The 121896-nt window shown below is 41.1% G+C and overlaps 1 protein-coding gene across 5 annotated transcripts; it reads right to left on the bottom strand.

Annotated features, from left to right (window-relative positions):
- Window positions 1–935: 935 nt before the first annotated feature.
- On the bottom strand, window positions 936–80435 carry galcb (galactosylceramidase b). Of its 5 annotated transcripts, XM_072568271.1 has the most exons (18): window positions 80174–80260; window positions 78877–78945; window positions 70388–70451; window positions 58324–58423; window positions 54537–54650; window positions 52965–53104; window positions 49302–49340; window positions 31502–31632; window positions 30738–30893; window positions 26958–27082; window positions 24302–24429; window positions 22238–22327; window positions 20794–20883; window positions 19880–20024; window positions 15242–15422; window positions 7550–7713; window positions 2762–2838; window positions 936–1683 (listed from the first exon to the last, which is right to left on the bottom strand). In XM_072568271.1, exons 3-18 carry the CDS (start codon window positions 70400–70402, stop codon window positions 1540–1542), a joined length of 1839 nt encoding a protein of 612 aa, XP_072424372.1. In that variant the 5' UTR covers window positions 70403–70451; window positions 78877–78945; window positions 80174–80260; the 3' UTR covers window positions 936–1539. The 5 variants fall into 5 exon arrangements, with proteins under 5 accessions (XP_072424372.1, XP_072424371.1, XP_072424370.1 ...); XM_072568270.1 differs by lacking the exons at window positions 31502–31632; window positions 58324–58423 and adding an exon at window positions 44595–44722 and having other exon boundaries at window positions 80174–80435; XM_072568269.1 differs by lacking the exon at window positions 58324–58423 and having other exon boundaries at window positions 80174–80435.
- Between the last annotated feature and the right edge of the window lie 41461 nt (window positions 80436–121896).

Raw genomic sequence — 121896 nt, 5'->3', positions numbered from 1 at the left:
CTAACCCACCCTTCTACACCCTCATCCAGTTCGTTTATAAAAATGAACGAACAGCAGTGGACCCAACATTGACCCTTGCCGTACACCACTGGGAAATGAACTCCAGGATGAACATTTCCCATTAACCACCACCCTCTGTCTTCCACAATCCCATTCCTCTGCATTTCGTAAAATAGCCTACTGTGGGGAACCTTATCAAACGCCTTGCTGAAATCCATATACACCACATCAACCCGTTTACTCTCATCTACCTGTTTGGTCACTTTCTCAAAGAACTCAATAAGGTTATTTCAGAAGCAAACGTTTTTGTCCATGGCATCAGCTGAATCAAACTTGTGTGAATTGCTTCTAAAGAAATTATATCCTTGAAGTAGGGCAACCAATACAGTACACATTATTCCAGATGTGGTCTTACTCAGACTTTTGATCCCAAGACTGTCCACTGGGCTTTAGAGATAGTACTGCTGCCCCTTCAGATTGAAGCTAGCAACATCTATCAGATTAGTTTGACTCTTTTGGTATGACAACAAGGCTGGACTGGGGAGAGCAGACCCATGCAAGAAGGTACCATTACTGGGAAGAAACACCAGTTTTGACAACAGCCAGCACCAGACTTTGTCCATGTTATACACTTTAAAGGTTCATAGCAGTACACAAAATTACTCTCCAAATATTCAACACTTGTCAATTCCCAGACAATTTAAAGTTGAAGTGAGAATTTAAGCCTGGTTCTGCCAAGGTCAAGTCAGGTAATAACAGATAGCACACAAGTTAGGTCAAAGATACAAGGGTAATAAAATCGGAGTCAAATTATTTGGTGAGGACTAGTGCAGTACTCAAAATCTCCATCTGTGATGCAGTGCAAACCTGTTGGACTGGACATACATTTTAACTAAAACCAACAACTACAGACAAAAAAAAAGACAGTGCAGGAGTTAGATTAAGATATTTTTATTGGTTAAAGGACAATTAGCTTTAAAAGTGCAACTGGAGGATTTGTCTTTAATATTGAGCATGAGTAGGCAATGCTTGCATTAGAAAAACAAAGTTAGAAATCCAGAAGGCCTTATTTAAAAGTGAATTTAAAAGAAAGATTAAGATTTTAATATTAAAAAAAGTGAAGAAGTGAATTGCCAATTTCATCTACAAACTGGATAAAGTTGCTAGGCAATACCATTCATCTATTCATTCATTCTGAAGTAGTTCAATCTCAATACATACTTTGGCTGATATTTGCATAAAACATAGAATCACCTTTGGTTGAAGTATACAGTTTCAAGTTGAATTCTATTAGTTACAACAGCACTTGCTCTGCATAATTGATCAGCACTGGTACAATATTGACATATTAAACTTTTAATTCTGCATGTTTCAATGAAGGTAGGGTTTAATTAAATACTCAAATATCCTGTTAAATTTAGTTTACTCTCTCCAATATTTAACCGTAAAATAGCAAAAGAACACACTGCACATTATTCATTACAAATGCAGCAATCTTAACATAAATTTTAAGATTTGTAGAGATGGATTCATAGATGGTTAACTAGCTTGAATGTAGAAATTATCAAACTGAGCCAGTTCAAATGCATGTGTTCCAATAGCTGCCCAGCCATTCTGTGGTTGAAATATACGAACGTTCTTCCAGAGAGGATAGCCATTCAACAGGCCGAATGCTAAATTGTCCTAAGGGAAAATGAAATCAAAAGGTAAATGCTGCCTTACGTGTTTCCCTCAAAGTAACCCGTGTTCTTAAATAAATTAGACAAAATTATAATATTTGATTTAAAATTTAAGTTCAGAATTGCTCAAATATTGAAATTTAGAAACAATAATAAATTTATTTCTGGCAGAACAGCTCAAGATTTCTCAATGTTCGTATCCCATTTTCAATGGGATATTATGGCAGCATCTTCAAAATTGTTCAGCAACAGAAAATACTAAACAGCTCCAGAATAGAAGATGGTTTAAAATTTTGCTCAACCATTTTAGCCAGAAAGGAACAGGGAAAGGATTTTTCAAATAGTATGCTGTTAAGTTGGAATCAGCAATTACTTAATCCTGAAGAAACCTTTCAGGATGTACCAATAGGCGAAAAGTCAGTCATATTAAAAACACACACTTCTTGATCTTCTCTCTCCTTCTGGATGGACATATGAGTAGGAACAGTTTAAAGGGATACAGTCAAAATGCTGGCAAATGGAACTAGATTAAATATCTTTTTGGCATGGACGAGTTGGACCAAAGGATCTGTTTTCGTAATCTACATCTCTGCAACTTTACGAAATTTATGAATTTCCCAACATCGTATACAAGATTCAATAAACTAAAACAATATTATGCATCATCGCAATGAAACTGAGCAAAATCTGCAAGGTCAAACAATTTGCTTAATGAATATTAAAGTGTCTACTCAGGAACGTCTGACTTTAATGCTCTTCATTTAAAATATAACTTCTGGTATTAAATTCTATTGCTTTAGCTTATAAAACAGTGCAGCAGTGAAAGTGGCTTTAAGAATGAAAAATCTAGAATTTAACATTGCTTAACAATGGTAAATTGTTGGAATGTTAATCATCGGGGGCTTTAAGAAAACCATTTAGAATTGGAAAACTAAAAACGTAATCAGTATTCAGCTCATTAATCAATCCACAGAAAAACCCCAAGTTTAATTTTCATTTGAAAGACATTTAAAATACAGAATTCTGTATCATGTCAAAGTTTAGGAAGCAGTAAAACAATTTAAACACTATACTGTACTGACCTGAATGCTCAGAGTGAGGGTATGCCATTTTCCCGCACGTGTACCTGACTTGCCTGAAGCCAACACAATTTTACCAGCTTCAAAATAGAAAAAAAAAAGTTTGTTAACTGCAGCACAAATGCAGCAATGGCTCAACAGCAGCACCGTGTTTTAGAACTATTTGGAGACAAACATCAGTTTTCAAAAGAAAAAGTAATGTTCACAGAAAAGGAATGCAGGTCATTTGAATAAAATGGGTGGAATGCCATTTTCTCTTCATTGAAGGTCAATAACAAAATGACATGTTTTAGAGGAGTCAGCAATACTTAAGAGTGACAAAGTTTATATCAGTAAATGATAAATATCCTTTCAACAATCATTAAGACACAATTTATAAGAAACAGAAACAGGAGACCACCATTTGGCCCTCGAGGCTGCTCTGCCATGCGATAGGATCATGGCTGATTTGACATTTCATGTCCATTTTCCTATCCTTTCCCTGTAACCCTCGATTTATCAAGAATCTATTTCAGCCTTAAACATACCTCATATCCACACGCCTGTATCTTAAAATATCAAGGACTTGGAATCTTTTACAGTCAGAGTTTCTCTAAGATGCAAGACCCCTAATTCTAGATTCTCTCACCCATTCGATATTTTGCCTGTCAATACTGCTGGGATGTCGCAGACTGGAACCAATATCCATGGGGGAGTTTTTGCTACTGCTGTTGGGGAGGTTTTAAACTAATGTGCCAGGGGGCTGAGAACCAGAAGAGAAAACAAGTGGGCAGTGAGGTGAAGACTGGAGACAGTAAGAATCATGAAGATAGCATCAATAAAAGGAAGAGTAGGCAGACAGCAGATGAGCACAAAAGAACTGGTGGCCTGGAATGCATCTACTTTAATGCAAGAAGTATAGTATGTGAGGCAGATGAACTTAGGACTTGGATTGGTGCCTGGGAGTATGATGTTATTGTAATCAGAGAGACTTGGTTGAAGGAAGGGCATGATGATTGGCAACTAAATGTTCCAGGATATAGACACTTCAGACAGGACAGGGAGGGAAGTTGGGGGGGGGTTGGTGGTAGAGTTGCATTGCTGGTCAGGGATGATATCACAGCTGTGCTAAAGGAGGACACTATAGAGGTCGTGGGTAGTAAGGCATTATAGGTGGAGCTGAGAAATAAGAAGGGTGCAATTACATTGTTGGGGCTGCATTCCAGGCCTCCCAACACTGAGCGTGAGGTAGAAGAACAAATAGGTAAACAAATTATGCAAAGAGACAATATGGTAGTGGTGATGGGAGACATTAATTTTCCCAACATTGACTGGGATACACTTAGCGTCAGAGGTCTGGATCAGATAGAATTTGTAAGAAGCGTCACAGAGAGTTTGCTAGAGCAGTATGTCAATAGTCCGATGAGGGAAGGGGTCATATTGGACCTAGTACTGGGGAACGAGCCAGGTCAGGTGGTGGACTTTGCAGTGGGGGACTTCTTTGGGAACAGTGACGACAATTCTATAAGTTTTAGAATACTCGTAGATAAAGATGAGTGTGGTCCTAAGGGAAGAGTACTAAACTGGGCCAAGGCCAATTATATCAAAATTAGTCAGGAGCTTAGAAATGTGGATTGGACACCGCTATTTGAAGGGAACTCCACATTTGAAATGTGAGTGGCTTTCAAAAATAGGTTAAAGATCGTGCAGGATAGGCATATCCCATTGAAGGCAAAGGATAGGAAGGGCAATATTCTTGAACCGTGGATGACAGGAGAAATTGTACGACTAGCCAAGAGGAAAAGGGAAGCGTACATTAGGCCTAGGCAGAAAGAACAGAACAGGCCCTGGAGGAATATTGGAAGAGTAGGACAAGTCTTAAACGAGGAATCCATCAGGCAGAATTAAGGAGAATCCCAAAGCATTTTATTCTTATATAAGAAGCAAGCGGGTAATTAGAGAAAGGATTGGTCCACTAAAGGATAATGAAGGAAGGCTGTGTCAAACCTGAGAGAATGGGTGAGACTCTGAATGATTACTTTGCATCAGCGTTCACTGAAGAGACGACCACGAATCTTGAGATTAGAGATAGAAGTTAGATTACTCTGGATCATGTTGGCATAAGTAGGGAAGATGTGTTAGGTAGACTAGAGGTTAAGGTGGACAAGTCCCTAGGACCGGATGGGATCTATCCCAGGTTGCTGAGGGAAGCGAGAGAGGAAATAACTGGGGCCCTGATAGACATTGTTGTGGCATCCTTAAATACAGGTGAGGTGCTGGAGGACTGGAAGGTTGCTCATGTTGTCCCCCTGTACAAGGAGGGTAGTAGGGATATTCCAGGTAACTACAGACCAGTGAGCCTGATGTTGGTGGTGGGAAAGTTGCTGGAGAGGGTACTGAGGGATAGGATCTATTTATATTTAGAAAAGAATGGCTTATCAGTGATAGGCAACATGGTTTTGTGTGGGGAGATTGTGCCTTCCCAACCTAATAGAGTTCTTCGAGGAAGTGACCAAGTTGATAGATGAAGGAAGGGTTGTTGACGTCATACACATGGACTTTAGTAAGGCGTTTGATAAGGTTCCCATGGTAGACTAATGGAGAAAGTGAAGTCACATGGTGTGCAGGGTGTTCTAACTAGGTGGATAAAGAACTGTTGAACAACAGGAGACAGTAGTGGTTGAAGGGAGTTTCTCAAAATGGAGAAAGGTGACCAGTGGTGTTCCACAGGGGTCAATGTTGGGGCCACTGTTGTTTGTAATATACATAAATGATCTGGAAGAGGGCATTGTTGGTATGATCAGCAAGTTTGCAGATGACACAAAGATTCTGCAGTAGCAGAAAGCATAAGGGACTGTCAAAGAATATAGGAAGATATAGATAGACTGGAGAGTTGGGTGGAAAAGTGGCACATGGATTTCAATTCAGACAAATGTGAGGTGATGCATTTAGGCAAGAGTAATTCTAGAGCGAACTACACAATGAATGGAAGAGCCTTGGGAAAAGTTGATGGGCAGAGAGATCTGGGAGTGCAGGTCCATTGTACTCTGAAGGTTACTGCACAGGTGGATAGAGTGGTCAAGAAGGCATATAGTATGCTTGCCTTCATTGGAGACAGGGTGTTGAGTATAACAGCTGGCAAGTCATGTTAAAATTGTACAGGACATTGGTTTGGCTGCATTTGGAATAATGTGTACAGTTCTGGTCGCCACTTTACCAAAAGGATGTGGACACTTTGGAGAAGGTGCAGAGAAGGTTTACGAGGATGTTGCCTGGTATGGAAGGTGCTAGCTATGAAGAGAGGTTGAGTAGGTTAGGTTTATTTTCATTAGGTAAAAGGAGATTGAGGGGGGACCTGATTGGGGTTTGCAAAGTCATGAAGGGTACAGACAGGGTGGATAGAGACAAGCTTTCACCCAGGGTGAAGGATTCCATAACGAAAGGTCATGCTTTCAAGGTGAGAAGTGGAAAGTTTAAGGGGGATACACGCAGCAAGTACTTCACACAGAGGGTGATGGGCGTGTGGAACATGTTGCCAGCAGAGGTGGTAGAGGCAGGCACAGTAGATTCATTTAAGGTGGGTCTGGACAGAACCATGAGGAGGTGGGGAACAGAGGGGTACAGATGCTTAGGAACTGACCGACAGGTTTAGACAGTACATTTGGATCGGCTCTGGTTTGGAGGGCCAAATGGCCTGTTCCTGGGCTGTAAATTTTCTTTGTTCAGCAAAGGATGATGAATAATGATGTAACCTTGAAATCTTGCAAACCGATCAAAGTTCATTGCTTCTTTATGATGTTCTTACACATAATGACCCTTCAGCAGCATTTTTGAGAGCCTGTTGTGAGTGACCAGTTTTCACACTAACAGAAGATTTACACATTCGTTGAGATGCTATTAGAAAAAGAATTAACACAATACCTTGATATATTTTATTGCGGAAAAGTCAGGTACTCAAGATTGCAATTATGATCAGATAATGATGTCAATAATATAGAATGAATTGATTATTGTAGTAGAGTTCGTTTCATGTTCCACACAATTCTTATTATAATGCAAATAATTTTTACTTCAAATTTATTGAGGAACTGCATAAAGATGCCATTGGTTCATGCATGAATGAATTATTCCACCCCTATCAGGATCACTTGCGAAAGGTTCCAGCATTCATAATGATCCCTGGATCAGGCAAGTTGAGAGACAAATTCAGATCACTGATCAGTTGATGAATACAATTAGCTGTCCTGAATTTAGTAATTATCATTAACTAACAGTAAAATGACTTCAGGCTTTAGGAGAAAGACACCTGCAAAGCTTGAGAAAAATAAAATGCACCCTGAAGTCAAGATTCAATGGGAACAGTGGTCTCAAAAATAAATAAAAGACAAGGTAAACAGAACTGAACAATGCAAACGTTAAATTACAGAAAAACTAACTGACATTTACAATATCAACAAGCTGTCTTTGCTTCAGGTATGCTGCCAGGCCTGCTTTGCATGGTTAGTATTTTCAGAGTTGTGCTTTTGAATTTTGTTTTGGAGACAGCAACTGGTGATGAGAGAATACATTAGCAAAGGTGGCCATAGATTAGTGTTCCAAAGTGCAACAACAAACTGAGTTTTAAACAAATTACATTCTTTCCTCGCTACTGCAGGGAAATATTCAGAGTAGAACATTGTCATCCTTATGGATTATAGAGATTTATTTATTAATCGAATCTGTGTGAACATGTACACAATTTTTTTTAATGGGGTAATGAGTACAATTAAGTTCTTGTTTTTATGACATTTGGTAAAGTTGAAAAGGACTTACGGAGGTCATTTGTGACTTTGTAATTCCCATCTGCAAAGATCCAATAGAATAAGCCTTCAGCATGTCGAACAACTTCACCTCCTTTGTTTACCCTTCCAGCAATAAATATACCGCCAGTGTTGGCAGTCTCAATGAGTACATCACAAGTTATATTCAGGTTTCTCCTAGAAACAAAAAAGTTCATAAGCAGCATGTCAACTAAAATAAACAAGGTCAGTAATTGCCACAGCCCTGCACTTGGCAAAAAAAAATGTACACCTGTTAAGGTTGCATCATGGGCACAACCTATTAGATTGAGTAAATGCCTCGGTATTTTGAAGCCATTGATATAATTTTGACATTGCTTCAATGAGCTACATCTTAGTATATCCAGTGCTCTAAGCAATAGCCAGTAACAAAATATGGTTTCAAAAGTGTTATGAACAAAAAGCTGTACATTAAGCAGTAGTTCATTGTGATTATTTATTAGATGCCTTCTAGTTACGCACAAAGCAAACATGGCTAAAATTGGTAACTACTTGCTATTTCTGCAGGCTGCACAGAATACATCACTATGAGCTGGACTTCGATGTATAAAAGGACTGTTTAGTAAGCTGCTTGTTGAGCAAACTATTAGTGTAACTTTGTCTATCATTTTCCCTGATGAAAGACAAAATATTAGAGAGAAAGAGATGAAAGGCAATGTTAATTTCCTGCAAGCACAGGTTGATAACGTTCCTGAAATAGATTACTGGGTCAGGTCAATTCAAGCATTCCTGGAAGCATACAGAATTTAAACAAGGCTCCTTGAACAGCAATTTCCATATACCCTCCCACTACCATCTAGAAGAACAGCAGATGTATGGAAACATTCCCAATTGCAAGGTCCTCTCTAAGCTACTCACCCTCTTGACTTTGACCATAAGTGGTAGGAACAGATATAGACCATTTGGCCTGTCAGACTGCGGAGAACCCTCAATTCCACTTTCTAGCCCTTTCCCAAAACCTTCAATTCCCTTACTGATTGAAAATCTGTCTGTCTCAGCGTCGAATATTCTTAATGACCCAGCCTTGACAGGCATCTGCAGTGAAGAGTTTCACTAATTCGCCACTGTGAGAGAAAAAAGAAAATCCTCCTGATCTTTGTCTTAAATCGGTTACCTCTTATTCTGAGATTATGCCCTCTGCTCGCAGTCCCTCCCACCATGGGAAACAGCTTCACAACATCTACTGTGTCAAGTGCATCAAGAATCGTATGTGTTTCAAAAAGGTCTTCTTCCATTTTTCTAAACCCCAATGCATACAGTTCGCTCAATCCTCCATAAGAAAACCTCTCCATGCTTGGGATCAATCTATTGAGCTCTCTATGGAGTGCCACCCAAGGCAGCATATCATTCTATAGATATGGGTACCAAAATTGTTCACCACATTCTAGGTGTGTTCTGACTAGCACCTTGCATAGATTAGCATGATGTCCCTTTGAAATAAAGGCCAACATTCCATTTGCCCCCCACTCCCATGATCCACTGAACTTGGATGCTTTTTGCGATTTATGTATAGGGATCCTCAAATTCCCCTGTGCTGCTTTATATTTTTTTCTTCACTTAAATAATATTCAGTTACAGTTCTCCCAAAGTGCATAAACTCTCATTTTCCCACATTATATTTCTATTGTCAGGTTTTTGTCCATTTATTTAAGCTATCTATATCCCCCTGTGACGTCTAACCCGCAGCTTGCATCCCCACCTGTTTTTGCATCATCCACAAACTTGGCACATTCACTCCCCTCATCTAAAATCATTACTGTTGTAAATAATTGTGGTCCTGGCTTTGGTCTTAGTAGCACTCCACTAGGTATAGTTTGCCATCCTGGAAATGAGACCCCCCCCCCATATCCCCACCTTAGCCAATCCTCTAACCATGCTAAAATACAAACACCTTGGGCTCTCCAACTGGTCATGTAGCCTTGTTGTTATACTTAATAGAAGGCATTTTGGAAATCCAGATGCTTCTCATCAACTTGTTGAATATTGGCGGACCTTAAAAACAGAAGTTTCTACCAATTACTATATAGCATGAGATTTCATTTAACAGCTATTATTGCAGTTCTTAACTTTCAAAAGATTCTTGCATACAAAATAAAGGGGAGAATTATGAAAAAGAAAGTCATGATGCCCAAGATTAGTATCAACAATTCATCTGGCATCAAGCATACCCTACTATCAAAACGCCGCTTTTGAAATTAAGCTTAGAAAGTATGGTAAACCAGCCCTCAGGTAAGGGCAGGCAAGTGGATGACAATCATCTGATGTCATGACTGGCTGCCCCATGGCTATTGGTCAAAAGCATTCAGACAACTGATCGACAGAGAAAATAACCTGCCCCTAGAACGATGATACATCGATGAGTATCGGGCTCAGAGAAAGTAGTACTCAGGATAGGAGAGACTAGAGGAAGCCTGCAGGGACTAAGCCAATTTCATGTTGGAGTAACTATGCTGGGGCAAAAGAAGTTAGAGAAGCCACGTCTGTGCTAAAAAAAGTACGCAGGGGGCCAAGAAATTAAGAAGCCAGATTCCAATCTGGACTAACCGTGTCATGGCTAGGTCAAATCCACACTAGGACCAAGAACACAGTAGACTCAGGGCAGAGGGGAGTTTCTCCCAGGTAGCTGTGTTTGTCAAGCAAACTTTACCAGGCAGATGAAAGACACATCAAAAGGAGAGAGCAGGAAGACCGAGGCAAGAATTCCCTAACACCTCAGTTAGAGTGCAGGATCCTGCCACCATCAAAACAGAAATATTCCTTAACAACATCTTGTTTGTCCTCAGGTATCAGTCAACCATCTGCATTGCCACAAATATATGTTTTCTTTAACTAATGCATCATGTCTAACTACTTCTTAACAAACTCAATAAGTTAACAGAAAAGTTGAAATAAATTGTTGACTGCCTAATTGTGGTCACACACCACTAAAATCCACAAACTGGTTCCCCTGTATTTATCTTGCTTGATACGTTTTAATTCTTTGCAATTAATCCCAGAAATCAAATAGCGTAATCCAGTGCTGCAGGAGGCAAACGTTTGAGAAGGCAAAAAGTATTAATGGCATCAAAAAAATATTCTATTCTGCCGTATCCAGCCCTAAAGTGCCATTTGCTTTGCATGCTGCATAAATAGAACAAGTTCTTCTCTTCTGCTCGTTGTAACTTCTATTTAAAGACATTAATTTTTGGTATACTTTTGGTTTGACATTCAACACACAATTTGTCTAGCGTACTGCAAATTGTACCATCTATTTTTATCAAACTAACTAGCGTAACTCAATTTTACTACATTTACTTAAATGAGATTTATCTGACAGATTATCTCCTCAATTCACAATGCTCATGATATATAATGGATGAATTTTTAATAATTTGATGAAAAAAGTGTGGCTGTCATCTGCAACAAAAACTGAAAATAGCCAGATACGGAAATTATCTTTCATGTTGACAGAAGTTATTGTGTCACTAGAATATAAATTTGGACCTACGAATGTTTAGAAATTCAATTTCACCACTCAAGCTTAACTTTTCATGCTCATCCCTTTTTCCTCTTTCCTTATTGACCTTTATTCCATGCTAATCCATTCTCTCTTCAGCAAACAGTCCTGAAACGTTCTCTGATAAATCTGAAAAATCCCTTTTAAAAATGGGCTCTTAACAGCATTTTTAAAAACCCCACCAAATCAACGATAATACTATCAAGGCAATAAGTCCTTCTTTAAGATTGTGGTTCCTGAAAATTGCAACTTCAAAAATTAAAAGAAAACATGAAATGCAGATTTCCAGAGGAATCTATGTCAAAATGGGAGTTAGGTTCCCTTGAAATGTTCTTTATCAGAAAAAAAAGCATTATATTCTATTAGCTGAAATGCTTTAAACTTATTAAATTTCTACATAGGTAAATAAAAATCACTAAAATAATAAATTAAAAATTAAATTTTATTAATTTTAGATCATTTCCCCTTTCTGGCCAGCTGATATTTGGCATCCTTACTGGATCATTGCCTTGTAGCCAACACTATCCTCTGATCCCTTCTAGCTCCTGGCCTTCTGATTTTTGGCTTATTTCTTTCCTGATCCTCTCAATTAGAATCATAGAAATGTACAGTATGGAAACAGACCCTTCGATCCAACCCGTCCATGCTGACCAGATATCCCAACCCAATCTAGTCCGACCTGCCAGCACACGGCCCATATCCCTCCAAACCCTTCCTATTCATATACCCATCCAAATGCCTCAAATATTGCAATTGTACCAGCCTCCACCACTTCCTCTGGTAGCTCATTCCATACACGTACCACCCTCTGCCTGAAACAGTTGCCCCTTAGGTCTCTTTTATATCTATCCCCTCTCACTCAAAACCTATGCCCTCTAGTTCTGGACTCCCTGATCCCAGAGACAAGACTTTATCTATTTATCCTATCCATGCCCTTCATAATTTTGTAAACCTCTATAAGGTCACCCCTCAGCCTCTGACATTCCAGGGAAAATAGTGCCAGCCTGTTCAGCCTCTCCCTGAAGCTCAGATCCTCCAACCCTGGCAACATCCTTGTAAATCCTTTCTAAACCCTTTCAAGTTTCACAACATCTTTCCAATAGGAAGACCAGAATTGAACGCAATATTCCAACAGTGGCCTAACCAATGTCCTGTAAAGCTGCAACATGGCCTCCCAACTCCTGCACTCAATACTCTGACCAATAAAGGAAAGCATACCAAATGCCTTCTTCACTATCCTCTCTACCTGCAACTCCACTTTCAAGGAGCTATGAACCTGCCCTCCAAGGTCTCTTTGTTCAGTAACAATCCCTAGGACCTTACCATTAGGTGTATATAAGTCCTGCTAAGATTTCATTTCCCAAAATGCAGTACCTTGCATTTATCGGAATTAAACTCCATCTGCCACTTCTCTGCCCATTGGCCCATCTGGTCCAGATCCTGTTGTAATTGAGGTAACCCTCTTCGCTGTCCACTACACCTCCAATTTTTGTGTCATCTGCAAACTTACTAACTGTACCTCTTATACTCGCATCCAAATCATTTATGTAAATGACAAAAGTAGAGGGCCCAGCACAATCCTTGTGACACTCCACTAGTCACAGGCCTCCAGTCTGAAAAACAACACTCTACTACCACCCTGTCTTCTACCTTTGAGCCAGTTCTGTATCCAAATGGCTAGTTCTCCCTGTATTCCATGAGATCCAACCTTACTAACCAGCCTCCCAGGGGGAACCTTGTCGAACACCTTACTGAAGTCCATATAGATCACATCTACCGCTCTGCCTTCATCAATCTTCTTTGTTACTTCTTTAAAAAACTCAATCAAGTTTGAGGCATGATTTCCCACACACAAAGCCATGTTGACTCTCCCTAATCAGTCCTTGCCTTTCCAAATACATGTATATCCTGTCCCTCAGGATTACCTCCAACAACTTGCCCACCACCGAGGTCAGGGTCACCGGTCTATAGTTCCCTGGCTTGTCTTTACCGCCCTTCTTAAAACAGTGGCACCACATTTGCCAACCTCCAGTCTTCCAGCACCTCACTTCTGACTATCAATGATTCAAATATCTCAGCAAGAGGCCCAGCAATCACTTCTCTAGCTTCCCAGAGTTCTAGGGTACACCTGATCAGGGTGTTCTAGGGTACACCTGGGGATTTATCCACCTTTAACCATTTCAAGACATCCAGCACTTCCTCCTCTGTAATCTGGACATTTTGCAAGATGTCACCATCTATTTCCCTACTGTCTATATCTTCCATATCCTTTTCCACAGTAAATACTGATGGAAAATATTCATTTAGTATCTTCCCCATTTTCTGTGGCTCCACACAAAGGCTGCCTTGCTGATCTTTGAGGTGCCCTATTCTCTCCCGAGTTACCCTTTTGTCCTTAATATATTTGTAAAACCCCTTTGGATTCTCCTTAATTCTATTTGCCAAAGCTATCTCATGTCCCCGTTTTGCTCTCTTGATTTCCCTCTTAAGTATACTCCTACTGCCTTTATACTCTAAGGATTCACTCGATCTATCCTGTCTATACCTGACATATGCTTCCTTCTTTTTCTTAACCAAACCCTCAATTTCTTTAGTCATCCAGCATTCCCTATACCTATTAGCCTTCCCTTTCACCCTGACAGGAATATACTTTCTCTGGGCTCTCGTTATCTCATTTCTGAAGTCTTCCCATTTCCCAGCCGTCCCTTTATTTGCGAACATCTGCCTACAATCAGCTTTCGAAAGTTCTTGCCTAATACCGTCAAAATTGGCCTTTCTCCAATTTAGAACTTCAACTTTTAGATCCGGTCTATCCTTTTCCATCACTATTTTAAAACGAATAGTCTCTGGCCCCAAAGTGCTCCCCCCACTGACACCTCAGTCACCTGCCCTGCCTTATTTCCCAAGAGTAGGTCAAGTTTTGCACCTTCTCTAATAGGTACATCCACATACTGAATCAGAAAATTGTCTTGTACGCACTTAAGAAATTCCTCTCCATCTAAATTTTTAACAGTATGGCAGTCCCAGTCGATGTTTGGAAAGTTAAAATCCCCTACCATAACTACCCTATTATTCCTACAGATCGCTGAGATCTCCTTACAAGTTTGTTTCTCAATTTCCCTCTGACTATTGGGGGGTCTATAATACAATCCCAATAAGGTGATCATCCCTTTATTTCTCAGTTGCACCCAAATAACTTCCCTGGATGTATTTCCAGGAATATCCTCTCTCAGCACAGCTGTAATGTTATCCCTTATCAAAAATGCCACTCACCCTCCTCTCTTGCCTCCCTTCCTCTTCCTGACCCTCTGAATGTGTCTCTCGCTACCTCTCTACCCTTCCAACTTGGGGCCTTTCCTCCTCCCTGGGCCTCTGTCAGGGGAGAGAAGGAGCTGCCATAACTAGCCGGATCTGTAAACACGTAGCAGGGTTGGTGATGAGGAGACATTAACATAGAAAGGTATATGTTAAAATAGTTTCAAATTTTTATTTATTTTAGAAGTTATTTCATTTACCAGGAGGGAGAGGAAGGCCAAAGTATCTATGCAAGCCAAGAGGGCCAGAGAACTCTCAGAAATTAGGCACAGGCTATGACATGGCTAGGAAGTAGTAACGTCTCAAACAGGCAGCCAACAGCTCAAAGAGAAAGCTTCCTGGTGCAGAGCTCGGGCAGCAATAGCTTGGGCTCTACTCTCTGAGGATTTGGCAAAGGGAGAGGCTGTAAGCCAAGCACCAGGAGAGATCACAAGTTGGAAGGTCAAGGATGATGACAGGCTACATAAGGCTGGGCACCAGAAACAGCTTCAAGTTAGAGAGTCAGAAAGGACAAGGCTGCACCTAAATGGCACCAGCCGGGTTGGATAGATAAAAGTAAAATGAACATTGTAATGCTCAAGGAAATTAGAATTTTAAAAAACTTATAGGTTTTAAAGCAAAACAACATTAAATAGGGCAATTTTAAACAAGGACTTACAGTAGATAGAAATATAAATCTACTCATTTCTCCTGCATCAAAATGAATCAACACACCTGAGACATTGCAAAGTTGAACAACAATGAGAAGTTCAAGTGTGAATGAAATTTAGTGAAACTGCTAGAAATATTGTGTACACAAAGCAAGTTCTATTTCCACATGTTTAAATATTTTAATTTAACAAAATGAAGCCTTACCAATTGTAGTCACCAATAACACTAATTGTTTGGTCAGCATCATTTCCCCAAGTTATAGGTCGCTGAGTTATGACTTGGCGTAGGGTATACACATGGTCACCAGGATCTTGGTAGTTTATGAAGTACTCAAACACTCCAGTCTGGTCAGCAAAATTAGGTGCTTCACTGAATGGTGGGCTCTCTGGATCACAGATAATTTGAACAGCAAGATTAAATGTATTTATCAAACTCCGTATCAACATCAAGGGCTTCAAAATCATTAAAGTCACACCAACCAAAAAATATTCTAATTGCTTGAAAGAAAGGGAAATCAAGTACAACCACACCGATTTATGCTCTGTGGCACCTCATGAGTTTAGCACTGTTAAATACATCAGATGACTGGTTACATTTAAATGAATTTTGTAAAGCTTTTCACAATCACCAACTTGCTAAGACTAGTTCCTACAGCAGTCTGGTCCAGTCTACTTTATTGGTCAACAAGAGCAGAGACCACACGCCACTATCAGCAGCATAACCAGGTCTACATTCAGAGCATTAACTCTCTTGATTTATCGGAACACCTGTGCCTTAGGAAGTTCAGGCTGTCATTGCAGTTAGGTGCTGACATCTGCAGTCTTGTGGAACACACTTTTTCCCCTGGATATGGACACATATTGCTCGGACATATATAGGCAGGCCTGAAGGTGTTGTCCTTTCTAGAATGCTCAGGCAATACTTTATCTTGTTTGAACAGCTGCAATTGAACCAGCTGCATTGAGCATTGTGGAGAACATTCAGAATAAGAAAAATTTCTGTTACACCCCGTGAGGAAGCAGCAAGATTCACTTCAAAATAACAGGTCACCAAAGTGCCTCCCAGAACACATCACAGTACTCCTCTGAACTAAATTTATAATAGCAAAGGTAAGTCAAATGCTCCTCACCAATAACATAGGATAATTGATTATTGAAATAATACTATTAAATCCCTTCTACAAATGACATACTTTTAGCTGAGTGTGATGAGGAGGGGATTACCTTGAAAGGCTTTACATGTAAATTGATCAATTGGAACCTGGGTGATTTAGTGGTGCTGGATAACAGGCGAAAGGTTATATGTTTGACTTGGTGATGGCAAAAAAACTCTTTATAGCACTTCTACATACAAGAAGAAAATAAAGAGGGGGATTAGTGAGTATCTGGGCTCAAGTTCTACCTGCTCCAGAGGTGTGTAACATCACTAAACAGGTTGATTTGAAAATATATAAAGAGAGATTAGTGCTCTTGTGCTGCTGCAGTGGTAATGTCCCTAGCCCTGCCCCAGACAAGCTGTGACACGTCTGAACAGGTTTATTAAAATATCTAAAGGGAGAGTTAACTGGACTAATATGACCCAAGTTAGCAGCACATGCATCCATTCAACCAAAGAGATTGCTGATGTCACATCCTGCGAAGTCTGCATGTTTTCAGTGTCCTTGAACATGGTACACAGTGTAGGCTACACCAGAATTGTCCAGAGGCACTGGTCATGCTATTTTCAGCTCCTTCAGCTTCTGTAGCTTTGGTTATCAAACTTTGCAGTTTGTGTTCCATGGCAATGACAAAGATTCCATGCCATAACAAAAGGCTGTGGAAAAAAAATAGTTACAAATGCAAGGGGCCTAACAGGGAAGGCAGATGAACTCAGGGCATGGTTAGGAACATGGGACTGGGATATCATAGCAATTACAGAAACATGGCTCAGGGATGGGTAGGACTGGCAGCTTAATGCTCCAGGAAGGATAGAAAGGGAGGCAAGAGAGGAGGGGGAGTGGCATTTTTGATAAGGGATAGCATTACAGCTGTGCTGAGGGAGAGTATTCCTGGAAATACATCCAGGGAAGTTATTTGGGTGGAACTGAGAAAGAAAGGGATGATCACCTTATTGGGGTTGTATTATAGACCCCCCAATAGTCAGAGGGAAATTGAGAAACAAACTTGTAAGGAGATCTCAGCTATATGCAAGAATAATAGGGTGGTTACGGTAGGGGATTTTAACTTTCCAAACATACACTGCGACTGCCATAGCGTTAAAGGTTTAGATGGAGAGGAATTTCTTAAGTGTGTACAAGGCAATTTTCTGATTCAGTATGTGGATGTACCTACTAGAGAAGGTGCAAAACTTGGCCTACTCTTAGGAAATAAGGCAGGGCAGATGACTGAGGTGTCAGTGGGGGAACACTTTGGGGCCAGCGACCATAATTATATTAGATTTAAAATAGTGATGGAAATGGATAGACCAGATCTAAAAGTTGAAGTTCTAAATTGGAGAAAGGCCAATTTTGACGGTATTATACAAGAACTTTCAAAAGCTGATTGGGGGTAGATGTTCGCAAGTAAGGGGACGGCTGGAAAATGGGAAGCCTTCAGGGAAGAGATATCGAGAATCCAGAGAAAGTATATTCCTATTAGGGTGAAAGGAAAGGCTGGTAGGAATAGGGAATGCTGGATGACTAAAGAAATTGAGAGTTTGGTTAAGAAAAAGAAGGAAGCATATGTAAGGTATAGACAGGATAAATCGAGTGAATCCTTAGAAGAGTATAAAGGAAGTAGAAGTATAGTTAAGAGGGAAATCAAGAGGGCAAAAAGGGGACATGAGATAGCTTTGACAAATAGAATTAAGGAGACTCCAAAGGGTTTTTACAAATACATTAAGGACAAAAGGGTTACTAGGGAGAGAATAGGGCCACTCAAAGATCAGCAAGGCGGCCTTTGTGTAGAGCTGCAGAAAATGGGGGAAGACACTAAAATGAGTATTTTGCATCGGTATTTACTGTGGAAAAGGATATTGAAGATATAGACAGTAGGGAAATAGATGGTGACATCTTGCAAAATGTCCAGATTACAGAGGAGGAAGTGCTGGATGTCTTGAAATGGGTAAAGGTGGACAAATCCCCAGGACCTGATCAGGTGTACCCTAGAACTCTGTAGGAAGCTAGAAAAGTGATTGCTGGCCCTCTTGCTGAGATATTTGTATCATCGATAGTCACAGGTGAGGTGCCGGAAGACTGGAGGTTGGCTAACGTGGTGCCACTGTTTAAGAAGGATGGTAAGGCCAAGCCAGGGAACTATAGACCAGTGAGCCAGACATCGGTGGTGGGCAAGTTTTTGGAGGGAATCCTGAGGGACAGGATGTATATGTATTTGGAAAGGCAAGGACTGATTAGGGATAGTCAACGTGGCTGTGTGTGGGGAAGTCATGTCTCACAGACTTGATTGAGTTTTTTGAAGAAGTAACAAAAAGGATTGATGAGGGCAGAGTGGTAGATGTGATCTATATGGACTTCAGTAAGGCGTTCGATAAGGTTCCCCATGGGAGACTGATTAGCAAGGTTAGATCTCACAGACAGGGAGAACTAGCCATTTGGATACAGAACTGGCTCAAAAGGTAGAGAGTGGTGGTGGAGTGTTGTTCTTCAGACTGGAGGACTATGACCAGTGGAGTGCCGCAAGGATTGTGCTGAGCCCTCTACTTTTTGTCATTTACATAAATGATTTGGATGTGAGCATAAGAGGTACAGTTAGTAAGTTTGCAGATGACACCAAAATTGGAGGTGTAGTGCACAGTGAAGAGGGTTATTTCAGATTACAACAGGATCTGGACCAGATGGGCCAATGGGCTGAGATGTGGCAGATGGAGTTTAATTCAGATAAATAAGAGATGCTACATTTTGGGAAAGCAAATCTTAACAGGACTTATACACTTAATGGTAAGGCCCGAGGGAGGATTGCTGAACAAAGAGTGCAGGTTCATAGCTCCTTGAAAGTGGAGTCGCAGGTAGATAGGATAGTGAAGGCGGCATTTGGTATGCTTTCCTTTATTTGTCAGAGTATTGAGTACAGCAGTTGGGAGGTCATGTTGCGGCTGTACAGGATATTGGTTAGGCCACTGTTAGATTATTGCGTGCAATTCTGGTCTCCTTCCTATCGGATTTACAAGGATGTTGCCAGGGTTGGAGGATTTGAGCTATAGGGAGTGGCTAAACAGGCTGGGGCTGTTTTCCCTGGAGCGTCAGAGGCTGAGAGGTGACCTTATAGAGGTTTACAAAATTATGAGGGGCATGGATAGGGTAAATAGGCAAAGTCCTGGGCTCGGGGAGTCCAGAACTAGAGGGCATAGGTTTAGGGTGAGTGGGGAAAGATATAAAAGAAACCTAAGGGGAAACTTTTTCACATAGAAGGTGATATGTGTATGAAATGAGCTGGTAGAGGATGTGGTGGAGGCTGGTACAATTGCAACATGTAAAAGGCATTTGGATGGGTATATGAATAGGAAGGGTTTGGAGGGATATGGGCTGGGTGCTGGCAGGTGGGACAAGACTGGGTTGGGATATATGGTCGGCATGGATGGGTTGGACTGAAGGGTCAGTTTCCATGGTGTACATCTCTATGACTCTATAACTGTATTGATCTTACAGCTTTGAGATATGGTAAAAGGACAATATTTGTGTGTGTATTTTGTATTAGCTTTCACTTAAAAACTACCAAAATATGCTGACTCATTATGTTGATGATTACAAAATACTTGTTATAACACTTGTACATTGTTTTATGTTTCCCATGCTGGATACAGACAAGTTATGATGCTTTAAATTATTCTTTTTATTTGCTCACTTACCAACATTAAAGTTGTCCTTATATACTTTGGGAAATGATGTAGAGGGTGGTGGTTCAGGGAAGCTGCCTCGATTTCCTGTGCTGATGGTGGTTATAGTGAATATTTCATCCAGCTCCAATTGTAGTTGAAATGATCCATTAATGGGCTGAATTAGAATAATCAACGTAAAAATCAAGAATTTTTCCAATTGCAGCATGCTTTAAAAAGCAGGATTTGAAGGTGTAACTGTGTGTCTATATTAGATTCTACAAGGTGGGCTGCTGTCCAATGTAAATCAGCAAGCTTTTTTAAACACAAAAAAATGAAAAGAATAAAATTTAATGATTTTTTTATCCATTTCATACTGCACCCAAAACAAAGTGTGGAACTGCTAGTGAGCTAAATTAATTTTACTAACGAGAAAGTTTGTTAAAGAGAGTATGCTCTCATTGGTATTTGTCTTCCACTCAGATTTCTGTAGATTGAGTTGTGGCTCAATTAGAAATGAAACCAAAAACTCTAATCTTCCAACAGTTTACTGGCTTGTGAAATCGAGGTACTAATCAATTCCCCCAAAACTGTTCAGGTATGAGCTACTTGTAGATCCCCAACATTGGACTTGAATGAAAGATACCACTGCAATATTATGGCTTAACAAACTTTCTTAAGCTGATGTGGTATGAAATACTAACTAAAACGACACCTTATCTCGATTTAATTATGATTCTATGATGATATCAGTTATGTGGCAACAACAGAGAAGAATAAGGAGACAAGGAAGGCTAGTAATATAGCTTAGAAATGAGGAAGAAGTTAGTCAAATTCATTTTGTAACTCTCACTGTGTATTGCTAACTTTTTCAGTCTAAAATAGCATGTTAGAAAATCAGAATTTAAAAAAAGTATCATTTTAGTTGGTCAAGAAACAAGAATTACCTTGATTTCAGACAACTGGTTAAAAAATGTTGATGAATTCTTGACAAAGTCAAACTTTGAATGCCATACTTTTAAAGCTTTAATATTTTTCTGAAGAAATTTAAACATATGCAATGATTAATAACCTATATATTTAAACAAAGGAAAATACTATTTAAATCTATAAATAAAAGTCTCTCAAAATTATTACCACAAACCATCTTAAATGAATAAAATTAGTCATTAATATCGGCTTAGGCCTTTGATTATATCTTAGTCACATATACATTATCCCAGAAGTTCTCTTCTCATTGAAGAGATAGGTCTTTTTTTTCAGTTCCTCCTGTGTCAAGCATAAATTGAGTGTACAACATTCTGTAATAACAATGTTTATGCATTAGCACAGCCTGTTTTCTTAATCCAGATGGTGTTAAAGTGGTTATATAACTCAATACATCTAAATGTTCTAATTTTAGAAATACTAAAACTAAATTTTGATTTCATTCCAGTGGAAATATAAGTAAACAAATACATTTTGCTGCATGTTCCTCTTTTCAGTTGGAACAGAATCAAGGAACATTATTGGGAAGTAGCTCAACATCATTTATCTCATTCTCAAATAGGCAACAGATTGAATTTCCTATTATAGTGGATGCTAGTATAAAACCACTTTTTCAGTAAAATATAGAGCACAGCCCAGACCATCATGGAAGTCAACCTGCTATCCATGGACTCTATTTACACTTCTTGTTGCATGGAAAGGCTCAAAGACCCCTACCATCAGGATAATGCTCTCCTATATCCTCTTTCACCAGGTAGAAGATACAGAAGCTTGAATATACACACCAACAGGTACAAGAACAACATCTTCCCTGTCACTATTTGACTAATGAATGGACTCCTTAACCACTTTCAAATAATGCTGATCTTGCTGGGTAACCTGTATATCTTGCTCTATCGAAGCACTCTATGATTGCTATGATCTGCCTGTACTGCTTGCTAGACAAAGCTTTTTACTGTACTCAGGTACACGTGACTACAATAAATCAAATCAAATTATGCCTCTGCCTGAGACAAGAGGGAGGACACAGCAATATTTAACATTGACACATACAGACTGTGAAGGAAGGATTTCAATAAACTTTGAGAATGAGTATATTGAATCACATCATTGTGCTACTCTCCATTTCACAGTACACATGCAACTTTATTATTCATGACCAATGTTCACTCTATTCTCTGATGTTTGGTGTATGGCAATCAGCGTGCCAATGTAGATTGCAGCATTAATTTCCAGTTCTGGAAGTCATGACTGTGCACGGGTCTTGGAGGCGCATGCAGAAGATTTTAAAAAAGGGAATTCTGATGGTGACTATTATTAAATAATGACAAAATGTAACTACAAAATAATTTCCCCTCTCACATACACAAAAACAATATGCACTGATCAACTAATGGTACTTACAAATGATCCTTGCAACTTAAAAGTCACATTTTGCTGATGGACATCGTAAGGTGGTAGTGGTGGCCTGATACACATTGAATGATCATGGGTCTAAGTTAGAAAAAACAGCTTTAAAATATTGCTCAATATTAAAATGCACCATAAATGAAATGATATGCAAAGCAACAGTAAAGAGATACCTGAAATTATACCGAAATCAAGGAGTCTTAAATGTATATTTTTGACATGATTTCTATTATAAACCAAGTCACTTAATTTTCAAGTATTAGTGACACAGAACCAGGTCAGGCCACCATGTTCATTCTCTTGCTTATGCTCCACTGCAGCCTTCATCTAACCTCAATGTATTCTTCTATAACTGTTTTTTTAAAAACCTTCCCCTTAAATGCATCAATGCTAAGTGCCTCAACTAATCCTTGTGGTAAAGTTCTACATACTAATCATTGTTTAGACAAAAAAAAATTCTACCAAATACCCCAGTGATTTTATAAATGACTATATTCTATTTATGACTCCTTGCTCTGATGTCTCTCGCAATCGGCAACATCTTCACTACTTCCACCTGATCAAACAAATTAGCAATCATAACTCTATAAAAGGGTCACACTTCCATCTTTTCTTTGCTACAGCGAAGAGCCCCAGCCAGTTCAATCTATCCTGAAGAGTGCAAAGGTTTAGGGCTCTGGTAGCATCCTAATAAGGTCGAGACTGTGGTGCTGGAAAAGCACAGCAGGTCAGGCAGCATCGGAGGAGCAGGAGAGTCAGGATGAAGGGTTTATGCCCGAAATGTCTTCGGATGCTGCCAGACCTGCTATGCTTTTCCAGCACCACACTCTCTACTCTGATCACCAACATCTGCAGTACTCACTTTCTGAGTATCCTAATAAAGCTTTCTTGTATTTTCTTCAGGACACAAATCCATTTTTGGAGACCAGATCGCTTCAGATTTGGCTTAACCAAGGTTTTGAACAAAATCATAATCTGCTTTTCAATTCAATCCCTCTGGAAGTTCCCCTCAGTCCTGTGTTTTAATGATTTCTTTAATCAACGACTCTACCTCTAGATAGGTGTAGATTTATAATCACTAACATCCAGATCCCTTTGCTCCTCTATCCCAATACAGCACTCTTTTTCAGGGAATTGGGAGTCTCTATTCTTCAAGTTCCAAAAGAAAATCAAACGAGTAGATATATTAAAATGAGATCATGAAATGAGATCTTGTTTACTAAATAATAAAGTCAGAATCCAATTAATCTAAAATAAGTGGAAAATTATTTTCAAGTAGCTCTTTAATGTTTTATAGTACTAAGTTTGCTTCCAGTGACAGGCCCTCTCACATTTTGACACTACTGAACTTACTAAACTTTCCCATAGATGCCTTAATCTCAGCTGCAGGTTGTCGCCCAGTTACCTTTCAGATATTAACGTTCTACATACTAGCAAGTGGCAGTAATGAGAAATGGCGTCACCATTCTAATTATTTATTGCGAATCCGTTTGAAACAAGGGCAAAATGAAAAATGTAATTTTGAAGACACCCTAATCAAAATGACATCTCATATTTAAATACCCAGTGGCTTGAAGCAATTTTATGTTACATGATGAGAAAAAGTTGAGATAAAGTGAACACAAGTAAAAATATATTTAGATCTGAACAACTTTGAACTAATATCTCACCCTTGAGATGTCAACTAAAAGGAAGTTAGAAGTAAACACTTTTGGAAGAGAACAACTTAGTACTTATTTATGTCCATCTTGTGCATTTAACTTTGTAGGCTTCATAATATTGGGAAGACACACAAGTTAATGAGCAGCTTCGTAGAATCAGAAATGTTGACTCCAGAAGCCATTAGCTGCTACTGAGTTTTGAAATGGCTCAACAAATTCAGTGACATTGCATTGCCAATGCTGTGTGCAGGAAAACAGCCAGAAAGCCAAAAACATATGGTGTGAAAGAAATGGCCAAATGTGATTACAGAGTAATGAATTGGCAAAGATTCACACATGAATACGTAGTATAGGGTTAGGATACAACGTAGCATGTAACATGATGAAATGTAGATACCATTGTTTCTATGATAATGGTGAGGTTTCCCTTCCCATCAGTAAGAGCCACATAACTGCCACCCTTCTGCAAGTGACCAACAGTCTTCAGGTAGTGCCATCCAGGCTGAGTGAACTGTGTGGTGTGTGCTGCAAAAAATAAAAGTTAATTTAGATAGCACTTCACATGCACAGCATCATTTGTTCAAGCAAACCAGGGAATTTAGAGCAATCGTGCTCACTTCTGATAAGGTAATGAGTCGCTTTGAAAATAACGTACATATCGTCAGAAGTTGTTTCTTTCTAGTGCATTATTCTTTAACATATTTTATAAATAGAGTGAACACCTGATACATGTTGATGGAGGTTCATGACAACATTGGAGGAGTAACTGTGACTGAGCTCTGTTAGTGATTTGCTCGGAGGTGTGAAATTTTCACTGTACGTATAAATGATTTGGCTGAAGGGAGAACCACTTACCCAAACTGGCTGCTAACATCAAGTTAAGTGGGACAGTAAACAGTGAAGGTGGAATACAAAACTACAAAGCAAGTCAATAGATTTAAATTGGAGGGCATATCCGAGGCAGCAGAGTTCAGAGATGTATCAGGTCATCTACTTTGAATGCAAAAAGGAGAGTAAATTCTTAAATGGTGAGAAGTTAGAACAATGGAAGAATGGAAAATACTTATTGGACCAATTACAGAAATCAATGAAAAGTAATCCATAGGATACCAAAAGATTACAGGAGGGGAGTTAAATATTAGCATTCAAACCAAAGAAGCCTTCCTATCATGTAGCAGTGAAAAAGTGAATTTGAAATCATATGAAGCTCTTACTTGGCCTGGTATAGAGTTCTGATCTGGCAGCACATCACAGGAAGGGTATAATGGCTTTGGAGGGGTGTAGTGTGTATCTTCAGAATCATAAGGACGACGAAAGGGAAGTTATAAGAGACTAGACTAGATATGCATTATCTTGAGTACAAATGCTTAAGGAATGATTAATCCCGCACTGATGCAGTGTGCAGGAAGGTATGACAAGGCGTGACATATGGCTCAATGGACAATTTAGAGATAGGCAAGGTTGGTAGAGAGAGTTGTTGGCTTAGGCTTATCTAAATGGGAGTCAACCAGGAGTGCAAGAATGCTGAGGAATACTGAAGGGTTGGAGATATAGATTTGTGAACTCGGAGGACAGAATCACTGAAGTGGTATAACACAGAAGGGGGGCACCATTTGGCCCATCTGTGTTGGTTAACTAAACAAGTAACCTGGTGCCGTTCTACTCCCTTTGCTATATCACCCTGCATAGGACTCTTTTTCAGATAGTAATCTAATTCCTCTTGAATGCCTCGATTGAACCTAGCTCCACCACCCTCTCAGGCAGCACATTCGGAATTTTAACCACTTTTGGAGTGTCAAGTTCCTCATGTCTCCATTGCCTTTTACCTTAAATCTGTGCCCTCACATTCTAGATCCTTCTACCAGTAGGAACAGTCTCTCCCTATCTATTTGTCTAGATCCTTCAAGATTTTGAATATCTCTAAGAAACCTCCCCTTAATGTTCTCTTCACCAAGGAAAACAGTCCCACCTTTTTATTTTTGAATTTGTTCATGGGAATGGACATCGATGTCGGAGGTTGGAATCTCTATGGAGCATGTTACCTGTTTCAAATGTAAATGAATTACATTCTGTCCTGTGTCTAGTTATTTCCTCCATATTTTTCACTTTATAAATCAGATACATCTTAGACTAATATTTTTATACAACTGAAATATTTGCACCAAAAATTATTCATACTGTAAATTCAGGCATGTTAGTAGCCTATGCTCATTTTGAATCTAATCTTTCATTCACAATGTCAGGATAATGTACATGGATACATTCAGAACATATAGTAACACTAATTCGTGGCATTGACACATTTAAGAGTAAATTAGGTAACTATGATGGAGAAAGTACATTCATGAGGTTAGATGAAAAGGGTTAGAAAGAAGCTTGCGCGGAGAATGAACACTGGCATGGACAAGTTAGGCCAAATAGGTCATTTCTCTGCTGCAAATATACGTAGTTGATGACTTAATATGGTTACTGCTGAGTATTTGTAGATCACCTATCCTTTGAGCGCATTATTTGTTATGCTGAGGCACTGGCTTAATTGCTCCATTACTGCACTCCACCATTGTGCTAGTAGAAACTGTGAGCTGTGTCAATCTTTTATATAATGTTAGTTCTCTCAAGCTTTGGTAACAAATCTCTGTCATAATTTACTTTAGCAGCTCATAAGAGTTAAAATGTGGAGAAATACAGTTTTTAACACTTGCAGGGCAATTTTCCAAGGACCACAACAATTTTCTAAAATGAGTAGCACATTATTGATAAAGCATATTCACTCTATTAACAATCACCAACTAATGCCTTCAACTGTGACAAAGTAACACATCATGAATATACATTTTGAATATTCCATAAAAAAGTTAAAGAATTGAAGACTCTGCTATCGGTTTTTACAGATAATTTATAACGATAGAGAGAAGACAGCAAGTGGTAGTGAGGAAATTGCTCCTAGGGAGAGACTGGATTGCATCCTTCTGTAATTTGCTAATTAGGTGGAATATACAGGATGTTTTAACTCTGGGACCATAAAGTTTGAATCTTAAAGAATATTTATTTACCTGTAACCCAAATAGGTGACTGCAGGTCATAGTGTCCACTCCATGGTTCATCTGCAGTCATCAGTCCATCTTGCCCGAATGGTAACTCTTTATAGTAACTTGCCACCAGGTTCCATGCAATTGTACTAGAAAAAAGCAATGCATTGGAAACTGAATTTATAACAATCAGATTCAAATGTAACATAGTGCAGGTTCGATAGGCTGAATAGCCTATCATTCATTTTGGTCTTGGCTGATTGAACATTTCAATGTTTTTTATCAGGGTAGGTAAAAACAATGACTGCAGATGCTGGAAACCAGAGTCTAGATTAGAGTGGTGCTGGGAAAGTACACAGCAATTCAGGCAGCATCCGAGGAGCAGTAAAATCGACGTTTCTGGCAAAAGCCCTTTATCAGGAATACAGGCAGAAAGCCTGAAGGGTGGAGAGATGTTTTTTTTTTAAAATCACAGTATCCCCATAACCCCCTCAACAATTTGTAATCAGAAATCAATCTCCAATTTAAATATTATCAAACACAGACTCCACAGCCTCTGGGGAAAGAGAAGTGCAAAGACTCTCAACTGTCCGAGTAAAACAAATTTTTTTCCTAACCTGAATGGCATCCTCCTTATTGTTAAATTGTGCCCCACGGTTCTAAACTTCCCAATTAGGTGCAACATCTTATGTTCCTATGCCGTCTATCCATTTTGAAATCTTGTAGGTTTCAACAAGGTCACCTCTCATTCTTCCAAACTTCAGAGCACAAAGGTCTAGTTGCCCAATCTCTGTTCTTAGGTCAGTCCCAGGAACAAGCCTGGTGAATTTTCAATGCACTTTATCAAGACACTGAATCATACAACATGGAAACAGGCCCTTTAGCCTAGTTCATCCATGGCAAACACACTTCCTAAACTGAACTGGTCCCGCTTGCCTGCGATTACAGGGGGCATAGCTTTAAATTAAGGGGGGGTAGATATAGGACTGATGTTAGGGGTAGGTTCTTCACTCAGCGAGTCGTAAGATCATGGAATGCCCTGCCAGTAGCAGTAGTGGACTCTCCCTCTTTATGGGTATTTAAGCGGGCATTGGATAGGTATATGGAGGATAGTGGGTTAGTGTAGGTTAGGTGGGCTTTGATCGGCGCAACATCGAGGGCCGAGGGGCCTGTACTGCGCTGTATTGTTCTATGTTCTATGTTCTATGTTTGGTTCATATTCCTCTAAACCCTTCTTATCCAAGTACCTGTTCAGATCTCATCTCTACTATTTCCACTGACAGCTCGCCCTGTATATGCACAACCCTCTGCGTGAAAAGGTTCCCTCTCAGGTCCCTTTTAAATCTTTCCCTTCTCACCTTAAACACATGCCCTCTAATTTCATACTCCCCTACCCTGGGGAAAAGATCTTAGTTTTTCACCTTATCTTTGCCCCTCATGATTTTATAAACGTCTACAAGGTCACCTTTCAGTCTCCTATGCTTCAGGGGAAAAATAAAGAATCCCAGCCCATTCGGCCTCTCCTTATAACTCAAACCCTCCTGTGTCAGTAACATCCTTGCAACTTTGCATCCTTTTCAGTTTCATAACATCCTTCCTATAGCAGGGCAACCAGAATTGTATCCAATGTTTCAAACTGCATCAATGTGGACTCCACCAGTTTCCTCATTTTCCATCCCACCTTCCAGCTCAGCACCATCCTCATGACCTGTCCCACCTGTCAGCTCCAACCTTTGACCAATCATCTTTATTCCCACCTCCATCCACCTAGTGCACACAGCTACCTTCTCCTCAGCCCCACTCCCATTATTTCTCCACCCTCGAGGCTCCCAGCCTCATCCCTAATGAAGGGCTTTTGCCTGAAACGTCGATTTTCCTGCTCCTCAGATGCTGCCTGACCTGCAGCACTTTTCCAGCGCCACTCTAATCTTGACTGCAATGTTTCAAATGTCTTGCACAATCATAACATGACATCCCAACTCTTGTACTCAATGCTCTGACCGATGACAGCAAGCATATCAAACATCTTCTTCACCATTCTGTCAACCTGTGATGCCACTTTCAAGAAACTATGTACCTGCAGCCCAAGTCCCTTGGGCCCTACAATTAATGTGTAATTAACTGCTTGGTCTGTCTTATCAAAATGCAACCCCTCACATTTATCAAAAGTTAAATTCATTGACCATTTTGTGGTTCAGTTGATCAAGATCTCATTGTACTCTTGGGATAACCTTCTCCACTGTCCACCATCCCACTAATTTTGGTGTCATTTGCAAACTTACTAACTACGCATCCAATATTCTCACCCAAACTGTTTATATATATGAAGATCAGTGAACCCAACTTCAACCCTCGAGACACACTACTGATCTCAGACCTCCAGTATGAACACCAAATACTAAACTCTGTCTTCTACCATCTAGCCATTTTTGTATTCAATTGGTTAGCTTTCCCTAGATCTCACCTTACTAACCAGTCTCCATGTGGAACCTTGAAGGCTTTGCTAAAGTCCATGTAGACAATATCTACCTTCAACTATGTTCTTGATCATCTCCAAGTGTGAGAGACATGCTTCCCCAAACACAAAGTCATGCAGGCTATCCCTAATTAGTCCTTACCTTTCCAAATGCGCACAAGTCTTGTCTCTCAGAATCACCTCCAAAAACGTGATAGTTCAGTGGTTAGGATTACTGTCTCATAGTGCCAGGGATCTGGGTTCAGTTCTACCCTCGGACAACTGTGTGGAGATGGCATACTCTCCGTGTATGCATGGGTTTCCTCCTACAGTCGGAAGATGTGCAGGATAGGTAAACTATCCTGTAGCTTCCAGGGATGTGCAAGCTATGGGTTACCCATAGGAAATTCAGGGTTACAGAGATAGGGTAAGGGGTGGGGCTGGGTGGGATACTCTTCAGAGTGTTGGTGAGGACTCTATGGGCCAAATGGTCTGCTTTCACTCTGTAGAAATTCTATGATCTTACCCACCCACTGACCTCAGGCTCAGATTAGTAGTTGCCTGGCTTTTTTTTTGCAGGCTTTTTAAAATAATGGCACATGAGCCACCCTCCAGTTCTCCTGCACCACAGGGCTTGGTTTAGCTCAGTTGGCTGTACGATTGGTTTGTGAAGCAGTTTGATGCCAACAGCATGGGTTCAATTCCAAATCAGCTGATGTTACCATGAAGAAGTCTACTTCTCAACCTCTCCCCTCACCCGTGGTATGGTGGCCCTCAGCTTAAATCATCACTAATCGTCTCTTTCTAAATGAGAGAACAGCACTATGGTCTGCTAAGATTAGGGTGACTTGACTTTGACTTCCGGAACCTCACCTGTGGCTGAAGATATAAATATCTTTGCTTGAAGCCCCACAATTTCTTCCCTAACTTCCTGGGAAATACTTTATCAGGTCCAGAGGATTTCTAACTTAATATTTTTCCGCAGGCAAGGAGACCAAAATTGCACACGGTACTCTAGGTGTAGTCTAATCAAATGCCTATGCAATTGAAGAATGACTTTACTGCTCCAGTACTGAAACCCTCGTGCAATGAAGGCCAATATTCCATTGGCCTTCCTAATAGCATTTTAGCCTTCAGTGACTTATTGACAATGGGTAAATGTCTTCAGACTATCTATGTAAGAGCACTATGAAGGAGCATCATCCAGAGTCGTACAATAGTTCAAAAGTCAAGTCCACAAATTTCAGTCTTATTGTTATTTTACACATCCCAAGAACTTGTTCGCTTTAGAATACTGTAGAGAAATGTACAGTCAGATGTTTGTTAACAGAATCCATGTTAACACTTACGAAGTCATATTGCCATTGACAAAATTCTGGTTAAGTATACGAGCCCAGCAACCTCCTCCAACGTTATCATTAACAGTACTGTAGTCTTCAGATGACCATAGCTTCTTTCCAGTCTTCCTGGCATTACTGCTTGACAATGTTCCAGGATAATGGGCTCTAAGATATAAAATGAAATATTCATAAACCCAAAAATGTTTAAATTTCATTCAAACATTGATAATAATTACACCTAGTTCGACTTTAAAAACACTTTTTCAAAACCAACAATTATGGTATGCGCTACGGATTTCATGCTCAAACACAACAATTGCAACTTCAGAAATACAGCTAAATGTTAACAGAGAAAGGTTAAAATTAATAAAATCTTGATAAGTTGGTGATCAGCTTCAACCATTTGAATTGATTTTGCTATATTAGATTTACATATTGGATTTACCACATTAAAAGGATAAAAATAAAAGTGACCTTGGCAAAAACATTGATCTCGTCACGTATTTGGTTTTCAACTTCTTTCCTATTTCAAGTTATACACTGACATTTGTAACCCAGCAAGGAGTATGTATATAGTTAGACTGCTTGTCTCTATAGCTGCACATATGTGGAATACCTCGAATGTCAGATTTCAAACTGCAGTATCAAGTCAGGTGACATCCAAGTGCAAAGAACCTGAATGTATTTTTCTCTTCCCCAAAGAAGCAGCTCACTGACATTGGAAACCTAATAATTATTATTACCTTGTGAGAATAGAGCATATAAATGCCTACCCAATAATGTCGACCACATCACATAGTTCAGTATCTTGAAGCACAGACCAAGATATTGGTTCCCAAAGATTATCGCTGGCTATGATTTTCACCTGCTCTAGACCCATTTTGTCCATGGTGTATCTCAGCAGCTTGGCAGAAAGAGAGATAGTCAAAGGAAATGTTAGCATTTTAGCTAACTAAGCACAATGCAATTAAACTTAGGAGTGAATACAAATTTGTAAGACAGAAGTTACAATTAGGAAGTGTCTATAGATATTGGACTCTCACGCATCCTACACTCACCTTTGAAACATTTTTCAGCTATTTATTTTTAAAGAAAAGTGTTCTTTTTCAAATTCATTATATTCCTAATGCGTGTTGGTATACACAACTGGCTTTCACCCTCCTAATTTCAAGCAAAACTAGCAAATCCGTAAGTGGGCCAGCGCAAAGCGCTGAGAACAGGTATGTTTTCATATTACAACACACAGAAACATCGATTATAGTAAGTTGAAAGTTTTAAATTTGGCTGATATCAAACACAGATCTCAAACTGTTAACATGCACTGCAAGTTTGTGACAAATCTATAGCATACAACAAAGAAAAGGAGCAATTTACAACTCAAAATTGCTCAAGTGAAAAATGCTTAATTAAGTGCAGTACATTTGGCAATCTTGCACTCAAAATTAGCTGTAACCATTAAAATGAAAGAATCTGAGGTCACGTTACATAATATAGATATATATATATATATTTCAAACTGAACTTTTCTGTAAAATTATAGACCATTTGCTTGACAGGAAGGTAAGTTGGTGAATCAATGCTGCACTACTGTAGTCTGATTAGAAGCAGACATGATAGCAATGTTTGAGGCATTTAGATAGACATGTAAACAGATAGAGAATAGGAGGGATGGACCATGCGCACACTGATGGAATTATTTTGGAATAGCATTGTGGACAGTACAAATATGATGGGCTGAAGGGCCTGTTCCCATGCTGTTTTATGTTTACCATCTCTTTTTAATTCACTTATCAGATGTTGGTATCAATGCCTGGCCAGCCTTTACTGCCTGTCCCTAGTTGCAATTGTGGTGGTGAACTGCTTTCTTAAACTGCTGCTGAGAGAATTCCAGGATTTTGACCTGGCGACAGTGAAGGAATGGCAATATATTTCCAAGTCAGGGTGGTCAGCAGCTTGGAGGGGAACTTGCAGATGGTGGTGCTTCCATCTTTATTCTGCCCTTTTAGGTGGAAGTGGTTGTAAACTTAGAAGGTGCTGTCTAAGGATCTTTAGTGAATTTCTGCAGTGCATTTTGTAGACAGTATACACTTATTATGAACTAAGCCAGACCCCCTCAAAACATTTCAAGAAGGTAGCCCAGACCCTAACTTTATTAGTTGTTTTAAGCAGGTGAACAATGTATCAACCACCTGGTTTTAAACAAAACAGAATTTATTTATACATGAACAAAAGAAAACAGAACACAAAATAACATAATTTGTCTGAAAACCCAATCAACTCCATTGCAACTTAATGACTCTATTCCAAATACCTGCAACATCCCCATAAACATAAAAAGATAAGAACCTGCATTTGATTTTATGAGAGAGGACAGAAGTGGGGGGGGGGGGGGGGGGGAAAGAAAAAAAAAACAGCATGGAGCGGTTTCTTTGGGTCCAGCAGCTTCTGACTTCCCAGCTAAGACTTGACCAGCAGCTGCGAAATAGCCAGTCTACTCAAACCAAAACAAATCCTGAGCTGTGAGAACTGGCCACTCCCCTTTCATTGCGCAAGTGTTTCAAAAGAAAGACTTAAAAGCATTCTCAAGTAGTTAAACCCAGATATATTGGAACCTCTGACTTTATGACCCCTCTGAAAAAAACCAAAGACAACAATGTTGTTCAAAGAGCTGCATTGTCACACACTACTGCTGCTAAACTATGGTGATGGAGGGATTAGATCTGTCTGGATGTGGTGTCAATTAAGTGGCTGCTTTGCCCTGAATTGTGTCAAGCTTGAGTGTTGTTGGAGCTGCACCCATCCAGGCACGTAAGGAGTCAGGTGAGATACACCTAGCCTCTGAAATACTGTTGTAGCCATAGGTGTTTATGTGACCAGTCCAGTTGAGTTTCTGGTCAATGGTAACCCCAATGATTTTAACAGTGGGGGTTCAGTGATGGTTCAACCACTAAATGTCTCTAATTGCCTGGCATTTGTGTGACACAAATATTTCTTGCCACTTGTCAGCCCAAGCCTGGATATTGTCCAACAGATCTTGTTGCATTTGAATATGGACTGCTTCATTATCTGAGGAGTTGTGACTGGTGCTGAATATTGTGCTATCATTGGTAAACAAACTTTAGACCTTGTGATGGAGGGAAGGTCATCAATGAAGCAGAAGGTGGTGACTGAGCCTAGAGCACTACCCTGAGGAACTCTTGCAGAGATGTCCTGGATTGAGATAACTGACCTCCAACAAATTTCTTCCTACATGCCAAGTAATGACTCCAACCAGGGGAGTTTTCCTCCCAATACCCATTGATTCCAGTTTTGCCGGGGCTCCTTGATGCCATATGGTCATATGCGGCCTTGATTTCAAGGGCTGTCACACTCACCTCTAATTCAACTCTTTTGTCAGTGTTTGAACCAAGGTTGTAATGAGGTTAAGAGTCGAAAGGCAGAACCCAAACTGGGCATCACTGAGCAGATTCTGCTTGATAGCACTGTTAAAGAGATGCACATTCTACCACTTTATTGATGATTGAGAGTAGACTAACAGAGTGCTAATTGGTTGAATTAGATTTGTTATGCTTTGTGTGTATGGGACATACCTGGACAGTGTTGTAACTATACTGGAAGAGCTTGACTAAGGGAGTCATAAGTTCTGAAGCACAAGTCTTTAATACTATTGCCAAAATGTTGTCACGGCCCACAGCCTTTGCAGCATCCAGTGCCTCCAACCGTTTCTTGATATCACATGGAGTGAATCGAATTGGCTGAAGATTGGTACCTCAGTACTTCTTCCACATGTTGTTCAACATGGAGGGTACTGATTCATCAGCTGAAGGAGGACAGATATTTGTAAAGCTGAGGACCACTGGGGGAGGCTGACATAGTTCACCCACTTGGCACTTCTGGTTGAAAGTTGCTTCAGTCTTATCATTTGCATTTATCTGTTGAACTATTCCATCATTGAGGATGGGGAAATGAAGAAGTCTCCTCCTTCAGTGAGTTATTTATTCATGACTGGATGGGACAGGATTGCAGAGCGTAAATCCCTGTTGTGGGATCACTTAGCTATGTCTTTCACTTGCTGCTTTGTTCCGTTTAGCTCTTGCTGCTTATGTTGTTTGCTATGCAATTAAGCTTGTTTGGTAGCTTCACAAGGTTGACATCTCATTTTCATGTATGCCTGGAGAAGCTCCCGTCATGCCCTCCTGGACTCTCCATTGAATCAGGGTTGATCCCATAGCTTAAATGAAAATGGTTGAATAGGAGTTATGCTGTGCCAGGGGGGGCTGGAGTACAATTCTGCTACTGTTGATGACTCTCATGGATAGCCAGTCTAGAGTTGCTGGATCTGTTCAAAGTCTGTCCAATTTAGCATGGTGATAGTCACAATGGAGGAAGGTCTTAATTTGAAAGCAGAACTTGGTCTCCTCAAGGACTGTGCAGTGGTCACTCTTATTGATACTGGCAATAACAGATGCATCTGCAGCCAGCAGAGTGGCAAGAACGAGGTCAAGTATGCTTTGCCCCCCTCTTGGTTCTCTTGCCAGTGCTGCAGATTCAGTCTAGCAACTATGTCCTTTAGGATCCAACCAACTTGATCAATAGTACTGCTGCTGAGCCAGCCATTCTTGGTGTTGGACTTCAATCTCCCAGGCTCATGAACCTTGAGCTGAAGCTTGGAATGATCTGGGGCTAGTGCAGACTGGAGGTTGCCACCGTGGTCTGGGTTGGAACAACATTGTTCTGAACTTTTATTCTGCAATGCTGGACTTTTTATTTCTTTATTTTCTCACATCTTGTAATTGAAGAAGTTGTACCTAGGTACTTTTGTATCCACGATGGTGTTGTAAATGGTGACCCATATATTGTTCATGTACGTGTCAATAAAACAATAAAATAATTTGCACCCTTGCCACTCTCAGCATTTCCTCTATGTGTTGATCAACATGAGGGTATTGATTTATCAGCTGAGGGAGGACAGTATGTGGTAATCAGCAGGTGATTTCTTTGCCCATGTTCAACCTGAAGCCATGAGACTTCATGGGGTCTGGAGTCAATGTTAAATATTCCAAGGGCAATTCCCTCCTGACTGTATACTACTGTGCCACCACTTCTCCTGGGTCTGTCCTGGCATTGGAATGGTGATCCTGGTGCCTGGACATTGCCCGTCTGTTAGAACTCTGTAAGCTTGACAATGCCAGGCTGTTGCTCAACTCGTCAAAGACAGCTCTTCTAATTTTGGCTCTAACCCCAGATGTTACTAAGGACTTCTTTGTGGGGTCTATAGGGCTATTTCTGCCATCTATTCGGGTGTATAGGGCAGTTGAGTATGTCAGTTCTGGAGGCTAGACCAAGTCAGGATGATTGAAGTTCTTCTGAGGAAGAAATCTGTGAGCCAGATGGGCTTTTCTGACAATCGAGAATGATTTCACTGTCTTCAGTAGATTCTTAAATTCCTCCATCTACTGTGGCAGGATTCAAACTCATGACCTCAGAACATTAGATAAAGGTTCTGGATTAATAGTCTAACAATGATACCAAAAGCTTATCGTCTTCCTGCCCTCCAATTAAGGATGGGATTAAACAATTTACTGTTAAATGCATAGTGGACAAGAGCTAGAAATACAAGCCAGTTGAGGCTTCCCTGAAGTTTGTGCTGAAATTAGTTTTAAATATGGTCTCTTGTCACTCTTAGAAAGATCCAAAGCACTAATGCATTTATGCAGGCTAAAGAAAAAAAAAACACATCTTACTATGCAAAGTACAACCATCGTCTAGTTAAAGGCAGGGAAGATGTTGAGATAATTTTAATGCTGAGACAAAGACTAATGTTCTCAGTACATGGGTTCAAATCCCATCATAGCAGCTGAAGAGTCACACTGGACTTGAAATGTTCACATTTTTTGGTTCTTTGCAAATCTGCTAGACATACTGAGTTTCTACAACACTTTCTGTTTTTACTCATGATACAAATTAAATTTGTTTTTAAACAAAGAAACTGAAGTTGAAAAGTAGCCTTCATAATGGTAATCAGCAAATCATCAACAGCTATAAAAAAATGCTGTTGGTTCACTAAAGTCCTTTCAGGAAAGAAATATTCAGACCTTACCTGGACAGACCCATATGCAATACCAGATCCACAGCAATATGGTTGACTTTTAGATTCCATGAGATAGGATGGCAAGCCACTCAGTTCAAGGGTAATTAGGGATTGACAAAAAACCCTGACCTTGGTAGCAATGAGACACCCTATCACAGAATTAAAACAAACAAGGCTGGCAGAAACAACAGTTATTGCTTAGTCATTTGACAACATTAATCTGGAATATTTAATTCAGATGAGTCTGAGGTAATGCACTCTGCCAATTTCAAAAAAAAGATTGCCCATAAGATTCAATGGGCTTTGGAACATGAAATAGCATATTTAACATTATTTTGAAACAGACATTATTTATTCAAGATGTGTGCTGTCCAGAAAGGATGATATCAACAAGCAGGCTGATTGGCCAATCAGAATGAAGATTTCTCATGAACAGCAAACCAATAGGTACAAAACAAAGATCAGAATTCGTTTTCTGAACATTTAACAGGAAATAAAATCATTACGATATACATAAACTTTGAAGTAGAAGCTACAATATCAAAATCATATTAAAAAAAGCAACTTTAACCAATTACAACAGAGTCACCTCCAAAATTTCCAACCATGTGAAGTAAGCCCAGCAAGCTGCATTGTATCTGGGCCACAAGCTGGTTACCATCCCATCAACCAATGGGTCTTAGGAATTAGGAGTAGGCCACTCAGTCCTTCTGCCATTTGATATGGATACAGCTAAGTTTGAGGCCTTAACTCCATATTCTTAAAAGAAGATCCGAAAGGCAAGTTTTTTTTGGAAAAATAGAGAGGGTGGCAAGTGCCTGGTATATGCTGCCAGAGAAGGTGGCGGAGGACGATAAAGTTTAAGAACGATCTTGACTGAAATATGAATAGGCAAGAAGTTGAGGTATATAGATAGCAAAGAGGCAAAAGGTTTTGAGTGATTTGGTGTAGTATTGGTGAGCCTGTTGCTGTGTTGTATAATTCTTTGTATTTGCCTGTCCTCAATAAGCATAACTCCCTTGTCAATAAAAACTTGGAATATTTTCAAAGTTGAGTTGGACATGGCAGGTCTCCACTGCAGTCTGTGGAACAGAATGCCAAAGAATAATGACACGGAGAAGAAAATTCCTCCCAATCGCTATCTTAAAGGGCAATACTCTGGCTGAGATTTAATGATCCAAGCACCAATTATGAGGATGGGGGTCTTCAGTGACAAGCGAATCACCATCCCCAGACAAATATCAATCGTTAAGAGCTGACCAGTAAGTTTTTGAGCAAATCATGGGCCTTAGTACTGAAGTCCTGCCTTGCCAGAAGCTAGAAACAGCATTGCAGAAAAACCATTGGTGGGTGGCCTGTTCTAAAATTTTCTAACTGCACACCCCCCCACAGTGGGTTAAACTTATCTGCAATCTATTCAGAAAGGAAAAAGATGATTTTGCACTGTAATAGTCATGTCAAAGAGAAAGCAACAAATAAAGAAAGGAGATTGCCATATTAGGCCCACTCTTCCCACAACACTGACTCACCGGATGAAGGAGGATTAGTACAGCAAGGCCGTGATTACTTCTTACTGCCAAAAGAAAAACTGAACTACTCAGAGATTCATTAGAACTTGAAAGATCATGCAAGCTGAGTGATTCAATAAAGCAACACTCATCTATCCCAGCTGCAGCATACTGAATGACAGCATGAGCTAGGGCATTGAGGATCAGTTTGGATAAAACATTTAAACAGTTAAATAAGACAGTGGTCTTGTCTCATTATTCCCAGTGGAAATTACAAAAATAAAAACTTAAAAGATTGGAGCACTAAACAAAATAAAAACAACTACAAAGGCTGGAAATCAGAAAACAAGTTGCTGTAAAACGCACAGAAGGTCTGACAGCATCTATGAACAGGTGACAGTTAAGGTTTCAGGTCCAGTGACTTCTTCAGAACTGATTTTAGCTAGGTTGATATATATGCTGAAGATGGGGTGGAGGAGGAGGATGGAGAGATAAGTGGAGATGAGTCCAGAAGGAGGGGAAGAGACAGACGCTGAGTGAGAAAAAGGAATGGGCAAAAGATCAGCCTGGGAGAATCAATAGGGGACCAATAATGGCTGACAGTGGCTGTTCTTGGTAGCAGCCCATGTGATAACAAGGTCTGGCGTGTAGGGTTTGCGGCAATGTCACAGGCAAAGATGCTCAGGAACTAAAAGTTAAAGGCCCTAAAGTTGAGGATCACCAGACCTGAAATTGTTAACTTACTTCTCTACACAGATGCTGCCAGACCAGCTGAGCTTTTCCTGTAATTTCTGATTTTGTTCCTAAAATTATTGAACTTTATATTGAGCCTGGAAGGCTTCAGGATCCACAAGTGGAAAATGAGACACTGTTCTTTCAGCTTGTGCTGAGCTTTGCTGCAGCACTACAGCAAGCCTGAGACAGAGATGTTGGCCAGAGAACATGGTGGTGATGCTGAAGTGGCAGGTAACATGAAGCTCAGGGTCATTTTTGCAGACAGAATATAAGTGTTCTGCAAAGCAATCTCCTAAGTTGCATTTCATCTCCCCAGTATACAGCCAGACCACACGGAACAGCGAATACAGAAAACTAGATTGATTGGAGCAGGTAAATCTTTGTTTCATCTGTGTCTGGGCCCTTGGATAATGAACAGAGAGGAAGTAAACAGCCAAAAATTGCACCTACTGCAATTGCATGGGGAGATGCTGTGGAGCGCTGATGGGAGTGGAGGAGGAACAGACCAAGGTACCACAGAGGGAATGGTCCTTGTGGAAGGCTGACAAGGGGAATGTGTGCCTGCTGGTGACATCCTGCTGGAGATGGCAGAATTGGCAGCTAAGGATCCTTTGAATGTGGATGCTGGTGGGATGGTAGGCGAAGACAAAGGGGTGGGAGATGGGTTAGACACAGCTGAGGGTACTGTCAACCACAGTCGTGGGGAATCCTCAGACAAGGAAGGTGTACATTTTGGAGGCCCTCTTGTAGAAGATGGCATTATTGGAACAGATGCAATGGAGTTAGAGAAACTGGGAGAACAGAATACAGTCTTTATAAACTGTCACACTCTGCTTTCTATAATCAAAGTAACTATAGGAGTGAGTGCATTTGTTGTGGATATTGGTGGCCAGCCTATCCCAGAAATGGAAACAGATGTTGAGGAAGGGAAGAGAGGAATCAGAGATGGACCAAGTGAAAAGGTGAAGGCAGGGTGGATATTGGAATTAATAAACTTTTCCAATCCAGACAGGACAGGGAAGTAGCAACAATGATGTAATGGATGTACGGAGAAAGAGTTGTGGGTGGGGGTTCATGTCCGACCAGAACAAGGAACCCACGTACCCCACAAAAAGACAGGCATAACTAGACCCATGACCACACCTTTGACCTTCTCTATATCTCTACCTATCACTTACTCCTCCTGCACCATCTTCAGCATTTATGCCAACCTTTCCCTTGATCAAGTCAGTTCTAAAGTAGGGTCTTCTTTTGGACCCAAAATGTTAATTGTACCTTCACAGTTCCTACCAGATCAGCTGAGGTTTTCCATTAATTTCTGATTTTATTAAAGATTGTTGTCCACATTTGAAGAAATTTTTCAGGTTTATCAGTAAATTCACTAAACCATTAAAGTTGGTAATACACGAACAGTATTTTGTACTGTAAAAAGCCTGGTTTCCCTAATTACATCAGTTACCTGATTTTGTTTCATTTTAGTTTTAACTATCATATTTGTGTTAAGTAATCACCTTGTCAACATTGCAATCAACTAATAAGCAGCTATTGTGGAAAAAAAACAAAATACATAGAACTGCCCAAACAATTTCTACTGAAGTACGAGATTTTTTGGGTAGAGAATAAGCAAAAAAATTCTAATTTGTTTTTCTTGAAAATCACATCAGAAGACATGCAGGCAATGAATATGTAATAACAATGTGTTAGGGAGGAGTGCTGAAAATGCCTGTATCCTGTTATTAACAAAACTGATTCACCATGTACAATTATGACTATATACCATTCATGGCACAGAAATAGAATTTAACACCAACTTAATCACATTGTGAATTTTTATTTAAGCTTGACTGTAATGATGATGATCTGCTCATTAAATATTAATTCTAACAGTTGTCAGAATACACAGTCCATTGTCAAATATCGCACATACTTTAGTAAATAGCTCATCAGTATTTGGTGTTCACAAAATCCTTAAAATGGATTACATTTGGAAAAGCAACAAGATCTACAGAAGTATTTTCTTTGAACAATAGAAAATTGCCAGTTGTCAACATATACTATTTATGCATTTTTACTGATTAACGGGATGCAGGCATTACTCGTTAGACTAGCATTTCTAATTACATTTGAGTGGGTGGTGGTGGCCTTCTTGAACTGCTGCAGTTCATGTGGGTTAGGTTCATCTTGTGCTGTCGGGAAGTAAGCTCTAGAATTTTGGATCCGCAACAAAGGAATGGTAATATACGTCCAAGTCAGGATGTGTAGCTTGGGGGTGATGTTGCCCTGCTTCTGCTGCCCTTGATCTTCTACACGAGAGGGGTAATGAGTTTGGAAAAAGACTTTTGGTGAGTTACTGCAATGCTCCCTATAGGTGGCAGTTGTATGTGCCACTGTGTGGGGGTGGAGAGAATAAATCTTGAAAGTAGAGAATGGAATGATAATTGAGTGAACTGCTTTGTCTTCAAATATGTTTATCTTCTTGAGTGTTGCAAGAGCTCCACTCATCAAGGCAAATATACAGTATTCTATCACAGTCTTGAATTGCGCTTTATAGATGGTGAACAGATTTTGAGGAGCCAGATGGTGAGTTACTCACCACAGAATGCCCAGCCCTCAACCCGCTCCTGTAACCACAGTATTATTAGTGCTAGACCAGCTTTGTTTCTAGTCAATGGTAACCCCAGGAAATTGATAGTGTGGAATTCTGCAATGCTAATGCCACTCAATGTCAAGGGGTGATGGCTAGATTCTCACTTATAGGTGGTGAGCATTTCCTGTTACTTATGTACAAGTTACAAAGAACACTTACGTCACACTAACTCATGCCTGACTGTTGTCCAGGTCTTGCTGTCTTTGCACACGGACTGCCTCTGTATTTGATGCGTTGCTAATGGAGCTGAACAATATCAGTAACCATCTTGACTTCTGATGTTATTATGGAGGAAACGTCATTATGAAGTTGCTGAAGATGGTTGGGCTTAGGATACTACCCTAAGGAAATCCTGCCATGATGTCCTGTAGCTGAGATGACTGACCTCCAAGAATCACAACAACCACCTTCCTTTGTGATAGCTATGACTCCAAGCAGCAGAGCGTTCTTTCTAATTTCCACTGACTCCAGTCTTACTGGGGTTCCTTGATGTCATTTCAATCAAAAATCATCTTGATGTCAAGGGCAGAGTCCATCGAGTTCCATTATTTTGTTCATGTTTGGACTTAGTCTGTGATGATATTAAGAGTGGGTTCCACCAGGCACACACCAAATTGTACATCAGTGAGCAGACAACCATGGATAAAGACAGTCAGTCAGTCATCGATACTGCTGTCAATGAAACCTTTCAAAGCTTTGTTGATTACTGAATGTAAACTGATGAGGCAATAATGGTTCATGTCGGATTCATTCTATTTTTGCACACCGGACACACCTAGGCAATTTCACATGTTGCCAGGTTGATACCAGCAACTATATTGAAACAGTTCATTAAGGGCATGGATAGATCTGGGGCACTTTTTCACTATTACTGCCACAATTTTGTAAGGACCCATAGCCTTTGCAGTATCCAGTGCCTTCAGCTGTTTCTCGATATCGTGTGGAGTGTGTCAATTAGCTGACATGGTGGCATCCAAGATGGTGGAAATCTCAGGAAGAAGTTGAGATAGAGCATTCACTCCCACTCAGTATATTTGGCTCACAGCGGTTGGACATGCTTCAACCTTGTCCTCTGCACTGATGTGCTGTGCTCCCCAATCACTCAATAAAGACATTTGTAGAGCTCTCTTTAAGGGAGTTATTTTATTGACCACCACTAATCACAACTGGATCTAACAGAACTCCAGAGCATTAAACTGATCTGTTGTTTGAGATCACTTAACCCAGTCTATCACATGCTGGTTGAACTGCTTGGCATCTAACTAGACCTGTGCTGTACTTTCACCAGACTGAAACCTCTTTGGTCACTGAGCATGGTGATAGAGCTGTACAATACATTGGTAGTCATCTTAAATGTGAAGGTGAGACTTCATCTTCACAATAACTGTGGGGTGATCAAGCTTACTGATAATGTCACTAACAGATGCATCTACTACAGATAGTTCAGTTTTTTGATGGTTTTCTTGAAATTTAGTGACATTAAAATTAAAACAAAAGATGTGTTATTTTCTCTGTAGTTACCTTTTCAAGTTCTAATTTTCACAGGTTTGGATGTTAAAAGTAACAACCAAAAACATCAGATGACCTAACATTTATAAATCAGCAAAAGACATTCAAAGCAGGACTGTAAATAAAGCAGCATCTTTCTCAAAATACCCTACAATCATTTATTTTTCTTTCACATGTATAATACGATGCAACACAAACATAAATTCAATGTATGATTCAAAAATGTTGCAAAGTTTCTGACAGTTGTGCATATATGAAATATGTACTAAAGCTTTGGCATATTTGATCTTGCAATAACTGATATTGACAATTCTCCCGAGCTCAGCTTTCATAAGAAGATGTGGTCTCAGGTTGCAAAAGGTAGTAGGGAGAGAGAAGTGGAAACAGAAGGATGAGCAGAGAGAGAGAAAAAAACAGAGCAAAGAAAACAAAAAAGGAAGAGAAAAAAGGGAAAAAACAAAAACAGCGAGAGAGAGATAATAGTTTTGACAAGTGGTTACAGCACTGCATATTACATGCCAAGCTGATAATACCATCATCTGATTTATTGCCACTCTTAATGTCTCCCTATAAGAGGTCAGTAGAAGAATTCAAATGATAGGATTTCAAAAAGACAGATGGTGAAATAGTGGGTTATTGATCTGGGACATGGATTTGAATCTTACCATGGTAGATAATGGAATTTCAATGCAATAAAAACATCTGGAATGGGTGACCATGGAAGCACTACTGATCATTGCAAAGACTCATCTCGTTCACCAATACTTTAGGGAAGGAAATCTTTCACCTTTACCTTGTCAACTCTTAAATGCCGTCTGGATAATTAAGAAAAGATCAATAAATGCTCGCCTAACCAGCAATGCCCACATCCCAGGAATGAATAAAAGATATCCAAATTTTCAAAAAAGGTTTGTTTTATGGATTCTAGCCATTTGGTAGTCAGATTCTTTTTGATAGACATCAAAAGATGATTTAAAAAGGCAGACGATTCATATCTATATCCGAAACCTTTGCAGATTTGGAAGGGAGCCAAACTAGGCAAACTATATTTTTTTCCATATACACGCTGGAGACAGGCAAACACAGGACATTTCAAAGTTATCCTTGAAGACATTCCTTGAATTTTTAATATTCCATTTTTGATCCACGGTCAATGTTTTTGTTTAATTCCTAGCCCATTCATTCATTAAATATAAGAAAGAGGAATTTCTTTTACCACTGGAATAGAACAGATCAATCCTAATGAATGTTGTCAATCCAAAATAGGCTTTCATTTGCATCCTGTACATTTGAAATGAAATTGGACCCCAGGATACATAAGACAGACAAAAAACATGGGTTGAAATTTCTTAGACAAGTTAGCCCTAAATACTTACCCTATAATTTCAACTGCATCATTTAGGTATGGATCAACTAACATATCATTTGCGATCCCCCAAGTTCCATCAGCAGCAATAATACCAACATTCTTTAAACCAATTTTATCCAGAAACTGGCGCAGCACCTTTGCAACAAATAAAGACAAAAATCACTGGACTATATATAGAAACATACCAAGTATCTATACTGAAAATTTACAAACTGTTAGTACCAGAAGGCAAAAGTGAGGATTGCAGATGCTGGAAACCAGAGTTCAGATTAGAGCGGTGCTGGAAAAGCACAGCAGGTCAGGCAGCATCCGAGGAGCAGGAAAATCAATGATTCGGGCAAAAGCCCTTCATCAGGAATACAGCTCTATTCCTGATGAAGGGCTTTTGCCCGAAATGTCGATTTTCCTGCTCCTCGGATGCTGCCTGAACTGTTGTGCTTTTCCAGCAACACTCTAATCTAGAAACTGTTAGTACCAGCACCACAATCAAGCCAGTTAACTACAAAAATCAGTGATCGCCCCCTGTTGTCTACTCATGATTTTCTGTGTTTTGTTCTCAAAATGTAAAATAGTTAATTAGATTAAAAAGCTATTTTTGACAAAGTGTCCGCTTCACTTTCAATAGCTGGCATAAAAAACACGTGGAGTGCTGAATGAGAAACACTGGATTCAAAAAGAATATTTCCTTATGAACTGACAAACCAAATATTGTCTTGTTGATCTTTATAAATATACAGGAAAATAGGATCAAGACCACTTAATACTGCACTAACTTTGCTTTTCTTAAAAAAAAATTGAGTAAATAGCCAAGATATCATGGACAGATATAAAAGGAAAACCAAATATGAGGAAATACCAATGAAATGCCATCTGGGACCCAAATGGCTGAAGATTATCAGAGGAAGAAGAAGAAGAGAGGGAGGCAAGGAGTCTCAAACCTGAAAGATGGCAGAACTGAACAAAAACAGAAATGAATGCTCAATTCATTATGATGAGGTTGCATGGACAGGTCCAGTATGGTATTTTAGCAACTTCAAATGAATGAAGAAACTTGAAAATAATTAACCAGAGCAAAACTAAGAAAAGGAGTGTTACTGTGGAGATAATAGAAGCCAGAGACAAGAGTAGCATTAGACAAGAGTAGCAGACTTTTCCTTGCATTTTGCCGTAACGCAGAGGGTTTGGAAGAGCCTCCACACACACGAAAGCCTTGTTCAAAACTTCTACAGTCTTTATTATAATAGTTACGAGGAAAAAAAGACAAAAAAACTTGGCACAGGATGGCCTTTATGACAGGCTTTACGATCGAGAAAAGATTTCAAGGCCCTAGAAGAGTTGCTAGATTTTAAAAAAAGTCTTCAAAATGGCAAATGTGTTACAATAAAAGCTACGGCAATCCAGCTGTTGTGAAGACTTGCTCCAGAAATCTTTGAACCACTATCATTGCAAAATTATAATACAGGCCTCCAGCCAACAAAATGGAAAACTGATCAAGTGTGGGATCTGGCCAATTGACATCCCAGTTTATTCTCAATCATCTTTGATGAAAAGTACTACAATGTGACACTTACTCACCAATAACGTTTTTAAGCTGGATTCCACCAGGAATACTTTTCTCTTAACTTCATAACATCCTTAGGCCAAACATATACCTTTAGAATTTAGTTATTTCATAAGGTACAGTAAATGCTTAGTGGGTAGAGTGACTTAATATGAAGACAGCATTTAATCAAGTTTGGCATCATGGAGCTAAACTATTGAATGTAAGCTTGCTTGCTGAGCTGGAAGGTTAATTTTCAGAACTTTTGTCACCTTATTAGGTAACACCAGTGAGCCTCTGGTGAAGCACAGGGGTTAGTGACTCGTTTTCTATTTGTGAGTTTGTTTCCTTGGGTTGGTGATGTCATTTCCAACAGTGACATCATTTCTTGTGCTAATGTCAAGTGACATCACCACATGAAATGATGTCACCGCAGGAAATGACATCACCAACCCAAGGAAACCAAAACATACAAATAGAAGACAGGTCACTAACCCATGTGCTTCACCGGAGGCTCACTGATGATGTTACTGAGTAAGGTGACAAAAGTTCTGAAAATTAACCTTCCAGCTCAGTGAGCAAGCTTACATCCAGAACCTAAACCGGTTACAAATCATCTCAAAACTTGTGAGCTAAAGTATAATCGAGATTACTGGGAATCTGTAAAAAACATTCCACTGACTGAAATTGCACCTAACAAAGGGAAATGGTTGTGATTGTCGGAGGTTGATTATTTAACCTCTGATATTATTGCAGGAGTTCCATAATTGTGTCCTAGGCCCAACTATTTCCATTATTTTATCGAGACTTTCCTTCCATAAGAAATAGGAACTGGAGTAGGCCATTTGGCTCCTTGAAGCTGTTCCACCAAAAGCTGATTTGACATCCACTTTCCTGCATATTTCTCATAAGCCCTGATTCCCTTACTGATCAAGGATCTATCTCAGTCTTAATTATGCACAAGAATTCTGCCCACAGAGCTCATCCCTCAAAAGAAATTCCTCCTTATCATAAAGTTAGAAGGAGGAATGTTCGCTCATAAATTGCAAAAACTAATACAACTAAGAGCAATTCATTAGATTATGCTGTTTATGTAGGCACATAGTCATCTCCACGAGAAAAGAAAAACTCACCACCACAAAATCTTGACGGTCACCACTAACTAGAAAGTTAACGGTACCAGCCAAATAAATACTGCAGCAACATGAATAGCTCAGAAGCTGAACACTGTGGCTCATCACTCACCTCTTAATTCCTCAAAGTCTCTCTTTCACCCACTGTGATGGAATACTATTCTTGCCAGAATAACTGCATTTCCAACATTCAAGAGGTGTGATGCCATCCATGACAAAACAACTTGACTGATAAGCACATAAATTGATCACCCACCACCTCGCACCCTCAATTTCCAGTGCAACACTGCTGCAACTCACATTCGCCAAAAGATGTATGGCAATAATTCACCAAAGCTTCCCCAACTGTACTACTGAAATAGGTGACCCACTAACAACTGGAAAGATAAGGCAGTACAGGCACCATGTTCCTCTCCAATGCATAAACTTGAAAATATATTGTTGTTCCTTCAGTATTGCTGGGTCAAAACCATGTAACTTGCTACTGAATAGCACTGGGCTATATCTACACCACATTCATTTAAAAATGTCCAACATCGAACCATCATCATGCAACAGTTAAGAGAAAATAAAATACCTAAGAACATAGCTTTGCTGGGAAGCTGCGTGAAGGTAACTTACTCCAAAATGTGCTGTCAAATACATTGAATGTGTCCAATGTCGTAAGACATGATTCATTAGAGTTTCAAGAGGAGGATCACAGAAGTGTTATACTGGCAGGGTTTTCACACAGGAAAAATTGTTTGCAGTGCATTGCTTTTTAGTCATGTCTTTTGATAAATGTGGTGTAGTAATATGGCATCATAGAGTCATCAAGTATATTTTGTTATCCACACAATGGTTTTAGAAGTTACTTATGATGTAGATCACCATTTGTAAACAGTACCAAGTCCAGAAGATGGTGGCATAGCCAAGAAGATGACAAGAAAAGTAACTTTAGTAATATGTATATGTGTACCGAGGTATATGTTTACAAAACATAAAATGTTAGCTGATTCTAAATCAAACTAACGTTTCTTTGTTATGTCAGAAAGCCAAACCAATATTAAATAATCATATGACTGGTTGGAATGTAATTTCAAAGCAAGCACAGAACTATAAACCATTTCCTTTCACAACTACAACATCCATTACTTAAGGAACTGAAGTGGTCCAACTTATTCTGGCATGGTACTGTTAATCAAAAGACAAGCTTTCACTGAAATTTCAATCATTCTGAAAGCAAGGGTCAAAACTAATAACAAGTTGCCTTTAGACTTCATTAAGTACTTGATGAACGAAGATTTAATAAGTTATTACATAACATATTCACATCCTCTCAAAAACAGATGTAATAACTCACCCGAGTTTTGCAGCAGAAATAGCAATTTGTATCTTTTTGCCACTTATCACAAAGGTTGAAAAGAAAAGTCTACTTTAGTACATAGGCACATTCCTCTGATTATTCAAAAGTAAAATTTTTCATAATTAAAATTTTATCAGTTCATAAAAACACAATGCCTTTCCAAGCATGAATGGCCAATATATTGAAAATTCCTTACTTATGAAACAAAGAAGTACATTCAGAGATAATTTAACATGTTACTTCAAGGTCATGACATGAATTTGGGCTTTTCTACAAGAATATGTCAATGTCTTATTCCAACGGACAAAATTGAGCAATAGCAGCAGTTCTCCTTTATCTCAAAACAAAAATGTTACTGTAGCTAGTTCCAGTTACAATTTTATCATACCAAATGTCAATGCTGGACCTCACAATTTCAAAACCAATTACAATTTTATATAATGAAAACTAAGTTACTTGTTCTATTTTGTTTATTCAGTCTAAATGCTATAATTTGTTTTTAAAAAAATCTTTGCACAACAGGATATTCACAAAACCTGTATTAGGTAAATTTCACAGATGGTCAGCGTGCAGAGAAATGTGTCCTTGTGAAGTTCATTTTATATTTTACATTATGTTTTAAAACATAATGTACTATTTAAAGAAACAAAGGTGAAGATAATTAAAAGCTCATCATCAAAATTATTCTACACTTACCTCAATGTACTTTGTGTTAAATGTTCTCTCGTTCCAAATCTAGAACAGAAAAGCATTAAATTCCATTTTTATCTACAGACATTTTAAAATTCAAATAAAGTTGTTCTTAAAAACAATATGATGCTCAGTCTATGAAACAACAACAATTTAACTACTAATTGTTAAGAACTGTACCCAAAACCAGAAGCAATGATTACTCACATTTAGCTACATTCTGCATGTCAAACTACAATTGTTAATGTTTTTAAATTCCAGAATTAAGAAGCAAAATCTTTGCTCCATGTGCAGGTCAATAGGAATATAAAGTGCACATGCAGCATTGTTCTAAGGAGAATTGTTAAAATATAATTATTTTTACTGAATGATGTTCATACCAGATTGCATTGTACTTCCAGCATCAAGAACATTTTCTACAGGCAAACTCTCTGCCTCATAAGTTTGGATGGAGTGTACTTCTAGGAAATTTCATATATAGAATCACAAAAGCTATGGCATTAGATGCTGCTTTTCGACCCTCCACTCCCACACTAAATCTAGTGCTTTAATCAGGTAAATCCATGTCCTTTGGAACCAAAGAAAATTTACAGGAAGAAAAGCTAATCAGCCCATTATTTCTGCTTCTAATCCCACTTCCCTGCACGTGATCCATAGCCTTGCAGGTTACAGCACTCCAGGTGCAAATCCAAGGAACCTTTTAAATTAATTAAGGGTGTCTGCCTCAACCAACAAACCTGGTGGTGAATTCCAACATCCACCACCCTCTGGGTAAAAAGGTTTCTCTTGTGTCACTTCTAATTCTTCTTCCAATCAGCATAAATCTCTATTCGTAATACTTGACCTTGTTGCTATGGAAAACAAGTCTTTCTAGTCTATACTATCTATGTCCCTCAGAACTTCGTAAATTTCAGTGAAATCACCCTTTAGCTCCCTCTGTTTTAAGGAATATTTCCTCATAGCTGCATGTTTCAAGAATTGGAAACATTCCTGAAAATCTCTTCTATATCTTCTCCAGAGTAATTATGTTCTTCCTGCATAGCAGCGACCAAAATTGTAGACAAAATTCCAGCTGTAACCTAATCAGCGTTTTATACAGTTCCAAGTGCCTTACTACAATCTATAGAGGCAAAAATCACTGGGCTTCTTCCCAAACCACAATCAATTCTCCATCTCCCTTCTCAAAAAATTCAACAAGTTTGTAAATGATGACCTTTCTCAACAAAACCGTTCTAATTGTTCCTGATTAATTCAGGTCTTTCTAACAGACAGTTTATCCTGTCTCTTAGAACTGATTCTAATAATTTGCCGATAATTATGTGATCTGCTCCTTGCATTTTTTCTAAAGGATAGCACAACGTTTGCATACCGCCAATCCTCTAATGCTCAAAGCATCCACTTTGTACTCCCTGGCTTCCTTTACCAGACTACAATACGATTCATCTTGCCCCGGTAATTTATTCATTCAAGGTGGTCAGTTCCTCCAGTACTTCCTCATGCATAATGCTTTAGGTATCCATTATTTCACACTTCCTCTTCAACTTGAGTATCTGCAAAATTCCTGCTTTATCGTCTTCACAGAAGGAGGAAGTACTTATGAAGAACCCTGTCCACATCTTTGTTATCCCTGCACAAGGTACCATATACATCTCTGATCAGGCCTACCTTTCCTTAGTTATCCTCTTGCTCTGAAAGTAACGATAAAACATTTTTGGATTTTCCTTGACTTTAACTGCCACTATTTTCTCATATCCTCTTTCCTATTTTACTTCAACCTGTATCTTTTTTGTAAAAAAAAAATTATTCATGGGATGTGGGAGTTGTTTTGGACAGCCAGCATTTATTGTCTATTCCTAATTTAAGTTTTTGTAACTGTCAGAGGCTTGTTTTTTTAAAAAAAATAAACTTTAGCCTATCCTATAAAGATCTGGATGAACAGGAAGCTCTAGATTTGGCAGTACTACCCTTTATGTGCCAAATAAAAACTGATGTGTTTTTCTCCCCTCCCCCCCAATTTTCCATTCTTTTTTGTCTCCAATAATACCTCTCATCCAACCCTAATCGGCAGGATCTGAAAGAAATCCCCAAACAGATTGTTAGATTGGTAAAGGAGCTTCAGTGATTCATTACAATTTCTTGTACCTACTTGTCTGATTTAAAGGTGAACTTTGAATTGAATGAAAACAATTTATATCTATATGATGGTGTTAAAAAATAAAACACAAAGGCTTGACATAGGAATATTATAAAACAAAGTATAACATTGTGTAATACAAGGAACTATTAGACAGTCGAATAAAGTCTTGGTCAAAGAAATTGTTTCCAAGAAATCTCAACAAAGCAAGGTGAATTAGAGAAGTATAGGGATAGTGATTCACAGCGTGGAGCCTAGGAAACTGCAGATATGGCCAACAATGGTGGAGCTATTAAAATCAGGAATGCATAAGAATCAGAATGGTGCAAATGTTTGGGAGGGTTGTGACACAATAACAAGTAACAAATGGTAGGGGGGGGCGGTGGTGGAGGTGGTGGTGAGGCTGGGGAGAGATGTGAAAAGGATGACAAACGCGAACCAATGTAGGTCAAATGCACAGAAGTGATTGGAATGTGGATAAGCTCAGGTTTACAGAGAAATGCAGAAAACCAGTCAGGAATTCAAATATAGAGGTAACAAAAGCGTGAATGAGATTTTCAGTAACAGATGAACTGAGACAGGAGTGAAGTTGGATGGTATTAGAGGTGGAAATATTCTTGCCATCATTATTACAGACCGAGGTTGAAGTTCATCACCAAGCTTGCTGAAGAATTTCATCCTTTTGCCCTGATGAGGAATGGAGCTGGTACTTAAATAATGGAGTTTGGAGTGGGGACCAAAGACAATACAATCAATCTTGGAAAGAATTTCTGTTCATCCAATAGTGAATATTGGATATGTGGGCTGATAATTGGGAATTACGAGCAGTGGTAGTGAGTTAAAGCTAGAGGTTGTCAGTACATTTGGGAAAACTAATATTGTGCTTTCAGACAAGATCGCCGAGTCGCAGATTCAGGGCAGGTTATCTGAAGTTACCAGAGATAGCAGTTTGGGAGCAGGTTGGAAATCGAGTGCAAGTAATTTTCTTATTACAATCTGATGGACAAGAATGAAACCACTTGATAATAATTTCACCCATCTGACAACAGCGCAGAGGTACCAACAGTGAATAGTATGAACAAATATGGCAAGTTACAGGCAAACAACAATGAGGGGAACTACTTTTGTAACAGTCACAAAAGATACAATTTGGATAAGATCTGTTTAGTGCTGTCATAAGAGGGGTTTTAGTACTGTAACAAGGACAGAAACCTGATTGGAAGGATACACCTTAATGGGAACAGGTAGGGAGTCTCATAGGCAAATTGAATTCAGGGAGGACATGAGAAGAGACAAGAGAAAGATCAGAGTTCAGAACAATGTCAGGGTTGCATAAAAAGAAAGTTTGGCTAAGTACACTCAAGAAAAGGAGAGACGTAGCAGAAGTCAGCTTATATCACGGTCTGATCACAATGTCAAAGAAGCCAATCTGCTCTTCATTCATTTTTCAAAGATAGAGGGCACAATGAAAAAGTTTGATTATTATATGCTATAACATTCGGATTTCAACAACATTAATTAATACAGGTACTAACCCCAACATAATCAATATCCAAATTATGATAGGATTTGGCACCATGAATCCATGAAGCAACATAATAGGCCGTTTTGTCTGGGCAGGTATAAGGCCAGTTGGTTCCACAGCCAATCCAACCAGGAAAGGCCCAAGGTAACCCTAATAAGAAAATAAACACTCACTAAACAAATGCAGTTGATATAAAGCAATATTAAAAGTCTTTCAAATTCAACTTTGTTGAGTTTAAGTTTTAGAGTTTCTTCTAAATGTGGTAACGTGTGATACACTTCCAAGGTTGCAGTTTAATCAACTGCCTTGCCCTTCACTTGGGCATCCAGAGGTAAGCTGCAAAACCCACACTTCCAAAACAAGCAACTCATCCAAAAGCATGAAAGAAAAAAAAAATTCTTGGGTTGTTTTCTGGTGATACAATGCCTCCGCACCAATTATATCTGTGATTGAAGAATGATTGGAAAATACTGTTAATTTCCTCTTCTCAATCAAGGCTTCATAGAAACAAACAAACAAACACAATCACCCAAGCAGTTCTGTATATAGCATAAGAGATGTGAATTGAACTAACAGCATTGTGCATATCCCTACACCCCAATGCAGCAGTAGAAGGTTACAACTCACCAGCACCAAGGCAATTAGGAATGGACAAATAAATGCTGACTCAGACAGTGACACCCACATCCCATGAACTACTAAAACAAACTCAGAAAAGTGATGGATTTATTTTTGTATCAAGATTAAGAGCTGGAGAACTAAAAGGAATGTGTATTTGATACTGAAGGTAGTCTCATAGCCACTCAAGTTTACTCAAGTATATAATCTATAAAATTGAATTATATAATATGCATTCTATATTTATTGAATAACAAATTTCTATTGGTTTTCAGTTCCAAGTTCTCACTTTATTGACCAGTTTTCTTTCAATCTTTTATCAAATGCCCTTTACATTTCTGAAAATCTTGTCTAATTTCCTTGAATAGATATGGAGACTGATGCTCCAATGCATTCTGAATACCATTTATAGGGATAAAGTTTTGTTCGGCAAACTAGGAATTTCTACAACCGAACCGTTAACTTCTACCTGGAGATTTGTTACAAATATAAAAAGAGGAACTGGAATATTAATATTCTGTAATTTAAGAGTCAAAAATTTGAGAACATTCTGGGAATGATTTTTTCTTCAACTACATGATTTACATTTTGTCTCCACTCTAATATCTTTGAGCCTGATGGACCCAGATTATTTTCACAAAGTGTGCTGTCACTCCAGTATAGTATAAAGGAATGGTGCACTATTGCAGGTGAAGTCGTTCAAAGAAAGCAATCAATCAGGATCCTGTCTCTACAATTTTTAACATGCACCTGAACAGACAATGTTAATTTAAAAGGCATAAATCGTCCTATGTTCTTCCACCAAAATTCTTTCTTCAGAACAAAGAAAATCAGATTTGTCAGTCATTAATCCGACTGCAATTCATTGGATATTGCTGGCGGAGAATGGTATGACCATCAATTGACTGTAATTTGAGAACCAAAAGGATTGCATGTTTGACAAGGTGTTAGGTTAAGTACATACCTATTAATTTAATATCAGGATTCCTCTTTTTAGCTTCTTTCATTAGCCACCACTCATATCCTCGTGAGTAATTTTCATCGTTCTCATCGTGCATGTGTGATGGCTCAGTCCCATCTATTTAGCAAATAATAAAACATGCCTTAAAACAATTCAATGTTAAAATACAAATTAATATTGAATAGGCGTTGGTATTAAGTTATTGTCTCAATTACTAAGGTGTCTAAAATAGATGATACCATAAATGTGGCAAATATAAATTATTCAGTGCCACCTAATGGCTGTCACAGTCCCTAATATCCTCAGCAAAAGATTAATGATAAAGAGATTATAGTCTCACAACCAAATAAAACTTAAGATTGTTCACTATTCAACAATTATGCAGGAATGCAAAGATACTCCTAGTTTCTCTGCACCACCACTAGCTGATGGTATGCAGTAACAACACAAGTTGAGCTTGCCACTAATTTGGCTCAATGAAAAAAAGTCATTTTGCCTATCACACAACGGAATGACATGGTATGTTGAAAAATGCAGTGCTAGAAAAACACAGCAGGCCAGGCACCATCCGAGGAGCAGGAAAATCGATGTTTCGGGCATAAGCCTTTCTTCAGGAATGAGGCTGGTGTACCAGGCGGGCTGAGCTGCCTGGCCTGTGTTTTTCCAGCACCACATTTTTCAACTCTGGTCTCCAGCACCTGCAGTTCTCACTTTCTCCTGAATGACATGGTGTACAAATTTTAGTGCTCATACGATAAGAGCAAAGTAAGCTGTATATTGTAAAGACTGGCAGGATACATCAAACAGCATATCCATTTGTTCACATTAAGCAAGTTACTGATCATATCCACTTATGATTTCTCTGCTAAAATTTGGAGGAAAGGGAGCTCATTTGACTGTCTCAATTGTAAAGTAAATTTGACTGCAGGATAGAGAATCTTAAAACATGTAAGGAATTTTTTTTACATGCAATTGCAGATTTAATTGTAGCAAACATCCTGTCTGCATATTGGAAATACGTAAGTGGTAATACGTAAGTGGTAATAGACATCAAAGACATGTCTCTGAATATCCCATAAAGATATTTGAGAGAGATGGACCTAGAGGGGTTCCTACGGCAGCAGCATCTGTTTGGACCTACATTGGTGACATTCAAATTGAACCTAACTGTGCAAGTTGCTGAGTTCATAAATTTCATAAACACCTATTAATGCAGTGGTGGCAGGTTCAGATTATGAGATATAATGCTGCAGTGCAGAGGTCTGAAATTTTCTTGAATGATATATTGGCGAATGTGCATTGACACTGCATTGCAAGTCATAGTCATACAGCACGGAAACAGACCCTTTAGCTCAACTTGTCAGCACTGAGAAGATATCCCAATCTGATCTAGACCTAATTGCCAACATTTGCCCATATCCCTCGGAACCCTTCCTATTCATAAGGCCATCCAGATGCCTTTTAAATGTAACTGTACCAGCCTCTACTACTTAATCTGGCAGCTCATTCCATAAATGCACCACCCTCTGTGGGAAAAGTTGTCCCTTAGGTCCCTTTTGTATCTTTCTCTTCCCACCTTAAATTATACCCTCTGGTTTTGGATTCCACCTACACTCCCCAAGGCCTGACCATTAACTGTATAATTTCTATATGGTCTTTGCAATATGAAGGAATCCTTCACTGTTTAAGTGAAAAACTTGCTCAGAGCTGATTGTGGCAATTAGCCCAATCATTTGGACAGTTCAAGGTGGCAGAGGTAAGATAGGTAAAAGGGAGATACACAAGGGACATCACAGAATCCCTACAGTCCAGAAAGAGGCCAGTCTGCATATGTCCTCCAAAGAGCACCCAGCCAAATTCAATTCTGGGTTCAATTCCCACCTCAGGCAACTGTCTGTGTGGAGTTTGCGCATTCTCCCCGTGTCTGCGTGGGTTTCCTCCGGGTGCTCCAGTTTCCTCCATGGTCCGAAAATGTGCAGGTTAGGTGAATTGGCCATGCTAAATTGCCTGTAGTGTTAGGTGAAGAGGTAAATGTAGGGGAATGGGTCTGGGTGGGTTGTTCTTCGGAGGACATATGCAGAGTGAAGGGCCTGGTTCCACACAGTGAGTAATCTAATCATTAGGTTAGGATATCTGGTTGACATGATGAGTTAGACTGAATGATCTGTTTCTGTGCTGTTTGCAAAGTTTTGGGCTGAATTAGGTACCATCTGGGTGGGCCACCAACTACATTTAAGGGACATCCACCAAATGATCCAGGCTGCATGCCCTCAGGGCAACTGATGTTTAGTATCTGACAGGTCTGTCATAGCCGATGCTGCATAGTAATGAAGTCAAGATTATAGGAGAGGCAGATGGACCCAGGGCACCCCTACTAAAGCAGATATTGAGGATCAGCAGGAGCCCTTCAGCAGAATTAAGGCCGAAATCCAGTCCGTTCTGGGGAAACCGCCCACCAGTTGGGCAAAAATAACAAACACCAAACTACAGAAGAGGGAGGTCACCTCAGAATATGGGGAATGACTCTTTAGGGTCTACCAAGAATGCTCAGGGATTCCCTAGACAGACTGCTCTGATCGGGCATTTATTCAGGCTTTCAAGGACGAGCTGTCTCCCGTGCACCAGGCAGTCCTAAAAGTGGGGTTTGTTGTTCTCCAAGACTATGATGCCTAGCAGAATAGGCAACAGGAGTTTAGTAGGACAAGGCAAACTCCCCAGGCGCATAAAGCCGGAAAATCTAGGCGCCTTCACAAAGACAAAATCCAGACCCACGTGTCACAATTGTGGCAAAATGGGCCACTTTGACTGGGATTGTAAGGGGAGGAAACAGAACATTCTGAAGACACTAGTTGGATAAAACATGGCAAACCAACAAACACCAAAAATACGTCGCACTGACGTCCAGCAGCTCCATGGACACAGGTGATAAGGAAGGAAGGAGTTATGTGACTACACTGGTAGGGGGCAGACAGTGAGAGATGCTAGTGGACACAGGAGCCTCCATGTCTATTACTGACCTACCCCTAAGTAACAAAATGATTTATGTGAAGGGGATTAATGGACAACGAACCCCTGCGTACTTCAGTGAGACCACTCTAGTAGAAATCAGTAACCTGCATATATTGATGCGATTTTATGTATGTAAAAATAATCAAAGAACTATTACGGGAAATGATTTAACAAAGGAGTATGAAGTCCTTAATGAATCTGGGAAGGGTGAATTAACCTGGCCCCGCCCCAATGGGAGAAAGGAAAAAAAATGGAGACTTATGCAAGCCACTTGAGCACTGTCCAAGTCACCTCCTCTATGGGACACGATTGGCAGCTAAAGGATAATGGCTTTAGTGTCATTTGCACCTCTGTCCCAGGGGTATGGGCAGAGACTAAATTAGAAACAGGCTTGATTAAAATCGACCCTGTAATCGTGGAGGGTCCAGAGCACAAGCCTCACCGCCAAACTCCATCAAACCTGAAGCTAGAAGGGTGGTTGTGGAAATTATGAAAAGATTATCAGAGAGGGAAATTCTCCAAGACACTGCAAGCACAACTAATTCCCCCACATGTTCAGTCAGTAAACCTGATGGAAGTTACCATATCAATTGATTGTACAGCCTAAACAGGTCACTCCTAAATTACACCCTATTGTCGCTAATCCATCCACAATCTTAAATGGGCTCTCCCTGATGCACAAAATCTTTACTGCACTGGATATTGCGAATGGATTCTGGTCACCACCCCATCGTGCTTCTCAAGATAAGTTTGCATTTACCATAAGGGATAAACAGTATACCTGGACCAGGTGTCCCCGGGGATTTAGTAATAGTCCATCCATCTTTCACCGTGTAATGAGGGAGGTACTCAGGGAGATCGACCTGCCCCACTCCTGGCTTCTGAATCCAAACAAAGACATCAGGAGGTGCTATGCTTAGTCCTGAAGCACTTGCAAGACAAAGGATTAAAAGCCAAACCAAAGAAAGCTCAAATTGAGAAAACTAGACAGACAGGAAGACAGCTATACAACAGATGCCACGGCCCGTGACAGTCCATGGTGAGAGCAAGGTCTTAGGCTTGTTTAATTACTAAAGAAATTTTATCCCCGGGTTTGCCAAAGTTGTTGAGCTCATACAACGATTGGTAAAAGGGGGTAAACCTACAACGGGCCCCGGTGCCTGGAGCAAGACGACTCCTATACAAAACTGAAAGTGGAGTAATGTCAGCATCATTTTGGGATTACCAGATGCTAGTAAAGATCTCCACATTCACTGCAACGAAGAGGGAGGTTTCACTCAGCAGTAGTAACCCAGCTCCTTGGTGAAAAAACTGTGACCTACAGAGTACTACTCTACTGCTGAGGGTCCCGTAGTGAACAGCGTGTCCAGAGGTACAGCTGCTTTAGACTGGGCTTTGAGGATCAGTGAGCCTATTGTGATGACAGGGACTATAGTCTTGTATACCAAACACACCCTCATAGAAATGTTAAATACGGGAAGATTATGCGCTGCTTTTAACATGAGAAGGGCAAAATGGGAGGCTGTTCTTTTGCCACCAACCAAACCAATTACTATTGTATGGGATATTCAGGAAAACCCAGCAGAAGGGATGTTAGGCGACGGTGAACCACATGTGTGGGAACATGGACGATGAAGTAGAGGAAAGTAGGATAAAGAATGTACTCATGGAGGCACCAGATCAGCCCTGTTTGTGGATGGCACGTGGAAATACGTAGATGGTTTGCAACGAATGGAATGGGCAGTGGTGAACATGGAACTATGAGGTGTCTGAACGGGAGAATAGGAGGCGGTCTGTCAACCCAGTTGGCAGAGTTAGTGGCCCTCACCCAGGCCTTCAAGAAGGTGACAGGGAAGAGGGTTAACATTTACACTGGTAATAGATATGCATTCGGGATTGTTCATGATTACATGACTGTTTGGAAAAGATGGGGATTTGTCACCACAAGGCGTAGCCCTGTCAAGCATTGGCAGATGATAAAGACTTTACTGGAGGCCAGTGATCTTCAACACTGCAGCCTCCAATGGGAGCTCAAGGCCCACCAGAGAGAATCAGATAAACAGAATCCCGAGTGGACATTATTAAGGGGAACCAGGCTGCTGACAAAGTTGGTCAAACGGCTTTAGAGACAGAACACATCCATCCTTGGTCTGTCGCCTTTGCTGAAGATGGCCCCACCATTAGCATTACGCAACTGCATGTTGATACCCCTGAGTGTGAACGTGCCAGGTGGAAGGAGCAGGGGGCCATGCTAGACAAGAAAGGTGACTGGAGATTGACTGAGAAGGTCCTGGCCCTCGTGTGCATCCAACATACTCTTATGCAATTACACCCATGGCATTTCCCATGTGGGGCATGATGCTATAATTAGCATCGAGAAAGAGTGGTGGTGGAAGGGCATGGGCAGAGTTATAGCTCGATTCTGTCACCACTGTGTGACATGTGCCCAGCACAACCCAGGCACACCCATTAAAATTAGAATGGGGCGCCAGCCACGCCAAAAGGGACCTGGGAGCATGTATAGATAGATTTTACAGAACCCCTTCCCCAATCCCATGGGAAGATGCATCAGCTTGGGATCATTGACCAATTCACCAAGTGGGTCGAGGCCTATCTATCTTACCCAGAACTGCTCAGCTAACCCTGTTGCAAGGATTTTAGCTGAGGTGCTGATTCCCAGGTAGGGAGGGGTGCCATCCCAGATTGACTCCGACCGGGGACCCATTTTACTGGAAGAATGATAAAAACTCATGTGTCAGCTGATGGGCATTCAACAGAAATTTCACATACCCTATCATCCTCAAAGTTCTGGCATGCTGGGACGAATGAACAGAACTCTTAAAACTGCCCCTGCTGAGGCCATGCAGGACTCTAACAAAAGCTGGACTAAGGTCCGGCCTGCTACACTCATGTGACTCTGATAAGCCAATTGACAAGTTTGACTCCTCGAGTTGATGGCAGGTAGGGTAATGCAAGTACCCAAGTCCATCCTCATTGAAGGGGGCGGTTCCGATGTTAGCACTCTCTTTCATAGAATACGTCGCTATGTGCTCAAACTGAGCGCCCAGCTGAAGGGAATGCAGAAAACAGTTAGGGACAAACAGGAGGAGGTGGGATGAACAGAGGCAATTACAGGAATGTCCAGAGGTTCCATCAGCGGGTAGTAAGGTTATATAACCGTTAAACCTGGCTTCACCCCCAAATGGAAATGTCCCTATGAGTTTATCATTAGCAGTGACTGGAAACACTGGTCACAACTGAACATACAGACACCGATTGATGATCCTCACCCTCTGCTTTCTTGTCAGACTGACTCTCTCGCAGCCGGCTGACTTTGTGCATGCAGGTTGTTGTGAATAGATCAAGACTGCAGGCTGCTGCACATGAGCGATATAGCTTTTGGACCATTGTATAACTCCATTCACAAGAATTATGCTGGCGAGTGGGGGGGGGGGTAGGTAGCCTATTCATTATGCTCCCACATGTCTCGGACCACAAAGTGTGGGGGGGACTGAAAACAGAAACTAAAGAAGAAATACTTGCAGAACACAATGTCATAGTACGCCACTCCTGGAAACTGATCTCTACGTGCGCATGCACAGAACACATGAAACAGTCTATCGTGTTTTTTTTTGTACGTCCTCCAGACTATGAAAACTGCTGTACTTGTTCAGGGAGAGACGGCGTGGTCAAGTTCCACGGTTAGGGTCAAAATCATGCTGCCGCCCCCCCCCCTCCCCACCCCACCTCCCCTCCCCACCCCAAACACTTGATTTGATAGACTTGCTTCTAAAATGTGTGTTTTAGGACTTTTACTATAACACATGCTCTTTGTATTATTATTCAAATCATTTCCATAAACAACAAAAGGAAGACTCAGAATTGGGTGCCACGGTGGTTCAGTGGTTAGCACTGCTGCCTCACAGCACCAGGGTGAGATTCCAATCTTGGGCAACTGTCTGTGTGGAGTTTGCACATTCCCCCCATGCCTGTAGTGACTTCCTCCGGGTGCTCCGGTTTCCTTCCACAGTCCAAAGATGTGCAGGTCAGGCAAATTGGCTATGCTAAATTGCCCATAGTATTAGGTGCATTACACAGAGGAAAATTGGTCTGGGTGGGTTACTCTTGGGAGGGTCGGTGTGGACTTGTTAGGCCAAAAGGCCGGTTTCCACACTGTAGGGAACCTAATCTAATCAAATCAAAAACTGATTCCTGTGGAACACTACTGGTGACAGGCCCCCAGCCCAAAACGCAACCTTCTACCAACTGTCTCTTGCCACTAAGGCAATTACATACCCAATTGGCAAGTTCACCACAAATGCCATGTGTCCTAACTTTACTAGTTCAGCTATTATGCGGAACCTTGTCAAAGTTGATTCTTTACTTTTTTCTCCCCCTTTTTTGTGTTGTATGGGTGCAGGTATGAGACACAGTGAAAGACAAGAGGTGTACAAATCTTTATTCAATTTCCACCACCAGGAAGAAAGGAAACACCCAAGTGGGCAGTGACAAGCAGTATCCTTCCTAGAGAGCAATGCGGCATGATCAAACAGTGAAGGAGAGGGCAGGATTAAATCAAAATAGAGTTGGAAGAGGAAATAATACATTCCAATCCCTGTGGTGCCCAACTCTCCCTGAACAGCTCACGTGCTCCTTCTCTAGAGACACCCAGGCTCTGACATAACTGTGGAGTGATCCTTTATCTTTGGATTGGTAACCGTAAGTTGTTCATCACTAAATCGAGGTTGATCTGTTCTATCACTGGGTCTTAATCAAAGCGATTTTGAATGGCCAGTTCAGTGTTAATTGTATTCTTTAGTGGTTGAACAAGTCACTTCCTCCTGACTGCAGCACTAAGATTTAACATTACAAAAGATAGTCGAGGTACAAGTTCCAGCAGTGTGCGCTATGTTGTGACAGGTTTCTCACCTCCCACTGTTTGGGGGCTGAACTTGGTTCAAGTTGTGGATTAGTGGTGCTGGAAGAGCACAGCAGTTCAGGCAGCTTTCAAGGAGCCCAGTTAAAAACCAATTCAGATGCAAATCTGGAGTTCTTTGCTCCTCAGTTAGTAATTAGTGGTGCTTATCAAGAACCAACCACATTAGCTAATGCTTGACCTTTTTTTAAATAGACCTTGAAGGGAGTATTTTAATAATTCTCTCTTTTTGATTACTGACAATGTATTGCTTTACTCTGAGGAAATTGCTTCACTGAAGCATTCCTCAATTCAGCATGTTTAAGGAAACAAAAATAACTTTCCACCAGCCTTGCTCCTGATATCTGTTAGCACAAAAGTTCTATGCAATTATGTAGATCTTGTACAAGGTTCAACCATGAACGTCATCTTTCAACAAAGTTCAATATTCTTTTATTTTACCTGTTCATTGGTTGAAGGTGTCGCTGGTTCAGCAAGTGAAGAGAACAGATGTAGATAACGTTCTCTTAACAATGTAACAATCAACTCTGAAGCTGGTATATCCCATTATTGCCAGCGGTAGGATTCAAATGTCAACAGAACATGAAAAGAAAAGCAAAATACTACAGCTGATGTAAGTTCAGCTCAGTTTACAAGTCAATTATTTCTCATCTCGAGGCCTACTTTAGCTGAAAAACTTAATTCTCTTTCTCCCTAATATGAAAGTCATGTCACTGCAGTGATTATTTAAGATGATCGCTAATAAATGGATTAATAACAATTCTGAGAGTTGTTCATCTCTAAATCTAGGAAGGGCTCTTTAGTTGGCTTTTAAACATGTTCTTCTACAAAAACAATCCAGAATTTATCCTAGAAATTAATGTGCTTTTCTACTTATATTTTTCCACTCTAATAGTTTGTGAAAATGAAAGTCCTCCGTTAAATACAAGTTGTTACTTCATTTTCCTAATTTTTATGTCCATCACATCATAAGAATAGACAAGAATGCTCAGGCCATCCATTCCTAGACTGATCAAGTTTATACTTCAGTCATGAACATTTGTACAATATACACACATTAAAAAACTATTCCTCCTGTTTCCTGCTAACCACTGATGAATTTTCTTCCTGAGATTTGGAAAAGTTTCCCGGTGTCACTGTTCCTCCTCTTTTAGAGTCATCGGGATGTACAGTGTTAGTCCAACTTGTCCATACTGACTAGATATTCTAAATTAATCTAGTCTTGTTTGCCAGCATTTGGCCTACATCCCTTCAAACCCTTCCTATTCATATATCATCCAGATGTATTACCCTCTATCACTTCCTCCTGCAGCTCATTCCATGCGCACACAGTCTCCTGCATGAAAAGGTTGCCCCTTAGGTCCCTTTTAAATCTTTTTCCCCTCAACTCTAGTTTTGGACTCCTTTCCCTGGGAAATGACCTTGACTATTCACCTTATCTACACCCTTCATGATTTTAAAATTTTCTATAAAGGTCACCCCTTAGCTCCATAGAAAATAGCCCCAGCCCATTCAGCCTCTCCTTGTTGCTCAAACCCTTCAACCCTGGTAACATCCTTGTAAATCCTTCCTGAATCCGTTCAAGTCTAACAACATCCTTCCCGTCGCAAAGAGACCAGAATTAAATGCACAATTCCAAAAAAGTGACCTAACCAATGTACCTTTTGTAATATTAACTAAAATGCAGCAACTTTCTAGGAGACTATGCTCCAGTAGTGCATGCTTCACATGGTGAGCTTCTTTTCCTTTCCTATCTGGATAGCTGACAGTGATTTATTGTAATTAAAATGATTGTTTCTCTCTCATAGATTGATGTTGTCTGACAAGTGTATCTGGTTTCCCATATCAAAACGGCTATCCAGAGAGCCTCCCTTATTTAGGATATTTATCACTAAACCACCATAGAACCTACATAATTGATTTAATTTTTTTCTTCTAGAATTGACAGTCCTGATTATGTGATTTCACATATTTCACCGCAAGTGTATAGTCGTGTTCCAGTATTTCTTTGCAATTTATGTGTTTTCCTGGCAACTTTTAAATTTCTGTGAAAACATTAACAGCTTCAGTTTGCATATAGTGGCATCAAAATAACTTGCATAACGACTGATTGTTTGCATATAAACGTCCACTCTCAAAAAAGCGTATTTATTTTCTGTTCACATTAGTTGGCTAATTCAAATATGTCCAAACTCCATGTTACCTTCCACCTTGTATTCCCCAGCCATGTAGCCAAATCCTTGGCTTCTTTAGAAGTGACAGAATGTTTCAGCATTATCAATGAACTCAACAAATGGCGAATATACTGAATTTGGAAATTTATCACAAGCATTTCAATTCCACAAAGAACCACACAACTACCAAAGGTAGGAGCCACAAGAGAACGTACTGAAAGATACTGGTGTCTTGACTATTGCAGTATGAAATCCCCATTTGGAATTTGTAATATGAGCTAACAAAGTAGAAACAAGGGCTAATTTTATTTTTTTCCTTCTTGATTGAAAACAATGTACTTTTCTGCTCTTACTACTATCCAGTTAAGATTAGTTACATGGAAGGCAAATGTGAAATGGGAGCAAACCTAAACTTTTTTTCATTTGGGGAAAAGATTGTGCCTTTTTATTTTTGTGCTTTTAAAACTTGTAGACTGAAATGAGAAAGTATTCTTTTAAAACCAATGTTTAAGGATTGCTGCATGTTTGGAAAATCAAGTAACCTGACACTCTGAAGCAAGCAGCAGTTACATAGAACATGACAGTGTAGTACAGGCCCTTTGGACCTCGATGTTGCGCTAACCTGTGAAACCAATCTGAAGCCCATCTAACCTACACTCTTCCATTCCCATCCATATGTCTATCCAATGACCATTTAAATGCCCCTAAAGTTGGCGAGTCTGCTTCTGTTGCAGGCAGGGTGTTCGACGTCCCTACTTCTGAGTAAACAAACTATCATCCCTCAATTTAAAGCTATGTCCCCTAGTGCGAGGAAAGAGGCTCTCACTGTCCACCCGATCTAACCCCGATTATCTTATATGTCTCAATTAAGTCACCTCTCACCCTCCTCTCCTCTAACGAGGACAGCCTCAAGTCCTTCAGCCTTTCTCCATAAGACCTTTCCTCCATGCCAGGCAACACCCTAGTAAAACGCCTCTGAACCCTTTTCAAAGCTTCCACATCCTTCCTAAAATACGGTGACCAGAACTGTACGCAATACTCCAAGTGCGGCAAAGTTTTGTACAGCTTCAGCATGACCTCAAGGTTCCAAAACTACCAATAAAAGCTAACACACTATATGCCTTCTTAACTATCAAATTGGACGCCAACTTTCAAGGATCTATGGACCTGGACACAGATCTGGATCTGGACCAGGCGTGGCACAGTGCTCACAGCACTAGGGACCTGGGTTCAATTCAAGTCTTAGGCAACTATCTGTGTGGAGTTTGCAAATTCTCCCAGTGTCCACGTGGGTTTCCTCCCACAATCCAAAGATGAGCAGGTCAGGTGAATTGTCCATGCTAAATTGCCCATTAGTCAGGGCTAAATGTAAAGGAACAGGTTTGGGTGGGGATACTCTTCAGAGGGTTGGTTTGGACCTGCTGGGCTGAAGGGCCAGTTTCCACACTGTAGGGATTCTAATTCCAAATCTCTCTGCTGATCTACACTACCAAGAATCTTACCATTAACCCAGTACTTTGTATTCCTGCAACACCTTCCAAAAGGGATGCACCTCACACTTTTCTGCATTAAACTCCATTTGCCACCTCTCAGCCCAGCTCTGCAGCTTCTGTCCTTCTGAAACCTACAACATCTTTTGTCACGCTCCACAACTCTACTGACGTTAGTATCATTTGCAAATTTACTAATGCATCCTTCTATGCCCTCATCCAGGTCATTTTTTATAAATGACCAACAGCAGTGGACCCAAAACAGACCCTTGCAGTACACCACTAGTTACCTGAACTCCAGGATGAACACTTCCCATCAACCACCACCCTCTGTTTTCTTTCAGCTAGCCAACTTCTGATCAAAACCAGTAAACCACCCTCAATCCTAAGGGCGGCACGGTGGCACAGTGGTTAGCACTGCTGCCTCACAGCACCAGAGAACCGGGTTCAATTCCCGCCTCAGACTGACTGTGTGGAGTATGCACGTTCTCCCTGTGTCTGTGTGGGTTTCCTCCGGGTGCTCCGGTTTCCTCCCACAGTCCAAAGATATGCAGGTCAGGTGAATTGGCCATGCTAAATTGCCCGTAGTGTTAGGTAAGGGGTAAATATAGGGGTATGGGTGGGTTACGCTTCGGTGGGTCGGTGTGGACTTGTTGGGCCGAAGGGCCTGTTTCCACACTGTAAAGTAATCTAATCTAATCTAATCTAATCCCATGCCTCCGTATTTTGTAAATAGCCTACCATGGGGAACCTTATCAAATGCCTTACTGAAATCCATATACACCACATCAACTGCTTTACCTTCATTCACCTGTTTTGTCACCTTCTCAAAAAACTCAATGTTTCTAAGGCACGACCTACCCTTCAGAAAACCGTGTTGATTATCCCTAATCAACTTATTCCTTTCTAGATGATTATAAATCCTATGTTATAATCCTTTCCAAGACTGTACCCATAACCGAAGATTCACAGGTCTATAATTATCAGGATTGTCTCTACTCCCCTTCTTGAACAAGGGGATAATATTTGCTAACCTCCAGTCTTCTGGTACTATACTTGTAGACAATGACGACACAAAGATCAAAGCCAAAGGCTCGGCAAACTCCTCCCTGACTTCCCAGAGAATCCTAGAATAAATCCCATCTGACCCAGGGGACTTAGCTATTTTCACACTTTCCAGAATTGCTTACACCTCCTCATGAACCTCAATCCCATTTGGTCTAGTAGCCTGTACCTCAGTATTTTCCTCAACAATATTGTGGTTCTCTTGTGTGAATACAGATGAAAAATATTCATTTAGCGCTTCCCCCATTGCCTCTGACTCCACGCACAACTTCCCACTACTATCTTTGATTTGCCCTAATCATACTCTAGTCATTCTTTTATTCCTGATACACCTATAGAAAGCCTTAGTGTCTTCCTTGGTTCTATCAGCCATCAAATTTTCATGTACCCTCCTAGTTCTTCTTAGCTCTCTCTTTAGGTTTTTTCTAGCTAAGTTATAACTTAGCCCTAGCTGAGCGATCACGTCTCATCTCATCCTAACATAAGCCTTCTTTTTTCCTCTTGACAAGAGAGATTCAACTTCCGTAGTAAACCATGGCTCCCACGCTCGACAATTTCCTCCCTGTGTGACCAGTACATACTTCAAGGACCCACAGTAGCTATTCCTTGAATAAGCTCCACATTTCAATTGCGTCCATCCCTACAGTTTTCTTTCGCATCCTAAATCTTGCCGAATCACATCGTAATTGCCTTCCCCCCAGCTATAACTCGATCAGCGGTATATACCTATCCTTTTTCATCGCTAAAGTAAACATTAATCAAATTATGGTCATTATCACCAAAGTGCTCACCTACCTCCAAATCTAACATCTGGCCAGGTTCATTACCAGTACCAAATCTACTGTGGCCTTGCTCCTTGTCGGCCTGTCTACATACTGTGTCAGGAAACCCATAACACCTACTCTGTCACTCTCTCTCCCACTGAGGATCACCTTTGCTACCCTAACCTCTACATCTCTGGAACTATTTGGAGGCCTATAGAAAACTCCCAGCAGGGTGACCTCTCCTTTCTGGTTTCTAATCTCAGCCCATACTACCTCAGTAAACAAGTCCTCATACAATAATACAGTCCTTGAATAACAATGCCACACCACACCCCCGTTTTACTATTTTCTCTGTTCTGACTGAAACATCTAAATCCCAGAACCTGCAATAACCATTTCTATCCCTGCTCTACCCATGTCTCAGAAATAGCCACAACATTGAAACCCCAGGTACCAACCCATGCTGCAAGTTCACCCATCCTATTCCGGATGCTCCTGGCATCGGAGTAGACACGCTTCAAACCAACTTCTTGCTTGCCTGTGCCTTCTTGTGACCTTGAAACCTTAGTTTTGACCTACCTACTCTTCTGACCTGTATAAAAGAACTACAATTTAGGCACCCATCTCGCTGCTGAATTAATTCCGACCCACGTGAAGAGCATTAGCTAATTCCCCCCCCCCCCCGCCCCAGGATACTGGTACCCCTTTGGCTCAGGTGAAGACCATCCTGAAATTTGTTGCGACAAATTGGACCCAATGGGTTGTGTACAGATGTAACTGGGTGGCAACAATTGCTTGAAAGACTAGTAACCAGTTATTGATGACAAAAGTCATTTGCCTGCTAACAACCGTGAGATTAATTCTCAGGGAACTGAGCAACTTGAGGCTGGGAATGTGCTTTCACATATTTCATTTTTTTCCGCTTTATATTATTTACTTTTGTTTATTTTTCAGTGTTTTAAGATGGTGGAGAGAGTGGTAATGCTATATAACACTTGATTTCATAAGATACACAACAATAAATGGCCCAGTGGTTAGCACTGCTGCCTCACAGCGCCAGAGACCCGGGTTCAATTCCCGCCTCAGGCGACTGACTGTGTGGAGTTTGCACATTCTCCCCGTGTCTGCGTGGGTTTCCTCCGGGTGCTCCGGTTTCCTCCCACACTCCAAAGATGTGCAGGTCAGGTGAATTGGCCATGCTAAATTGCCCGTAGTGTCAGGTAAGGGGTAGATGTAGGGGTATGGGTGGGTTGCGCTTCGGCGGGTCGGTGTGGACTTGTTGGGCCGAAGGGCCTGTTTCCACACTGTAAGTAATCTAATCTAATCTAAATACATCAAATCACCAATAAGCCTATGCTTGCAAAACTCAACATTAGATAGGATGCTGCAATTGGACAACATTTGTTATATAATCCCAAGGAATTATGCTGACACCCAATTTAACACCGCATCAAGCCTTTGGTGTGGCACACTTGTGTATGGGAAGATATTTTACACACAGGGCCCTGTACTTTGCAGATGGAAAGAACATATACAAATACAACACTTGGTTTAATGCAAAATAAGTCATTCTCTGGCTTATTTCTCTGGGTAATGCTTTGATCGGAGTTAACCTGTTTCAAATGTAAACAAAGCTTGGTAGTTAACTGTCAGTCATCACTAACTCCTACAGTCTAATGGCAACACTTCTCAATCAGAATCCACTTGCCAACCAAACAACACTCTGTTCTCACGTGGTGTAATGCTGTTTTCCCCTTTACTTTTGCATTTTTTGTAATTTGTCATGATAAGTGCAAGATGGAAAGCTTGGACAAAATGTGACTTTTATCAGTAATAAAAAGGTAAAGACACTATAATCCTACTGTGTCATACGTCTAACTATGTTATTAGACGGAGGGAGAGTGAGGGGTTGAGAAGGAGATCCATCATCTTAACTTCACCTGGTGTAGAAAGTGAATCCAAACTGTACGCATCATTCTGCATCAAAACCAGCGACCAGCCTACTGAACTAATTTACCCTCCCCGCCTCATGCACTCTTACCTCTGCCATTAAATACGAGCAGCTATTTAGATTTGACCACCAAATCACAAAAGAATGTCACAGAAAATAAAGTACTTCAAAAAGTTGAGATGTCAATCAAACTTAAGATCTAGCAATGTTAGCTGTGTTTAGTCCTGAAGTTTCTCTACAAGATTTAATTTCCATGAGATTACATTACTGTGAGGAGTCTCCTCCTTGCAGTCCATAACCTGACCTGACCTGACCTACAATAACCTGAAGGAAATAGTGCAAATGCATAAAGTGCTCATCATGCTTTCCAATGTTATAGTGGACAATCCAGGACACCCCAACATGATGTTCAATCACCCATTTTGCAGGTGCATTTCAAAAGTTAGAGAGAGTTGAAGTTCCTACCTGTTGTTTGGGCATCACCACCAATCTCCACCTTTAAGATATGCAGGGAAGCACCAAAGTTTGGCTGACAACAGAAAATAAGTTTATGAACAAATTATTACTATGATTAATACTAATTATGTCACCAAATACAACCCTCAACAGGTGAGAAGAGAAACAGGACTTCCATTCATTATTAGCATTTCTCATTAGGTAATGAAGGATGCTGCAATACAACTTGCACTTATATGGTCTCTTTATAGATATTTTAAAGAAAAGCTTCAGAAATGGAAACAGACACCAAACTGTGGAAGTGAAATTAATAGTGGTTGACAGGTGGGTTTTGAAAAGGTTTTCAAAAAGATGATAAAGAATTGGTGAAGTCAAGGGATCAGGAGGAAAGCATTATTATGCAAGTACAAAAAACACCAACTACCAAATTATTTTCTCAGTCGCAAAAATCATTTGTCCAAAAGAAAAAACATATAGAAAAGTTGCATAGAGATTTTGTGGTTTGTAGTTCAAAACAGTAAATTTTTTTACATGAAACGCCCCATAGGTAGCAATTCACTGCAGTAAAGCTGACTGTTCTGTCATTAAAACAATTGAAAAATGACAAATCTAAAGATCCCAGTCAAATGAAGTTCTGACCAGAATAATGCTTGACAAAGAGCTTCACATCATGTAGTATTACTATCAGAAGAGAGCAAGAGAAGGTGGCATCATATCCATGATCCCCTCCATGGAGTTTCAGTTGAGCTTGAGGAACTGGTCACAGTGACCACCAGTTTCCATTCCACTTTGTTTTGCAGAAGCTACTTCCTACAACAATACTTCACTTTCATCTGTCTTAAAAGATTCAATCACAATTTCACTGATTGTGAGAAACTCAAAAGCATATCATAAAAGGAAATAGCAAATTTTTTAGAACAGTAACACTGAAGCTTATTGCTGTCTTCATAAACATCACCAAAAAGTAGTCTTAGGTCTAAATAAATGAAGAGGCAAATGCAGATTATGTACTGGTGAAAAAACATTAATGCCACTCAAGCAACAAGAGAGACATGGAATTAATTTTGTTTCTATTTCAGCAACTTAAGCAAAGGTTGCAACCATCTAGAGCTAGTAATAAGCTAAGGGGAAGTAAGTTCTGTTGACTACTCAAGGAAGTATAGATTCAGACATAAACACGTGATTGATTCCTCACAGCCACAAGTGCTGTGGTCAAACAGCTGCTCCAGTATTTGTGCATGGAAACAGACCCTTTGGTCCAACCTGTCCATGCCGACCAGATATCCCAACCCAATCAAGTCCCACCTGCCAGCATCCGGCCCATATCCCTCCAAACTCTTCCTATTCATATACCCATCCAAATGCCTCTTAAATGTTGAAATTGAACCAGCCTCCACCACATCCTCAGGCAGCTCATTCCACACACATACCACCCGCTGCGTGAAAAAGTTGCCCCTTAGGTCTCTTTTATATCTTTCCCCTCTCACCCTAAACCAATGCCCTCTAGTTCTGGACTCCCCGATCCCAGGGAAAAGACTTTGTCTATTTACCCTATTCATGCCCCTCAATTTTGTAAACCTCTATAAGGTCACCCCTCAGCATCCGATGCTCCAGGGAAAACAGCCCCAGCTTGTTCAGCCTCTCCATGTAGCTCAAATCCTCCAACCCTGGCAACATCCTTGTAAATCTTTTCTGAACCCTTTCAAGTTTCACAACATCTTTCTGACAGAAGGGAGACCAGAAATGCATGCAATATTCCAACAGTGGCCTAACCAATGTCCTGTACTCAATACTCTGACCAATAAAGGAAAGCATACCAAACACCTTCTTCACTATTCTATCTACCTGCGACTCCACTTTCAAGGAGCTATGAACGTGCACTCCAAGGTCCCTTTGTTCAGCAACACTCCCTAGGACCTTACCATTAAGTGTACAAGTCCTGCTAAGATTTGCTTTCCCAAAATGCAGCAACTCACATTTATCTGAATTAAACTCCATCTGCCACTTCTCAGCCCATTGGCCCATCTGGTCCAGAACCTGTTGTAATCTGAGGTAACCCTCTTCGCTGTCCACTACACCTCCAATTTTGGGTGTCATCTGCAAACTTACTAACTGTACCTCTTATGCTTGCATCCAACATTTATGGAAGTGACAAAAAGTAGAGGGCCCAGCACTGATCCTTGTGACACTCCACTGGTCACAGGCCTCCAGTCTGAAAAACAACCCTCCATCACCACCCTCTGTCTTCTACCTTTCAGCCAGTTCTGTATCCAAATGGCTAGTTCTCCCTGTATTCCATGAGATCTAACCTTGCTAATCAGTCTCCCATGGGGAACCTTGTCGAATGTCTTAATGAAGTCCATATAGATTCACATCTACTGCTCTGCCTTCAATCATCTTTGTTACTTCTTCATAAAACTCAATCAAGTTTGTGAGATATGATTTCCCACGCACAAAGCCATGTTGACTATCCCTAATCAGTCCTTGCCTTTCCAAATACATGTACATCCTGTCCCTCAGGATTCCCTCCAACAACTTGCCCACCACTGAGGTCAGGCTCACCAGTCTATAGTTCCCTGGCTTGTCTTCACTGCCCTTCTTAAAACAGTGGCACCATGTTTGCCAGCCTCCAGTCTTCCTGCACCTCACTTGTGACTATCAATGATACAAATATCTCAGCAAGAGGCCCAGCAATCACTTCTCTAGCTTCCCACAGAGTTCTCGGGTACACCTGATCAGGTCCTGGGGATTTATCCACTTTTTCCAAAGTTCCAAAACAATGCAACAGCATATAAAACAGTAATTGCTGCTCCTGGATTTCAGAAAAATCACCTCCAACACCTAAAATACCTTAAAAAAAAAGAGCAGCGCTTACAGCCAGAAATTTTTCCCGTCCTCCATCTATGAGGGACACAGAAACATTTCACCATGGGGCATTGATATACAGTGAATCCTATTTTACTTGTTTATTCAAAATAATCAAATCATTGATACATTTTTAATTTTGTGATAAACTGTTATCCATAGGCAAGGTCACTAGTTTGCTATCTTTATGAAAAAATGAATAGAATTCATAAAGGAAACATTATAAACACAATCCTATTTAGTTACGATAAGTCACTGGCTTACCAACATGGATTAACAGCTATGTTTGCAAATGCACTGTATTACTGTACATTATATTCTAATTATAAACATTTCAAAAGGGTTAAATGTTCTAGTCAAACATCAAATGAAATTCCATTTTCCTCTAATTTGCTAAACTCATCGTATTTCAAAGTATTACTTATTGCCTATACAAGTTAAACAACAAGCAGCGCGCAGCTGAAGAACCCGAGGCACTACGGAGGTAGTGCCTCCCACCCGCCCTCCTCCTCAAACCTAATAATAAGATCCGTTGTGGTAAGGAGGTAAGTGCCGAATTTTGCTTGTTGTATTCTTTAGACCCAGTTTTTTGTTTAAAATAAAGGTTAGCTTTAGAGGGATGGCAGTGAAGGCAGTGCAATGTTCCTCCTGCAACATGTATGAGGTGAGGGATGCCATGGACGTCCCTGCTGATTACACTTGCAGGAAGTGCACCCATCTCCAGCTCCTCCAAGACCGTGTTAGGGAACTGGAGCTGGAGTTGGATGAACTTCGGATCATTCGGGAGGCAGAGGGGGTCATAGATCGGAGCTATAGGGAAGTAGTAACTCCAAAGATGGCAGACAGATGGGTGACAGTGAGGGGGACTGGGAGGAAGCAGCCAGTGCAGGGACCCCCTGTGGTCGTTCCCCTCAAGAACAAGTATACCGTTTTGGATACTTGTGGGGGGGACGACTTACCAGGGGTAAGTAACGGGGCTCAGGCCTCTGGCACGGAGCCTGTCCCCGCTACTCAGAAGGGAAGGGTGGAGAAGAGCAGAGCAATAATAATTGGGGACTCGATAGTTCGGGGCACAGATAGGCGGTTTTGTGGGAACGAGAGAGACTCACGTTTGGTATGTTGCCTCCCAGGTGCAAGGGTACGTGATGTCTCTGATCGTGTTTTCCGGGTCCTTAAGGGGGAGGGGGAGCAGCCTGAAGTCATGGTCCATATTGGCACCAATGACATAGGTAGGAGGAGTGCTGAGGATGTTAGACAGGCTTTTAGGGAGCTAGGTTGGAAGCTCAGAGTTAGAACGAACAGAGTTGTTGTCTCTGGTTTGTTACCCGTGCCACGTGATAGAGAGTCGAGGAATAGGGAGAGAGAAGAGTTAAATGCGTGGCTACAGGGATGGTGCAGGAGGGAGGGATTTCGGTACTTGGATAACTGGGGTTCTTTCTGGGGAAGGTGGGACCTCTATAAACAGGATGGTCTGCACCTGAACCTGAGGGGCACCAGTATCCTTGGGGGGAGGTTTGCTAGTGCTCTTGGGGGGGGTTTAAACTAACTCTGCAGGGGCATGGGAACCCAGACTGTAGCTTTAGGGTGCAGGACCTGGAGTGTAGGGAGGTTAGGAATATGGCATCTATCTTAAAGGAGGGTGCCTGTAAACAGAAGAGTGGCTTGAAGTGTGTGTACTTTAATGCCAGAAGTATACGAAATAAGGTAGGTGAACTCGCAGCGTGGGTTGGTACCTGGGACTTCGATGTTGTGGCTATTACGGAGACATGGCTAGATCAGGGACAGGATTGGCTGTTGCAGGTTCCAGGGTTTAAATGTTTTAGTAGGGTCAGAGGTGGGGGCAAAAGAGGGGGGGGTGTGGCTTTGCTTGTCAAAGATAGTATTACAGCGGTGGAAAGGAAGATGGACGAAGATTTGCCATCTGAGGTAGTTTGGGTGGAGGTTAGGAATAGGAGAGGTGAGGTCACCCTGTTAGGAGTCGTTTACAGGCCTCCTAATAGTCCTAGAATCGTTGAAGAAAGGATTGTGAAGATGATTCAGGAGAAGAGCGACAGTAATAGGGTGATTGTTATGGGAGACTTTAACTTTCCTGATATTGATTGGGAAAGCTATAGCTCAAGTTCGTTAGATGGGTCAGTGTTTGTGCAATGTGTGCAGGAGAGTTTCCTGACACAATATGTAGATAAGCCTACAAGAGGTGAGGCCATACTGGATTTGGTTCTGGGTAACGAACCAGGCCAGGTATTAGAACTAGAGGTAGGTGAGCACTTTGGGGACAGTGACCACAATTCGGTGATTTTTACTCTCGTGATGGAGAGGGATAAGTGTGTACTACAGGGCAAGAGTTATAGCTGGGGGCAGGGAAATTATGATGCGTTGAGGCATGACTTAGGATGTGTGGATTGGAAAAGTAGATTCCAAGGCAAGAGCGTAATTGATATGTGGAACTTGTTCAAGGAGCAACTATTGAGTGTCCTTGATAAGTACGTACCTATCAGGCAGGGAGGAAAGGGTCGTGTGAGGGAGCCGTGGTTTAATAAGGAGTTGGAATCCCTTGTTAAACGGAAGAGGGCGGCCTTTGTAAAGATGAGGCGTGAAGGTTCAATAGGGGCAATTGAGAGTTATAAGGTAGCCCGGAAGGACCTGAAGAGAGAGCTAAGAGCAGCAAGGAGGGGACATGAAAGGTCCTTAGTTGGTAGGATTAGGGAAAACCCTAAGGCTTTCTATAGGTATGTTAGGAATAAAAGAATGACTAGGGAAGGAATAGGTCCAATCAAGGATAGTAATGGGAAGTTGCGTGTGGAGGCTGAAGAGATTGGGGAGGCGCTGAATGAATACTTTTCGTCAGTATTCACTCAGGAACAGGACATTGTTGTTGATATAAATACTGAGGCACGAATAAGTAGAATGGATGGCTTTGAGATATGTAGAGAAGAGGTGTTGGAAATTCTGGCAAGGGTGAAAATAGATAAGTCCCCTGGGCCTGATGGTATTTATCCTAGGATTCTCTGGGAAGCAAGGGAGGAGATTGCAGAGCCATTGGCCTTGATTTTTGTGTCCTCTTTGTCGACAGGAGTAGTGCCAGAGGACTGGAGGCTAGCAAACGTGGTTCCCTTGTTCAAGAAGGGGAGTAGGGATAATCCTAGTAACTATAGGCCAGTGAGTCTCACTTCTGTTGTGGGCAAAGTCTTAGAGAGAATTGTAAGGGATAGGATTTATGCACATCTGGATAAGAGTGATGTGATCAAGGATAGTCAGCATGGTTTTGTGAAGGGCAGGTCGTGCCTCACAAACCTTATTGAATTCTTTGAGAAGGTGACTAAGGAGGTAGATGAGGGGAAACCGGTAGATGTGGTATATATGGATTTTAGTAAGGCGTTTGATAAGGTCCCCCATGGTAGGCTACTGCAGAAAATACAGAGATATGGCATTGAGGGTGAGTTGGAGGTTTGGATTAGGAATTGGCTCTCTGGAAGAAGACAGAGGGTAGTAGTTGATGGCAAAGGTTCATCTTGGAGTGCCGTCACTAGCGGTGTTCCGCAAGGATCTGTTTTGGGACCATTGCTGTTTGTCATTTTTATAAATGACCTGGAGGAAGGGTTAGAAGGTTGGGTGAGCAAGTTTGCGGATGATACGAAAGTCGGAGGAGTTGTAGACAGTGAGGAAGGATATGGCAGGTTACAGCGGGATATAGAGAAGCTGCAGAGCTGGGCAGAAAGGTGGCAAATGGAGTTCAATGTAGCTAAGTGTGAAGTGATTCACTTTGGTAAGAGTAATAAAAAGATGGATTACTGGGCTAATGGTAGACTACTTGGTAGTGTGGAAGAGCAGAGGGATCTTGGTGTCCATGTACACAGATCTCTGAAAGTTGCCACCCAGGTAAATAGTGCAGTGAAGAAGGCATATGGCGTACTGACTTTTATTGGTAGAGGAATTGAGTTCCGGAGTCCTGAGGTCATGCTGCAGTTGTATAAGACTCTGGTGCGGCCGCATCTGGAATATTGTGTGCAGTTTTGGTCGCCATACTATAGGAAGGATGTGGAGGCACTGGAACGGGTGCAGAGGAAGTTTACCAGGATGTTGCCTGGTATGGTAGGAAAATCCTATGAGGAAAGGCTGAGGCACTTGGGGTTGTTTTCATTGGAGAAAAGAAGGTTTAGGGGTGATTTGATAGAGGTGTACAAGATGATTAGGGGGTTAGATCGGGTTGACAGTGAGAACCTTTTTCCACGTATGGAGTCAGCTATTACAAGGGGGCATAGCTTTAAATTAAGGGGGGGTAAATATAGGACTGATGTTAGGGGTAGGTTCTTCACTCAGCGAGTCGTAAGTTCATGGAATGCCCTGCCAGTAGCAGTAGTGGACTCTCCCTCTTTATGGGTATTTAAGCGGGCATTGGATAGGTATATGCAGGATAGTGGCTTAGTGTAGGTTAGGGGTGCTTTGATCGGCGCAACATCGAGGGCCGAAGGGCCTGTACTGTGCTGTAATGTTCTATGTTCTATGTTCAAAGATAATTTTATACAAGGTGACATAAATAATTTATAAGCGATAATACATTTTAAGAAATTATAGATAAGATTTAAAAAAGGCTCCATCGCACAATAATATGAGAGAAAGCTCACTTTGGGTGACATGGGATACTTTGATCAGTGTGTACGAAAACTCATTTCTTTATATTTTCTACAGCGATGAACTGAACTTCAAAAGTGCTGGAGAAAATTCTTATGAATCAGGTAATACTTCATCATTGAATAAATTCAGTGCTAAAATTGTCAATGCCTCTGTTCCCCCAGCTAGGACATATGTGAAGCTTATTGATACACATGCACAGAGCTCCACTAAAAAAAAAGTCACCATATTCCCAAAGGACTACAGGGCTGCTCAGAGAGAATGGACTGGCAGTTTAACTGGAAGTCACCATAATTCAGAAGGAGGGAAGAGTTGAGAAGGAGGTACCTTCTCAGCAGAGCTCCAATCATAGCATCATTCATTTTGGTCCCACAAGTCTGTACTGCTAAAATTGCACTCCTACCCACACAAGCCCCACTTTCCTGCAGTAGACCCACATTATGCCATTTAAAGTGTTCATACAGCAAGTGGGATCCTAAACTCTTGCTTTCATGATGCATTACAATTACACTCCATCGAAGCAAACCAAGTCAGTACGAATACACAAACATAGATTCCCTACAGCATGGAAGTAGGCCAATCAGCCCACTGAGCCCAAACCGACTTGCTGAACAGCATCTCTTCCAGACTCACCCCCCTATCCTACACCCGTAACCCTGTAGTTCCCATGACTAATCCACCTAGCCTGCACATCCTTGGACATGGTGGGCAATGTAATATGGCCAATCCACTTAATCTGCAGGTCTTTGGACTGTGGGAGAAAACTCAAGCAGGCACCAGCAAACTGTGCAAAGTCCACACTATCGCCTGAGGATGATATTGAACTCAGCCCCTGACACTTAGTCAGCAGTGCTAGACACTGTGTCACCCACTCACTGTACAAAAGAGAAAAGTGATCTTATCAGTTACAGCAATACTAACCTCATCAGTTAAACATCATTGCTACACTCTTGATGCCAAGGCCGCTACATAATAATGTATCTATTGGATATACTTGCTACCTTGAATAAATAGTCCAAGATTTGGCTGCGATATGGCTCTGGGTAGTTCACAAGAAGCCGGGAGGTTGCCTAAAAAAAAGCATAATATTCTATGATCATTCAAAACAAAGTCACTGAAATTTACTACACAGAACTTACTGCAGTTACAATGATGCACAACACACTTATGATCAAAGTCAAAGTTAGCAGCACTGAACGCATGATATCTTGTAGTAGCTGTTCTAAAAAGAATTGCTGAGCCCAAACTGCAAACCTATCTGTTCTAGCGTTTGACATTTTTATTTCAGATTTGCAGTGCTTACAATATTTTCTGTATTTAGCTCAAACACTGCAGCCAAGCTTAGTCTGAGGGGTATTGGCCACTTAGATACTGTCAGGGTATAGAAAACACCATTTGTCTGGCTGGGTTTTTAATAATAATTTGTTCCACATGAGATTATCACTTCCATTATGCATTTCTCTGCAAACATCAGACAATTTTACCAGTTTTCTGCACTGAGAAACCAAACAAGCTACAAACGTGCAACATGCACTTTCAATGGACTCATCATATAGGAGGCATTATCTTGACTTTCTTTACAATAAAAGAGCACAAGAGACTCTAAATGTAGGTTGGGCAAAGTATGCGCACATACAGGACAAGGAAGTAAAGCCATAAAAGAAGTAACACAACAGCATTATACAGAACAGTTTGAAACTGATAATTGCAAGTGATAACCCTAGACTCCACAGTCAAGTCAATAGCGGAGAAGCGGATTAGCAACATCCTGATCTCGACTTTTAATCTCACACATTCAGTCACAGTTTTTATAGTCTGAAGGGTCCGTTTCCGTGACTCTATTACCTTGGATATAATAATGGGGAGGGTGAAGGAATTAGGAATTATACGATGGCTTCTAGCGCAAAGATGTGCAGGTCAGGTGAAATGGCCATGCTAAATTGCCCATAGTGTTAGGTGCATTAGTCAGAGGGAAATGGGTCTGGGTGGGTTACTCTTCGGAGGGTCAGTGTGGACTGGTTGGGCCGAAGGGCCTGTTTCTACACTGTAGGGAATCTAATCTAAAAAGGGAAAATACTGCGGCTCCTTGAAATCTGAAAAAAGCAATTCCGAAGAAGTCATACAACCACTCGAAACGTTTCTCTCCCCGCAAATGCTGCCAGACCTGCTGAGTGTCTACAGCGTCCTCTGCCTTTGCTGCTAACCCAAAGGGTGGGGGGCCAGCACAACAGCGACGGGCTGAACGGCCTCTTTGTGCGTCATCTCACTTTCTCCTGCGCCGGGACCCCGGCTACTCACCCCGCCGCCGCTCAGGCCGCCGATGCCGTCAAACTGCGGGCCCAGGCCTCCTTCGTCGTCCAGGACGGAGACGGCGGCTCCGAGGCGCGTAGTGAGGCTGAGGCTGAGGCTGAACCAGAGCAAGACCCAGGCCCAGGGGAGGGACAGCAGCCCCGGACACCATCGCCGCCGAACTCCAACGACCCACTCCACCGCTTCCATGGAAACAGCCCCACGAGCCGTCTCCACGCGCACTACCGGTCACCTGATCGCAATCGTCACAATGGGGAGACACGAGGCACCCGGCGCTGGCGGCGGCAGCACTTCACTCATTCATTCATTCATTCATTCATTGACAGAGAAAGGGTGAGGGGATGAATGATCTTGGCTCAAACAGTGAGCAGACCACCCTCCCGCCAATCAGCATTTCTTTGCTGCTAAAATAAAACCAAGTTAGAGACCAAAAAAAAATCCTGCAGATGCTGGCATCCAAGGGAGACAAGCAGGAGTCTGGAAGAACACAGCATGCGGTGTTGGCTGGCTTGCTCTGTTCTTCCGGCCTCCTGCTTGTCCAAAATAAAACCAAGACTGAAGATCTGGAACGAAAACAGAAATTGCTGGAGGAAAGTCTGTTTGTGTGAAAGCAGAGTTAATGTTTCGAGACTCCAGCAGGGCTGAACTTCCTCCAGCAATTTCTTAATTTGTTTCTTTTCAGCTAAACATCCAGCTTTCCGATCCAGTGATTGGCCATCCTTCAAAACTAACTCGAAATCTTACCTCTGTTTTCCTTGCACGGAGGCTGCTACACTACCTGCTAAGTTTCCCCGGCCTTTTCTCTTTTTTGTTTGTTTTGGATCACCACCAATCCGCCCTTCTTTGATTTAGTTTACTCAGCTTTCCCTTAGCTGCTGCACTTGGTACCGTCTCATCTGCCAAATGTGTGAAGTCATCTTCCTCAGTGGACCAGAGGGTTGGTCTCTCGTCAGACAGATAACTGGTGGTGGTTTGACCTGAGAGCCACCACACTCGATGTGAGGGATGAGATTGAGAAAGTGGGACTTTCATGTTGACCTCAGCTAGCATGGCAATTGAACCCATACTGTTGGCATCACACTGCATCTTGAACCTGCCATCCAACCAACTGAGTAATCTGACACCTGTACATGGAAACAAAAGCGCCATTGTCCAATTGGACCGTAGGGCTGCTCTCTCATTATGGACAGTGCATAGAAGCAGCTTATTATTGGAAGAAAAAATACTCGATCACTCTTCCTTCTTCGGCAGTCCCATCTGTCTGGATGCAACTTGCCAGCCTACTTAGATGACTGGTAAGTCCATTAGAATGCAGGATGTAGAACCACAGATCAGGAATTCTTGTGGTGCGGTAATAGTGTCCCAGTAACGCCCTGGGTTCAAGTCTCACCTGCTCCAGATGTGAAATGATAACTCTGAACATTGGATTCACAGGTGTAACATTGGTCCATCAAAGCCACTCTGCCATTTAAATGTGCCATGGGTGTTAATTTACCTCTGTGTCATTAGTACCCAAACTCTGCCACATATAAAGCAGTCGTCCTTGAAGGGTGGGGTAGTTGGAGTTTTGTGCTTTCACTACATCAGCTTGGTTTTGCCTCTGCGTGTTTCTGATGAATTCGCTCTTTCTTTTGCTGCCTTACTGACTGAGCCTTCTTTGTTTTGGTCAGTCACAGTCCATGGCTCACATGAGTCAGTGGATACAATTGATCTCTGAAGGGATGCTTTGAGGACATCCCGAGAGGTTCCTGTCTCAATCAAGTTTCAGGTGGCATAATTGCTCCAAAAGCCCAGTGTCAGGCATATCCTGCAGCCTGCAACTGGTTTTGAGTGATTAGCATCACAATGTTGGGCATGTTGGGGAGCTCATGAAAGGATGCTATTTTGGATTGCCTATCTTACCACTGAGTTTGGAAGATTTTGCTGGTAATACTTCTCTAAAGCATATTGGAGCACAGAGATCATTATTGCCAGGTAGTCATCACCATAATATGGAGTTTGAGTTCCTAGTCCTCTAATACCCTTTATTTCAGTCAGCTAAAAGCTGAGCTAGCAACTTGAAAGTAATGCTAAATTTCATTTTCTTTATTGGTCTTCATCAAGAGGAAGCTCCCACAGTTTAGAAACGGGATCATGTGTTCTTAGAGTTTGCCATTGGTCTTAATTTACAGCAGAAGTTGTTCTGATGTTGGACCTGGTTGGAAGAGGGCCTTCTTTTTTTGGTGTTTAGTGAAAGGCCCTTTTTTTCTTATGTTTCAGAGAAGGAATAAACAATGACCTGGAGTTTAGTTTCTGAGTGACCACAGACATGAGTATCATCAGCGTACTGAGGTTAAGTTGTGTCAGTTTTGGATTGAAGGTTGAATGGTTTCCACCTTGGTAAAAACAATGACTGCAGATGTTGGAAACCAGATTCAAGATTAGTGGTGCTGGAAGAGCACAGCAGTTCAGGCAGCGTCCGAGGAGCAGTAAAATCGACATTTCGGGCAAAAGCCCTTCATTCCACCTTGCCTGTAGACTTTCCCCAAAATTGTTAATAATATATTGGAGGTGAAATGCATTATTGGAGCAAGAAAAATGACAAGAGAATCGGTGTAAAGTCTTGTGCGATCCCAATTTTCAATGAGATAAGATGTGTGGTGGGTCCATTGATAAGAAACATGGCTTGCATCTCATTTGGAGTAGACAAAAATGGTTATAAATTTCTGAGGACTGCCACATTTGAGGATGATAAAGTATCAGAGGCTTTTTTGAAGTCAATAAAGGCCATGTGCAGCTTATTGTTTGACATTCACAGACATGTCAAACTGAAAGCTACTACTTAAGTTAAAGACTGAACCATGAGCGCTAGAATTGCAACAGCACAGAAACAAGCCATTCGGTGTAACTGTGCTTCTATTTCACCTAGTGTCCTCCAACAGTAAAGCTCTCTTTATTGTTCTCCTCTTCATTTTTGTACCAAGGCTCCACTTAAATGCATCATTGTTGTCAGCCTCTCCCATTTCATCTTGGTGAACTCTACATTTCCACCACTCTGTAAACAAATTTCTCTTTGATTCTTTGTTATATATTATCTGAACTTTTTTTATGATCATTGTTTTGGATTCACTCCACACCTTTTGAACTTTCTATGGTGCTTCAATATGCTTTTTGTGTGAAGATTGGAACTGCACCAGTGTTCTCAATGGCAGGCTAAACAAATTCCAATGTACGTTTAAAAATACCTTGGAGGTAGTGAGGACTGCAGATAGTGGAAAGTCAGACTTGTTAAATTATGGAGCTGGAAAAAGCACAGCAGGTCAAGCAGCATCAGAAGAGCAGGAGAGGAGAGTCAACCTTTCTGGGCAGGACCCTTCATCAGGATTCATTTAAAAAAAATCTCCCTGATTCTATTCCTTTAGAAATTAAATTTGTTTCTTAACTTCTGGTAACTAGGTCACCTCCCTACTCCTTTTACAGAAATGAACAATCTTAAACTTTGCTACATTGAACTTCATTTGCCATGTACTTCTTCGTTTTTGACCGTTAGTGACATTACACAATTTGGTACTGACAGCAGTCTTGGATATCAATACTTACCCCTATTTACCTGTGGTCTGTTGAAAGGAGTGGACTAAGGTAGACATTTACATAGACTGATGCAGAAATTTGTTCTTTAGATGTCCGGGGTTATTTAACATTTATTTGTCATGTCCCATGTTCTGGATGATTATAAATTTGTCTGTCATGCTCAGTGTCCTGGATTAATTATGCAAACCTTAAAATTTTATTCCTTTGCTTTTGATGGAAGCTGCAATTGCATAGCTTTGTTAACACTGGTCTTCAACAGTCAGTAAAAAGGCAATTTCTTTTTGGCTAATGTAATTCAGTGACCCTGCTTTTAATTCAGCTTCTTTTGAAAGGCATTACCAACAGATCTGAAAATGTGTTGCTGGAAAAGCGCAGCAGGTCAGGCAGCATCCAAGGAGTAGGAGAATGAAGAAGGGCTCATGCCCGAAACGTCGATTCACCTGCTCCTTGGATGCTGCCTGACCTTCCTGTGCTTTTCCAGCAACACATTTTCAGCTATGATCTCCAGCATCTGCAGTCCTCACTTTCTCCTCGAAGATTACCAACAGATGTCTGGGATCAAAATTTGGCAGAATTAGTGATAAATCTTGCAGTGTTCTGCCCTAAATTCTGCATTTTAATGCCACTTCCAGGTATCCAATCATTAAAACGAAACTTGAGCTCTGTTCATGAGTTCCATCATAAACTGAACCATAAACTATGCTGACTTTCTGTTCACTGTTCCATGCTTTTGATTGTCCTTGAATATCTTCCATATCAATCACGTTTTTCTTTATGTTTCTCCAGTCTTCTTGCTAACTTGGGACTTTGATAAGTCAAGAGTACAAGATGTGTCTTTTCCTTGAACAGCTTAATTATCTGGTGTTTCTGCTTGTTCACTGCACCTTTCTATTAACTAGAGAACAAGATAAAGCTCTTGGCATTCTAGTTGTTTTGACAAACTCCTGCCATAAATCCAACTGTTACTGACCAGCATGGCAATATGGCTGGGCCATTGTCTTGTGCCAATGTTTTTGGAAAGGTAATGTGGAAATGTTGAGTGGAATTTTCTACTCTTTTGAGTGTCGTGGGTCATGGTGGTAAAATTGAGAATTTGGCAAACTTGAAAAAAGTCATATTCCTGACATTGAATTTTTTTTTTCAATTTTCCTGTCTTTTTAATTCCTTCATGGGATATGGGCATTGTTGACTGGACCAGCATTTGTTGCCCATCCCAAGTTACCCTAACGATGTGGTGAGCTGCCTTCTTGAATTGCTGCAATCATTTTGGGTTAGTTTTAAATGGTGAGTTTTGAATATTGCTAATGGGCAGTGCTGACATAGAACAGCACAGCACAGAAACAGGCCCAAACATGGCGCCAAGTTATACTAATCCCTGCTGCTTGTCCTGGTCCATATCCTTCCATTCCTTGTATATTCATGTGCTTACCTAAAAGTCCCCTAAACAGCCCTATCATATCTGCCTCCACCACCACCCCTGGAAATGCATTCCAGACTCCCACCACTCTCTGTGGATAAAAGAAAACTTGCCCCTCACATCTCCTCTGAACTTTGTTGAGGAATTGATGATGAATAATGAGGAGGGTGACCAGCCAACAAACACATGACAATTTGCAAAGCCATAGATTCAGGGATTGAATTGGAAATATTAGCTAAAGAAGTTTAATGTAAATGGAGGAGATTAAAAGGTCATTGGGCTGGCAGGAACAACTGCACAATAGAAAAATGAAGTTAGGCTGCATTTCCATTTGTGTTAGATTGACCTTGCAACCAGAACATGAAGTTGAAACCTTGCCATTTTAATACCAAATTCAATTGTGTATTAAGGAGACAAAATGATGCCATGACATGCAAAGTGTGTGAACTAAGTTATTGTTTCTCTCTTTGGGAACAGAGTGGAACTCTTTGTATGTGAGGTCATGCTAGGGGCAATTGCACTAATCATGCATTTACTGATTCAGCATTGCAACTCACCTAGAAGCAAATTCCAATTCATTGGTAGCTCATTCTTTTTGCAGGAATAAACAGTAAAAATTAAGACCTTAAGCAATCATGACCATTTTATGGTTTGCATCGTTTGCCACCTCGCCATCTTACATAAGCAGATCCATTGAGATTCAACCACAGAAGTCTCATCTGTGTTTGTCCTTTCTGCATCACTTCTCATACCTGAGATTAGAAGACAATGCTTTGAAGCTGTCACATTTTCACATTGAACAGAAAGTATGCAAGGTTTGTGATGTTTAAGGGGAGCTTTTCTTTGCGAGGGGGCGCTATCACAGTCGATGCCCGAGGTTCTGAAACATGCATCTTGGATGAGGTTATATAATTCAGAGCTACATAGCACTCTGTGTCAGGGTATAATATGATACTTCATACTGATTAGTGCGAGGGCTTGAGATTACCATTACTGATATTGTGTTCTATTTGTTATGTTATGTTTTGGGCTTATGCATTGGAGATGCAGAACCAACTCCAAGAAACAAATGGGGATCTAAGTAGCATCTCCCAATTTTTGACCTATATATGAATATGGAGGTCACTAATGTCATTTTCTCCAGTTTATGCCAAGTCGTTAATGCCAATTCTCCACCCACGATGGGGAGAATCAAGCAGCCTAGGCAATGAATTCTCCAACATTGCTGTCTTCCCCCGGGTGCTGGCTGTATGCGCTACAGTACACTTGCAATACTTTGCGAGCGCCCTATCACCAAACTGCAGAGATCATCCACAAAAAAAGCTTCAACTTCATCAAGGTCTGGTTTTCTGTGACCAACGCTGGCAGATTTTGGAGCTGTTCTCCAGATTTCATGGGATAATTCACAATTGCCTGCATCCTTCCAAGGTCTTCAGGCCATACGGGGATGACTGTTAGATGACGAGGTCTACCCTCTCTAAATATGGCTGACAACAGCTTTTTGAAAGTTTCAGACTGATGCACAAGAGATAGAATATGATACATGTTTCTACTAGGGCCATTGTGAAACAGATGATAGGACTCCTGATGATCAGTTTTCTTAACCTGGACTGCTCCAGCAGGACCTTGCAGTATAGCCCAGAAAGGGTGACCTGCATCATTGTGGTGTGCTGAGCACTTCATGACGAAACTGACAAATGGGGAATGTCCTGGCTGTGCAGCAAGTGGGGTCCGAGGAAATCATTCTAAGGCTGAAGATAAGAATGAAGATACTGCCAAGGAATGGCATTCCAGAGGCCATCATAGAGTTTTAGATTACATTAGATTAGACTTACAGTGTGGAAACAGGCCCTTCGGCCCAACAAGTCCACACCGACCCGCCGAAGCGCAGCCCACCCCTTCCCCTACATTTACCCCTTACCTAACACTACGGGCAATTTAGCATGGCCAATTCACCTGACCCTGCACATCTTTGGACTGTGGGAGGAAACCGGAGGAAACCCACGCAGACACGGGGAGAACGTGCAAACTCCACACAGTCAGTCGCCCAAGGTGGGAATTGAACCCGGGTCTCTGGCGCTGTGAGGCAGCAGTGCTAACCACTGTGCCACCGTGCCGCCCAAATATACACCACCAAATGGGAGAAGCTAGGGAGTACCTACTTGAAACCTGCTTCCAACATGAATGAGACAAAAAAACTGTAGATGCTGGAATCCAAGGTAGATAAGCAAGAGGCTGGAGGAACACAACACTGACCCCCTGCCGCCCCCCCACCCCCCCCAATTCCCACCAGGCAGCATCAGGAGGTGGAGAAGTTGCCGTTTTGGGTGTAACCCTTTTTTCAGGCTTGGGACAAACACAGAGAATGCTAGACGAGCTTAACAGGTCTGGCAGCATCTGACAGAGTTAAAATGTTGAGTTCAGGGTGTGACTGAATGAGTTTGGTTTAGATTTCCTCTCACTGGAGAACTGTCTGTTGGTAATATAGCAGGCAGCCTCTGGTCAGTTCACAGTTCGTGTGGACCTAGTTATTTCTGCACAACTCAAACTTTTCTGTTGTGGAATAAATCCAGATGATAATATTTAAATGGGGAAAGATTGCAGGAAGCTACAGAACAGAGGGGTTTGGGAATCTTTATGTATAAATCACATATTAATCAGGTAATAGGGAAGGCAAATATAATGTTGTCTGACATTTCAAAAGGAATGGGTTATAAAATTAGAGAAGTCTTACCAAAAACCATACTAGGCTAAATTTGGACGAATATGAACACTCGAGGTCTCCCTACCTAAGGTAAGATATACTTGTTTTGAAGGTTCACTGGACAGATACTGGGTATGGAGAGATTGTTTTATGAGGGGAGGTTGAGTAGGTTGTGTGAGAAGCTGAAAATGTGTTGCTGGAAAAGCACAGCAGGTCAGGCAGTATCCAAGGAGCAGGAGAATCGATATTTGGGGCATGAGCCCTTCTTCAGGATTCCTGAAGAAGGGCTCACGATCTCCAGCATCTGCAGTCCTCACTTTCTCCTAGGTTGTGTGAGAAACAAAACTCACATATTAATAAATTTCAGTCCGAGTCAAATTCTGAAGCAGCGAATTTTATTGATACGTACTTGCAAGAACGGGTGCCTAATGAGTAAGCACCCTGATCTGAGGGTTACATTCTGATTTATGCTGTTCAGCTGTGACTCTCGGTCCTCCCCTTTCACCCCATTGGTTACTTCTGCGGTAGCACGTAGCCTGTCACAAGCTCTAGCTTCACTCCACCTTTGTCTAGCTTCTCTCCACCTCTGTTTACATCTCCCATTACTCTAAGCCTGTCGCCCTTATTCTTATTTATCTCATTCCTCATATGTGACAACCTGTCATAGCTTGCTGTCTTCGTGCGATCATCCTGCCAAACTAAATTCCATCCATTGGCCACATCCCTCCTGAGACTGGCACACTATTCTCCTGTTACTGGTACATCCCGCTACACGGTTGCTCTGCCCTATTAGTCATAGATAATTCTACCTGTTTTTGCTTCTTCTGTTTAGTATTTGCATGCGCAGCCTAATTTTATAATGTAAGCTTTTGCAGAAGTAACATCTGTTCACTTATTCTGCACAATTTTAACCCTATACCTTACAGTTGGGTCTCTATTCATTGGTGTTTAGTACAGTCGGTTCTGCTATAACGTGTATTTCTTCAACGCGAATTGGCTATAAAGCGATTGAAGAATTAAGACCACTATTTGTAGAATACAAACTTTTCTTACCTGTATTAGCTACAACATGATGCCAGTTCCATTGCTTTAGATGATGCTACTATTTCGAAATTTTCTTATAATGCAGGATTACATGGGAACAAAACTATTGTGTTTCAATAGAACAGACTGTAGAATGAGAAGCAACCTGGTTGAAACATAGAAGATTTTTTAGGGAACTTGACATGTAAGATGTGGAGAGCCTAGGACCGGGGACTTAAGAGTTAAAACAGATGAAGAGGAATTTCTTCTCTCAAAAGTTAAAAATCACACACCACCAGGTTATAGTCCAACAGGTTTAATTGGAAGCACTAGTTTTCGGAGCGCTGCTTCTTCATCAGGTGGTTGTGGAGTACCTGAATTTATAGCAAAAGTTTACAGTGAGATGTAACTGAAATTATACATTGAAAAATACCTTGATTGTTTGTTAAGTCTCTCATCTGTTAGAATGACCATGATAGTTTCACTTCTGTCATATGTAAATCACAAAACTTTTTAAAAAAATTACATTCTCAGGTTAACTGTAACAATTAGTGTCAGGCCAGATAAGATGTTGAAGGTGTTAGCTCCCTGTGTTCTGTTGTCTGTGCTATAATGTTTAGACTGATTGTAATCGATAAAAATGAGTTAACAGAGTCGTACATGGATTCATGCAGTTTTTGAGCAAAGTACAATGTAACTCTGCAAGTATAAATTCACCCCGCAAATGTATTTGTGTATATGTGTGTGTATGTGTGTCTGGGGTGAGTGTCTGTGAGAGAGAGTGTGTATATGTGTGTGAGTGTAAAGGGGTCTGTAAGAGCGTGTGCATAAGTGTCTGTGTGCACACACACACACACAGGTGCTCTTATACACAAACAGCCACTCATATATACACACAGGCACGCAGACAGATACTCATGCGCACTCCTACAGACACACACACTCCCAAACTCACACATGCACCGTCTCACAGACTTAGACTCCTTTACACTGACATATATATACTCTCTCTCACAGACACTCACAACCCCCCCACTACAAACACACACACTCCTACAGAAACACATGCTCCCACACTCACATATACGTCCTTTCACAGACTTAGACCCTTTTACACACACACACACACACACACAACACGCACTCTCACAGACACTCACATACCCCCATCCCAGACACACACACTCCCACACTCACATATGCATCCTCTCACAGGCTTAGACCTCTTTACACACTCACACACACATATACACTCTCTCTCACAGACACTCACAACCCCCACCCCAGACACACACACACACGCACATATACACAAAGACGTTTGTGGGGCGAATTTGTACTTGCAGTATTACATTATACTTTGCTCAAAAACTGCATGAATCCATGTACGACTCTGTTAACTCATTTTTTCGATTACAATCAGTCTAAACATTATAGCACAGACAACAGAACACAGGGGGCTAACACCTTCAATATCTTACCTGGCCTGACACTAATTGTTACAGTTAACCTGAGAATGTAACATTTAAAAAATATTTGTGATTTACAAGTGAAAGAAGTGAAGCTATCATGGTCATTCTAACAGATGAGAGACTTAACAAACAATCAAGGTATTTTTCAATGTATAATTTCAGTTCCATCACACAGTAAACTTTTGCTATAAATTCTGTGTCTTACAACTGGGTACTCTAAGGCTGTCGAGGTTGGATTGTTATGTATATTCAAGACTGAGATCGAGTTTTGGTCAGTTACAGGATCAGGGGAAAAGGCAGGACAGTGCATTTGAAGATTTAGATTAGCCATGATCTCATTGAATGATGGAACAGGTTCGATGGACTTACTGGTCTCTATATCTGATGGTCTTATGGTGCTTAAGATTGGATGCATTGTATCTTCAGGTGATCCCATCTTCAAGTATCTGCACTTTACAGATCCTCCTCTCTGTTTGGGAGAAAGCAGCAGACAATGAGAGGGGGCAATAACGTTACATGGTGCTGAGGTTGAGTGTCTATTCAGGCTTCAGTCAGTACACATTGTCTGTTGAGCAGGGATATATTACCAATGAGTTATTAAAAGCAGAGCAGAGCTTGATGTATGTAAGGTGCTGAAGGAGACTGAAAAAGTAGACATAGAAAGGGTGTTTCTTCATGTGGACAATCTAGAATGAGAGGTCACAGTTTTAGGATAAGGGGTAGCAGATTTAAAACTGAGATGAAGAGGAACCAATTCTCTCAAAGGTTGTGAATCTGCAGAATTCATGACAACAGACAGTGATGGATGCTGGGACACTGAGTAAATTTAAGAAGGAGATGAATTTTTAATTAGTAATGAGTTGAAGAGTTATGGAGAATGGGCAGGAAAGTGGAGTTGAGGTCGAAGTGAGATCAACTATGATCATAACAAATGATGGAGCTGGCTTGAGGAACTGAATTGCCTACTCTTGTTCCTAGTTCTTATGTAGACTGCTAGAGAGGTTTGAAACAGGAGATTCAGAGAAAAGGGCTGAAGTAGACCCTTCCAATAGAGAGGATGCTAGATTAAGCTACGCAAAGGGGATGCAGGTGTAGAGAATCATGAGACAATGTTGAAGAGTTTACATTTAATATCCTCATGGAATCAGGGCAAATGTAGCTCATTAAGGAGGGGAAGAGGACATAGTATGGGACAAGATATGGACAGGAATTGACCATTTTGGTCAAGTTGGAAATTGTGCAGGTCGAAGGCTGCAAGGTCTGCAAGAAGGGCATTTGAGACAATGAGCCTAGAGGTGATGAGGAATGTACAGAAAGTTGGTGACAGTAGGGTATATTACACCAGTGGAGGTCTTGATAATGTTGTGTCAGCCTCATCAAGATTCTAAGGCCACATGAAGCTTAATTTGGCTGCAGGAAGCAGTTGGGAATGTCCTTGGTATTGTTGTGGGGCCATCAATAATATCCTTTAAGTTTATTTTCAGAAAGTGCTGCAGCCTTAGTAGTGTTCCAGGATATTGACAACGTGCATTCAAAAAACATCCTACGGTGGTAAAAAAGTACAAGGTGCTTCATTAGAATGTCATGGCATCATGGTATAAAAACTTTAGGGGAACACAGTGGCAATGGCGTTGGTCTTGTCAATGTTCAATGAAACAACATTGTTGTTTATCTATGACCTACTAGAAGCCAGGCCGTCTGACACACAAAGGTGATAGTGATGTCATGCAAGGAGCCAGGGTTGCTTTGTTGTCAACACATACATGGAAGCTTGTTCCAGCATTTACGGTTGATGCTATCAGTGGACAGCATACAGATTAGAAAGGGTATTAAGGGAGGCTAGGTTAGGATCTTTGGGGAATTTAAATGTTTGGGGCCATCCAGTGAGTGGTGGAGGAGCTACATTGTAAAGGAACCATGTGAGAGCAATACTACCATATTAAACTAGAGGAGTGATGATGAAGTTGACAGATGTGATTGACCAAACTGAACATTGTAGACGTACTGAGTAAGACAATATGAGATAATATTTGAAGTTACTGGCACTATCATTGCTAACTTTGACCAGGACACTGTCAGTAGTTTGGGGTTACAAAAGTGAGGTTTGAAGAGGCAGTTGTGGGAGAGATAAACATGTAGTTTACTGACCTTCAACAAGGGATGGCATGCTGGCACAACGGTTAGCACTGCTGCTTCACAGTGCCAGAGACCTGGGTTCAATTTCTGCCTCAGGCAACTGTCTGTGTGAAGTTTGCACATTCTCTGCGTGGGTGTGCTCTGGTTTCCTCCCACAGTCCAAAGATGTGCAGGTTAGGTGAGTTGGCCATGCTAAATTTCCCGTAGTGTTAGATGTAAGGGAATGGGTCTGGGTGGGTTGCTCTTCAGAGGGTTGGTGTGGACTAGTTGGGCTGAAGGGCCTGTTTCCACACTGTAAGTAAATCTAATCTTAAAAAAAAGTAGCTAGACAAAGAATGAATAGTATTTAGATCAATCAAGAATGCTTTTTTGAGAAAATTGATGCTCGTGGTTGAGAAGGAGATGTTGCACATCCCATTATTACTTTCATCAGGATACCTACAAATGAAGAATTTGTTCTGAAGAAAGGTCATTGGACCAGAAAGGTTAGCTTTTCTTTATCTCCACATATGCTGCCTGACTTGCTGAGTTTTTCCAGCAATTTCTGATCTTGTTACAAATGAAGAATGCTTGATTTCTCCTTAAATTTGTCTTCCAATATTTTCAGAAAATAGCTTGCTAATTATCAGTATGTTTTTCTGACTGAAGTGAACTAATTGTGTGTCACAATGGACACTCATCAAATCAATGTCTCTCTGTAGATTAGTATACCACTTCCATTTCTGAAATCTTTTACTCTTGGAATAAGCAGCTCAAAAACCTTACATGGTGAACAAATGATCATACCCATAATAAGCAAAGTGGTGCCAAAACAGTCGCAGCACAGTTGATAGAATCATACAGAACAGAAGGAAGCCATTTCTGTCAGTGCCTCGTTGGATAAGAAGTTCAAGTTGTAGATGTTGGAGCCTCTGAAAATATATCTCTTTTAATTTAAAAAAACTTTTGCTTTTCTATGACTTGCTATGAATTGATAGGATCCTAACATAAATATCAGAAGTCTCGCATTTGAGTTACCTTTTCATTCAGCAATTATATTTCCTCTGTTTGATCATTCAGACTGACTTGTTGGTAAGTATAGAATTTATAATTCAAATTGAGAACATTTTAACTTTGTCCTTCCACATTGCTGTGATGGTATCACTTTAGAAGGGTGCTGTGTTCTCACTAAATTGCTCCATTGTAATAACATCACAGAATGAGTTTGTAATTGCAGCACACTAGGCCATTCAAATCCTACTGCAGTTTGCAGCTGTAATAGCTCTTTCTGTTTAAGCCAACACTGCTTTAACTGCAGCATTGATGCTCTCTTTTGTCCTCATGAGCTTGACAGTGCCATTCAGACAATATTAAAGAGCATTTTTAATAGGAGATGGCCCAGATCCCCAATGGTTAAAACCATGAAGTGAACCCTGACAGCAAATTAACATTTAAACTTGCTGCTAAAGTGGATCCTGTGAGCGAAGTATTCAAATACTCATATCTGCCAGTACAGTAATAGGTCAAATGTAACTTTGATTAAATTGTGCTTATAATGTATCAACCATAGTTACACAGGTCAGCAGTTTCTAATGAAAGCATTAGAGTGGGGGTGGGAGAAATCAATGTCAGAGGAGAACGTTCTGTTTGAATAGATTGTACCTCTACAAAAAAACTATTTAAATATATATTGTATGCATCATGTAACTAAAGGAAAAGTTTATCAAATATGATGAATGTGCAGGCTGTGGTTTATACAGAAGTATTAATCTTTTCGCTGAGGAGCATCTTTTTTATTCATTCATGGGATGTCAGTGGCTGGGCCAGCGTTTATTGCCCATGTCTAGTTGCCTTTAAGAAAGTGGCAGTGAATTGCTTTTTGAACCTTTGCAATCCACAGTGCTGTTCGGGAGGGGGTTCCAAGATTTTGACCCGGCAACAGTGAAGGAACGATGATATATTGCAAGTCAGAATGACGCGTGCCTTTGATGGGAAATTTCATGTGGTGACGTTGCCATTTATCTGCTGCCCTTCTTCTTCTAGGTCAGGTGGCCTGTTGACTACAGTGTGGCCTGCTAAGAACAGTCCATCTGCACACCAGCACTATTCCCCACCTTCTCCTCTGCTACATCGATGACTGTATCGGTGCCACCTCATAGTGCCATGAGGAAATTGAACAGTTCATCAACTTCGCAAACACGTTCAACCCCGACCTCAAGTTCACCTGGACCATCTCGAACGCCTCCCTCCCCTTCCTGGGCCTCTCCATCTCCATTTCTGGAAACCGATTCAACACGGACATCTACTTCGAACCCACCTCCGCCCATCCTGCCACCTGTAAAAATGCTATCCTTTAATTCTAATTCCTCTGCCTCCACTACACCAGGAGGACCAATTCCACCATAGAACATTCCAGATGGCCTCCTTCTTCAAAGACAGCAATATCCCCTCCTGCGTGGTCAATGATGCCCTCCAACACGTCTCCTCCACTTCCCACACCTCCAATTGCAACAAAGACATTCCACCCCACCAACCCCCAGATACTCCGTATCATTCTCCGCCATTTCCGCCACATACAAACAGACCCCACTACCAGAGATATACTTCCCTCCCCACCTTATGCATTCCATAGAGGCCATTCCCTCTGCAACTCCCTTGTTTGGTCCACGCCATCCACTCCCAGCACCTACGCCTCTCAAGGCAAGGTGTGCAAAATCTGCACCCACACCTTCCCTCTCACCTCTGTCCAAGGCACCAAAGGATCCTTCCCCATCTGACAGAGATTTGCCTGTACGTCTACAGTCATCTGCTGTCCGTTGCTCACGATGTGGCCTCCTCTACATTGTAGAGGCAGGTCGCCAACTTGCAGAACGTTTCAGAGAACATCTCTGGGACACACACACTAAACAACCTCACTGCCCTGTGGCCAAACATTTTAACTCCCCCTCCCAATCCACCAAGAACATGCAAGTCCTGGGCCTCCTCCACTGCCAAACTCTAGCCACCCAACGCCGTGAGGAAGAATACCTCATCTTCTGCCTTGGGACCCACCAACCACATGGGATCAACGTGGATTTCACCAGTTTCCTCAATTCCCCTCTCCCCCCACCTTATCCCAAATCCAACCTTTCAACTCGGCACTGCCTTGTTGTCCTACTTGTCCATCTTCCTTCCCACCTATCCATTCCACACTCCTCGCCGACCTTTCACCCTCACCCCCACCTTCATCTACTTATCACCTTCCCAGCTATCTTCCCTCCAGCCCCACCCCCTCCCATTAACCTCAGCCCCCTTGGGCCACCCCCTTATTCCTGATGAAGAGCTTATGTTCAAAACTTTGATTGTCCTGTTCCTCGGATGCTGCCTGACTGGCTCTGCTTTTAAAGCACCACATTCTTCATCTCTGATCTCCAGGATCTGCAGTCCTCACTTTCTCCCTGCTAAAGAGTGATATGCTGAGTTGTTTTTAGTGGAAGATTTTGAAAGGAGCTGTTCACTAATGAACCTATCAGAAGCAAATGTTGGTGAGTAGCAATCTGTGACTGAAAGAGCAAATCAACATGAACAATTTAACTGAAATTGAGGCTTGGGCCACAGCAGAGGATCTGCAGAATGGGGACTTGGAGGCTCTTAGGAAGACTCTAACACGGAGGGGAGGGGAATAACAGTTGGGGTATTGGGTTGGGACTGTGTGTCACGCAGGACATTGGGTTCGGAGCCGTATGTCAGATAGGGCATTGGGATGGGGGCTGTGTGTCAGGCAGGGCATTGGGGTAGGGACTGTGTGTCAGGCAGGCAATTGAGGTGGGAAATATGTGTCAGGCAGGGCACTGGGATAGGGACTGTGTGTGTCAGGCAGGGCACTGGGGTGGGATCGGTGTGTCAGGCAGGGCATTGAGGTGGGATCTGTGTGTCAGGCAGGGCATTGAGGTGGGATCTGTGTGTCAGGCAGGACATTGAGGTGGGGACTGCGCGTCAAGCAGGGCAATGGGATGGGGACTGTGTGTCAGGCAGGCCGTTGGGGTAGGGGCTGTGTGTCAGGCAGGGCATTGGGGTGGAGACTGTGTATCAGGCAGGGCATTCGGGTGGAGACTGTGTGTCAGGCAGGGCATTGGAGTAGGGGCTGTGTGTCAGGCAGGGCATTGGAGTAGGGGCTGTGTGTCAGGCAGGGCATTGGAGTAGGGGCTGTGTGTCAGGCAGGGCATTGGAGTAGGGGCTGTGTGTCAGGCAGGGCATTGGGGTAGGGGCTGTGTGTCAGGCAGGGCATTGGAGTAGGGGCTGTGTGTCAGGCAGGGCATTGGGGTAGGGGCTGTGTGTCAGGCAGGGCATTGGGGTGGAGACTGTGTGTCAGGCAGGGCATTGGGGTAGGGGCTGTGTGTCAGGCAGGGCATTGGGGTAGGGGCTGTGTGTCAGGCAGGGCATTGGGGTAGGGGCTGTGTGTCAGGCAGGGCATTGGGGTGGAGACTGTGTGTCAGGCAGGGCATTGGGGTAGGGGCTGTGTGTCAGGCAGGGCATTGGGGTGGAGACTGTGTGTCAGGCAGGGCATTGGGGTAGGGGCTGTGTGTCAGGCAGGGCATTGGGGTGGAGACTGTGTGTCAGGCAGGGCATTGGGGTAGGTACTGTGTGTCAGGCAGGGCATTGAGTTGGGGACTGTGTGTCAGGCAGGGCATTGGGATGGAGATTGTGTGTCAGGCAGGGCATTGGGGTAGGGGCTGTGTGTCAGGCAGGGCATTGGGATGGAGATTGTGTGTCAGGCAGGGCATTGGGGTAGGGGCTGTGTGTCAGGCAGGGCATTGGGGTGGAGACTGTGTGTCAGGCAGGGCATTGGGGTAGGTACTGTGTGTCAGGCAGGGCATTGAGTTGGGGACTGTGTGTCAGGCAGGGCATTGGGATGGAGATTGTGTGTCAGGCAGGGCATTGGGGTGGGCTCTGCGTGTCAGGCAGGGCATTGGGATGGGGACTGGGACTGCCCAGATTTAATTGCCTCCCCACCAGTCCAGACTCACAGGCTGAGCTGAGGCTCCAGGTCTGCAGCTAGGCCTGGTGCCTGATGGCAGTGAGTTTGGTTCCAGTATAGGATCCTGCAGAACTGGCAGCTTGCATCAGTGAGGTTGTTCCAATGTGAACTAACACAGCTGCGTTAGTGGAGGCAAGATGGCGCAGAGAGTGGTCACTCTTTGTTCTCATGGTGGTAACGTGGTAAAGTGCGGTTGCAGCAGTGTCATCAGTTTAGCAGAGGGACTTCGAGGCATCAGGATGGAGAAGCTCAAGTCCAGGCCCATGGCTGAGCTTGAAGCAGGAGCTATTGCAAGGAAGCCTTAAGCTTATTGAGATCAGACTGTAAGAGGAACTTTATTGTTTTATATTCCTGGCTTTACATTCTGTGTTTTGGTTTATTTTCTGTGTCTGAAGATGGCGTCAGAGAGTGGCAACACTAATTAACACTTTTCAATCTATTTGTAATAAATACACTTGACAGTAAGTAAATCAAATTAAATTAAGTCACGTTTGGTAAATAAAGAGGAATTATTTTGTGTATTTGAAAATATATCTCTATTCCCTCAGTATCGCAGAGTCAAGGTTCTGGAATCCTTTCCATAATAACATTGTGGGTCTACCTACACCTAGTGGACTGCAGTGGTTCATGAAGACAGATCACCATCATCTTCTCAAGGGAAGGATGGCTAATAAATGTTGACCCAGCCAGTTATGACCACATTCCATGAATAAAAAGCACGGTGGCACAGTGGTTAGCACTGCTGCCTCACAGCACCAGAGACCCGGGTTCAATTCCCGCCTCAGGCGACTAACTGTGTGGAGTTTGCACGTTCTCCCCGTGTCTACGTGGGTTTCCTCCGGGTGCTCTGGTTTCCTCCCACAGTCCAAAGATGTGCAGGTCAGGTGAATTGGCCATGCTAAATTGCCCGTAGTGTTAGGTAAGGGGTAGATGTAGGGGTATGGGTGGGTTGCGCTTTGGTGGGGCGGCGTGGATTTGTTGGGCCAAAAGGGCCTGTTTCCACACTGTAAGTAATCTAATCTAATCTAAAAAAAAAACAAAGTTCCAAGTAAGGAGGGGAACTTGCATGTAGTGGTTTTCAGTTGCTGCCCTTGTCCTCTGAGACAGTAAAAGTTGCATATTTGAGACTGGTGTCTTGGTGAATTGTTGAAGTGATATTTACGACACAGTGCTACTACTGTGCCTTAGTGCTGGTGAGAGCAAAAGTTCACATTGTTAGATGGGCTGATAGACAAGTGTGTTGCTTTGTCCTAGATAATGTTGAGCTTCCTGAGTGTTGTTGGAGCTGCAATCATTCAGGGAAATAGAGAATATTCTATCACACTCCTGAGCTGTGTAGATGGCAGACAGACAATTTTGGTGTCATCCGCAAACCTACTAACCATGCCTCTGACATTCTCATCCAAATTGTTTATACAAATAAAAATGTGCTCAGTACTGATCCCTGTGGAACACCACTGGTCACAGGTCTCCAGCCTGAAAAACAACCCTCCACCGCAACCCTCTGTCATCTACTGTCAAGCCAATTTTGTATCCAATTGGTCAGCTCACCCTGAAACCCATAGACCTAACTTTACTAATTAGTCTAGCATGCGGAATCTTGTCAAAGGCTTTACTGAAACAATGAGTATTGCTTTGTCCTCCTCAATCAATTTGTATAATTCCTCAAAAAACTCAATCAATTTTGTGAGACAAGATTTCTCTCGCACACATCCATGCTGACTATCCCTAATCAACCCTTGTCTCTCCAAATGCATGTAAATCCTATCTTTCAGAATCATCTGCAACAACTTACCCACCACTAATGTCATGTCTACAGTTCCCAGACTTGTCCTTGCAGCCTTTCATAAATAAAGACATAAAATTAACCACACTCTAGTCCTATGGCACATCATCTGTGGTGTAGAGGATGCAAAACATTTTTTTCTAGGGGTACTGCAAGTTCTTCCCTAACTTCCCACAATGTCCTGTGAAACTCTTGAGCAGGTCCTGAAGCTTTATCTACCTTTACGTTTTCTAAGTCTTGCTCTTCTGTTCAAAACATCAATAGTTATTTCCCTGAGTTCTTTCGCCTCCATTTCTTTCTTCAGTTACACATCATCAAATCTCCAAGCTCTGACCTGCTTTTATAGACACAGTATTTACATGCATAGTCCAGTTCAGTTTCTGGTCAACAGGAAGCCCTCAGAATGTTGATTGAGGGGGATTCAGTGATAATGATATTATTGAATATCAAGGGTCGAAGTTTGATTCTTTCTTGCAGGAGATGGTCATTGCCTGGAACTTGTGTGATGTGAATGTTACTTGGCATTTATCAGCTAAGCTTGACTATTCTACACATTTTATTGCGTGGACTGCTGTAGAACTTGAGGAGAATTTTGACACTGTTGTAATGTACATAGTTTATCTACATTAGGTTGAAAGCAAGCCAGATATAGAAACATCTAAATGATGATAACTCAATCAATGACATTGAATTGAAAGTATACACATGTCAGAAGCATTAAAATTTGTTATTATAAACATTGTGCAATCTATTTCTCCAATAAAAAAGTTTGGTGCTTTATAACTGTCATCTTTCTTGTGTCTGTGTTGTCTGCTTGAAATGTTCATCAATTTGTTGTGTTTGTTGGGTCAGTGCCTTTTCTTCCTTTTTGTTCTTCAGGTGTTTTCTACATTTCAACTTCTTTATTTTGTATTTTTGTTGCTCACTAGTTTATGCAAACTCTTTCTGTCTATTTGTAAACATATTCTACAAAAATATTTTTTTCTTGGAGATACATACTTTAGTATCTCATCTAATACTTCCACCATATGCTATTAGAATAGTGATTGAAACTTTGTGCTGGGTCTCATGAGTGGACAAGGTGGCATGGGAGAGAGCAGAAAATTTAGTGATGGAGGTGCCAGGGCTAAATAGCACTGAAAGTGCATTTCGTACACGCTTTTCACATATTTCTCTAATATCAAACATTTTTGTATTCGTGTAAGTTTGTACTTTCCTTCTATTTTTTCTTTATTTACTTCTATGAATTCAATCTTATCATTGATAAAGTGGGTACACATCCACTTTACAACTTTCAGCACCATATTTTTCAAGTGCGTTTTTATCTGGTTTCTGAATGGGCATGATCTACAATTGCTCAGCATCTATTTCATTGAGTTTCATGCATTGTTGGAAATAAAATGATGCAATTCCATTCTTTTTCCAGATTCTTTTTCATCATTCACTCAGAGGAACTAGTCCTCCAGGCCCCACATCCTTATCTGAACCAGAGATAAACTGCGCCATTGCCCAAGTAAATAACCTTAGACATGACTGGAGCTACAATGGCATACTTGAAAAATGTGTGCTCAACATCTATAGTTCACATAGAGGTGTTTCTTTGGATTACAATTGAGTCTTTGATATGCTATCTTGTTGTACAATGAAAAAAAACTGTGAGATGCACAAAGTTGAAACAGCATATTGCAAAAGTAAATTTGACAATTATATATTACATCATGAGCATGATATCCTGAAGATTAGATATTTGTATAAGTATGTGATTTCATAGCTGACTAATACTGCGTCTTAACATAGATGAACATTAGGACTGAAGGCAATATCACATGAAGTGCAACCTTGGCATATCTACCCGTTAGTAGCATTGTCCCTCATTCTTTAATTTCAAAGCTTCTTAACAGTGTGTCATCTTCTCATGCAGCTACACTAATATCTCATAAGTAACATGCACAGCAATGTGAGGTCTCTTATCTGTTGTTGTATTCAGGGGAAGTGCCAAATACGGTGACTCCTTCATCTACCTGAACGTTCACTTTACTGGCTACCCATTTCACCTAATATCTAATTCCAGTACATTACTTTATTGATTCTTGACACTTAACTCTATTTAGTTCATATGTTAATTTAGTTCAACAGTGACCATGAGAACATTAATTTTGCCATGATACTGTCTGGTACATATTGGATAATCTAGGTAAAAACAATGACTGCAGATGCTGGAAACCAGATTCTGGATTAGAGTGGTGCTGGAAAAACACAGCAGTTCAGGCAGCATCCAAGGAGCAGGAAAGTCAATGTTTCGGGCAAAAGTCCTTCATCAGGAATACGAAGGGCTGTTGTCTGAAACATCGATTTACCTACTCCTCGGATGCTGCCTGAACTGCTGTGCTTTTCCAGCACCACTCTAATCCAAATTGGATTAACAAAAGCCAATTTATTTAGGTCTTTTTACAAACTATGTAAACATATAGAACAATACAGCACAGAACAGGCCCTTCGGCCCACGATGTTGTGCCGAACTTCTAACTTCTATGTTACAGTACCTTCTACAGCTACTGTCTCAGGTTAAACCAGGTTGTTGGCAGCTATTTGACTTTGAATTGGGCTTCCACCTTCATATCCTCTCACAATAAATACAAATATATATCATCACATGGAGCAAGTGAGAACTGTGGATGCTGGAGATCAGAGTCGAAAGTGCGGTGCTGGAAAAGCACAGCAGGTCAGGCAGCATCTGAGGAGCAGGAAAATCGATGTTTCAGGCATAAGCCCCTCATCAGGAATAAGCCCCTCATTCTTGATGAAGGGTTTATGCCTGAAACGTTGACTCTCCTGCTCCTCGGATGCTGCCTAACCTGCTGTGCTTTTCCGGCACCACAGTCTCGACATACACCATCACATGGTGAGTGTCTATCTTTAATTCAAGCTCATGAGCTGTTCAAATGCTCATCCATGCCTGTGCAGTTCCCAATTGTTCCAATGTGTTTCTGGCTGAACTTCGTGTCACCCCTTGACATACACCAGTTCATAGCAAAATTTTGTTGCCCTTATCCTATCCTGCATCAACTCCTACTCAAGCCTATGATGGCCCTATCTCTGTAACCATCACTAACCTCACAATACTCAGAGAACACTACATTCTTCAAACTGACCCCTGTGCATTTGCAAACAACTCTGTGTCATGACTGGTGACATATCTTTAGTTGTCATGGCCCTAATGTCTCAAATTTTCTCTCTCTCTCTCTCTGCTCTGGCTCTGCAGCAATTTCTTCTCATGTAAAACTCTCCTTAAAATGTGCCTGTTGCCCAAACCTTTAACCAACATTTCAAATATCTCCTTCAGTAGCCCAGTGTTAATTATTCATGGAATACATGTCTATGATAACTTCACAGCATGTTACTTGTTAACAGTAAACTATTATTCATTATTGCCTGACCATTGAGATTGGAAGTGTTCAAAGTTTGGGAGAAGATTTGTAGCTCGGGTGCTCGTTGTTGTGGTTCTGTTCGCCGAGCTGGGAATTTGTCTTGTAAACATTTCGTCCCCTGTCTAGGTGATCCTCAGTGCTTGGGAGCGTCCTGTGAAGCGCTTCTGTGCTGTTTCCTCCGGCACTACAGCGGACAGCTTGAACTGACAACCGGAAGCGGCAGAGACAGGCCACTATAAATGCCGGAGGAAACAGCACAGAAGCGCTTCACAGGAGGCTCCCAAGCACTGAGGATGTCACCTAGACAGGGGACGAAATGTTTACAAGACAAATTCCCAGCTCGGTGAACAGAACCACAACAGATTGGAAGTGTGCACTATTTCCTTTTCTCGTTCCATTCCCCCACTGCCCATAACAAATTTTAACTTTGGTTGGTGATATGGCAATAATATTGGTCTCAGACTGTGTCAAGTTTAATGTGAAGAATTTGCCCACCAGATTTCTTTATTTGACAACAAACAACTGATTCATTACAAAAACAAACTTAATCGATAAGACATACAAAGGCAATTGACAAACTGTTTGCATTATGCAAATTTTACACATATGTATATACTCTGAAAAGAATCTATTACTCACAAAGGTATGTGAAGAAACAAAAAATATTAACTCTACAGAAAGTTAATTTTGAAATACTTTGGTCAAATGATAGGCAAATCACGAACAAAGGATAAGTCACAGATTTCCCAAATGGTAGTAGGGTATTGTTCCTAAAACAGTTGTAGCTGGTTAAATTTTCTTTATTGGAAGAGAATGGGTTAGATTCCAAATAATTCTCTCCATGAGTCCACCGCCATTTTCAGCTAATGCACATTGCTGACAGGAATCACAAGAAAGAAGTAAAATTCTTGTTCCTCAAGTTCGAAAATGAAATAGTCCTATTTCATCCAAAGCTGGGTGGTGTGACCTTTATAAAAACTGTCAAAGACTATTAGACTCCATTGAAGCTACCTGCTGTTTACATGTGCAACATTGTTAAGGAAAATGGCACTGAGTATAAAAACAACAAAGTGTCCTTTGTTTAAAAGTTAATGATATACTTACATGGGTCCACATAATATTTTACATACTGTATCTTAATAGCAGGCATTTTCTGCTGGTCAGATAGTTGTTATGCCAACATAGATTGGAGTTATATATCAGGCAAATCTCTGCTAAAGCCTCATCATGGCATACTCCAAAGAAATTGCTGAGGAAATTGAATTTTCTGCTGGGCAACTTCCCTATGCCTGGAGCCTTCCAAAAGTCTCCATTTAAATTATAGCCTTCCGAGGGTTCCAATGAAATTAAGTAAAGTAGTTATTCAGGAAACGTTGAAGAATTAAGTACATTTTTAACTACTGAGGACCAATTAATCAGGTCATCTCCCAAGTGCATCCTTCCCAATCTCCTTACAACACCCTGATTGGGCTGGACCCAGTTCACTTCTAACTCCCCCAAACCTGATTTACTGTAAATACTGCACTAAGTTACCTCAGATCCTCATAACCTACCCACTTGGCATCCTACTCACCGAGCACCAGACCAAGCTCAACATAATTACCAGCTAAACAATGCCTATTTAACATAGAAATAAAGTATAGGAGAAAGTGAGGACAGTAGATTCTGGAGATCAGAGTTGAAAAGTGTAGGGCTGGAAAAGCATAGCAGGTCAACCAGCACCTGAGGAGCAGGAGAGTCGATGTTTATGTCCAAAACCTTGACTCTCCTCTTCCTTGGTTGCTGCCTGACCTGCTGTGCTTTTCCAGCGTCACATTTTTTGACATAGAAATTAAGTATGTTGTAGTGCTGGAGGGTGTGATATTCTCAGATAAGTAGCCCAAAGTCTCTCAACATGTATCTCAGCACTAGCATCCTACCCAACCCCCTGATGGAACCCTACCCACCTGAGCTCTATATACATGATAACTTGCCCCTATCCATCTAGCATCCTACCCCTGGCTACCTATGATTCCCCAGCTGACATCCTAACCAGCTTATACTGTGGTTATCAAAGGTCCTCCAACCAGGAACTATAATCCCTAGTCACCTGGCATCCTACTTACTTGGTACTCTGGCACTCTACTTAACTGGTGCCCTACTTGTCTGGCACCCTATTCCCCTTTATCTATCTAGCACCTGAAGATCATAGTTGCCATTGGTCAGCAGTCACTGTGAGGACTGCTAAATTTCAGAATATGGCAGCTAACTGCAGGGTAAGGGGTGTGTGGTTTCCTCTGCACTAAGTCAGAACTATCAGAATGGAAGCATGGCTTCATATTGCTGAGGGAGACCTGATCATAATCTCCTCTCCAAAATGTGGAGCTGCATGAGATTGCCACTCCTCAGAAAAATTCAGCGCCACTTTGGATCACATCCCTTCACGATAATTGTTGCAGTTTCCATTTTCATCCTCCCTAAGCCTTTCATCTGTTTTGGCTGCCACACATTCCTTGTAATGCGCAGAGAATATTTAACATTCAGGGACTATTTAATTGTCATTAGGATTTGTCTACATATGCAATAGCTTACTTAACACAACAGACAATTTTGTGCCTGCAGCTAAACAATCGAAGCTCAATTTAACTGAAATCGGAAATCAGGTTTAACGCTTCTGTCCTCTTAAAAGAATAAACAAGCTAAAGTTGTTCCTAATCCACATTCAACTTAACTTATGTAATGAAAACAGATAATTAGGTTTCATCTCGAGTGCTCTCTGGGCTACTACCCAAGTGTTTCTAATTGCAGTTGGCCTGCTCTCCCTTGCCTCCTGTTGCTCTCACAATTTGGGTCCTAAAACTCAATTCTACTCATGCCTGTGCAATGCATTGGATAGAATTATATAGATGTTACAGACCAGCTACAGGTCACGAGGCTCAAAATGTTTATGTCACTGCTAATGACCTAGAAGATCTTCCTCTCATTCCTTTTCATCTAACCCAATTGGCATCGCCCCATTTTAAGATTCTGCGTAAGACATGTGGGCCCCAGCAAAGATCACACCACCTGCATTAATTCAGGAGTGTTGCTATGACCATCAGAACAAAAGGCAGCGTACAAGACTCTGCCTTGGAAAAGGGGGAATGCAAAATTGGAGCATATGCTTTCAGTAGAGCCCCTGATTCCATCCACCCCATTTCAGTATCAGTCCAAAGGCCTAATGGCAATTTCCTGCTACTGAGACCCAAGAGAATGCTGAATGGTCAAAGACATTTTTTATTTCATACTAGGTAAAAGGGAAGCCTCATGGCAAAATCTTGCAGTGACAATAGGGATCTTCGGCTACGAACTGGGCAAGCAGCAGGATCCACTTTCCATGTCTTCTGCTACTCAGGCATTTAGCAGATGCCTGAGGGGGGCATGGGAACCTGGACTGTAGCTTTAGGGTGCAGGACCTGGAGTGTAAGGAGGTTGGGAACATGCCATCAATCTCAAAGGAGGGTGCCTGTAAACAGGAAAGTGGCTTGAAGTGTGTCTACTTCAACGCAAGAAGTATACGAAATAAGGTAGGCGAACTTGCAGCGTGGGTTGGTACCTGGGATTTCGATGTTGTGGCTATTATGGAGACATGGGTAGAACACGGACAGGATTAGCTGTTGCAGGTTCCAGAGTTTAAATGTTTTAGTAGGGTCAGAGGTGGGGATAAAAGAGGGGGAGGTGTGGCATTGCTTGTCAAAGATAGTATTACAGCGGTGGAAAGGACGATGGATGAAGACTTGCCATCTGAGGTAGTTTGGGCTGAGGTTAGGAATAGGAAAGGTGAGGTCACCCTGTTAGGAGTTTTCTATAGGCCTCCTAATAGTCCTAGAGACGTAGAAGAAAAGATTGCGAGGGGGATTCAGGAGAAGAGTGAAAGTAATAGGGTGGTTGTTATGGGGTCTTTAACTTTCCAGATATTGACTGGGAAAGCTATAGCTCGAGTTCGTTAGTTGGGTCGATGTTTGTCCAATGTGTGCAGGAGGGTTTCCTGACACAATATGTAGATAGGCCAACAAGAGGTGAGGCCATACTGGATTTGGTTCTGGGTAACGAACTAGGCCAGGTGTTAGAATTGGAGGTAGGTGAGCACTTTGGGGACAGTGACCACAGTTCGGTGACTTTTACTGTTGTGATGGAGAGGGATAAGTGTGCACTGCAGGGCAAGAGTTATAGCTGGGGGGCAGGGAAATTATGATGCGGTGAGGCATGACTTAGGATGCGTGGCTTGGAAAAGTCGGCTTCAAGGAAAGGGTGCAATTGATATGTGGAGCTTGTTCGAGGATCAACTATTGAGTGTCCTTGATAAGTATGTACCTGTCAGGTAGGGAGGAAAGGGTCGTGTGAGGGAGCCGTGGTTTAATAAGGAATTGGAATCCCTTGTTAAAGGGAAGAGGGCGGCCTATGTAAAGATGAGGCGTGAAGGTTCAATTGGGGTGATTGAGAGTTATAAGGTAGCCAGGAAGGATCTGAAGAGAGAGCTAAGAGCAGCAAGGAGGGGACATGAAAAGTCCTTAGTTGGTAGGATTAGGGAAAACCCAAAGGCTTTCTATAGGTATGTCTGGAATAAAAGAATGACTCGGGTAGGAATAGGTCCAGTCAAGGATAGTAGTGGGAAGTTGCCTGTGGAGGCTGAAGAGATTGGGGAGACACTGAATGAATACTTTTCGTCAGTATTCACTCAGGAACAGGACATTGTTGCCGATGTGAATATTGAGTCACAATTAATTAGAATGGACGGCTTTGAGATATGTAGGGAAGAGGTGTTGGAAATTCTGGAAAGGGTGAAAATAGATAAGTCCCCTGGGCCTGATGGCATTTATCCTAGGATTCTCTGGGAAGCAAGGGAGGAGATTGCAGAGCCATTGGTCTTGATTTTTATGTCCTCGTTGTCTACAGGAATAGTGCCAGAAGACTGGAGGATAGCAAATGTGGTTCCCTTGTTCAAGAAGGGGAGTAGGGATAACGCTTGTAACTATAGGCCGGTGAGTCTCACTTCTGTTGTGGGCAAAGTCTTAGAGAGAATTGTAAGGGATAGGATTTATGAACATCTGGATAGGAATAATGTAATCAAGGATAGTCAGCATGGTTTTGTGAAGGGCAGGTCGTGCCTCACAAACCTTATTGAATTCTTTGAGAAGGCGACTAAGGAGGTGGACGAGGGTAAAGCGGTAGATGTGGTGTATATGGATTTTAATAAGGCATTTGATAATTTTCCCCATGGTAGGCTATTGCAAAAAATACGGAGGTATGGCATTGAGGGTGAGTTGGAGGTTTGGATTAGGAATTGGCTGGCTGAAAGAAGACAAAGGGTAGTAGTTGATGGTAAAGGTTCATCTTGGAGTGCAATTACTAGTGGTGTTCCGCGAGGATCTGTTTTGGGACAATTGTTGTTTGTCATTTTTATAAATGACCTGGAGGAGGGGCTAGAAGGTTGGGTGAGCAAGTTTGCGGATGATACGAAAGTCGGTGGAGTTGTTGACAGTGAGGAAGTATGTGGCAGGTTACAGCAGGATATGGATAAGCTGAAGAGCTGGGCAGAAAGGTGGCAAATGGAGTTCAATGTAGGTAAGTGTGAGGTGATTCACTTTGGTAAGAGTAACAAGAAGGTGGGGGTACTGGGCTAATGGTTGGATACTTGGAAGTGTGGATGAGCAGGGGGATCTTGGTGTCCATATACACAGACCTCTGAAAGTTGCCACCCAGGTAAATAGTGCTGTGAAGAAGGCATATGGCGTACTGGCTTTTATTGGTAGAGGAATTGAGTTCCAGGGTCCTGAGGTCATGTTGCAGTTGTATAAGACTCTGGTGCGGCCGCATCTGGAGTATTGTGTGCAGTTTTGGTCGCCATACTATAGGAAGGATGTGGAGGCACTGGAATGGGTGCAGAGGAGGTTTACCAGGATGTTGCCTGGTATGGTAGGAAGATCATATGAGGAAAGGCTGAGGCACTTGGCGCTGTTTTCATTGTAGAAAAGAAGGTTTAGGGGTGACTGATAGAGGTGTACAAGATGATTAGGGGTTTAGATAAGGCTGACCACGAGAACCTTTTTCCACGTATGGAGTCAGCTATTACAAGGGGGCATAGCTTTAAATTAAGGGGTGGTAGATATAGGACAGATGTTAGGGGTAGATTCTTTACTCAGCGAGTCGTGAGTTCATGGAATGCCCTGCCAGTAGCAGTAGTGGACTCTCCCTCTTTATGGGCATTTAAACGGGCACTGGATAGGCAGATGGAGGATAGTGGGCTAGTGTAGGTGAGGTGGGCTTGGATCGGCACAACATTGAGGGCCAAAGGGCCTGTACTGCACTGTATTTTTCTATGTTCCATGTTCTATTTCTATGTTGTAGATCATCAGAAGGCTTTCCCCAGCAAAGACCCCAGAGTGGAGGTTTCAGACATTGTGGCAGTTAAGTAAAAGGCTACAGGTATACTGAATGGGCACATAATGGTGATGTAACTGATGTTACTGTGAGTTCAGACTGGAAACAGCTTATAAAGGGAGAGGCCTTAGATGTTGTACTGGAGAGCTGTATTTATGTATGTATGTAAATACTATATACATACATAGCGATTGGAATCAGGTTGATCTAATTGATATGAGATTCTTGATTGGAGCCAATCAAGAAGCTCTGGATGACCAATATTATTGGGGAGAGAAAAAAAAAATTAACAGTGGATGTAGAATCTCCTCAGTTCAGTGGACTGACTTGGAGCTGGCTGGCCATTGCCAGTATAATGTATAAAAGTAAAGAAAGGGTGAATTGGTGACGAGATACCAGCCTCTGTGCAGTTATTGCAACATGGAAATGAAGTGTGTTGTAGTCTTGGAAAGAGTGATATTCTCAGATAAGGAACTTGAAGTCTCTAAGAGTGTATGTGTAGAATCTCCCAATAAGTAATATTAAGAAGTAACTAACTGTTAGTGAGTTTTGAGAAGATTTGTAGCTCTATCTGTGCTAGTAATAGTGTTAGCGTAAGTAGAATAAAATAGCAGGAACTCCCATGCTGCCAGGTTCCTGGTTGCCTCCTGATGCTCCAATGCTCCCCTATCAGTAGTCAGCAGCTCTTTAGCATCACCAAGGAGCCAGTGCTGGTACTACAACCACCAAAGCCCTCAGATCAGGAGAGTGGTGGATTTGGGCCGGGGTGGGGGTGGGGGTGGGGTGGGGTGGGGTGGGGTGGGGAAGGCGGTAAGTGGATGTAAAGGCACAGGCACAGAAGAATGATGGTGAGTGGGGGAGTGAGGGTTTTGTTGCCTGGAGGGAGGCTGGAGTCAAAGGCAGGAGGATGGTTTTCACTTCATCATCCTTCCCAATGCCAGATATTGAGTGCCTGTGAATAAGGGAATATCATTCACTGGCAAGCCCCCTGCCCACCATTGGGTCAATACTAGTTTAAGTGGAATGAATCACTTACACATCATTAATGGTCCACTGAAAGTATTTATTGGTGTTGCAGTGGGAAGGTAGTCTGTGGGTTATCCCACCATGTATTTAATTGGAGTGGAGGTGGGAACATAATGGGGTCCTCACCCATTACCTTCTTGCCGAATTAAATGCCCCCCAAACCAAAAAAAAATGACTGTGGAGGGCATAAGGTTCTGCCTTCTGAGTGTAAGCTATAGGTGTAGGGAGGGACTACTCAATTGGATACTATATGCAGGTGACCACTCTTTTCATGGGTGTTAGACATCACTGTGAAAGTCTGAGATATCACGGCCCTCATGCTGGAGTTGGACCCTTCCAATCCATCTCCAAATGTGTGCAGTATGGCTGGAAAAACAGAATCTGACCATTCTTCCAGATTATTCCTTTGTTGATGTGTTTAGCTGAGCAGAGCTTGGAGATGTCTATATTCTGCAATAAGGAGTCTCTACTGCTATTCCTGCCTCCAGCACCTGATCTTGGTCACCAGTGATGTGAGTTTTATCACGTGATTATACCCACTATCTTCCTTTTCTGACTGGGTCTGCAAGATCTATCTGGTCTGAAGTGGTAGAGTAATACCACAATGTACTCAAATGAGAACAGGATGTTGTCTTAAACAAGATGTATCTTCTTGCACGATAAAAATAAAGACAATCTTAGAAAACTTTTGGGAGACATAGGATGGCAAGATGTGAAGATATTCTGGCTTTCCCTACCCAAGTCCTTAATCCGTCATCAGATTAGATGGAGCTTAATGTAGTCTTCAGCATTAATTCTTGGAAAAAAACTATGTCATACAACATGCTTCACCATGTCTTTGTGCCTTTGTCTTTGTGACCCCACTGAAATGGTGTAAGGTGTGAATGAATCACATGATGGTGCCCACTTAAAGTGGGTTCCCTACTCTGAGAGACCTGTAAGCCCCTTCTGCAGTAGTTGCTCAGAATGCTTGTGGAACCTGTGGGAATTGAAAAGACATGAAACTGACAAGGGAAGAGAGTTTAAATTTTTTGAGTTCATTGCTAAAAGGTTACACCAGGGGGCACTGTGCACTAGTGATAACTGCTTTCTGAGAAATAATATTGTTGCGAAGTATTGCTTACAGTGGTCAGCAGATGACAGTATTATGCAATTTTCATACAACGTGTATATCTGTCAGTGCAAGAACTAATAGATCAAATTTATTGCATTTGTATAGAATTTAATCTACTGTAGCATACAGACCATGAGAGGATTTTGACCCAATTAATATATTTGCTCGAGAAGTAAAATGTACAAATAGTGGTTGAAAAATAGACATATAAATCCCTTTTAGCTGAATGAATTTCATTAAGCACTCCTAAATAAATACATATTTTGTTGGAACAAAAATCCCTTTCAGTGATTTATTTGTGTGGATATACATTCAGTATTGATGAGGGTTTCTAAAGTATATATGTCAAACAGCTACTTCAAGATGGTTCAAGCTGAAATTGGTCATGACTATATAAATTATCCATGGACAGTAAAATTGTAACATTTTTTTGCACAGAATGATTTACATGTTCTATTACGGAGAATATTTTACCTATTACAGCCATTGAGGTATCACCCACAAAAAAGGACAGAACAATGTGGGCGGCACGGTGGCACAGTGGTTAGCACTGCTGCCTCACAGCGCCGGAGACCCGGGTTCAATTCCTGCCTCAGGCGACTGACTGTGTGGAGTTTGCACGTTCTCCCCGTGTCTGCGTGGGTTTCCTCCGGGTGCTCCGGTTTCCTTCCACAGTCCAAAGATGTGCAGGTCAGGTGAATTGGCCATGCTAAATTGCCCGTAGTGTTAGGTAAGGGGTAGATGTAGATCTAGATCTAGATGTAGATGTAAGGGTGTGGGTGGGTTACGCTTTGGCGGGGCGGTGTGGCCTGTTTCCACACTGTAGCTAATCTAATCTAAAAATGTCCTATGTCACTTATTTCAAAATTTAATATCTGATAATATTTGACTCATTATGAAAGACTGACTTTTTAAGTTTGAAGTCTATATTTGCCTTGCTTCCTAATATCAAATAATATTTCTGTACTGTTTACGCAAAGGTCTCCTATTGTGTTATGTCAGTGCTTTGCTTTCTTGCTTGGTAATACAATTTTCTGTGTTAGTAATTATTGTCTTTGTGATAACTTTGATTTTGCATGAGACTTAAGTAGTAAAATGTAAATTCTTAAAGAGTTTAATAAGCATTAAGAACTCCCTGTTTGGCTATTGTGCTTTTTGTTTATCATAAATGTTTATCACTTGTTCAGACAATTGAGCAGTAATGAGCTTCCAGTGTTACTAATTCATCATGGGGAATATAATATATGATAATGGTTATGTTGAGCTTTCAATTCCAAATTCATTCTAATTACATTCTTCAGAGACAATCTCTTAGGATTCACCAAAGAATTGATATTTATCTATAAAACCAGTCTTTGGGTAGGAATGAAATTAGAGTGAAATACTTTTGAAATTGTTTCTAATATATTTAAAACTATGACAATCCTTAAAGGACTAAAATGAAAAACATTTTCATTTTCTTAGCATGACGTAACTAAATTAATTTTGGAAATGTGATTGAAGCTATGCAACTATAATAATGTTAAGGTCTCCTGTATTACAATAATAACTATAAGCTATGGTTGTGGAACTTTTTTTTAAAGTTTGCAAACATTATGTCTGGTGAAATATTTTAACATCTTTCATATTGTAACCTAGATTGCTACTTTGGTTAATTTTATTTCAGAAAATAAAGCATGCGATTTCAATAGATATTATGAATTATTTTGCTCGCAGTTTTTAATTACTATTATTAATACATACTTTCAAACATAATATTTGTCATGCTCTATTCACTTTTAGATTACTTACAGTGTGGAAACAGGCCCTTCGGCCCAACAAGTCCACACCGACCCTCTGTAGAGCAATGCACCCAGACCCATTCCCCCACAATTACCCCTTCACTTAACACTACAGGCAATTTAGCATGGCCAATTCACCTAACCTGCACATTTTTGGACTGTGGGAGGAAACCGGAGCACCCGGAGGAAACCCGCACAGACATGGGGAGAATGTGCAAACTCCACACAGACAGTTGCTTGAGGCAGGAATTGAACCTGGGTCTCTGGCGCTGTGAGGTATCAGTTCTAACCATTGTGCCACCGTGCCACCCTTTATTGTGTTTTTTAGCCCAGATATCATGACGCTATATTTAGAGTTCAGCAGGGAAGCCAGCCCTAGTGTTCTGGTCAATCTATACCATATAAATAAATTATCTGGTCAATATTGCATTGCTGTTTGTGGTAGTTTGCTCTTAGAAAATTGCCTACAACATTTCCTACAAGACATATTTCTCTGGGTGTAAACCATAGTGAGAAATTAGGTTGTCATGATAAACTATTTTTTCTTTCTTTTTCATTTCAACTTCTTTTCGTATTTTTCCCTCTCCCATGATTAATCCTTTTAGGAAGCCAGGCACAATATAGACTTTAAATATTAATAATCAATCTTTTATAATGAGTCAAATATTATCACAAACACCAGGTTATAGTCCAACAGGTTTATTTGGAAGTGCTGGCTTTTGAAGTGCTGCTCCTTCATCAGGTGGTTGTGGGCACAACTACCTGATGAAGGAGCAGCGCTCCGAAAGCTAGTGCTTCCAAATAAACCTGTTGGACTATAACCTGGTGTTGTGTGATTTTTAACTTTGTATACCCCTGTCCAACACCAGAGTCTCCACATCAAATATTATCAGACACCAGATCTTGAAATAAGTGATATAAAACTTTCTTTATGTTCTTTTTGAGTTTGATAATGTTAGCTATATTTTAGCCTGTATTGGGTAAAGCAAGATTTCCAGAAATTATTTGTAATTTTGTTGAAATACACAAGGGTAAACTTCAGATGGACATAAAGACTGAATTGATTACTTGCAACAATAAGTCAGTCAGAAAATATAAAAGCTCATATTGCTGGTTTTAATTTTAATGGATAGCATTAGATGTTGTGTAATTGCAGATTCTTGACCAGATAGGCAATGCACTTTGAAGGCATGATATCAAGGTGTATAACATTTAACCATGGTTGCATTGAAACAGGGTCAGTGTGATGTGTTCATTGAGTATGTTATGTGCATGTTATGCACAATGACGTCAATAAGAATCAAACCTTGAATATGTGTAAGTGCAATATTATAGCAATGCAAGGAGTTAGTGTTTTAATAAACTTCAAGACATCTGTGTCAACAAGAAACCAAAATTTTGGTATTTATTATATGAGCTAAAATGTCTGGCAGCACTCAGAAGATATCACATTGGCAGTGGTATTTTACCCGAGAAACCAAGTCTTTGTAACAGTACATGGGCACTAGAAGTTAATAGTGACAGCTAGTTAGCGGAAGTAAAGGCTGAAATGTGATAGGAGCAGTGGTATTTTAACTGACAACTTCTAATCGTCTGCCTGAGATCAGAGCTGAAGTTAGTCGTCAAGCTACAACCAAAAACCACAGCCCATACTGAAGCATGGTAACATCAATAGAGCAGAAACCAGAGAGAAAAAAAAAATCTGAGAGTACTTCCACCCTTTTAAAAGGACAGAGGCCAGAGCTGGTCTTATTTTTTAAAAAATGAGTTTATAAAGGTTCGCCGACTGGTCTAATCTATTAAAATGCTCGCAAAGCAAACTACAGAAATACTGGAAAATACTTGCCATACCAAGATGTCTAGATGTCATTATATTATCTCATTATATTCTATCATCTTTCTTCTCAGAAAATGCATGAAATATAAAAAAGGTATCGATGATGTCACAGCACTTCTTTGTCACCCACAAATGCCACAACACAAATAAAAGAGATGATAAAAGAATGTAAGGCAATAAGAGGTAATAGCAGAAGTAAGTCATTCAGCCATTGCTATTCAATGAGGTCATGGCTTTTTGATAATACTTTTGAAATACAGACCAGCAATCTATTTGTCTTACCTACAACTTGCTGAACTTGGATGCTCACTTTGTATGATTCATTTGCAAGCACCTCCATTCCTTCTGTACTGCAGCCTTCGTGGTCTTTGTCCATTTAAGTGATATTCAGCTTTTCTTTCCTTCCTGCCAAAATACTCACATCATATTCCATCTGCCAAGTCTTTGCCCACTCACTCAACCTATCTCTATACCTCTGTGACATAATTGTGCCATGGTCATTATTTGCCTTCCTACCTATTTGTATCATTTATATACTTGCCAATAGTACATTCATTTCTGCCATCCAAACCATTAATATATATATATACTAAATAATTGTGTCCCCAGACTGATTTCTGTGACACTGTGGCATTACCCTTAGTATCAGTTCTGAAAATGTCCCCTTTAAATGATTAAATGATTTATTTTGTTCCAAAAGAAATGCAAATTTAAGTAAAATAACATTTTCTTCATTTTACCATTTCCTCCTCTTTGGATCAATTAACTATTTGTTTCTAATGCCTGTAAACTCTATCCTTTCCAGTCCCTGTCTGGGCAAAGTAGTTATCCTGCATAATGCTACATTTTTCTACTTTATAAGAATATATATCTTCTACCTAATTAAAACCTTTTCAAAAGGTCACGCTATTTGATTTACCAGGTCACTATTCTGAGCTTGGCTCAAGTGAATCCTATCTACCACAATACTGATACCAGTCCCACATGAACTGAAACCGCAGCAAACAAAATAAATGTACTGCACTGCAATACCGATTTTTATTCTGATATCTTTAAAGAGCATAATGAGCACAATAAAAATGGAGGGCAAATTTATGAACATACTCATTAGGAGCAGGAGTTTCCCATTCTGCCCCTTCAGCCAGCTCCGTCATTCTCTAAGATAAAGGCTCCTCTGACTGTAACCTCACATCTACATTCCTGCTTACTGCTCGTAATCTTATAACTCTTTACTTAACAAGATTTAGTCTCTGCATTAAAAATATTCCACAATCAACTTTTGCCATCAGTTCCATAGACACACAACACTGAGAGAAGCAATTGCACATGATCTCTAATTTGAATAGGCAACTCTTGATTTGTAAACATTCACACTAGTTCAATATTCTCCTAGAAGGCAAAATATCCTCTCTACATTTACCCTGCTAGGATTCATCAGGACTTTGTATTGGAGCATGGGTTGACAATCCATTGATATGCTGTCAGAATTTCAGTTATTTAAAGAAAATAACCAATCTTCAACTCATAGAATAACAGATATCTTATGAAGAATGACAGGCAGTCAAATTTCCTTATTGCTTTGGGACATTAAGGATTAAGAAGATTAAAATCCTCCAGTGTTTCTAATGATGATCACGAAGACTTAGACAAAAGTTTCCAAATCTTAGAAGATCAACTTCAAGTCAGCTTCAGGCCACCACCCTCATACCCGCAATAGCTCAGTGAATTATTCATAGGCAGGTGCTGATACAAAATGATGGCATATGATTGAATCAAAACTGACTTCGCTGAAAACTGATAGAACTGGTCATTGCCTCTACACTTATTAAATCCTTCAGAAAGGACAAACCAAAAAAAAATCTTTAACATACTGATAGAAAGATGCACATTTAAAGCAATTATGGGCTCTCTGCCACATCTTCAGGACTTCACAACAACAATAGCAGCTATCAACAGGTTCAGTAAAACATCCAAATCCTGTGTGAATTGTATATTGTCTCACACAACATATTTAACATTTTGGAATATATGCAAACTATATTCAACAAGAGGACGTTGGACTGATATGTGCAAGAAATCTAATTGCTCAGAGAAACCCGAAGTCCAACACCCGCACTATAGCACGTGAAGAAGTGTCCCACCGAGTGTCAAGTTCAAGTATGTTTCATGGCATGCAAGTATATCAATGAAGTCTAAGAGCTAGCTGTAACATCACAACCTACAATCCCCAGTCATACAGCACATAGACACAGAAATACTGAAGCCTTTATCAACATCTAGGTGATGCATGCCAAAAGGAATGGATAACTTGAAATATATGCCAAGACTGACACTGGTGAACATGTGTCATCCTTTTATGCATTGTACAAGATATATATTCTGGGAACTAGAACAATATGGTCCAGTCCACACGTGACAAGCTAACTGTGTACAATGAGTCTGCCATCCCTTGCTTGGGCATTGTCAATATTCAAATATATTCATGGGGGGAAGGGTGTAATGCCCCAATTATTTGCAAGGGTTGGCTCTCAGTAGAGCTGACCTATTACTTACCATTCACGCATACCATCAGCACCTGTTTCTGCCATGAGTTCTCCCTTTGCCTTTTTCTCTGTGCACCCTCACCGTCTGTTCCGCTTGCTGCCCCTTCCCCTTTGTCAGCAAAATAAAAATGATAATTTTCCAGCTCTTTTAGTTCCGAGGAAGTCACATTGAACTTGAAGCATTAACTCACTTTGCTCTCCACAGATGCGATTCGATGTGCAGTTTCTTGAGCACTTTCTGTTTCCATTTCAGCTCTCCAGCATCTGCAACCATGTGTTTGTATTTGATTATTTTTTATTGTTGTTGAAAATCAAAGAGGAAATTCAATACATGTACAGGTGTAGGCAGCATGATGAAAAACAGTAAGAAATGGCAAATCTTTGTCTTATTTTATATATGGCCTTCTCTTGCTGGTAATTGACGTTCCACATGATGTATTATACGCATCCTGTACAGAATAACAATCGCATTTAAAATGTATTTACATGATGATCATGGTCATTGCAATTTAAAAGAATCTGGACACCAGTGACTGTGAGCTGCAGGTGTTCCCATTTTTTAATAATCGGAGACTGTCATTTTTCATTTCTATTTTCATCACTCATGAGTTACTGACCTTTAACACTTGTAAAAGGGTATTTGTAATTCAATAACCTCAGCGGCTCTATTTTAAACCTGTGTTTGCATTGCCATTCTAACCATTGTCACCACTGCAACAATACTGAGCATTTTTAAAACATAGTTCTGGAGATTTTGTCAGCCATACTACTAATTAAAACAAAACATCGAGGTAAATCATGTCAGCATCTGAACGAGGAAATACATGAGCCCAGATCTTCCAAGTGTCAGATTGTTGCTTCACTTGAACATTTCCCTATCTCCACGCTACTTAATATTAATTCCTGGACCTTTCTGGGCCAGGCTTTTTCAGTAACCCAAGAATTGCACTACCGAAAGTAGAGTTGGTGGCCAGGAGTGAGTTTGCTGGTGTTATGGACTAGGCCAGATCACTCAAATCATTCTTCAGCAGGTAACCCAGACCATTACTTTGCAATTTGTTTTGGTATGTGTACAGAGAAAATTACCCAGATTAAGTGAGTGAGTGAGGTTGACGACCATGTTTTAAAACAGACAAAAAATTATTCACAAAATTACACAATGAAACATAAAGGACAGAATAAGGAACCCCTACAAAACTCAGTCTATCCAAACTAGACTTAATTATGCTGTTCTGAACATACACAACAGTCCCAATAAGCAACCACCCTGAAGACACAGTAAAAAAATGGAACACACATCAACTACTGGTTGAAATTATAAGGGCATAAGGAGAGAGAAAAATTTGTCTTCACGCAGCCCATTGTTAAACTCCCAACTAGTTCTGGACAGAACTGCTCAGCTAGAGAGCTGACCACTCCCCTTTTGTAATACAGGTCACTTCTAAAATATGACCACTTTGGCCTGAAGTCTCATCTGTTTATATATAAACAAAAAGACCTCTCAATACCCTTTAATCTCTGTACCAAAGCAGTCTAATTGGCACTGGGAGTGTTTACAACCTTTCTGAAGAAAACCCAAGGACATAGTATCCTTGAGAAAAGGAACAGCTTTTAGAAAGAATAGAACCAGCTTTGTGGCACCTCCCCCCGAAAGAAAAATGAACCTTCAATACTAAACAGATGGCTTCATTTTTAAAACCCTTCAAAAACCTGGTTAATAGTCTTATCACACACATATATAAGACTAACAATAAACACGCAAACATGCACAATTACATGCAAATTCAAGTCTCAATAATGCATCAGCAATCATGTTTTCACAACCTGTCACATGCACAATTGTCAAAGTGAATGGCTGCAACAACAAAGTCCATCTAAACAGTCTGGCATTTTTGTCCTGAAACCTTTCCACAAATGTCAATAAGTTATGATCAATGTATATGATTGTCTCAGATGCATTGCTGATAATATAAACACTGAAATGTTGTAATGCCAACACCAAGCTTAAAGTCTCTTTCTCCACCACTGAATATTTCTGTTGATGAATGTTCAACTTCCTGGAAAAATACCTGATGGGTCTTTCTGTCCCCTTGTCATCTTCCTGCAGGATCACTGCACCAACACCCACATCACTGGCATCGATAGCCACCTTGAAAGGTTTTGTGTAACCCAGTGTGACTAATACTGGGGCAATGGTTAACACAGGTTTTAGGCTGTTAAATGCCTTTTGACAGTCTGCTGTCCACTGAAGCTTCTTGCCCTTTTTTAACAATTCGGTGAGTGGAGCAGCCACGCTGCTAAAGTTTGGCACAAACTTCCAGTAAAACCCACTCAATCCCAGGAACTGTTTTGTTGATGGTGTGGGAAATTGCCCAATTACTTTCGTTTTCACATCCCATGGAGCCATTTGTCCATGTCCAATGACATGGCCCAGGAGGGTGACTTGAGTTTTGGCAAATTCACTTTTAGCTAGGTTTACCACCAAGCCTGCTTTCTCAAGTCAAACAAACAAGTATGATAAATGTTGTAAATGTTCCTTCCACAAGTGACTAAAAATCACCAAGTCGTCAATATCCACCACACAGTTGGGTAATCTGGCAATGACCTTATTAGTCAGTCACTGAAAAGTGGCTGGAGTGTTTTTCATACCAAATGGCATGACTTTGAACTGACATAGTCCATCTGGCGTTATGAAAACTGAAATTGCCTTTGCTCTCTCTGATAGAGGTACTTCTCAGTTGCCTCTGAGCAAGTCCAACTTAGAAACGTAAGTTGCTTGTCCCACTTTTTCAACACATTCCTTTAACCGTGGAATTGGATATGCATCAGTCTGCTATAGTCCACACATAAAGGTTGGGTGCCATCTGGCTTTGGCACCATGACAGTGAGCTCTGATTATGCCATCTCGGAGCATGCAACCTATCTCCTCCTGAACCTGTGCCAAGTTTAGAAGGTTATGCCTGTAAAGATTTTGCTTAATCAGAATAGTATCTCCTATATCTACATCATGCACAATTAGTACTTCCCAGTTTATTTCTATATATCTCCCTATGTATATAACGCTTTCAAGTCTTTCGATTTCCTTGTGGAAGGTAATTCAATAATTTATCCCAATTTATGATAGCTTCCTCATTGTCCAATTTGATTTGAGGAATGTCCAATTAAGAATCCTCTGAACTTGGTTCTTCCTTCTGTGGTGTAATCATTAACACCTTCTCCTCTTGCTTTCCTTCCCAATCAAAATACCTTTTCAGCATATCCACATAACACACTCTGTGAGATTTCTTCCTGTCTGGAGTCCTTATCAAGTAATTGACCTCACTCAATTTCCTCTCAATTTGATAAGATCCACTAGACCTTGCTTTTAAAGGCTCACCTGTTATTGGAAGTAACACCAATACCTTATCCCCAATAGCAAAATTGCGAATTTGTGATTTCTTATCTGCTTCCTGTTTCAATGTATGCTGTGATACTTTAAAATTCTGATCAGCTAACTCTCTGGCTTTATTTAATCGTTCTCTAAAATTTGACACATAATCCAAGTGGGTGGTCTCTGAATTCTAACTTATTAATTTCTCCTTAATCAATTTTAACAGTCCTCTTACTTCATGCCCAAAAATTAATTCACATGGACTGAATTTGGTTGATTTATTCGGTGCATTTCTGATTGAAAAAAGTACAAACGGAACTCCCTTGTCCCAGTCATCTGGATAATCCGACCATAAGCCCTCAACATAGTCTATAGTGTTTGATGCCATCTCTCTAGCGCTTTCTGCGATTTTGGGTGGTTCGCAATCGATTTGAATTGCTTTATTCCCAAGTTATCCATAACCTCCTTGAATAGTTTGGATATGAAGTTTGATCATCAATCTGACTGGATCTCTATTGATAGTCCATATCTCGTAAAATAAATTAAGCAATTCTTCTACAATTCTTTTAGCTGTGATGTTGCGTAATGAGATTGCCTCTGGAAATCCAGTCGACACACCCATTATTGTTAATAAATACTTATTCACACTCTTTGTTTGAGGTAGGGACCTATGCAATCAATCAAGAGTCTTGTGAAAGGTTCCTCAATTGCTGGAATAGGTATTAAAGATGCAGGTTTTATTACTGCCTGCGGTTTTCCGATTAGCTGACATGTATGACACGTCTAGCAAAATTCAGCTACATTCTTGTGTAGTCCAGGCCAGTAAAAATGTTTTTGTATTTTAGCCTGTGTTCTCCTCACCCATAAATGACCTCCTAGTGGTAGCTCATGCGTCACTCATAGCACATCCTTTCTATACCCTATTGGCAAAACAATTTGATGAATCTCTGCCCATTTCTCATCTGCTTGAACGTGCAATGGTCTCCATTTCCTCATTAAGACATCAGTTGTTCAGTAATAACACACAGGGATGCATTCACTCTCTATTTGGGGCAGCATGGTGGCTCAGTGGTTAGCACTGCTGCCTCACAGCACTAGGGACCAGGGTT

Source organism: Chiloscyllium punctatum, chromosome 4 (genome assembly GCF_047496795.1).
Source record: "Chiloscyllium punctatum isolate Juve2018m chromosome 4, sChiPun1.3, whole genome shotgun sequence".
Taxonomy (NCBI): Eukaryota; Metazoa; Chordata; class Chondrichthyes; order Orectolobiformes; family Hemiscylliidae; genus Chiloscyllium; species Chiloscyllium punctatum.
This window is presented reverse-complemented; position numbering and strand designations above follow the sequence as displayed.

Bases quoted from the DNA above. Each gene is read 5' to 3' on its own strand.
- galcb (XM_072568269.1), bottom strand. From the start codon at position 80,374: ATGGAAGCGGTGGAGTGGGTCGTTGGAGTTCGGCGGCGATGGTGTCCG. The intron at 53,105-54,536 runs GTATGTACTTAA...TTTTCTTATTAG, and splicing joins TCCTGATATTAAATTAATAG to GGTTACCTTGGGCCTTTCCT. The intron at 7,714-15,241 runs GTAAGGCTTCAT...TTTTGTTTCTAG, and splicing joins GTTATTGGTGACTACAATTG to GAGAAACCTGAATATAACTT.